General features: G+C 45.5%; 2 protein-coding genes across 18 annotated transcripts; both read right to left on the bottom strand.

The window, feature by feature from the left end:
- Positions 1-43,341: 43,341 nt before the first annotated feature.
- MST1R (macrophage stimulating 1 receptor) lies at positions 43,342-106,503 on the bottom strand. 4 transcript variants are annotated; one of them, XM_035105969.2, is made up of 21 exons: positions 106,385-106,503; positions 95,138-96,455; positions 74,919-75,107; positions 74,097-74,219; positions 72,081-72,251; positions 69,304-69,482; positions 63,685-63,859; positions 62,969-63,114; positions 60,783-60,944; positions 59,868-59,961; positions 57,524-57,751; positions 56,336-56,482; positions 54,175-54,337; positions 53,092-53,184; positions 52,444-52,638; positions 51,698-51,778; positions 50,427-50,608; positions 47,519-47,628; positions 46,371-46,536; positions 45,040-45,176; positions 43,342-44,023 (listed from the first exon to the last, which is right to left on the bottom strand). In XM_035105969.2, exons 2-21 carry the CDS (start codon positions 96,344-96,346, stop codon positions 43,789-43,791), a joined length of 4,185 nt encoding a protein of 1,394 aa, XP_034961860.1. In that variant the 5' UTR covers positions 96,347-96,455; positions 106,385-106,503; the 3' UTR covers positions 43,342-43,788. The 4 variants fall into 4 exon arrangements, with proteins under 4 accessions (XP_034961860.1, XP_034961858.1, XP_034961861.1 ...); XM_035105967.2 differs by lacking the exon at positions 106,385-106,503 and adding an exon at positions 99,731-101,818; XM_035105970.2 differs by lacking the exon at positions 106,385-106,503 and adding an exon at positions 99,731-101,818 and having other exon boundaries at positions 52,444-52,635.
- MON1A (MON1 homolog A, secretory trafficking associated) lies at positions 106,070-121,281 on the bottom strand. Of its 14 annotated transcripts, none has more exons than XM_035105983.2 (8): positions 120,686-121,281; positions 119,564-119,673; positions 117,584-117,768; positions 115,330-115,495; positions 111,300-111,767; positions 108,781-109,546; positions 107,137-107,284; positions 106,070-106,664 (listed from the first exon to the last, which is right to left on the bottom strand). In XM_035105983.2, the coding sequence occupies exons 4-8, from the start codon at positions 115,472-115,474 to the stop codon at positions 106,524-106,526; spliced, it is 1,668 nt and encodes a 555-aa protein (XP_034961874.2). In that variant the 5' UTR covers positions 115,475-115,495; positions 117,584-117,768; positions 119,564-119,673; positions 120,686-121,281; the 3' UTR covers positions 106,070-106,523. The 14 variants fall into 14 exon arrangements, with proteins under 14 accessions (XP_034961874.2, XP_034961865.2, XP_034961873.2 ...); XM_035105974.2 differs by having other exon boundaries at positions 117,630-117,768; XM_035105982.2 differs by having other exon boundaries at positions 117,633-117,768.
- Between the last annotated feature and the right edge of the window lie 679 nt (positions 121,282-121,960).

Genomic DNA, 121,960 nt, shown 5'->3' with positions numbered 1-121,960 from the left:
AAAGCCCAGAGGTTAAGAAGTGGTCTCTGAGATAGGAGAGGGAAGAAATGTTCAAAGGATGCCAGACATAAATCAGTCAGTTGCGAGAGAAGGAATTGTCTACGGTAAGATTGGAGCAGCAGGACCTTGGACAGCACTGAGATGGAAACTTGCTCCAAAAAGATATTGAGTCCAGCTGAGATCCACACTAGAAACTATACCATTGGGCAACTGTATGAATGGATGTTAAAGAAATTAATAAATCATGGCAAGGGGGGAATCTAGCTACAGACCCTGTTGAGAAGGGGGAATAGGAGCTTTGCCCCTTACTGAGGTCTTGCTCTGGTTTGCAGGCCCCATACCTGCTTTTTGCATTAGGAAGATGACTCCTACTGATCCTGATCCTACACTGACCTTTCCATTGGGAAGAAAGCTCTTGTGGGTGCCCCAAGCTGAACCAGAACCACATCAGGGGGCAAAGGGTCCAAATCTGGGTCTACTTACTCTAAAATCAGCCTCAGCCTCAGAATCATTACCCATCCTTATTTTAGTTCCTAATTGTGCAAAAGGTGTCACATCTAGTTTGACCCTGAGCCCATATATTCTCTCCTAGGCTGACTACCAACCCTAGGTCCCACAGACTCTGGGGTGCATAAAGAGGTCTTCCTATTGCCTGGTGCTTTGTACCACATTGATCTTCAGTTGTCTTTAGTTAGCATTGTCATATTCACCTAGTGTGGGGTGGAGCGGAGATCCATGAAGTCAAGGGTACTGCTTACTTGAGGGGTCCCAGCCTGAAGCTTTCAAGCTCAGCGAGCTCCATCCCAGGGACTGGGATCAGGTGTGGCGTCAGCTCTTGCATTTTGCATCTCTCTTGGCTTGTGACACCAGACTCCAGGGTTCTCTGGGGCTTTGAGCTACCTCTTCTTCTGAAACAATGCTCTGATCACTGCTCCAAGGTGGTAGTCAAACACCTACTATTCAAATCAATGCTATCTCTGCACTTTGGACTAAAGTTTGATCCTATTAGAACAACTGAATGCAACCAGTTCTCCAGAATGTTTGTTGATTATTCTGACAGCTAATTAAGAAAATAGGTCTGTATCTTTTGGAATGTAAATTATACCTTCAATTTTAATCCAGGAAAAAAATGCCCCAGGCAGGTATAGAACATTAGGAAAATATGCTGTGAAGTAGTGGATATCAGGTGGAATCAGCGATAGCAGGGTGGTTAATATGGGGAGAATCTTTTACTGGTATGCCTTTCAACGTAGTGCTTTAATCTTGTCTAGCAGCATAGAGTCAGGAGGAATGAAGCATTTGTAAAAAAAAAATAGCCCATGAGCCCATACAGTTACTTACCAGAAGAAACTGGCTTTTTAAGTCAGATTCTTCATTCTAAGACTGCTGCCATTTTTTAGAGGAAAGTTGTTTCATTAACCCATTTAGAACAGAATTGCCTACGACGTGACTCAGACGGGTTGCCCTGATTTTGAAAGTCAATGTGTGTGATGTTCACTGTCATGATCTCTGCAGTGCTATGACTCAGGGATAAAGCATTCGGAGCCTCGGTACTGCCTGCTAGGGGATCTTAAGACAGTAGTTCTAGCAAAGAGAACCACTGCCAGTCACAAGGCACAGTACTGGTCTACATGGGCGATTTGCCTGGTTGTGTAAAAGCTAAAGGGGCCCCTGACCATCAGGTCCAGTCGTATCCAACTCTGGGGTTGCGGCACTCATCTCGCTCTATAGGCCGAGGGAGCCGGCGTTTGTCCGCAGACAGCTTCCGGGTCGTGTGGCCAGCATGACAAAGCTGCTTCTGGTGAACCAGAGCAGTACACGGAAACACCGTTTACCTTCCCGCTTGCACTTTTTTGATGTGCTTTCGAACTGCTACGTAGGTGGGCAGGATCTGGGACCGAGCAATGGGAGCTCACCCCGTTGCAGGGATTTGAACCGCCGACCTTCTGATCAACAAGCCCTAGATTCTGTGGTTTAACCCACAGCGCCACCTGACTGACTGTGTATGAGACAGCTAATGATATAGCCTTTATCATTTCATGTACTGTAGAACAGAACTGGCCCAAGCAGCACTGGAAAGCTTGCTGATTTTAGGTCAAAATATATTATTCTAATAAGATGAATTAACCACAGTTGCTCTTGAAAGCAGTGAGTATACTAGCAGGTTTTTTTAAACAAACAAACAAACAACTTAATTGCAGGAATTTGTCCTAGAGACTATGGTTTGTTACATTACCGGGTCCCTTCATATCTTCCCATGGTGATGCTTGAATGCCAAGACAGATAGGATAAAGTGCTTCACCACACAGTGCAGAGTCAAAGTATGGGGGGGAAACTCCCACAGGAAGTGGCCGTGGCCACCTACTTCTTTAAAAGAAGATGGGACAAATTCATGGAGGATAAGGCTATCAGTGATGACTAACTTTGATGGTTATGCTCTGTCTCCATGGTTGGAGGCACCAATGCTCTGAATACCAGTTGCTGGAAACCACAGGAGGGAAGAGGGCTCTTGTGTTCGGGTCCTGCTTCTAGGTTTCCCACAGACATCTGGTTGGCCACTGTGAGAACAGGATGCTGGATAAGGTGAGCCATTGGCCTGATTCAGCAAACTGTCCTTATGCTCTAAAGCCAGGACAACCTGACCAGGAGACCCACACCCAAAACATGTTTCCAGCTTCTAAACATTATTCAGGAAGCTAGCAGCCTTCTACTGACTCAGATCATTGGTCCAGCTAGTTCAGTGTTCTCTACCCCAAACATGGGTCTCCAGATGTTTTTGGACTACAAGCAGTGCTTTTTTTCTTTAAAAATGTTTTGGGGTACTCTCATTTTGACTCAAGAAAACCAGCATTTTATAGTTCAAATCGGGGGAAATAAATACAGTAAATGGACAAAAGTACAAAGATTCACAAAATGTTTATGTCACGGTCCGGTCGGCGGGCGGTTGAAGCCCTGGCTGAGGATGTCAGGACCAGAGGCAAGATGGTGGTGTAGAAGCAGGAACAGGTGCAGGGTTGAGGGTCCAGCAGCAGGCAGTCGCAGGGTCAAGGAGCAAGGCGTCGGCAAGGCAGAGGTCCAAGGGTCGAGGATCAAGGCGTCGGCAAAGGCGAGGGTCCAAGGAGCAAGGAGCAAGAGGATACAACCAGGCAGGGATAGCGTTGCTGTGGCCAAGAGCTGAAGGGAAATGCTGAGCTTTTAACCCTCCCAGCTCCTGCCACTAAGTGCAGTGAGGTATCAAGTGGCCTCACCTGAGTGACCACTCCTTGCCTCTCCAGCACAAGCTGAGGCAGGCCCCAGTCCTGCAAAGCACTACAGGCCCCAGAGCCTGACTCCTGCCCATACTCCTGACAGTTTAGGGGTATGTGTACCCCTGCGTCTCCCCAGAATAAAAGCACTGACTACAAGTCCCATCATCCCTGACCACTGATCCTGCTAGCTAGGGATGATGGGAGTTGTATTTCAAAAACAGATGGAGACCCAAGTTTGGGAAACGCTGGTCAACACTGACTAGTAGGAATCCATACAGGGTTTCCTCCCAGCCCTACTGGCAGATGTCAGGGATTGAACCTGATACCTTCTGCATGCAAAGCAGCTGTTCTACCACTGAGCTACAACTTTCTCCCATTGCTGCCAGTGGTGTGTGATGACCCTGTAACAGAAAACTGCCTTCTCTACTGATGCAGTAAATCAGGCATCCCCAAACTTCGGCCCTCCAGATGTTTTGGACTACAATTCCCATCATCCCTGACCACTGGTCCTGTTAGCTAGGGATCATGGGAGTTGTAGGCCAAAACATCTGGAGGGCCGCAGTTTGGGAATGCCTGCAGTAAATGCAAGAGCTGCCTCCTGGCCATCTGAATGAGACAGGGAGTTTTTTAAGCTAAGGTGCTAGCGGTCTTTCTGCTTCTCTGTTCTTTCTCCAGTGTTTTTATTAATTCTGCACAGCTCCTGTGTCAGAGGACCCCCTTCCAAGCTCCAGTGCACACCTGATGCCCACACTCCAATGGCACAGGGGGACACTGTGTTCTAACAAGCAGCACCCTGATGCTGTGCTGCTTAAACAAGACATCAAACATTGTTATCATCAGCCTTAGCTTCCCCAGGTTTCATCTCCCTGCCGTTTTTCTCTATTGCACTGGGGCTAATTTGGGAGAACTGCTGTGTTTGATGGGGAAAGCTTTGCTTGAAATCAAAGTTTGGTTCAAAATTGGAACAGTCTTGCTGCGCTCGTAGTTCATACACTAGGCCTGTCTGCAGCAAGTAAAATGAGCAACAAAGAGCTGACTGACATGTTTGAACAGCGGCCTGGAAAAGGTGTCAGAGCTCAGTGGTCGAGCGCATCCTTGGTATGCAGAAGGGCTCTTCTTCAATCCTCAGTAAAAAGAATCTGAGATATGAGGATTGCTAACTATTTCTATTGTCACCCTAGAAAGCTGCCGCCAGTCAGAGCAGGCTGCACTAGGCCAGATGAATCCATGGTCCGACTCAGTATATTGCGGTTTCTTCTGTTTGATAACAGCACACATAGGGCTGTCTATGATGCGGGTCCTACTCAGAGCAGAACCCTTTGAAAATAATGGCCCTGACTGACTTGGGACCAAGTCCTCTGAGCAGAACTTAGTTGGGAACAACCCATAATTTGTAAGTATTCCCAGATGGAGTTCTTGTGTCTCTCTGATTCATTGGAGGGTTGTTGCCTGTCAGATAAACATTACTGATCTGAAGAAGAATGTCAGTATGATGAAACAAGTCCTTCTAATGACTACCTCATTGCCGTGTATTACGTTCTTTGACTGAACCTAACAAACAAACTAGCTAAAAATGGAGAGTCATGGCCAGTGGCGGAGCTTCATGCTCCAGCACCGGGGTGGGGGGGTGGGGGTGGAGAGCAGGTGGGGCGGGGGCTGGGGCGTGTCCTGGGGGTGTGGTGCGCATCCTGGGGGCAGGGCACGTCGCCTGTGGGGGCAGGGCACCCAGCTCGGGTGGGAGGGCAGCTGCGATGGCACCCCACTGGGATCATGCTGCCGGGGGCGGTGTGCTCCCCCCGCATGTCTCTTCCTCTGCCAGTGGTCATGGCTGTGTTCCAAAAGAGCCTCCTAGTTTGCCAAGTTAATACCTATCTCCTTTTGTCTCAGTCACATTAGTTGTCCTATCTACCTTACCTGGTAAGGGATGCGGGTGGCGCTGTGGTCTAAACCACAGAGCCTAGGGCTTGCCAATCAGAAGGTCAGTGGTTCAACTCCCCATGACAGGGTGAGCTCCCGTTGTTCGGTCCCTGCTCCTGCCAACCTAGCAGTTCGAAAGCACGTCAAAGTGCAAGTAGATAAATAGGTACCGCTCTGGCAGGAAGGTAAACGGTGTTTCCGTGCGCTGCTCTGGTTCGCCAGAAGCGGCTTAGTTTTTCTGGCCACAGGACCCGGAAGCTCCCTCGGTCAATAACGCGAGATGAGTGCCGCAACCCCAGAGTTGTCCGCGACAGGACCTAATGGTCAGGGATCCCTTTACCTTACCTGAGTTTCTCCATCCTGTTTTCTAGACCTTTCTGCACCACCTAGTTTTCCCAGTTTTGGACAGATAGCCCTTGGCTTGTTCCTTTCAACTTAGTGCTCAAGTCTTGTCTGCAGAATGCAGGCAATTTGACACAGCTTGATGTAGCCCTCATTTTGCTGCAACTTGCTCCTTCCTGTAAATGCTGGTTTCAAACCAGCTATCCCTTCCTTGCTGGCTTCCTAGAGAGATAGAAATAATGCAGTCTCCTCTGCTAGCATCTGAGGCATTTGTGTCAGGCACCTTTACCTTCCTGAGCTCCCTGGCATACGAAGTGCAGCTGGACTGCAAATTACTGTAGCTACAGCACACTCCAGTCTATTTTCTGCCATTGCAGCACATCTAAAAAACAGTGTCTTGAGTTTTTGTTCCTTGTGAAGAAGCTGGAATGTGCTTCATGCAGCCTGTTAAACACTCGTCCTTGTTTATAAATGCATCTCCCTCAGAATAATTTGTCACCATCTTCCCTAAAAAGGTCTCCTGGGCCTTTAAGCCCTGCCTGATGGTGAAAAATTCAACTGCTGCTTTCTCTTCCATTGTGGTTCTATGACTAGAAAGCTGCACCTGTTGAGTTTCTTGCAGACATGCAACTATGAGAAGCACAGAGGGGCTCGGCATGTGCAGATGTAACTCATGGGCAGCCATGGCTACATGTGTACATTTTTCTCCAACTCCTGTGTGATCAGGGACGGCTCTAGGTAGACTCCTGGTGGCACGGGGTGCCAGGGCGCCGGGCTGGTAGGTGGGGCGCTGTGCAGCAAAGCCGCGCGGAAGCCATGCTGCACCCTGCGAGGGCGGGGGCGCCGGAGCGATCTCCGCCCCTCAGCGCCAGGGCGCCCGACCTGCTCGAGACTGCCCTGTGTGTGAGCACATCACAGGTAATAGCTGAATCTTCAAAACTAAGAGCAAACATTTCCATGGGACCCAGTACTGGGAAGCAAACATGCCTCTGTGAAATGCACCTTTCGCCTTCTTTGTGGCAAAATGAATAAAGTGAACTGAAGCTTAACATTTGCTTGTTAGCCTTCGAATCATTCTTACCATTCTTCTTTGTGTCCTTTGTATTTTTCAGGGCCTTCTACACAATGAGGCCAGCAGAACTGGGTACCGTAGTTTGCAATCCTCTCTAATATTAACGTAAGTTGTTATTGTCTGGTTAAGGGCCCTGATCATCTTTGTCTCTGCTACAGCATGCTGGGAACTCGTGTTCAGTTCATTTTTCAAAATGACCTCTGAGCCTGCATTTTGTGTGCCTACATGCCTAACTTTGCTTTTGCTTCGCTAAAATAGAAATCATAGAAGCCTTATTGCCACTGAGTGGATAGAAACCTTTCCAAAGAAGAGCTTCTCCCTTTGTGCCTCCTACAAGTAGGTTTCCTTTTGTCTCAAGTATTGTCTGCTGTTTCTCCCAGAGAAGTTGCTTTAAGATTATATATAACCACTCTGGAGTTAGCTGCTCTGGCTGTGGGCATGGAGCTGAATGGGACTATGCATCACTTTAAATGGTAAACACAGTGGCCCAGTTCACAGGTAATGCTGAGGTAACTCATGAGCAAGCAAATGTGTAGGCTGCCAGAGAAGAGATTGTGTCCCCTTGACTCCTTCCCAACTGTTTTGCTGTTTGGATTTTGCTGTGTGCCACTGGAACCCAGCCTTGTGGTTTATGTGGGATATCTGGTATCATATAACCAACATGCTTTAGTCTGATTAATGCAGGAAGGGGTTAAGACCACAGAGTAAGCTGTCCTGCCAGCCTTCGCTCACCTTAGGAGGGACTAGGTAATCAAGCCTTTGTGCCCCTCAAGTCTACCTTGTTAGTGTAATGTGAACAATGAGTTAAATTACACAGTGCTTGGTCTTGAGGAGCACATTCACCATTTAGTGGGAAGAAACTCCAGTGAAAATCCTCGTTAGTACATATTTTTACATGGCTGTTTATTTGTATATATTTTAAAATTTTATATATGGATGTTTTATGATAGCCTATATTTGTAATACCTAATAAAGGTTTGGAGTACATCCCCATGTCTGAATGTTCTGAGGTAAGAGTATCAGGTGCACTGAGTTACCATAGCAACACCAGCGAGGTTAAGTGTATGACTTGCTGAGTCATTCAGTTTCCCATTGGGTCAGAAAATATGCCTATGTGTAGAGATGGATATAATAGTCTCTAGGGCATTACTTTCATTATGTCCAATCTATGTCCTATTTGCAAATGCTGGTGCTATCCTGCTTGATGTCAGGGTCTAGGAGCAGGAAATCTCTGGAGACTCTGCTGGGGCTCCACATACTTTGCTGATACATCACACAGGTTGAGGTGTGGTGAACTACCAAGTGACAAGTCACCAATATACCCAAGAAGCTCAATGTCTGAGCTGGTTGCTCTAGACCACATGGTTTTCACAAGCTACTCTTGAGTTCCTATACCAATAATTTAGAAACTTTCACTACTGTAACCAAGTCAAGTTTTAGTGCCTGTGCAACTTTTTCTGAATGCTGTTTGGAAAAGCACATGAAACTGACATTTAGAGAGTTTGTAAGTAAACTATTTTTAACTTACCAAATGTGTGGACTTTGTCTATGTTAGGGAAAGATAGAAACTTTGGAAGGAACCTGGAAGAGCATATTTTAAAGGTCTAACAGACTGGTATTTCTATGCTTTACTTTGCTTCAGATTTAGTGATTTTAAATCTCTGCTGGGGTTCTCTCAACAAAGAGTACTTGCCCCAAACTTGCATCTTGGCATCCAGAAATTCTCCTTTTATACTTGTTTTTTTCCTTGCCACTAACATTTTAGCTCTCTCCAGGCAAACCACAAGCTGCTACCATGGTTTGTCCTGTGGTTTACAGCTCATGGTTTGTGTGGAAGAGCTAAACCATGAGCCTGACTTTTGACAACTTGCTGCGCCAAACCATGACTTAGCACAGGGTATCACCAAAACAACTTGGGAGGAGCAAGGCAGTTCTCATCTCCTCTCTGAGAGCCTCTGCATCTGCTTTACCTTAAAAAAAATATAGTTCTTGAAACATACAGAACTTCCCAAGAAAAGCTGCAGTGCCCTCAGTAAATAGAAGCTTTCAACTGGAAGGAGCAAGGCTTGCATCATATTACAGTACTCACTTAGAGCTACAGTACCAACCCTACAGAGCTTTTGGTTGGAGGGCTCTCATCCAGTGGAGTTTGCATATACTGCCACAGCCACAGCCCCACCCACTTCACTGAAGGCCAGGAAGCAATATTATCTCCCTAGAATAGACCAAAGCTTCTCCCTTGTGCCCAGGGCTCCTGGCAAGATCTGTGAAAAATTTGTTGCTGCTATGTGCTTCATCATACTAGATTTACCCTCTGCTGCTAGTTTATGTTGGGTGTCTTATCCATCACCTTAAAACAAGAGGAAACGTCACTAAACAGGTGGAGAAGGGCAGATACCAATTTGTATAATATTTGCATACTTGGAGATGATTACTATAAAACGCATCTCAACATAGCAAGGAAGACTGTGACCAGGTGACTCCATGAGACCATTCTGCCCACTGCCCAGGTGCTAACTTGATGGGCAACTTCAATGCCCCTCCTGCTCTCCCATCTTCAGGTTCTTTAAAGCAGACTTGAACCCAACAGCCCTTCTAAGAAACAAAGATAATAGTGCTACCCAAACCCCTTTACTAATTCAGTGAAAGCTCCAGCTTCCCCTTTCCTCCACCCGAGTCATCTAAAATGACCAGTCAATAGGCATAACTGCTCTCTCAAGGTTTTTCAAAGAGGTGGAAAAGCATTTGAAAAACATAGCTTTGCAAAAGGCAGTGCCTTCTCTAGGTTTGCTTGTTGTTGTTGTTGGTTTTAAAAAGGCACCTTGGTTTCATCTTTTGGCAACCTTACTCATCCATCTCCAAGCATGACCTTTGAAGCAGTTTGTGTAGGGAGACACAAAATGCATATTTTGGCAATGTGTTCTAGACCCCTGAAACCTTTAATAACTTCACTTTCAAAGCCTTTCTACATGGGACTGGGAGATGGCAACTGCAGAACTCAGAAATCCCTCAGAGTTTCCTCAGAGATGCTGGGTCACCATTCTGCCTTGGAGCCTGGATTTTGCCCTGGGCTGCATTTGTAGCTGGCCACCGAGACTCACTCAAGCGCTGATGCTGCTTAATGTTCTGAATCTTGGTTTATTCATCTTGTATCTCCTTCCAGCATTTGCAGAACTTTGCAAATGTGAACCATTCTGAAAGGCACATTTAAGAAGAGCACATGTGCCTAGCAGGCTGCCCCTGGCTGCAGAGCCAATTGCACCACACTAAACTTCCCTTGCTATGGTAGAGTGCTTCTCCATCCAAAGAGTCATCACTAATTCCTGGTATGTTGGGACCTGGTCAAAAAAAAGGGGCTGGTTCCGGGCCGATGGTAAATTGGTTTAAGTCAACAGTGCACATGGAAAGGAATCAGTGGAAGTCAATGCAGAAACACAGGAAGTTGTCTTACTCCAAGCCCTTGTACCATTTGTCCACTTAGCTCTCTATTGTCTATACTGAGTGGCAGCAGCTTGCCAGGGTTTCAGACAGGGATCTCTCCAAGCCCTACCTAGAGATGCTGGGATCTAGGCCTGCATCCCCATTCGCTGAAACTGGGATGCAGGCCAGGATCCCGCTCCCATTAGGAGGCGTGGGCTTGCGCCCACCCCACCTATCAGGAAGGGGCTCTGATGCTAGGATTCCCTCGTCCGGGCCCCGGTGAAGGCTCTGTCGTCCCACAACGCCACCACACCAAAAGAGGTGAGTGGACTCACAGCAAATCCACTGCCCCAAACCAGATGCCCACAAGGACAGCCCAACATCATGGGATCCTTTTTGCCTTTTCTCTCTTCCTCCCTCTCGTTCTCCTCCTTTCTCAGTGTGTCCTTTTCTCAAACTGCAGCTTCTGTGTCTCACAAAGCAACAGTCATAGAATCGCATGTCCAATCTCGCTCACCATCCATTCCACACAGCCACTACAATCATTCACTACCTCAAGCGGTGCCTCCATCAACCACACATGTTTAACGAATATTGTACAATGGTTAAATAAAGGAGGAATGATACCTGTTCAAATATTTATTCAAAATTATGACAAAATGCCACTTTAAAATCTACCTTGGGCATACGATGAAACGCTTTAAGAGATCAATCATTTAATAAAACCCAGTTTATTTAATCGGCATGACAAATATGAGACAATGGAACAAATATAAGGAAAGCTTCTCACCCGGTGTGTAGCATAGTCAATCATTCCTAAATAATGTTAATTTTCAGCTCCCTGGCAACATGGAATTGAGGCCTGAGTACAATATTACAACAATATGTGATGTAACAAAAAAATGAGTCAATATTCCAGCTAAGAAGCTTTCTGATTAAAAAATACTAATGAAAAAGCAGAATTAGAGCTGAAATGAAAAGTTAATCACAAAGGAAGAAGTGTGTGTGTAATCAATACTTGATTTAGTTGATAAAAGAAATTTAAACAGAAATGGCAAAGAAAGAAGGAAAGGAAAGGCAAGGAAAGAACATTATATAGTTGGAATCTAATCCCATATCTGTTGACAAAAATACAGTGGTACCTCTGTTTTCGAGTGTCTCGGAAGCCCTTTGTGCCTTGGTTTTTGAACATTTCGGAATTCAAAAGGTCTTCCGGAACAGTTTACGTTCAAGAACCGAGGTACCACTGTATAACCAAATTTTAGCAAAATGTGCTGGAAATGGGGGAGAGGCAAATATTGAACATTATGTATACTTATGGTGGACATTGTGAAACGATCAAAAGCTACACACACAGACAGATAGACACAGTGCTTTTTTCCTGGGGGGAAGCATGGGGACACATAACCCTAAACATTTTGTGAATCTTTGTACTTTTGTCCATTTACTATATTCATTTTTCCTGATTTGAACTATAAAATGGTGGTTTTCTTGAGTCAAAATGAGAGTACCCCTAAACATTTTTAAAGAAAAGTTTTGTGTGTGTGTGTGTGTGTGTGTGTGTGTGTGTGTGTGTGTGTGTGTGTAGGACATTACAGGAAAATCCTTGCAGAGCTACAATTCCCAACACCCTTTACAAACTACAGTTTCCAGGATTCTTTGAGGCATGAGGTATTTTAAATGGATGGTGTGTACATTCTCTTAGACAAGCTTGCATCTCACCACTGCTTGTCTTATTAAGCTCTGACTGCCTGACTTTAAGAAGTGCAGGAGCCTGTAAAATAATTATCCTACTAAACTCATTAACTTTCTCTTGTCATTGCTGCAATGAATAATGCACCAAGCCCCTTATGCAAAATGCATGCTCAGAACATTACAATTAAAAATCCATAAGTATTTAAAAGCTTAGAAATGGACAGGAGTGGTCATCTCCATCAATATTCCAGCCCTATTACACAATCTGTGCTAAGGACATGTTTCACAAAATGCTCCTATTTATGACTCCTGGGATGGCTGCTACATTCTTCCATCACACCTGTCAGCAGGGAAGCACTGCAAGAAAGCACTCATCAGCACTTCTCTGTGATTAGTAAGCAAAAAGTCCAAACTATATACAGCAGATGTTCTACGCTGCGCCAGGGCCAGGCTAGCTCACAGCATTTGGACCCCAATGACACAGATCCCACAGCGTGTAGCTTTCCCAGTTTGATCCCCATCACCCTGCTCTCTCTCTCTTGGAATAGATGGTGTCTCTGTGCCTACAGAGCAGAAGAAACTTAAGGATCTAAGAGTGTGGCTATTTGGGAATGGGAATGAAAAGATGCTGCTTTTAGATGCCCTTGCAAACCTGCGCTCAAGTGAAACAGGCAAGATGGAATGGAGAATGGTGAATGGAAAAGTAGATTGCACCCAGCAAGACAAGAGGAGGCAGAAAGTTCCACTGGTGCACAAGGAGACAGAGGGTTTCAACAATGTCCATATTTGGTGTGTGTGTAGAATGACAATGCCCAGTTTAATGCCCTACACCCCACCATATTTATAGCTGCAGTCCTAAACGTCATTCAAGACCCACAGAACACAAAGACATTTACTTTTGATTTGAGTAAACTTACTGTGCTGCAGTTTGACTTTTTATTTTTCTCTCCTAACCCTAGCCCATCGCATCCTGTAGGGTGAGCATGAAGAATGTCACAAGCATGACAACCTAACCATGCTCTTCTGCCAGCGTTGTGAGTCCCATTCTGACATGCATCAAGTGGAATGGAAGATCACACACTAGTGCGGCATGAATGTGGGTATTGGAAGTTTGTGGCTATAGTCTGTTGTGTGATATCTCCCCCTCTGCACCCCCAACCCCAACAATCACCTCGTATAGGAGGAGGAAGCAAGTTATACAGGTGGGTTGATGACCAAGGATGTTTTGGGACTGGGGTGTTAGTGTGTTTGACTGTGGTGTTAAGTAATGCAATGAGGCCTTTTAGTAAGGACACCCGTATCATTTTAAATCTCAACATGTTCTAATCCAATAACACCTAGCACATACTCCTATAGCTTGCCATGAACACCAGCAAGTTCTGAGTTTTCCTTTTCAAAAGACAATCTTGGAAAGAACTGCCTGAGGTTAAGTTATGGGGAAGAAGAAGAATCAAGAATAGAAAAGATCTCCAAAACATACACAAGTGTGCAGAGAGAGGGAGAGAGAGAGAGAGAGAGGCAGGGAGAGAGAGAGATGAATAAAGTCTGCTCCACTGAAAACAAGCAAAATCATATTGAGTAGGTGGGTGTCTGTCTATCTATCTTCCCACCCATCTATCTATATGTTAAAAAGCTTTGTTATGATAGTGTATCACGGCTCACAGATGGTAACATTTTTGATAAATGTTACACAAAGTGCCGAACGGCTAAATTGATCTGCTAAATCTGCATACGTGTTGTATTAATTAATTTTTTTTTAAAGAGTGGGACCCACACTAAAAACCTGCACTGGAGCCATCATCATCTACTTCTGCGGCTCTTCTTTGGCATTTATTGCAGACATTCTCTCCCCTCCCCCCAAATAAAAGATAACAGAATGAGGATTTGACAGACACTACCAGTTCAGGCTGCCTCTCGTAGCTGAGAGTGGGCTGGGACCAACATCTTATGAGTCACTTCCTCTGCTTTCCCAGTGATCAGTCCCGCCCACCTGCTCAGCACCCCAACATTGCCAAGGCTTCTCACATTGCAATCCCTGCCAACTTTTGCCCTGAATCTCTCGACTCAGGTGAGGGAAGATGTTCACAATAGCTTCCTCCTCCCTCGTCATTTGCATACTACATTCCACATGCACAACCTGTAATTCCTGAGGAGGGGATTTTTAGAGGCTGGTTAATAAATATCCTATATATTGGCACCTGCACTCCTGCTGTTAGGAGAATTCCTAGGTGATGCCATCACCTGTAAAACAGCAAAGCCTAATGAGGAAGACTTCATCTAGCTCCCTCGTGTATGATTTACCCATACCATCACAAGGTATAACATTTGAAGACAAACGTGGAAAAATATCAGCCCCTCGATGGTGCAACTGCTGGATTGGACTGGCTAGTTGAATCTGGCCCCTAGACATCAATATGGGATCAGGTAAGCCTGTTTTGTTTTTGTTTTTTTTAAAAAGCAGACAAACCCAGATCAGAACATGCAGGTTTATTTCACCAATATGTTGGGTTTATGGTCTGACATATGCCAAAGACAGAAAAATTAGAACCCAAGAAATCAAAATCAAAATACTTGCCATAAACACCCTATGCTGGTATTTACTGATTGCATAATAACTCCTGGAGGTCTATGGCAAAGAGCAGTGAGAAATCAAAGCCCCACTCTGCCCTTTTGGCAGAAAGTGCAGTTTCAGGAATTCAGAGTACAGCTTTTGCTACTGCTTCTAGACTTAAAAATACATGTAAAATGAAATACCTTGACGCAACCTTGACTGTATTCTGGATGGAAAATTTGCCTGGGAACTTGCCTAGGGGTGCATAAAGTGATGCAACAGCATAGAACAAAGGCGAAGGGGGAATGCACGTTGTTGTGCTTAAGTTCTAGAAGCTCAGAGAGGGAAGTTTCTCCCCCTTTCCCCAGACGCAAAATCATGGGATGACTTGGACATATAAAAAGAGCTATTGCGTATCCAACTCATAATACAGTCATACCTCATGTTACGTCCGCTGCGGGTTACATCTTTTCAGTGTATGGATGCGCTGAACCCGGAAGTCCCAGAATGGGTTACTTCCAGGTTCAGTGCGTGCGCATGCTCAGAAGCACTAAATTGGTCTTTGTGCATGCAAAGAAGCGTGTCACACGTGTGCGCAGACGCGGCGGTTCAGGATGCGGCCTTTTCATGTTGCGAACGGGCCTCATCACCTTAGACACAACTCTTTTTTTTAACAAGCATGTTCATTTGTCAGTCACTGACTGATAAGACATATACGTACGACATATGTCCATCTCGTGGCCGGACAGCAGCGGCCAGAGTCTAGTCTGTATTGTTTAACTCAGGGGTAGGCAATGTAGTGCCTTCCAGATGTTGTTGGACTACAACTCCCACCATCCCTGACCATTGGCTCTGCTCCCTGGGGCTGATGGGAACTGACATCCAACAACATCTGGAAGGCAGATGTTTCCTTCCCCCTGGTCTAATTAGTAGCAGCTTTCCAGCAGAAGTCTTTCTTGTCACCTGCCCTCTGGGCCTTTTCATTGGAGATGCCAGAGACTGGGTCAAGGATCTCCTGCATGAATTTTGCCAGGGTCCTTTCATGTGCCAGCCTGTGTGGATGGGGGAAAGGAGATTTCAGCAGATGCAGATTGCCCTACAGTGATGAGAAAAACAACGTAGGCTCAAATGGCTTATTTCGCACAATTATTAATAGACACAGGATTTCCTGTGTATCTGGGCACCTTAAGAATGCGTGAATCAGCCCGGGGTCTATAGCATTTGGACCTGTAGATCTTAATTATAAACGTTGCTCTGTGCTGGGGAAAGCTTGTAGTCCAGCTCAAGTCCTTGTTTCCTATCCACAGAGTAGGTCGATTAATAACTTCCAGGAATAGTCAAGTCAAAATAGTTGGGACAGTCTGGAGAGCGGACTGTGTTTGGCTCTGGAAGGGAAATAGTAAAGTTCTCGAAAAGCCTTCGAACTTTAAAGTGGAATATTTAGTTTATGAACTGGAAAAAGCCCCTGTTCATTTCCCTTGCCAATGTGCTGCTGGGAATATTTTTAGGTATCATGGATGAACAACCAGGAAAACAATGAGCACAAGCTTCTCATTTATAACCATTCTGCATGGCCTAATTAAGAGACATTAAACATTTAAACACCAGCCCTCTTGATTGGAGGCTGTCATTAAAAAAAAGTTAGTAAGTATGATCTTTGAGCATGCAGTATAAAACCTTTCACCCCCCCCCCCGATTTCCGATACTTCTGCTTCAGGTGAGATGGCTAATCTATGATGCTCCAAGGATATTGCCCATTTTGAAGAATGCTGGGACCGAGTCACCTTCCTGAGACCCTTTGTCACAGAGAATTTCAGTGGGTCTACACAAAATTTGAGGATGCAGCTGGGTCAGGTATACGGAACTACAGTATATTTTTCAAGACCTACGTTATTTTTATGATTGCAAGCTGTTTTAAAATGTTTTAAAGTTGTAACCTGCCCTGGGACCTTATGATGAAGGGTAGGCAATAAAATAAAATAAAATGGCGGCAACAGCAACAATGAAGTATCTGGCTAATACCCAGAAGATTTTAACAACCTGACTGTAGTGGAAATAACAGTAATTCCTTCCCGCTTCTTCCTGCCTGCACCAAAGCCAACCATTACACACAAGTGATGCCTTTTGCCTAACCTGATAGGAGTCCTAGGGGCCATAGCTGCCAAGTACCCCGTTTTCCCCGGGAAAACCCCGTTTTTACTTACCTTTTCCCGGTGGTCCCCCGTATCACTTTGTCTCCCGTTTTTCTCCGTTATTTGCTCCTGCCGGCGACCATTTTTTTCTTTCTGATTTGCCCTTCTATGGGCACAAAAAATGGCCGCCGCCGGCTTCAAAAGTCACATCTACGCATGTCTGGAAGTGCATAGACGCTACTTCCGGTGTTGGCAGCGGCCATTTTTTGTGCCCATAGATGGGCAGAGCGACACCGGAAGTTGCGTCAACGCACTTCCTGACATGTGTAGAAGCGACTTTCAATGCCGGTGGCGGCCATTTTTTGTGCCCATATAAGGGCAGAGCGACACCGGAAGTTGCGTTGACGCACTTCCTGACATGCGTAGAAGCAACTTTCGAGGCCGGCGGCAGCCATTTTTTGTGCCCGTAGAAGGGCAAAACGACACCGGAAGTTACATCGACGCAACTTTCGGTGTCACACGGCTGCCGGTCCCGGATTCTGCAGTCCGGGACTTGGAAGGTAAGCTAGGGGCATTCTTCTGTGGTTCATCTTTGCGGCTTCCCCAGTGTGTTGCTTACATTACAATGCCTCATCCATTACAATTGCTCAGGACCACAATACCTCCAGGACCGCCTCTACCCATATGAACCAACCCAGACCTGCGATCATCATTGGAGGTCTTTCTCTGTGTGTTTCCTCCGTGAGAAGTCTGGAGGGTGGTGACACAAGAATGGGCATTTTATGCAGTGACTCGCTGCTTATGGAATGCTCTCCCCAGGGAGGCTCACCCGGCACCTTCGTTACATACCTTTCGGTACCTGTCAAAAACTTCTCCCAGGCCTTTGGCTAATTAAACAATCTACTCTGTCTGTGACGTGGGTGGCGCTGTGGTCTAAACCACAGAGCCTAGGGCTTGCCGATCAGAAGGCCGGCAGTTCGAATCCCCGCAACGGGGTGAGTTCCCATTGTTCGGTCCCTGCTCCTGCCAACCTAGCAGTTCGAAAGCACGAAGTGCAAGTAGATAAATAGGGAAGGTAAACAGCATTTCCTTGCGCTGCTCTGGTTTGCCAGAAGTGGCTTAGTCATGCTGGCCACATGACCCGGAAGCTGTACGCTGGCTCCCTCGGCCAATAAAGTGAGATGAGCGCTGCAATCCCAGAGTCATCTGCGACTGGACCTAATGGTCAGGGGTCCCATTACCCTTTACCTTTACTCTCTCTGTGTGGAAGTTACTGTTTTTGTTTGTCGCTGTAGTATGTATTTTTGTGGGTGGGGGTTTATTTTGCAAACTGTGATCCTCAAGTGAAGGGCGGTATAGAAATTGAATAAATAAAAAATATATGATATATTTGCTTTTCCTTCCATATACCACATTTGTTTTCGATTGCGGCCCACTTGCTCTGTGACACTGCTATGCACTGCTTATAGGATCACTCTAGTCTTCACCTAGAATCTAGATCCCCATCCTGGTTTCCTTCTCTGTACTCAGGCGTGTGCCACACTTCCAGTCTCATAGGCTCCTCTCGTGCTCACTGCTTGCCACCTTTTCTTCCGAGGAATGATGCTTTGATCATTACGGCATCCAACAAAAATTCAGCAGGGCTGTTCTCTTCTCACAGCTTTCGGCTGCTATGTGTTGGTTTCATCCCTGCTCCTCTGATCCTCCCCCACCAGCCACAGCTGAATGCTCTCCACATACCTTCACCTTTGTGGTTAGTGCTGGAATTCAGTAAGACTTTAATTGGATCAGCCTCAAATTGCCCTCCTCTGCCAGAGACCTTAAGATTTTAAACTCTTGTATTTCTGGGACTGAATATAAAGCAATGCATTGGAGGGCCAACCAAGTCCTGCCCAATCAGGGAAGTTCTAAATAAATAAATAAATAGAACCAGTTACCAACGGGGGAGAAATTCAATTCAGTGCACATTTAAAGGCAAATTTACAAAATCAATACCTTCCAAAACAATCCATGAACTGAAACATAGCTATCCTTCAAAATTTGTATTTCTCTGTATTTTGCAATGCAGTTCTCCGACCAAGCAATGTGCAGAAAAGTTAGCCTTGTATCAGGACACCAGTCTTCAGTCTGATTCCAGTTGTGGGCTCAGGAATAGAGCTTGCAAAGTTTTGGCAGTACCCAGAGTAGTGGCAGGCAGGCAGGCAGGCAGGCAGATGATGACAGTTACTAGTGCAGGGTCTCTAGCCCAGGAGCCAAATGCTTTGGAGCAAATGGCCAAAGAATCCAGGCTCAAAGGCCTTTGGCACAAGGATTTCTCTGAGTCAAATGTCAGTCCTGTCCGCCTTAGTTTCCTGCAAGGTCTTCTTATCCCTAGTTAGCTGATCAAAATGTTCATGGCCATTCTGGTTACCAGGGTTTAGAGGAGTGCATGCAGAAAAGAATGGACGCTGATGGGATTCAAGTAACATTTATTTCGGAGGGATAGGAGAGAAATGGTGTGTCTTGTTTCACAAATGAGAGGTGACACTTCACATATAGAGGAAGAGCACTAATCTATATCTTGGAGGCAAAGCTTCTCTCTGGTCCCTTGACTCCATCCTTCAACTACAGCATCTTTCTCTTATTTTAGCATATCTTAACTGCACCGTGGCCTTTGCCAATATGCCTTCGGGGTACCATGTAGCTGTTGAAAAAGTATTAGAAGAACAGGATGCATAGCTGATTAAAGTGAATCCCAGGCTTGTTCACCAACTCCCCCACCAGTTTTGATGGGGAAAGGAGCCAGTGGTTAGCTTTGAAAAATATCCATCACCACATCAGGTAGGTCTAAAGGTAAAGGTAAAAGGACCCCTGACTGTTAGGTCCAGTCGTGGACAACTCTGGGGTTGTGTGCTCATCTCCCTCTATAGGCTGAGGCAGCCAACGTTTGTCCACAGACAGCTTCCGGGTCATGTGACCAGGATGGCTAAGCCGCTTCTGGCAAACCAGAGCAGCGCACGGAAACCTTCCCACCAGAGTGGTATCTATTTATCTACTTGCACTTTGACATGCTTTTGAACTGCTAGGTGGGCAGGAGCTAGGACCAAACAACAGGAGCTCACCCCATTGTGGGGATTCGAACCGCTGACCTTCCGAGCTGCAAGCCCTAAGCTCAGTGGTTTAGACCACAGCACCACCAGGTAGGTCTAGCCATGTCTAAATAACACAAGGGGCACCTCTCGACCGTGCTACCTTGCAAAGGTGAGAGTACTTTTGCCTCTTCTTTAACAACAGGGAAGAGGTGTGTGTGTGTCCTCCCATGTGTCAGTATGATTGGATGCTGACCACAACGGTGCAATATTTCTTATCATCCTGTTTGGGTCATGTTGTGGGACCATTCTGCCTCAGACAGCTAAATCCTGTCTAGCCAAAGTGGTCTTCTTCCTTGCTTTCAGGGGGAAACCATGCAGAAGACGAAGGGCGCATCCTCAGTTTGTTAGCATTCCAAAATAGTCAAGGGCAGAAGCTGTGAGCCCACCAGTTTTGCCGCCATCAACGGAAGCTGGACCAACAAAAGTAACTGCTTTTCCCAAGATGTATCCGCGATGGGAAGAAGCAACTGTTGCATGTATGGAAGTGCAACCTAGAAGGGCAACATCTGCTAAAGCGTCAGATCACTGGATCCGACAGTGGGATAACCAATTTTGAACATTGACTTCAAAGACTGATTTCTGTAATTAAAAACTAGGAGGCTTCTGCTTTCAATTTGGGGGGGCGTGCATGGCGGGAGGGGGAAGTTGGAAGATGGCGTGGCGGCTGCGCTCTGTAATTACAGCTCGGAGATGATTTCTCTAAGGACTCAAAATTAAAACCCATCTCTCATTTGAAGCTGACATGCACCACCAGCTGCATCTTCAGTATAGCATCTCTGCCTCGCCCGTTGCTTAAAGGCCTTGTTGGGACGACATGTTGCTATTTGGAGCTGTGGGAGCTCCAGCTGCTCCATTGTGCTGGGAGATGGCCATCGCCCTTGGATCTGATCTGAAAGCAGCTGCTTGCGTTTCAGAGCCCCGCTAGAGCACATCACGTAGCCTAGCTTGGGCATAATTGGAGGAGGTGCTATTTTTAAATGTGCAGTTGATCTTTCTTAGTGTGAGGTTTGTGTCCCTGGGCAGCAGAAATGGGGGGGGGGAGAGATGATATCTGGATCAGCCAATTAACTTAACGAAGCTGGTGGGGTTGGTTTTGAGCAACCTCAAGGGATCTAACAAAAACGAAGAAGCCAATAACTGGTTCTGCAGCATGATTTTCAAGCCATTCCAAATTCCATGAAAGAGAGACTCCGCCTACAATCAGGTCAGAAAGGGATGGAGAAATGATGGGCATCAGTAAATAATATGAAAGACAAATGGAGGTGTATTGATTTCTCCTAGATGCAAGGAAGTACAGCACAGGCAGATTTGCTCAACACTTCTTGAAAGAACAAACCATTTAGTGCTCTGAAATCCCAACAGATTGCTTTTATGTGTCATGTTCCTGTGTGTGGATTATTCTGGATTTACAAAAGTATGGTGTTTCATATGATTCCATGCTTCTCAGAGAAGAAGGAAATTCAAGGAGATGTTGCTTACCTCTCAGAGTTACAGTTCCCAGCATCATTAACCAACTTCCGTTCCCAGGATTATTTGGGGGAAGCCGTTTCCCCCAAATGTTTCCGAGCACAGTTCAAAGTGTTGGTGCTGACCTTTAAAGCCCTAAATGGCCTCAGTCCAGTATACCTGAAGGAGCGTCTCCACCCCCATCGTTCTGCCCGGACACTGAGGTCCAGTACCGAAGGCCTTCTGGTGGTTCCCTCATTGCGAGAAGCCAAGTTGCAGGGAACCAGGCAGAGGGCCTTCTTGGTGGTGGCGCCCGCCCTGTGGAACACCCTCCCATCAGATGTCAAAGAAAAAAACAGCTAGCAGATTTTTAGAAGACATGTGAAGGCAGCCCTGTTTAGGGAGGCTTTTAATGTTTAATAGATTATTTTATTTCATTTTTCTGTTGTAAGCTGCCCAGCGTGGCTGGGGAAACCCAGCCAGATGAGTGGGGTATGAATAAATTATTATTATTATTATTATTATTATTATTATTATTATTATTATTCACTTTAAATGTGCTTTAAATGTATGCTGCTGATGTGGCTACTGGCAGTCTCCAGCAGTTATCCTTGTATCCATTAACCCTCTCCTGGAACCAAATTTATGATGAAATTAAGAAAATGCTACGAATAACTTTCCCACCAAAAACCGGAATCATTCTTATTAAGTATTGTTGGAAAGGAGATTCCAACTTCTATGTTAGAATTATTTCTATATGCGACCGCAGCAGCCAGACTATTAATAGCTAAAGGATGGAAGGAGACCGAGGCACCCACATTAGTTGACTGGCAGAGTAAAATGCAAGAACTAGCAGAAATGGCACAATTAACAAACAACTTGAAGGACAAATCGCAACAAAAGTTTTCAGAGAAATGGGCAAAGAATAAACAATATGTTCAAAAATACAGTAAACTTTGGTAACATTCGAATGAACTTGAAGAACAGGAAAGGGAGAAAAAATTAAAATCAAATAATCAGCTTTGATTCATTAAGAGGAAAGAACGTATTTGATAAGTGCTTTAGAGAAATATACTGGGTTAAGTACGTTCACTTAAGGTTAAAGAAATACATCAGGAATTGGCAGGAAGTCGGATATGAAAAGAAACAAATGTAGGAAATATAGTTAGGCCCTCTTTCTTATTCACTGTTTTCTTCTCCGCTTATTCTCACCCCCCCCCCTTTTCTTCCTTCCTTTATACAATATATGATAAAATCCAAACGACGGAGGGGAAGGGGCAAGGGGGTGGGGAAAAGGGGGTGGGAAGGGAGGGAAAGAAGAGGGTGGGAGGGTGGGATAGGGGGGAAGGGGAGCAGGGGAGAGGGAGGGAGATAATAGTTTTTGTTTTTGTTTCTTAGGTTGATGTATTTTACTTTCTGTATAGATGAACATAGATGTATATGATTTCTTTCTTTTTGCTTTCTCTAATGCTTTAAAACATGAATAAAGTATTTTTTTTAAAAAAAAAAACCCTCTCCTGTCCACTTTGCAATCTGCCCCCTATAGTGTGGGGAGGGATGGGGGGGGGGACTGAGGAGCTCTCTCATATCCATACAGTGGTGCCTCACAAGATTAATTTAATTCGTCCTGTGAGTCGCTTTGTATAGCGAAAAATTCGTTTTGCGAAGCGGCTCCCATAGGAACGCATTGAAGTGCGGTTTCCCATAGGGTGCCTCGCAAGACGAATTTAAAAAATTTGTTTTGCAAGGCACCCTATGGGACGAAAAAATTCATCTTGCGAAGCGTGCCATAGGAAACTTCGTCTTGCGAGTCTCCATTGAAATCGCAAAACGCATTCGTCTTGCGAAAAATTCGTCTTGTGAGGCATTCGTCTAGCGAAGTACCACTGTACTCTGTTTCACCATCTCAGTTCAGAAAGACATACATGAGGTAATCTCATTTGATCTTCACAACAACCCTATGAGGAAGGTTAGGCTGAAAGAGAGGGGCTGGCTGGTCCACTGTCACCCACTCAGCTTAACTGTTGAGCAGGAATTCAAACCCGGGTCTCTCCGCTTTACGTCAAACACTGGAACCATACCACTGTGGCTCCCAACGAGGGTGAGAGAGAGAGGGTTCGTGCACCTTTAACAGTTGTGCAACAGAGGAGATTTCAACAGGTGTAGCTTGCCATGCAAGCTATAAGTAATAATAATAATAATTTATTATTTATACCCCGCCCATCCGGCCGGGTTCCCCCAGCCACTCTGGGCAGCTTCCAACAAAACATCAAAATACATTAAAAGCTTCCCTAAGCAGGGCTGCCTTAAGATGCCTTCTAAAGGTCTGGTAATTGTTGTTTTCTTTGACCTCTGGTGGGAGGGCATTCCACAGGGTAGGTGCCACTACCGAGAAGACCCTCTGCCTGGTTCCCTGTAACTTAGCTTCTCGTAGCGAGGGAACCGCCAGAAGGCCCTCGGAGCTGGATCTCAGTGTCCGGGCAGAACGATGGGGGAGGAGACGCTCCTTCAGGTATACTGGACCAAGGCTGTTTGTACTTCTAACACTCTATAAAAGGTGCAGGGGTCCCCTATCCTCTTTGCCCAGCACCATAGCTGCCAAGTTCTCCCTTTTTTTAAGGGAAATTCCCTTATGCTGAATAGGCTTCCTCGCGAGAAAAGGGAAAACTTGGCAGCTATGCCCAGCACTGAATCATGCCTGGAATGGCTGCAAAAAGTTGCCCCTATGTCTTCTCAGCAAGTATGGCTGTGCAGGTGCTAGTTGCCCAACACCTGTGATATCTGTTCCAACTCTCTCATTTAAGAGCATAAAAAGTGCCTGCTGGATCAGGCCCAATGGCCCAGCTAGTACAGCATCACTGGCCAGCCAGATGCCTGGGGGAAACTCACCAGCAGGACCCTTCCTGCAGTTTCCAGAAACTGGCATTCAAAGCATCACTGCCTCTGTCTGTGGAGGCATATTTATTCAGTTAGAGCCTTGCACTGCTCCACTGCAGAAGGTACTCAAAGGAATAAACACCATAGTAGGAAACATTGGTCTAAAGTACAGCCACTCGAGCAGAAATGGAAAGCTGAGGTGCACCATTTTCATCTTTCCCAGTGCTTTTTATCTGGGGGGGGGGAACACAGGGGTATGCATACCCCTAAACATTTTGTGAATCTAAGTTGGGCCTCATTGAGGGGCAGTATTTCAATATGAGTAGGAAAAGGAGAGAACCCCTAAACATTTTTCTAGGAACAAAAGCACTGATCATTCCCTTCTTCTGCAGTATTGCTAGCGGTGGGTCTCTCTGTAAAAATCTGAGTCAGCCACTTGAACCAGAAATGCGGGCGCTGCAAAGGATGGTTCCTTTCTTCCACCAGGAGAAGATTAGTTGGAAAGAGGACCTTGTCAGGAATGAAAGGGGGCAGATCTGTAGATGGTCTCCATCTTCTCCCAAATTTTACCTCTCCCCTGCAGCCAGGAGGTGGTTGGGTCATCAAAGGCCCCTGTTCCATGTGGAGTGGAGAGGGGGAAATCGCTCAGATAGGAGCCTGGAACATACCTCTGGCAACTTGTTTGTCTCCATCATTCCCAAACCAAGTAGAGATGTTGAGGACAGGACTCATGTGTGCACACAAACACGCACACACTGAACACTGATACAGAGCTCAGAGGACACCTGAGCACACTTGCTGCCTAAGGGCTAAATTAAATGTGATGCATTTGATGTGTCTTAGCATTTAATATGCACTTTAAAAAAATAAACAGGGAAATGGCATCAGTTGGGGATGGCAGTTGATGATTATGAGATCACCGCCTGCAGGCATGTGGCACCAGTGGGGGATTTTCCCCAACCCACCCCTTTTCCCCAACCCACCCTGCAAAGCTAATACCAGGTTCAGAAGAGGGCTTTCCCTCAGGTCCACAGCAGGGGAGGAAAGGGTTACATTCCCCATCCCCTGCTAGCCATGACCCTGATAATAACCTTGCCCAGCACAAGATCAAACTCAGAAAGGAAAGGGTGATATGAAAGGGCAGTGCAGCATCCTATGGAAGTTAGGACACACACACACACACACATTTACATTGCAGATGTGGAGTTGTGCTAACATTTTTCATATTGTCACAGGCACTGAAAAAGGTGGCTATGGCAATTGCACAATCCCATTCCTATTTCCACCTTACTATTTGGATTGCAGTGGGCATGTTTGTTGGGAAAGGAAGAAACTGAAATTCCCCCGGGAAACTCGGGTTACCACTCTGAGTGCTGGGAATCTGAGTCACCTGCAATGGAAGCAGAGTACTGGGTGAGGACACCATGTGGATCTTGCATATGAACTTAATAATGGCTTTGTGTATCTCCCCCCCCCCTCTCTCTCTCTCACACACACACACACTGTCTGCAATGAATCACTTCTTAATGTCATGTGTTCTCCTGACTTAGAAAGCTGGTGATTTTTCAAGCTGATCCTCGTTTTGATCAATATGACGTTTTCATTCAGTGGGAAATTTCTGTTAGACTTAAATGTCACTTATGGAACGGCTTGCAGAAATACTGTTACGATTTCCTTCCAGATTTTTGTGAGGTGGGCTATTGGTGTGGGTCGCCCCGAGGCAATACCTGGCTAGTGTCAAAGGACAAAGGGATATGATATGGGGTGATGTTCCAGGGAAGTGTCTACATGGAAGCTGAGAGGGTCAGATGATCATCAGAAAAGATGGCTCACCCAGAGTTTATCACCCTCAGCCCCAGCCAGGGGCAAAGTTTCTGTGTGTGATAACAGGAGTCCTAGGGTGGGCTGCAACATTAAAACGTAATATTGAATACAGTTCAAAGCAACTTACAATCACAAAAATAAGGTGGGTCCTAAAAATATACGAAAGTGTCAAAAGCTGTAATTACTGCAATTGCTGTTCCCAGCTTGCTCTGGGTGTGTGATGTGATTTTTATCTGCAATAACCCAACCTGCAGTGACTTTCTGAAGGAGGGTGGCTTAGGAAGCTGACCATAGCAGTTTAGTTTTAAATCACTAACAGAGTCTTGGGGACAATCATTTTACCTTTAAATCTTGGTAAAGGTAAAGGAACCCCTGACCATTAGGTCCAGTTGTGAGCGACTCTGGGGTTGCAGCGCTCATCTCGCGTTATTGGCCGAGGGAACCGGTGCAGCTTCCGGGTCATGTGGCCAGCATGACAAAGCCGCTTCTGCCGAACCAGAGCAGCGCAGGGAAACACCGTGTACCTTCCCGCTTGGAGTGGTACCTATTTATCTACTTGCACTTTGACGTGCTTTCGAACTGCTAAGTTGGCAGGAGCTAGGACCGAGCAACGGGAGCTCACCCCGTTACGGGGATTCAAACCACCGACCTTCTGATCGGCAAGCCCTAAGCTCTGTGGTTTAGCCCACAGCACCACCCGCGTCCCATTAATCTTGGTGTTGTTGTTGTTGTTTAGTCGTTTAGTCGTGTCCGACTCTTCTTGACCCCATGGACCAGAGCACACCAGGCACTCCTGTCTTCCACTGCCTCCCGCAGTTTGGTCAGACTCATGTTCGTAGCTTCAAGAACACTGTCCAACCATCTCGTCCTCTGTCGTCCCCTTCTCCTAGTGCCCTCCATCTTTCCCAACATCAGGGTCTTTTCCAGGGAGTCTTCTCTTCTCATGAGGTGGCCAAAGTATTGGAGCCTCAGCTTCAGGATCTGTCCTTCCAGTGAGCACTCAGGGCTGATTTCCTTAACAATGGATAGGTTTGATCTTCTTGCAGCCCATATATACCAAGATTAATCTTGGTATATATGCACAAATAAGTGTTGACACGAACACTTAGGTGAGCGTGGGCCAGGCATTTTTTTTACAAAGCAAAATTATCACTCTGGCAGTGGAGTGTGTGTGTGTGTGTGTGTGTGTGTGTGTGTGTGTGTGTGTGTGTTAGAGTTTCTTCCTGCATGCTGGGGTGGTAGTGATGCTAAGCTTATTGGCTTGCTCATCTCTGCCAGGAGAAGCAAACAGCCCAGCCTACACACACTCTCACTTGTTTCAGCATCCCTCCTCTTCTCCAGGCAGCCTCTCTTGATTAGCACAGGATTCTCCTTAATTTCCTCTTCTAAAATGATTCCCCCAATTCTAAAAGTAGCATGCTAAGGATTTTATGCATGTAAGAGTTGCATCCATCTAGGTTCTTCAGAGCTCAGCTGAAACGAATGGGCCTAAGTTAGTCATGTCTATTTATTTCAGTTGGTCTTTTCTGAGTACAACTAACACGGGATACAACCCATTGTTTTTTCCCTTGTTCCTGGGCTTCTCCACCCCCCACCCCCATTGCCTCATTCTGAGGAAAGGCCAAGGGGATCCTACGTCAGATCAAGGCAGTCCGGGGTTGGGGTGGAGGTGGCGGCTAGTAGAGGGCCTGTTCTGCCACTCCTGTGGTGGCTAAACATGTTGTTCATCATTTAAATCTTTAAATAATTTTAAGTGGTGTTTCTAACAGCTGTGGCAGTGCAGTCACCTTTCCTAGAATGTGAGGAAGTGACCCTTCTCTCCTTCCTCAGAGCAAGGGAGGTGGCGAGCTTGGGTGGTTGACTCCTGGAGGCATCATCAGAGTCAAGTGAGTAGGGGACCACCAACTTTCCACGCCCATCATGTCCACTGCTGGAGATAATTGCCTCAGGTTGCCTCATGAGTGCTGGTCCTGCTGTCCCCTCTCTCTTCCCCATCATATACCTACCAGTGATGTTCTGCCTCTACTCTACCCCTTGTATAAACGACTCCACTTTCTGCAAGGCTCCCATTACCAGCTTTCAAACGAAGCATGCCAATCATAAGTATATCCATAATTTACGGTGCACACAGAGCTGGCATTTTATTGGTGCAATGAACAATCACAAGGGTGTGAGCCAATGGCAAGCTACGCACCTGAGCCACACTCCTCCCAGTGAGCGGAAGAGAAAGTTTTAAGGGACACAAACAGCTGGAGACACGGTTTCCCGTCATAGATGGATGACCTGGAGGCTAACTAATTCCACACTGGCAGCTGTAAACAATTCCTACCATTCTTTAGATCTCCTGCATCAGCTGTTTTCTGCATTTCAGCAGCCGAGCCTTGATGCCAAGCACCTATTCAAGCCCACTGCTTCTGAGAAGGAAAGGCTCTGGGCATTTGCTATTATCGTTGTCTCCTCCTCCGCCACTTGCCGCCCTTAGGTTAAAATGCCACGTTCCTACAGTCTTTGCTCTTGCAGTATGTCCACCAATGCTTCTGTGCATATTTGCTGGCCTTTTTAAGTATTTCCAATGGTGTTCCAGTTACGCCCCTACTGCACATACACACAGCTGCATACACTCCAACATTTCTCTGATGAAAATAGGGACACCCTATTCTATACCCTTTGGCTGACTGATATTCTACAGCCTTTTATATGTGTTTGTGGGAAGGGAAGGTTATTGCCTTGTTGTTTTTGTTTTTACTTGTCCTTTTTTACCTTGTAATTTATTCTCTGAACTTGTGAGGAAGGGTGGTATGTCAATTACTAAATAAGTACATAAATAAATGCCCTCCAACATTTCTCCGATGAAAATAGGGACGTCCTAAGGAAAAGCGGGACATTCCCAGATAAAATTGGGAACTGGGATGGCTTCTGTAAATCCAGGACTGACCCTGGAAAATAGGAGAGTCTGGGGAGAAGGTTAAGCACCCTTTCCCCAAGAAATTGCTCTTGCTCCCCCAGTCCCCACCCTAGCTTGCCATTCCCTGCACTGGGGGAGGCAGTCTGCTGCAATTCTGCCTCAAGTGGCAATTGCACCCAACATCTCTAATTGGCCTTTCATGTGAAATTCCTTATTGTCCGTGGGAGGAATGGGGATGTTTTCCAATGAGATCAGTGCCTTTTTTCTTTTTCTTTTTTTAAAAAAGGTGCCAGTACTCACCTTGATGTTGTTACAGTAAGTGTCACATTTTTAAACAATAAAAAAGCGGTGCCGCGTACCCTTAAAAGAAGCCCTGGATGAGAAGATGTGGACCATGGGTAGGCAAACTAAGGCTCGGGGCCCAGATCTAGCCCAATCGCTTTCTAAATCTGGCCCGTGGACGGTCTGGGAATCAGCGTGTTTTTACATGAGTAGAATGTGTCCTTTTATTTAAAATGCATCTCTGGGTTATTTGTGGGGCATAGGAATTCGTTCATTTTTTTTCTTCAAAATATAGTCCGGCCCCCCACAAGGTCTGAGGGACAGTGGACCGGCCCCCTGCTGAAAAAGTTTGCTGATCCCTGATGTGGAGAAACTCCCCTTGAAATCCATTTTGTTTGACACTTCCAAAATATGCATGGCACATCAAATGCTTGGGACAGGTATCAGCCCTGAAACCCCACCCACTAGGCCTCAATCCCTGGCACCCCAGAAGCTAGAAAGCTGTTGCAGTGCAGCCCAGAGCTCCCTCCCTGAAGCAAAGGCTTCTTTGCAGCCATCTCCGATGACTAAGTTTGCGGTAATAACCTCTACTTAGCAGCAGGAAAGAGCAACGGATAATTGCAGCTCCACTTCCCTTTCGCACGCCTGCATTGCCAGCTTTTCCTTTGCATTAGCTTCGGGATGAACAGTTCCAAGGTTGTGTTGTTTGTTTGTTCCAATTTCCTCGGTAGCAATAGAAGCTTTGTAGAGGAATCCAGTTAGCACAATATAACACAGTTAGCGTTGTCTGGAGGCTTTTCTAGCTTTTGCTCGGCGCTCCCTTGCTACAAGCGTTGCAACCATCCTCCAAATGCATAATCAGCAACTTCTCTCTCTGTGTCTCTCTTTCTCTTTTCTTAACGAGATTATTAAAGCAGTTTGTTGCCAGGAATGGCATCGGCTTCCCTTTAGCACAAACAAGCATTCACAGCCGTTTGTGCAATTGAAAAAGCTTTTTATCATAAAGTTCCAGTCCAAAATCCAGCTCCTTTTCCAAGAAGTCTTGCCAACCTTCTCTCTTCTATTCCTTGCTCATAGAAGAAGCAGCTTCTCCAGGAATTTACCATCTTGGGTGGTGCTCAAGGGCTTTTAGATGATAAGCTCCCTGGCTAACCATTTTCTATTACCCCCTGTGTTTTTTGGGGGGTGAGTGGTGACATTATTTTTTGCTTGAGTCTGGGTCCTTGACATTGAGTACATTTCCCTGAACACACACTTAAATGATTTAACACGGGCCCCTTAACAACAGCCAAGTTCCTTACCACAAGTCAGAGTAGCAAAATCACAGCTAAGAAGCTCAGATCATATATATGACTGACACCCTACTTTGGAAATTCAACCAATGTCCAGAATTTAACATTCAAAAACTTTACTTGCAGAAACTTATAGACTTATAGTTATAGATGAATTAAAACATAATATTTACAGTCACATGTTTCTCCGAGCATGGGCTTACAGTCTCTTCTCCTAAATTCCAAACGACTGTTTTTCCTCTCTTTCCAGAGCTTCAGCCTGTGGTTTCTCAATTAGGCCATGCCTTGCAGTTCCTATGAGAGATTTCCACTTTTACCTTTTCCAGCAGCTTTGCTCTCTCTATTTCAAGCACTCCAACACTCTATTCAACTTAGCAGTGTTCACAGTGGATTCTAAAACACAGTCATCTTGCTTCATATAAAATGGCGTCCCTTCTTCACTAGATGCCTCCCATGTGAGCAGCATTAGCCAATCACATGAGAACAACTAGAGAACTCTCTAGAATTCAGTTACCAGCCAATTGAATTTAAACACATAGTAATGCATACAAGGGCACGCTGGTGGTGCTGTGGGTTAAACCACTGTGCCGCTTGGGTTTGCCGATCGAAAGCTTGGCGGTTCAAATTCCTATGACGGGGTGAGCTCCCGTTGCTAGGTCCCAGCTCCTGCCAACCTAGCAGTTCGAAAGCACGTCAAAGTGCGAGTAGATAAATAGGTACCACTCCGGTGGGAAGGTAAACGGCGTTTCTGTGCGCTGCTCTGGTTCGCCAGAAGCGGCTTAGTCATGCTGGCCACATGACCCGGAAGCTGTACGCCGGCTCCCTTGGCCAGTAAAGCGAGATGAGCGCCACAACCCCAGAGTCGTCCATGGCTGGACTTTAATTTCAGTGAATTAAATTACTATACTTATCAAAACTCACCCCTTTGGCAGAGGTAGAGGAAATGGAGCTTTCAAGCAGTTCTTAGGTTGGAGCCGAAGAGAGCTAATTTTTCAGAGTGTTGAAGGTGCTGTAGGAGAGTCATGGTTGCTGGATGTGTTTGTGTGTGCACCCATTCCATGGTCACCTGCGGTGAAAACGTGCTCCATGTTTTCAAACTGCAGGGGAAGAATGGCAGCTCAGTGGTAGAGCCCCAGTTTGGAATGCAGATGGCTCCAGTTTCAGTCTTCAGGGTCAGGGGATGGGAAAAGCCCTGGGCCAGGGGCTCCAGACAGCTGCTGCCAGTCAGTGCAGAGTAGTCCGTTTGGAGCTAGAGGGGTGATTTGTCTGCCCTGTGTTTCAAAGCCTTCAAAACATGCTTGACCAGGGAGGCAAAAGAAGCATGTATACACCCAGAGCAATAATGTCTCTTATCACTTGACACAGGGAGATCAGTCTCTTTCAGTTCCACGCCAGTTTTGCATGCACTCAATCCTGTCTCACTTTTTGCAGTCTTTAAAAAATACATATTTAAAATGTACATATTTTATACACTTTCTTGTACACCCCACCCCCATAAGATACACATTTTTGTGCACATACTTTTAAAGCAAAGCTGCATGATAAAATCTGGAGAAGTTTGCAATCCACCTGATAGCTGTGTTCTACATGTAAGTCCAGGATGGGGCAAATTACTGTGTTTTTCCGTGTATATGACTAGGTTTTTTTCCCTTTTAAAAAATGTCAAAAACTAGGGGGTGTCTTATACTCTGGGCCATCTCCTCCCATTTTCTTAAATCTGAGTCCACAAAAATAGGGGGCATCTTATAGATGGGGTCGTCTTATAGGCAGAAAAATACGGTAGCTTTAAAATGCAGACTGAATGAATTTCTTGCTCCAGCCCTATCTATCCCACCAACATTGTCTTTCTTCAGCCTCGGAAATATCATCCGTTGCTTTGTGATATGTCCATTGCCCTTGGTGCACACTCAACAGGGAACAGGGAATATAATGGCCCAGAGTGAGAGGGCTGGTTGCGTAGGACTTGAGCCCACAGGATGATTTTCTCCTAAAGGAACAAAGAGTTTCCTTAGCGTTATGTCCCCATATCTTTGACCCTCTGGGGGAGAATGCTCAATGCTGTAGAGTCAGGTGGCTAAGAAAGAGTGGGTTTAAAAAGCCCGTCTCTCAATTCATGTACTGATGACCCTCATGGCCCCTTCCAGGAGGAATTCTATGATTCTATGAGCCTGAGCCTGAGGCTGTGCACATGCATGGGGGAGAGGGAGGGAGGGGGAGGAAGAGAGAGAGGGAGGGAGAGAGACAGCACTTTCTGGTGGAAATATGCTTGCATTTAATTAGCCAAACTCTTTCCATCTGAGCTGTGCACCTCTTTATTATTGTCTGCTCCATTTGGTAGATTTAAGAGGCTTTGAAATGTCAAACAAAGCCACTCAAGGTGCATATTCACAATATTTAATACCTATTATATATTTTCCATATAATCAAGCCACCCATCCCACCAGCCAGACATGCAAATATGTCCCAGGTATAGGGCTTGCCGATCAGAAGGTCGGCGGTTCAAATCCTTGCGACGGGGTGAGCTCTCGTTGCTCGGTCTCAGCTCCTGCCAACCTAGCAGTTCAAAAGCACATCAAAGTGCAAGTAGATAAATAGGGACCGCTCTGGCGGGAAGGTAAACGGCGTTTCTGTGCGCTGCTCTGGTTCACCAGAAGCGGCTTTGTCATGCTGGCCACATGACCTGGAAGCTGTACGCCGGCTCCCTCAGCGAATAATGTGAGATGAGCGCCACAACCCCAGAGTCCGTCATGACTGGACCTAATGGTCAGGCGTCCCTTTACCTTTTATAGTGGTACTGTCCCAGTGAGATCCCCGCCTACCTCTTTCCCTTTCTCTGATCCCGTAGGGAGGAGAAGAAGGGCTGCTGCATATGTGAATATGGCATTTACATTTGCTCCCATAAACGTGTGTGTGTGTGTGTGTGTGTGTGTGTGTGTGTGTGTGTCCGTCCAAATAATCCTGCACCCATTTCCTTGACAGTAGAGCTGAGCTGTGTGATTGCCAATGTACAGGACTGAAAGTAATATTTGGCAGCCAATCACTTCCCTGAGCTTTTTTTCTTTTTCTTTTTCTTTTTTGGAATATCATACAAGTGTAATAGTACTGAACACCAACTGCTGTTCAATGTCTGCCACCCAGCAAAGTCACATGGAAGTGTTTCCTATGGAAAGCCAATTACATGCCCTGACAGGGCCGTCTTAAGCACCTCTGGCGCCCTGGCGCCGTGGCGTGACGGATCCCTCCGGCGCTCCCCGCCCCGTTTCCCAGCATGGTGGGCAGGCGCAGCTGCGCGGCGGAGCGGCCGGGCGGGCTGGCGCCATGGCGCCCTGCACCACCCAGCCTGGCCGTAGGGCCAGCCCTGTGCCCTGAAGAGTGAACACCAGTGTAGGATTGCACCCTAAATCTCCTTTGCATTCATCACAACCTTTGTCTTTTACTATGAGCGGGGATATTTGAAATCTCCTATAGCATATGGTGAGAGCTGTAAGAGAATTTAAGTTCCTTTGCAGAAAAAATTAAAATGTGACTTCTCAAAGCCCTGATCACATGGATGTAGGCTACAGACTTTAAGAGGAGAAATCCATTCATGCGCATTTCTCTCCTTGACTATTTCTCAGATGCTTCCTATTCTGTTCCTAAGCACCTCCAGTTTTCGGTTCCAAGAACTCACTGTGTTTCTAGCCGCCACCACTAGGTAAGATTAAAATATTGCATTCTCAAACACAGTGTGGGTATTCGGATGCTTCAGTACATCTCCAAAGTTTGCATTATAATGCTGTGAAGTTCATAAAAATGCTTGTCTGACATGTCTCCTTTCATTCACGGTACTTTGCTCCCCTGTTGCTTTGAAAGGTCCTTTTAAATAACGTCATTTCATACCATGTGCTCGGATTAACCAAGTGATGACTCACAGGTAACCTGGCAACTTCTCCTCAAGGCTGGTGAATCTCAAAAGATGCAGAAGCAGCTCCTTGAATGTATGAAGAATGACATGACCATTCAACCCAAGAGATTCATATTTTTGAAACCTTGACAAACTACAAATGTGTTTTTAATCCAAACATTTGACTGTAGAGAATTCAGTGCATTTTTTAAATTTTGCCTAGTCTTTTCAGCTCTGTTGGTACCTACCCATCGTTACCTTGGTGACTAAGACCCTGTAACCACGATTTCTTCCCAGCACTGAAGCACTGGTAGCTTTGTGATTTGAGCACTGTAGGCTTGTTGTCATGTGATTTGCGCTAACATTGGTTGTCCTTTGAAACTCAGACCCTGGAGAGCATTTATGAAGTTGGAAAATGGTGTTTTTCTGCTTCCTGGCTGCCAACCCAAATTGCTCACCCTCTAAATTGCTCTGCCCCTGGCAGAAAGACCTGTCCTTTGCCATAAGCTCCAGCAAATATGGGCTCCCCCAAGGGCTGCTTCACCACAGCTTTGATTTCTGCAGGCAGGGTACTGCAGAGCTCCCGTTCTCCAACTCGCCTTAAAGCATCCCCTCTAGATTTTCAGCAAATCTTGGCACGTCACACTAAGTAAGCAACGATACAGATCTGGAAAGAACATTGCTACAAGGTGGAGTCAGTAAACAAGATGAGGAAGCAAGAAGGAGACCCTTTCCGTGTCCTTCCCTTCTCACTCCCATGCCGTGGTCACTTGTGTTATGCAACCTGCCCTCATTTTTGATCCCCTACCCCATCCTGACTTCCTGAAAATCCAGGATTGCAATGAGGCACTACGAATCCTCCAATGGGAACTGTGCAACGACAGCCTAACATTTTTATTATATAGGTAGATAGAGATAGATATATTCTTGTTGTTGGTCTAAGTGCTGTCATCTTTGCAACATCAGCCTTTCCAATCTGAACTTTACTGTGAGACTCATCAGACCCTGGGCCCAGAGAGCTATTCAGCCCGATATAAAAGCTCTCTGCTTTTTTCAAAAGACATAGCTTGCAACAACGCTTTCAAAGAAGGAAGGTACTATAATTTCCTGAAACTGGAAAATCCCCCGAGAGCAGGAACACTAAATTTCTCTGACTTACTGCTGACTTGAAAGGTTCTAGTGTGGGCATGGATCAGTGGTGAGATGTTCCTGCACATGTAATCATAAAACTGGTCCCTCAGTTTCCTGTGGGGCTATTACAGGAAACAGTACTAGACTGGAACATTGCTACTATAAAAACCAATGGGACAGAGAGCTTTCCAAACTCCTAGCTACCTACCCACCCCCATTTCCCAGAAATTATCGGGATTGTGAAACAGATTCCTGTGAGGGACTCCCTCCCCCCTTTTCATTTGGGATAACATCTTTCAAATAGGTTAGTAATAATATTTTAGGATGTACAAAGCACAAGCTGTTCCAAGTTCAGTTGAATATTCTGTGCAATTTCTTGTCAGTACTGCTTTGCCTCAGGTCAGGTCAGCCAAGGATGTGGGGGGTCTTCTACATTTCTAGCAACTAACATTATTATTATTATTATTATTATTATTATTATTATTATTATTATTATTATTTCTGGATATTCTTAGAGGAGTTAAATAAACAGCACCTTGTCCACAGTTTTAATGAGTTATTAGTTCAAGTTGGTGATGCTGTATATTTCTCTTAATAGTTCACCATCTGGGATTGCTTCACTGATCATTACTGCCCATTTGCGAATATGACCTATCTTCCCTATGTAGTGTAATTTGGGACAAGATAAAAATTTACTTTGTTTTTCAGACAGTCTTTTTTTTTTTTTGAAGGCATTCATCTTGATAAGACCAAAGAGAAATTACTGGTTTATATTATTGTGGCAACAAGGACTCTGTATGTAAAGTATTGAGAGACAAAAGACCCTCCCCAATTAAAGGAATGGAGAATCCCGGCTTTGGGACTCAACATGTTGGAGGGTATGTATTAGACAAGCAGAAAACGTCACTCAGTTTAAACACAGCCTCAAGAAGAGGAGGGGAAAGAGTCAATTATGGTTTCATAGCTGAGAGAGAAACATGCAAGTTCTTCCAAGAAGGAGTGCCCTGCTCGAGTCATAGTGATACCATATATGGAGTCCACACTGGGGTCTTGGTATCTTTGCTTGTATGCTGTTCAACTGAGCTGCCAAGGGGAGGCTTGAAGGGGCTTCTTAAGCATTCTGTGGGAAATTGATTTTGAGTGCCTGGAGGCAGTTGGAGGATGGATGGCGGCTAACAGATTGAGGTTGAATCCTGACAAGACAGAAGTACTGTTTTGGGGGGACAGGGGGTGGGCGGGTGTAGGGGACTCCCTGGTCCTGAATGGGGTAACTGTGCCCCTGAAGCACCAGGTGCGCAGCCTGGGAGTCAATTTGGAGGCACAGGTCAATTCTGTGTCCAGGGCGGCTGTCTACCAGCTCCATCTGGTACTCAGGGTGAGACCCTACCTACCCTCAGACTGTCTCACCAGTGTGGTGCATGCTCTGGTTATCTCCTGCTTGGACTACTGCAATGCGCTCTATGTGGGGCTACCTTTGAAGGTGACCCAGAAACTGCAATTAATCCAGAATGCGGCAGCTAGACTAGTGACTGGGAGTGGCCACCAGGACCACATAACACCGGTCCTGAGAGATCTACACTGGCTCCCAGTATGTTTCCGAGCACAATTCAAACTGTTGGTACTGACCTTTAAAGCCCTAAACGGCCTCAGTCCTGTATAGCTGAAGGAGCGTCTCCACCCCCATCATTCAGCCTGGACACAGAGATCCAGCACCGAGGGCCTTCTGGCGGTTCCCTCATTGCGAGAAGTGAGGTTACAGGGAACCAGACAGAGGGCCTTCTCGGTAGTGGCACCCGTCCTGTAGAACACCCTCCCAGCAGATGTCAAGGCATTAGGCAACTATTTTACTTTTAGAAGACAACTGAAGGCAGCCCTTTTTATGTTTGATGCTGTACTGTTTTTAATATTCGAGTGGAAGCCGCCCAGAGTGGCTGGGGAAACCCAACCAGATGGGCGGGGTATAAATTATTATTATTATTAATATTATTATTATTATTATTATTATTATTTCAATAAGTGCACTTCCAGAAGGTGGAGCTCATCGTCACTGTGATTCCCTCTTCCCCTTCCATGCAATGAGCCCACTTCACACATGTTCAGCTTTGCTAACATTATTAAGAGCTATAAATTCAGCATTGTTGCCTTGGGGTGTGATGTGACAGGATGAGGCAGTGTAGAATAGTGGTTAGTGTTGGACTAGGACCTGAGATACTAAGGTCCAATTCCCTGCAAAGTCATGTAGCTCACCAGGTGATCAGTGACCAGCCATTGCCTCTTCGTCAGGGGCGCCATCTGGGGAGTGTGAGGGCCAAGGGCCCCCCAACATTTTCAAGGAGGGGTCCTAGCACCCTCAAAATTCTGCAACAACTGTGCGCATACGCCACATGTGTTCACTTCACATGCTCATGTTGCACGGCATGCGGGGTGATGTCAGCCCGTCCCATGGCATGTGATGCTGGCACCCTCAATTGCGGAGGGAGGCTGCGGTGCTTGCTCTCAGTCTAATCTACTTCATCGGGCTTGTGTGGGGAATGAGGAGAGGGAAAACCATATTTGCCACCTTGAGCTCTTTCTTTCTTTCAATCGTCATTTTATTTGTATGCCGCTTTTCCACCGGGGGGGGGGGGGCATTATCATGTTCAAAGCAGCTTACAACAAAGAAATCAGGAAAGCATTTCAAAATCAAACAATGCAAAAAATAATTTCATAATAACAGAAGACAACAACACAATAGCAAATATAACTGCGTACCAAAGAATCAGCATTTCAACGCTATAAATACAGCAAGATTACATTAACAACATTACACCTCCTGGCAAGAGCAAGAATTACATGGGAGCTTGACAGTTTCACCTTGGTCCTCTGCCACGATGTTGCTCACAGTCCCTCTCTTATGAGGCTTCCAGGGGCGGGGGCGCAGGGGGGAGGGTAGCTGGAAACACCCCTCCCATTATGTTACACCTTGGAGAAAAATGTGGAGTAGAAATGCAATAAATAAATAAGGCTCCAGATTGTTCAGGAAGGATCCAAAGGCAAGTTGTCTTCTTGACGGATTGGCTAGCACCGTGTAACAGTTAAACTAACTTTTTCTGAACCAGACAAAAAACTTCAAACGCATTACAATACCAATGTCAGAACACATTACACAATACCCTTGAAAACTTAATTCAAATAAACCTGATTTCTTCGCAACTTTATGTAGGCCGCAATCCTAATTACAGACACTTATTGGGTTGTTGTTTTTATATTGATTGTGTATTTTGTTGTTTTTTATTTTGATTTTATTCTGTGAACCGCCCTGAGACCTCCGGGTATAGGGCGGTATATAAATTCAATCAATGCCTTGGTATATAAATTCAATAAAAATAAAATAAAATAAATAGGGAGCCCCTATTGAGTACACTGAGACTTAAATGCATAGGATTATACCTCATGGCATCAAAATAGAAAAGTCTGGAAGCCTAGAGAATGACAGAACACACCCTCGAGGGAAGAGAGATGGCAGGAAGGAACTTAGAGATGGAGGATTCAGCTCCTGTGTGCAATTTATAATTATTTTAGCCAATTCCACTTTTCTCCCTGATTAGCACTTCAGGAAGCTGCCACCTTTCTTTATACTGTAGGAGACTTTTTCTCTTACAGTAACTTGAAATCTCCTCCAGAGGAGTTCTCAATGTGGAGAGCATTCTGTCCATCAAACATTGGCTTGCTGTGTGGGTGGCAGTAGAGTAAGTAGGTGGCCATCTCTTGTTTCTTCCGATTCTGTTCTGTTTGGATCTTTTCTTCTCTCCCTTTCCTCCCCCCCCCCCCCCCAAGAATCCACATCTTAATGAGTTCACAGCCTGTCCAGAAGTCATGCTTTTTCTACTTGAAAATCCTTTCCCTTAAAAGGGAAGGGGAATAAGAAGATAAGGTTCCGGTAGATAAATAGGAGAGGCACTCTTCTGATGGGGGGGGGTGAATTCCAGGGCTAAGGCATTTCCTTAACATTACCTTCTCTCCCACCCTCACCCACCCCCATGCACAAAGTTCTGGGACAGAGTAAAGGTGAGCTCTGGCAGTTCCTACAACAGGCACCCCCAAACTCGGGCCTCCAGATGTTTTGGGACTACAAGTCCCATCATCCCTAGCTAACAGGACCAGTGGTCAGGGATGATGGGAGTTGTAGTCCCAAAACATCTGGAGGCCTGAGTTTGGGGATGCCTGTCCTACAATAAAATATCCTTCAAATGAGTTAAGACAGGCATCCCCAAACTTCGGCCCTCCAGATTTTTGGACTACAATTCCCATCATCCCTGACCACTGGTCCTGTTAGCTAGGGATCATGGGAGTTGTAGGCCAAAACATCTGGAGGGCCGCAGTTTGGGGATGCCTGAGTTAAGACTATGCTTTAGAGTGGGCACAGTTTCTCTTGCTGTGGGGTCTCATTTATCTGTTCTCTCTGGGGCACTGCTTTGAATTCCTCTGTTGCCACTTGCTTTTGTACCTGAGCCAAGGGTCTTATTTCTCTTTCAGAAACAAGGTAAAAAGGTTTTGTGCTCTGCTAAATGACAAAGAACAATGAGTCTGTATGCTCCTGTGCAGCTGCGGGAATCCAAGGCTAACCTGGTCCGATCAAGGCCTTGAGAATGAATGAAGCTATTTTTGGTCCAGGCAGGCCTTGATGTACCTTCAAGTGGTTTTGCCCTTTCCGACACCTCTGCTTAATTCTCTTAATAATCACAATACATCTCCGTTAGGTGGTCGGAGGGAGGTCTTAAATGCATGTTCTCACAGCTGAGCCTTCATCTCACAAAGGGATTGATGGACCCATTGAAGTTTGGTCCATACCAGTTCTCAGAAGGGACAGGACTAAATCTGCTTCCAAGCAGATTTTTAGGTGGGGGGGGGGATCCTTAAAAGAGAGTAGGGGGAAGCAGAGAGTGGGTAAAACATTCCAATAAATATTCTGCATTCTGCAGCCAGTGAGCATGCTCAGTATCTGTTGGGGATGAAACCAGGGGTGCAGAATGGAACAGAATGGAGTGTCACGAAAAAGGTCTTAGTGGTGGGCTGGCATCCTCCACATCAGCAAATCCGGATCGCAGCCCTTGGATCGCAGCCCGTCCTGCTTGTCAGAAAGAAAGATGCTTGGTTGACATGGGATGTAACAGGAAATGAGAAGTGTTTGCTATATTTTTAGACTTGTTTATTAAAACATTTAATAAAATGTTAAAAACAGTGACAGACGAGATGATTTCACAGTATCTAAGAAGAAACTGCAGTTAAGAACATAAGAATTACTTTGCGGAAGCAGAGCAAGCTTCCATCTGTTCCATCAGCGGTCAGCCAGATGCGTAAGTGGGAGACCCACAAGCAGAGCATAGAGGCAATGCTCTTCCCCTGCTGCTCATCTGCTCTCATCTACACTGGACATTTGGCAACATTCTGCTCTTGTACATGGCGGTTCCATCTCACTGTGTTGACTGTAGCCCACTGGTAAGTTATAACAGGAGGGAATTCAGGCCTGGGGGTGGGGGGCAAATGTAGCTCTCCAAGCCTATCTGGCCCTTGGGCTTGACCCTAGACCACACCTTCTCCCTAGGCCAGAGCTTTCCAAACTGTGTGTTGGGCCGCGTTAAGTGTGTCGGCTGCAGTGTGTCACGCGAACGCTCTTAACACACGAAACAAAGACCACCACAGCCAATCACAAATGAACAACCATATCCTGGACCAACCCCAACATCTCTCACCACCAAAGGAACACAAGCGAACAGCAGAGAACCTACACAAGCGACGCTGACAAAAAAACCCATATATTAAGCAAAATAGAAAAATCGTCACCCGACCCCACCCACCCTCCCCCCGTCTCCCCCTCTCCCCCTTTTCTTCCCAATGTCTCAACAATTGAAACTGATTTGTAAAAATGTTATGAGAGACATTGCACATATCTTTGTAAACCAAGAAAACCTTTAATAAATAATAATAATAATAATAAATTATAAGGGGTTAGTTTAACCGCCAGTTTGCTAAAAAAACCTGAATGACTGTGTCACGAAATGATGTGTGTCTAAAAAGCATGTCACCAACATGAAAAGTTTGGGAAGCTCTGCCCTCGGCCATGGCCCTCACCAGCCCTGCTTTGCACCCATTACTGAGTTGGTTTTGCCTAGCTAGGAGGTGTCCTTGAACCCACAATGCCTTTTCCTTGCCTGGACGGGCGGGGTATAAAATAATAATAATAATAATAATAATAATAATAATAATAATGGATGGAGGATAGAGAAGGCTGTGTGTGTGTGTGCAAGAAACTAGCCCACTGTGCAAAAGTAAAATGTACATTTGTTGCTCCACCTATTATTGCTTCTGGCCCCGCCCACTTCTGGCTTGTGGTCTCTGGAATGTGGCCCTCAAGCTGATAACTGTTCTCCACTCCCGAGTTGTTGAAAAATGCCGGAACAGTCAGAACTGTGAGAGCTAGGGATTGAATTTTCTGAAAATGTCAAACTTATCCACATGGAGGTTTTTTTTTTCTAATTAGAGTTACTATTTTTCAACCTGCTCAGCTAAAAATACAAACTATTCTCACATTAATATTAAATGCACATTATATGCATATATACGCCAGGTCTCCTAACGTAGCCAGCGCATAAACTGACACATATAATAATGCACATAGCTGTATAAAAATACATGCATATAAAAATAATGCTGCAGATATATAGGACTACATGAGGTGTATTTTGTGGATAATTTTGCATATGATTAGATATATATATATATATATATAATACAATTTACCACATATCCAGGCTTTCTTCTGAGTTTAAGGCATTTTCCATGGTTCCTGCTCTGTAGCCTACCCTCACAACAACCCTGTGAGGTAGGTTAGGCTGAGAGCAATGATTACCCAGTGAAATATTGTGCTTGAATGGGAATTTGAATCCAGATCTCTTTCCAGAGCAGTAGCCTAACCATAAAATTTGCTTTATATTTCCTTTTAAAATGATATCCCTTTGCTAGCACCACAATAACTGGTTTCATAAGCTAGTTACAGGTAGGTAGCCATGTTGGTCTGCCGTAGTCGAAACCAAATAAAAAAAACCCTTCCAGTAGCACCTTAGAGACCAACTAAGTTTGCCATTGGTATGGCGTGCTATGGTCCATGGGGTCACGAAGAGTCGGACACGACTAAATGACTAAACAACAACAACAACATGAGCTTTCGTGTGCATGCAGTCTTGTGTGCATTCTTCAGATACAAAAGCTCATACCAATGACAAACTTAGTTGGTCTCTAAGGTGCTACTGGAAGGAATTTTTTTATTTGGTTTCATAAGCAACCTTTATTGTGTGTGCCATCACAACAATCCTGGGAAGTAGCATGCTGTTATTCCCATTTTTATAAATAGAGGAGCTGAGGCCAAGAGACAGGCTCAAGGTAAACCTAATGGGTCTGTGGCAGAGATGGGACGAGAACGCAGTTCAAAGGGAAAGCTAAATAAGATGTCCTGAGCTAAATGTGCATAAGCTGAGGCTCCTTGAACACAGCGGATCTTACTTTAGAGTAAAGTTGCAGACTCCATCCCTTAGCTAACACTCTGGGGCCTGCATGACCAGAATTGGGTGTGGTGACACCCTCTGCCATCTCACAAGAGATATGCAGAGTCACAAGACACAGATCACACACAATTATCTGATGCGTGCGATTCTTTGTGTATCTTTCACTTGAGCACCACTGAATGGAAAAGAAGTTGGATGACCCAGAGAAAAAGGGTAAGAGGACTGTGTCCAGGCGTTCAGTGGATCAGTCATGGTCTGCCCAGATTGAATCAGGGGAGTCCGCTTTGGAATCGGAATAGGATTACTGTACTCCCCCACTCCTAGCTTCCCAAATCAGAAAAACAGGTAGCTCTGTGGGCTGATTCAGTAGGACCTTGGGATGAAGAACTCATGGGAAGTGCAGCCACTTAAGAGCTGTCAAAGACAAAGGACTTCTTGTTGGAGCAATACAATGTGATGCTAAGCGTGCTGGGAGGGACAGGGGGCCAGCCTTGATCAATGTTGAAAAGAGGGCATTTTGGGTCACTCGGCCTGCTTCCCAATTCTGCCTGCAGTTCCACTGCATAATGGATGCTATCTTAACAATACAGACCCTCTGACAGCACATGAGACGGAAAGGCCCGCTTCGAAAAACAGTCCTTGAAACAAACAGTAAACAACAGTCAATTTATTCTTTTATATACAGATTCAGCCACAGGCTGAGACATTAAATTACTTTATAGCCCTTTCTAAAACAGGCCAGCACCCAAGGCCCCACATATTCTGGATGTTTCACTATTCTAAGAGGGGTAAGGGGACCTGCCCCCACCTCTTATGGAAGGGATGAGCTTATTTCTGCCTTTTCCTGAGCCCTTTAGCAGAGGGATCATATCACAGAAGGTATCCGGCCATAGTTTTCTTGAACCCACATAGGTGGGAGATGCTTGAAGGGAAGATGCAGGACAACTGGAGAAACCAAGCTGTGGCGAGCCAAGGTTCAAACGGAGGATGAGTCAGGAAGCTTCCTCAGTCAGAGAAGTGAAGCTACAGGAAGGCTGGCAGTGCTTGCATAGTGTTAGGCTCAACTCAGGTGTGCTACCTGAGAATTGTCTCGCATCTGTCAGTGCACAGCAGCAGCCTCTTCCTCACTCAGCCCGCTGGAGTCCAAATCATCCTCACAACTGGACATAGGGGGGAAAGGCTGGTCTTGATCAAGGTTGACATAAGTGACATTCAGGTTGATATAATGCTCCCCCTTTAGACAGGCTAAAATACGCTGCACTTCCTGGATTACTGCAGAGAAAGTTGGTCGCTCCTCAGGACTTGGGGCCCAGCAGTTCAGCATTACGGTGTACCTGTCAGATTAAACACAGTCACACGCACATATTACAGCAGGGGGAATGCTAGGCCAAGACCTCTAGCTTCAAATCCTAAGGACAGTGTAGTCTTGTGGTACTGCATAGCCATACACCATCTCCTGGGCACGTTCCAAGATAACAAACGGCCATGCATGCCCATTCCTCATTCTTCAGCAATCCCTGGCCCACAGGCAATGATCCTGCTTGTTGGCTCATGTTCACTGGGAGTTGTATGGGAAATAGGGACTCTGGAACATTTGGCAAATAGGCTGTGTACTTAGGATGGAGCTGCAAGGAAGGGATGGAGGCCCTCAGAGGGTCTATCAATCTGGATATTTATGGCAGCTCTAGGCAGTATTGAATCTGACTTGATAGAACAGGCTTTTTGGGCTTCACAAGCATCCCAAAGTCTGATGGACTTGGTAAGTTTCATCACAGTGCTATATTGTGTTGCAGTTACCACATGGCCTGTTTTGAGAGGAACTTCCAAAAAGTTCGCCAGAAGTTTGTCTCTGGCAAATCTCATCACATTGGGAATCTGGGTCATCTGAACAGTATCAGGTCTCTGAACCTCATTGTTCACGGAGAAGCCCATGTAAGGCTAGCAGTAAGGGTTGTACAGAAAAAATGAATTTTAAAAGGCTGGTGCCAATTAAAAGAAAGGTGTAGTCCCCCTTCCAGTGAGTCCAACCTTTCCCCCCACACCATCTCATTCATAGCTTCTTTTTACCTTCCCCTCTGCCAGGGGAATATACTCTAGGTGTAGCACACACCCCCAGTTTATTGGGGTACACATTTTTTGATCTGCATTGTTTTGCATAGAATTCTAGAACACTTCCCCCAAGTATGACTGCCTGTGCCTCTCCGCACATATTTCCATGTAGCCTAGTGGAGACCAGCTGGATGCCATCTCAGCCTTCCTATCCCTCCACATGCTTCAAGGGCCTTGTTAACCCTTCCTTCCCTAAGGCAGAGGTTTTGAACAGCCCTGCCCCAAGTTCATATATACTCACAGAGAATCCGGGCAGTATTCTGGCTGTGGCAACCTTCTTCCTCGCAACAAATAGCGGGTCATATCATATGGGTCCACTTCAGGGTACGGAGAAGCCCCTCGTGTCATCAGCTCCCACATGAGGACCCCAAAGGACCACTGGGCAGAAGAGCAGAACGCACAGATGGAGAACACATATAGCAGAACGCACAGGTGGCAGTGCAGATCTGTGACCCCGAGATGGGGCACAAACAGCCTAGGAGGGCACCCAGGAGAGGTTTGCCTGGTTCCTCAGCATCCCCCACCTACCAAACACCGCGTATTTCCACAGTGCCAAGATGCAGCCTTTCATGCACAGGGGCACAAAGACATTGAAGAGAGGCCTGCCCTGGCTAGCTTGGACAGCCAAGAGACCTGTTTTCTGACATGAGCTAACAATATGTACACATAATCCAGAGAGTCTTATGGGTTATGTCACTCAATTATTAGTGGGAGTCTGGAAGTATCTCTGTGTCAGAGAGACAGTAAGTGTGAATGAATGTATGTGCTTGTATATGGCTAGGTATGAATGTGCATGTGTGTGGATGTATATGAGTGCATCGGAGGGGGTTGGACTAGATGACCCTTGAGGTCCCATCCAACGCTATCATTCTGATTCTATGAGTGGCCGTTTATGTGGATGGCCAACCTACTTTTGGTATTGGCTCCACCCACTGCTGCCATGCAGCCCTCGTTAAGTTTACCATGAGGGATGGTGGCCCTTGGGATGAAAAAACTGTTCCCTACTCCTGTTGCAGCAATTATGCAGCTAGGACAGGAAACGCTGTAAACATGATTCCTCAACATCAACTTTGTTGGGCTGGTCATGTTGTTTGGATGCTGGATTATCGTCTTCCAAAGCAACTACTCTACTCTGAACTTAAAAATGGAAAGCGTAATGCTAGTGGTCAACAAAAGAGGTTTAAAGACTCTCTCAAGGCAAATCTTTAAAAATGTACCGTAGTATAAACACCAACAATTGGGAAACACTGGCCTGCAATTGCTCCAATTGGAGAACAGCCTTTACCGAAGGTGTCATGGACTTTGAAGGCGCTCGAACTCAGGGCAAAAGGGAGAAATGTGCTAAGAGGAAGGCACGCTTGGCAAACCCTCACCACGATCAACTTCCATCTGGAAACCTATGTCCCCACTGTGAAAGGATGTGTGGGTCCAGAATTGGCCTCCACAGTCACTTATGGACTCACTGTTAAGAACGTGTTCATGGAAGACAATCTTACTAGGCTACGAGTGATCGCCAAAGACGACCATGGTTCCCATGTCTAAATAGCACCCACTGCCTTTGCTTGCACTTACTACATCAGACTTGGTGGTAAATTTTTGGGTCTGCAGGCTCTCAAGGGCCATCCACTTAACCGGCAGCTTTGCTCTGCGGTGTCGCCGGATGCTGTAATATTCCTTGTCGAAGACATCCCTGGCCAGCCCAAAGTCTGCCACTTTTACTGTGAAGGTCTCATCTAGCCTGCAAAGCAGAGTGAGGAGAGGGGAGGGGAGGGTTTAGAGCACACACCGCAGCCAAATGAATTACAGTCCCTCAGTCACAGAGGCACCATTAAGCGACTCAAGTCCCACTTCTGGACTTTTTGACATTTCAGCCCAGGCCTGAGAAATCAGCGCTTGCAGCTCTTTTCAAGACCTATGAGCGCTTAGCGGCTTCCCAAGCAGCTTTTAGAAGGGCAAGAGAGAACAGCTTAGCCCTGCATGTAATGAGCAACCACCATACTGAATGGGTGCTCCTCCCAACCAAGGCAAAGCTGTCACACAGTGAGAGAAGCTTGTGTGGCTTGTTCTACCTGCTAATGCACAGGCTCTCACAAAAATGGTAGGTGCCAAGGTAAAGCAGCTGTAGGTAGGGAATAGCTATACTGACACCAAGGAGGGTCTACAGTGGTACCTCGGGTTAAGAACCTAATTTGTTCTGGAGGTCCGTTCTTAACCTGAAACTGTTCTTAACTTGAAGCACCACTTTAGCTAATGGGGCCTTCTGCTGCTGGTGCACTGCCGGAGCATGATTTCTGTTCTCATCCTGAAGCAAAGTTCTTAACCCGAGGTACTATTTCTGGGTTAGCAGAGTCTGTAACCTGAAGCGTCTGTAACCTGAAGCGACTGTAACCCGAGGTACCACTGTATTTCTGCCAAAACACTGGGAATAAATCATCTAACAGGGGAAGATGCCTGACAGACTCACCCAGGAAGCCAGGTATTTGTTATTTATTACATTTATATCCTGCCTTTCCTTCAAGGAGCTCAAGCTGGCATACGGAGTTCTCCTCCGTTCCATTTTGTCCTCCCAACAACCCTGCGAGGTAGCTTAAGGATGAGGGAGAGAGTGACTGGCCCAGAATCACCAGTTTCATGGCCAAGTGAGGATTTGAACCCTGGCCTCCCAGGCCCTAGAACAGCACTCCAACCACTATGTTCCAACCACTCACTTCAATACTTACATACAGTTCCTAGCAGCAAGGTCTCTGTGTACAAACTTCTTCTGGGCCAAGTATTCCATCCCTTGAGCCACTTGCAGCCCAAAGCCTATTAAATCCTTCACAGTTGGGTTCTGGGGAAGAGCGGGGAGGGAGAGGAAACTTAAAATGAGTTTTCCATCTGGCTCTAGAGTTTATGCCTCTCTCGAGGTCTGAACTGCTTGCTTGTAGCTCCCTCAAGCCAGCACATCTGAAGCTAATTTCAGGGCTACTTCACATGGGGGAAATTTGCTACTTGGATATCACTTCTGGGTGGGAAATGGAGTGCGCCCTCCATGCGCACAGCCCTATGGGATGAGCGCATGAGCCGACAGACACTCGGCTGTAGGAATTTTCTGCCAGTAGAAAGTTATTCTCTTTTGGGAGCGCATGTGGCACAGACACTTGCACATTACTTGACAAGGCCTGTGCAGGGTGCAAGCCATAAGTGGAATTGATGTTGTTCTTGTTTAGTCGTTTAGTCGTGTCCAACTCTTCGTGACCCCATGGACCATAGCACGCCAGGCACTCCTGTCTTCCACTGTCTCCCGCAGTTTGGTCAAACTCATGTTCGTAGCTTCGAGAACACTGCCCAACCATCTCATCCTCCGTTGTCCCCTTCTCCTAGTACCCTCAATCTTTCCCAACATGGAAACAGTGGAATTGATATCGACGCACAAATACAGTCTTATGTGCAGCTTCCCTTAAGACTTTATAATAATGCGTTGCGTATGAGTATGCCTTTGTGGCCCCCTAGTGGGCAAAGGCTCTCATTGCCTCTCCCTATCTCATTCAAAGTGTGTCCCAACCACTTTCTATTTTTAAATGTCCTTGTCCCATGAGCAACATTTCAGCAAAAATAGTGGGATAGAGTATCTGAACATAAGAAGTAAATGTAATGGTCCTCCTCCTCCTCCTCCTCCTCCTCCTCCTCCTTCTTCTTCTTCCCTCTCTCTCTCTCTCTCTCTCTCTTTAAGCCACGTGTTATTTTAGGGTTGGGGGAGAAGAAAGTAAATCTTGCAACAAAAAAAATCATATTGCTGTAGTGTGAAAGATTTAAAACTGGCCATGATTGTATTTGGTCAGCTAGCTAATGAAATAGGGCTGAGAAGGGGGAAGGAACATAGGAAGCTGAGGTTCATCTCACTCAGTATTGTCAACACTGACTTGCTGCACCTCTGTAGGATTTCAGGAAGGGGGCATTCCCACCCCTACTGGGAGGCGCCAAGTTGAAGTGGACCTGGGACCTTTTCCATGTAAAGTATGCGCTGCACCACCGAGTCACTGCCCTTACCAAGGAGTTTTGTTGCTCATTGAGCTAATGACACCCCCCCCCCCGTGTCCAATAAGCACACACGGTGCAGATGCAACAACTTTCCGTGCTGTGTTTACAATGGCAGCGAATGAGCAGCCTCAGCGAGCGTCCCTTTTTCGAACGTACAACTGCTCTAAAAGTGTGCTGCACCTCAAACAGCAGTTTGTTCGAGGTGAGGCCTGTGGACGATGCGCAGCAATCGTCTGAAAAGCGCATTTGTGAGAAAAGCTTTACTCCCCCCCCATCCCCCAAGGCCTGGCTACTGACAAGTAGCTGGAAGGAAGCGAAGGCTTGGTTTAGATCCCCCATAAAGATTCAAGTCTATCTATGTAATCACTGGACACAAGATGACATTGCTGTAGGACCTGTTTTCAAACTCTTTAAGACAGACACAGCAGGCGCTGCCAGAGGTCACTGCTCAAACTCCAGACTTAGGCAAGATGACAACAGTCTGAAGGAATTCTGCTTCCCTGTCATAAATCTGTCATGGGAATGTGCGATGCATGTCAAATCCTGCTTTGTAAATGACACTACATGGCACTTATTGTGTACGTAGATAAAATGTTTCTATGTAGAAATAATACAAAACCTGCGGGGAAATGATCCCATGTATACACATGGTAAAAATACACGTGTTGAGCTGTCAGTGTACACCTGACAGTGTACATGAAGTTTTAATTTCTCCTATGTAGAAATGCTACACCCTTAGGTGGCCACACACAATTATGGTAACTGTACCACTTATTTGATCGTTGCAAGCAGTAATGATGAAGATGACAGTGGCTACAGAGGTGGCAGGGGGACTGAAGCCTGCTTACTACCCCTGGCTCTGTTTTCCTCCCCAAAGTGAAAGGGAAGATGGTGTTGCTGCAGCTCTCAGCAGAGGGTAGCTAGTTCTGCACTGGCCAGGGTGGGAGGGAGAAACGATTGTGCTCTGCGTCTCTGGCAGTAGCAGCAGCAGGTACATCAGCCACCAGCTCACGTTCCTACTGCTCAAGAAGGCTCCGAGTCAGCAAAAAGCAAAGAAACACACAACTTCTGCTCCTTGGATGCTGAGGTCCCGGCTGCAAGAGCAGAAGCTACTGCAAAAATAAGGTGGTTCGTACATATAGAAGGCTCCAGCAGAAACCTGACGAGAATGCTTGAGCTAAGAAATTTTGCTGTGCTGAAGGATGGATTTCTCTCCTTGCCGCACCGGGGGGGGGGGGAGGGAGGCAAACCCTCAGTTGACTCATTGTTCATTCCATGGTGGTCAACACCTAACTGGGGGAATGTGCAAAGACCGCAGTGATTAAACAGGAAGACATCCTGCAACAGGGATGTAGGGGGTTCACAAGGCCAAAGCAAAAGCTGACCAGAGTTGAAAGGGAGAGGAAGGAAATGTCTGAAACAGCACTGTCTCAGTACCCTCTTTTCTTAAATGTTCCACTTCACTAGGTGGGTGTGAACCACCCTCAACCCAACAGTAGCTTCAGGATCAGGAAGTCAGCATAGTGGCATTGAGATGCTCATTTCCCAGAGCAAGCCCTCCAAGGGCTGGCTTCCTGGTGTAAACCCAAAGTGGGAAGCAGTACACACCCTCTCCTCTGAACGGATAAAGTGCCGCAGGTCTCCATGCTTCATGTATGGCAGTACCACCCGGGGAAGCCCCTCCCTAGGGAGAGCAATCCCAATGAGAGAGAGGACGTGGGGGTGGTGAAAGCTCTTCATCAGAATACCCTCTTTCAAGAACTCTTCCACCTCCTCCAAGTCTGTGATTCCTGGGGGAGAAAAGGAAGCAGGTTGTGAAAAAGCACCGGAGCAGCATATCCACACAAGGAACCACAAAACTCTTGGGAAATGGGTCACTGGAGTGCAGGAGGTGCGCACGAAAGCAACACAAGATCCGTTATGGATGGCACAAGTAGCTCGTTTGGACATGGGACAGGACATGCCAGCAGGTTAAACCTACCCTTGAATGTCAACATTACAGGTAATTAGGGAGGGATGCCTAGCCGGAGTAAGAACTGCTTAGGGCTAGGTCAATGTGGCACGTGGGTCCCTCTGCTTCCCAAGGCCCCAAGGATGCTGTTGATAAGGAGGATTCTTCTCAGACTGCACTCAGAAGGCCGACAAGGCCTTGAAGGTGATTGGCTGAACTGGAAGCCTTTGGTATGTCTCATTGGAGATGATAAACAAACAGCAGAAGTTGGTTACAAAAGCATTCCTCCCTCTCCCCTCAACCCAGTCCAGGAGTGTTTCCTGAAGTGTGTCAAAGAGCTTCCTTGGGGAAGCTTTTAACAGCATGTCTTCCCATCCCCAACCTCTCTTCACAGCTATATCCACCTACTCTTGAGTGGAATGACATTGCAAAGGGACATCAAGACTTTGCCGTAGAAAATGGTACTTAAGCTAATGGTGTCTCCTTGTACCATGTCACTGAGCAAGCCGAAGGAGAGTGCAAAGTAGGGCAAGTCTCCCTAGATTATGGAGCCATTTACGGAAGGGACCAAGGGCCTTCCTTTCATGATTAAATTGCCAAGTCTTCCCTTACAGTACTGAATCTATGCTAGTTATAGTCCAGTTGAAGTAGCATGATGCCCCTTTTCTCAGGGGAGGGGAGGGAGTAGAAGAGCCCATTCACTTTTATTTGTTAAGCAAGTAGAACACTCTTAGAAACTGTCCACTCCAGTGCTGGAAGAGGGACATAGTGCATGTCCTTCAAGTTTAAATAGCAACAACACTGGGGCATGACCTCATTGCAGCTGGTGAGGAGGGAGAGGGAACAGGCCCTTTATCCCTTGGCTTCCTTTTGCAGGACAGTTAAGTGCAATTGCCACTGCTGTGAGAGGAAAGAGGGGATTACTCACGGTTCAGAGATTTAACAGCACAGTGTATATGTCTATGGTCCGAATCTATGTACGTTCCATGATAAACACTCCCAAAGTGACCTGGACAGGAAAAAGAACAAAAAGACCTACTAGACACACAGCCCAGCATGCAAATCAGGCACTCTCAGCGCAATCCATTCCCTTGAGTTTTTGCATCCGCCTCTTGCAGTTAGAAGGTTGCACACCTGAGTGCAGCATAACACGAGAGGGATGCATAGGCTGTTTCTGAATAGAACAGAAAACATTGTGACGACTTGCCACATTTACCAGGCTAACATGGGTGTGTGTTGTGGCTTTGTGTTTGAAACACTTAAGCCTGAACAAGAATCCAACGGGTTGCAGCCAACAAAGTTGTCCTATTAGTGCGAGGACTTCTGCCTGCGCAATGGGACTTCCTCTCCCAGTACACACACACACACACACACAATTTATGCTCCAGAGGGTTAAGAGAACAGATAGGGGTTTTGGAGAAAGCAGTGCAAAGGCAGAAATCATTCTGCTAGTAGGACAACTTCATGGGGTGCTACCCTATGTAACCCTAAAGCCTGTGCTTTCAAGATGGTAATCAGAAATGCCTAGCAGAGAAAAGCACCTAAAAATGCATCTAGCATGGCGGTGTGGGTGGGTGGGTGGGTGGGGGCACTCTTCAAACACAGATTGTAGAAATTGTAACAAAGCTTTGCACACTATGGGTGATTGATACAGGCAACCTCAAGAGCACTTACCTTTGCCAATGATCTGGTCCTGTTGCATAAGCAGCTGCTCTTCTGGGATTAGAACGTCCTTCACCTCTTCTAACAGTTGCGGCCGAAAATTTTTAATGGAATAAGAAGGTACCCGCATGAAGGGCATGGCAGAACCGTCACTGCTTGCTGTGTAAGAGGCGCTTCCAAGACTCACTCTAGAAGTACGGGGCTCTGCTAGAGCAGTGCCATCAAGAGAACGGAGGAGAGGGGACTGGCGTTAGATAGGTGCTAGCAAAATGATAATAATTGTTCATTTTGCATCTCCTGCCACGGGGTCACTTCTGGATTCCTGGCAAGACGATGTCCCCACATGTCAATGGAATGGCACATGTTCCTCCCAAACTAAACGACCAAAGGAACTGGGGCATGGAAAGGGAGGTATTTGAGCACAGTGCTTTTTGCTTATAGGAACATTTAGAGTGAACTGTGGAGATGGTGATGGGAATCCTGGTATCAACTTGGGACATGATTGCTAGTGCAAAGCCAAATATACCATACGACTAAGCCTGCTGCCCAAGCCAAGGCAATCCCACGATAGGAAATCACTAGGCCAGACCACTTATATGACCCTATCCCAGCTGCTCCAAAGCACTAGGAGCTGTTAAGAGTCTCTTTATGCATCCTTACCAGCAGTATCTGTGTAATTAGGGTTGGAGGGAAGGAGAGGGATGCTCGTCATGCCCCTGTTGAGGCTTGAGAGTCTTTCCAAGTTTTCAGTTCCTGCAGAAACAAAAAGGAACATTCAGTTCTCTTACCTAGTTTGTACGCCCAGCCTCTCCCTTCCATGCCTAACCCTGCCCATCTTGCCAGCCCAGTTACTAAGCCAGATTTGATATATGGGTGGTGCTGTGGTCTTCTAAACCACAGTGCCTAGGGCTTGCCGATCAGATGGTTGGCGGTTCGAATCCCCGTGACGGGGTGAGCTCCCGTTGCTTGGTCCCACCTCCTGCCAACCTAGCAGTTCAAAAGCACATCAAAGTGTAAGTAGATAAATAGGAACCGCTCTGGCAGGAAGGTAAACCGTGTTTCCGTGCGCTGCTCTGGTTCGCCAGAAGCGGCTTTGTCATGCTGGCCACATGACCTGTAAGCTGTAAGCTGGCTCCCTCGGCCAATAGAGCGAGATGAGCACCGCAACCCTAGAGTCGGTCATGACTGGACCTAATGGTCAGGGGTCCCTTTAGTGCTCTGACTGGAGACCTCACAGTTAGATGCAAACCAGCACTATCATTAAAACATTGGATAATTGCAGTTGAATGAATACCTTTATTGAAAATAATAATAATAATAATTATAATAATAATAATAATAATAATTTATTATTTATACCCCGCCCATCTGGCTGGGTTTCCGCAGCCACTCTGGGCGGCTTCCAACAGAAAAATGAAATAAAACAATCTATTAAACATAAAAGCCTCCCTAAACAGGGCTGCCTTCAGATGTCTTCTAAAAATCTGTAGCTGTTTTTCTCTTTGACATCTGATGGGAGGGCGTTCCACAGGACGGGCGCCACCACTGAGAAGGCCCTCTGCCTGATTCCCTGCAACTTGGCTCCTCGCAATGAGGGAACCGCCAGAAGGCCCTCGATACTGGACCTCAGTGTCCTGGCAGAATGATAGGGGTGGAGACGCTCCTTCAGGTATACTGGGCCGAGGCCATTTAGGGCTCTGCTCTGCTCTGATCAGAAAGCTTTATGAGAAGTTTGCAGTTTACCTGACTTCTTCTTCTTCTTCCGCTGCATGAATTTCGTCACGAAAAATGCCAAGAAGCAGAGGAATAGGATGGCTACAATGGTCCCCAATGTAACAGCAACAGGAGATAAGGAGGATTTCACAACCACAAAGCCTAGGTCTGTGCAGTTTCCATTCACACAAATCTAAAAGGAGGAAAGAACATGATGGAAGCAGGTTATCAGCCATGCCAGAGCAATGGCATCCAGTAGGCAGGAAGAAGCCAGGAAGGCTTCAGCGTACTGAACTATCACACATTAGTAAACTTGTATAACAAATTGCCAGCTGGACAGAAAGGGAGCAACTCAAATATCCAAGTTGTTTAGAAGCCTGGAGGGCCGTTGTGTACACTGCACTATTAGTCCCAAAGCTTGTGGTCAGTCAAGGTTTGGATTCCATGGAAGGACATAGTTGGCGAGACTCCATGTGTGCTGTGGTGACATTTTGGAAGGGGGCTGTTGGAGTCCATCTGTTGGGTCTGTTTCCTGCTCAGAAGGGGGATGATGATAGCGGTAGGAGGAATCACTGGGCAGGAAGAAAAGAGATCATGGGAAAGGGGCAGTGCAGGGCTTCATCTTTGCACAGGATTCCTTAAGTCTAGACTCAAGTGCAAAGAAGGCATCTCTGCTAAGGTTGTGATGCTCTTGGAGGAGGAGGAGGAGGAGGAGGAGGAGGAGGAGGAGGAGGAGGAGGAGGAGGAGGACCATGAAATGTCTTGGAGGGAGGGTAGCAGGATGGCAGCGGGACACATGGTACAGAGCTGTGTCCTTTATTCCCTTGAGGAGAAAAGCAGCAAGCGTGTGTGTCAGGGAGTGATACACCGAGGATGAAAAACAGCTAGTAAGGAAAAGGATAAACATCTCCTCCCCTTTGTCCTTCTCTCAACCTGAAGGAACCCAAGAGGGGCAGAAAGCAATCAGAGAGTCACATATACAGTGTAATTTCTCTCACAGAATTTATAGAAGGGACAGAAACCCCACCCCACCCCCCTCTTCAGTAGTTCAGACCACAAGTAGCAGACTCCTTCTTTAGGCAGGATTTGGCATGCTCTGTACACAAACAAACTTTAAAACACACACACACACGAAAATTCTAAACTCTGGAATGGCCAGACAAAAAGAGAGAGAGAGAACGCAGATGCATTCCATAGTTGGCCTGTAGCAATGTCTCTGAGAACAGAGTGTGCCCCCCCCACCAGCAGAGAATGACCCAGGGAAAGTATTTAGAGTCATACTGGGTGTGGCCTTGAAAATCAGTGCCATCTAGAATGTGGGTAGTGATGCAAGCATGGGCACCAGAACCAATTTTTCCACCATGTGCTGTTCAGTGCAAGAACTCCAGGGCAGTAGAACTGATTATCCACCTCTTCCTCACCCCCATTCCCGAGAGTCTTGTGGATACACAGATGGATTTTTTTTAATTTAAACTATTAAGAGTTCCCTGGTGAAAAAAAAAAGCCTTTCCTAATGAAAAATGAGTCTAAGGAGTAGTGCCAAGGGGAAAAAGAAATTTCCCAACGTTCTGCTGTAAAAATGTATCTGTGGCTTGTCTGGTTTGGATATGATAGGTATTTCTTTAAAGACTTTCTTTAAAGGTCAGAATTAAGTCTGCTCTGAGCTCACAAGTTGCTAAAAATGCCAGATGTTATAGATGACGTGGGATGACACACCCACAGGATGCGACCCAGATCAGTTTTCCTGGGTGCCATGTCATGCTTAGCTGCTGGCTTTGCTGCTTTTCAAACATGCGTTATTAAATAGCCTCTATGTTTTAAAATGAGAGAGAAGCAGAAGAGGGCAAAAAGCTTGTCTGAATGAGAATGCATGGCAGAAGAAGAAGAAGAAGAAGAAGAAGAAGAAGAAGAAGAAGAAGAAGAAGAAGAAGAAGAAGAAGAAGAAGAAGAAGAAGAAGAAGAAGAAGAAGAAGCATGGAGCTACTGCCCCACATGTGTTCAGTTCCATTTCCTCTGCAGCCAGTAGTGAAAAAACCAAACGAGTGACTGAAAGGTATCAGAGGAATAAGCAGCCAGAACAGACAAGATGGGAGGAGGCCAAGCTGCAAAAAGGAGAATGGGCCAGAGGAGGCAGAGAGAGAAGCATGCCATGGCATCAGTGCTGGTTGCGGAGAACTGTTGCAAGCTTCACCTGTGCTGGCATACGATGCAGAGGGGAGTTCAGGTCCCCGGGGATTCGGCAGGTCACCTCGTTTTTCAGCACAGTGGGGTGGCATTCTTTGCCAGCCACTGTCATAGAGATCGCCATGCAGCCTGCCAGAGCATCCAGTCCTCTATGCTATACAAACAAAGAAAGACATAGATGTTAACCCATTTCGGGAAAAGATCTTCCTCATTGGGCCTCTTGGCTTTATTTGCCCATGTTTCCCAGACTTCCGTGTAACCCTGCTCTGAATCCACAAGCACTTTGGTCTATCCAGAAGAAACTGTTCTGATGGCGCTTTAGCATCCCTACCCTCATCCCAATCCCCTCCGACTCACATCTGCTACATGGGGAGCTATAAACAGCAGGACTCTACAGCAGCGTTTCTCAACCACTGTTCCGCGGCACACTAGTGTGCCGTGAGACGCTGGCTGGTGTGCCGCGACATGCGGCGACGAGAAGGGCGATTTGCATTGTCACGTGCCTGGCGGCCGCCAATAAACACCACTGACCCGCCCGGAAAGCAATATTTCTCCTCCTCTTTCCCAAAGCTCAGTGCAAACGAGCCTGGCGGCCGCCAATACACAGCGCTAACCCACCGGAAAGCAATATTTGGCAAGTGTTTCTTACAGTCATAATTATAATATAGGGCGGCACAGAGTTAAATTTTTTAACTTTTTAAATGGTGGTGTGCCTCGTGATTTTTTTCACAGAACAAGTGTGCCGTGGCCCAAAAAAGGTTGAGAAACACTGCTCTACAGCACCACCCTTGCAATTTTATTTAATGGGACGCCCTTCACTATATACAACTTGATTTCTTGGTGCCAATTCATACGCTGCTAAATGGCTCTGTGAGTTAATTTCAACGTAAGGAAGTGGTGTACAGATATGAGCACTGCAACTTCAGAGAAACTTCAAAATAGCCAAGAATGGAGCACCTTCTTTGTGCAGAGAATTACACATTCCCAGAAAACCCCACTTGCAGGCACTGCTGCTATGTCCTCCGTGGCTGTGATCCTGTTCATGTTTACTCAGAAGTACAACCCACTGTGTTCAATGGGGCCTGTTCCCAGGTGTTGCCTAGGGTTGCAGCCTAGGTTTTTCTGATGCCACACTGCTCAGGTGAGCACAGCAACATTGTTCACACATATCGTTGCCCGACTGACAATTACATACATGGATCTCAATCTCATCCTCTCCTGGATTGATTGTGTACAATTGGTCTTGCCGCTCAAAGGGGTAAATCACTGGCTTGGGGTAGTAGCGCATGAGAAACTTCTTGTGCCTCAGAGCTCCATCCATCAAGATCTTCAGGTTCCCATGAATGCTCGCTGCCTTGTTTTCCAATGGGTAGTGAGGACCTTGGCACACGAGGCTCGTAGCAGACCTTTCCCCCTTACAATCCTGAAGAGACCAAGAGAACAGCTTAACTTCATTTGACCTGGTTGTATCTATCTGATCACTGCTGGAACACTGGATTCAGTTCAAGGGCACACCTTACTGTAAACTAAATTGGAAGGGCAGTGTGAAATTCAGGGGTTGAAGAATATGCCTTACCATGAAAGACAAACTACATAAATTCCATAGCTAAATTATGCATTCTGTGCAGCAGTATTTAATTTGCCTGCTCTGTAAGACAAGCACAATCTATGCATAGCTAGGTGCCCCCAGTTCATCTTTTCACACAAATGAAAGAAAATGCCTTTAGGCAGTCCTGGAAGAACTATTCAAGGATATTCTTACTCATTTAGCAACAGGGAGGCACCTCCCCGCACAAACTTTGCTTTTGCATTACAGTGGAACCTCGGTTTATGAACACCTCGGTTTATGAATTTTCGGTTTATGAACGCTGCGGACCCATCTGGAACGGATTAATTCATTTTCCATTACTTTCAATGGGAAAGTTTGCTTCAGTTTATGAACGCTTCAGTTTATGAACAGACTTCCGGAACCAATTACACCCATGCTTCAGTTTATGAACGCTTCAGTTTAAGTACTCCGCGGACCCGTCTGGAACGGATTAATCCACTTTCCATTACTTTCAATGGGAAAGTTTGCTTCAGTTTATGAACGCTTACTCCGCGGACCGTCTGGAACGGATTAATTCACTTTCCATTACTTTCAATGGGAAAGTTCGCTTCAGTTTATGAACGCTTCAGTTTATGAACAGACTTCTGGAACCAATTGTGTTCATAAACAGAGGTACCACTGTACCTGTTAGTGAGCTACAACGTCACTATGGAATGCCTTTCCCCTTCAAATTGTAATGATTTAGCAGTATTTAATTTGCCTGCTCTGTAACTATTAATGATCAATTTTGTTGCTTCCTTGATGCTGTTATTTTACCATGCTGCATCGATGGGATTTAAATCATGATTAAATCAGTGAGAGGGAAAGGGCACATTTAAATCAAGTTTCTCGATGATATTTCATCATATATTTCTTAAACAATGGTAAACATCTAAAATCTGCAAATTTTAGAGGTAGAGTTTAAGAATTCATATTTGAGAAATAATTGAATTACCGGTAGTTCTTCATTTTCGTAGAAAATATTGTTTTAACTCAATAGAAGACATTGATTCAGTTTAGCAGTTAGGGCTAATATACTGCACAGTATTCTATCCCCTTCCTACAGTTTTTGGTCTCTTTTTCCAATCCCTATTTTAATCTGCCACAGCAAGACATGATACAATCATCCAGGGTAAAAATTCTGAAGGATGTTAATTGCTGAACAAACTATTCACAATTCCAGCAGTTTTCATGTGATTTGATGGGGAAAGCTTTTACAATGAGCAGAATCAAAACCAGGTTTATTTAAGGCAAAACATAAGGAGAAATTGTTAAGAATAATGAAAATAAAGTCAAAAACAACACCAACCGAGTACTTTAAATATAAGGGGGTAGGGACAACTAAAACAGTTGTAAAAGTGTATGTTAATGTTTGAGGATAAGACAAGCACAATCTATGCATAGCTAGGTGCCCCCAGTTCATCTTTTCACACAAATGAAAGAAAATGCCTTTAGGCAGTCCTGGAAGAACTATTCAAGGATATTCTTACTCATTTAGCAACAGGGAGGCACCTCCCCGCACAAACTTTGCTTTTGCATTACCTGTTAGTGAGCTACAACGTCACTATGGAATGCCTTTCCCCTTCAAATTGTAATGATTTATTGGGTTGACAGAGAACATCCTCTCCATTAGTCCATCTCTGAGGCAAGTCCCTACAAAGGCATACAGGGAGGTATTCTTACTGGGTGCCCCACACTTGTGGGAATCTGTTTCCCAGAAAACATCTAAAATGCTAAAACTAAGAATTTCTAATGCTTAAACTTAGAATTCCTCTGAAGTGCTGTAAGTCCTTCTTGTTTCAAAGTGTTAAAAGCATATGAAGAAGGGTCACTTTGATATGGTGAGTACTTATATATGCAGCATGTTTCCTAGGGCCAATGGGACTTGCTCTCTAGAAAGTGTGCTTAGGATTACAGCCTTCATTTCTCTCCCTCCACCTGGAATACTCACCTTAGCTTCAGTAAGCACTCCAGCAGACTCAAACTGCACCTTTGCATAATACACTGAATCCAAATTGGTGCCACTGATGGAGATATTTGAACCGCTGAAGAAGAAGAAAAATCAGAAGGCTGTGAAAAAGTTTCCTTATCAAGAGATCCTACAGGTATAGCCTGGTTGTGTAGGTGGACCTGGGCAGTAAACATAGGAAATCGGTAATGGTACATCCAGTTCAATTTACCTCCAGGTATCTGCCCAGGTGGCGCTGTGGGTTAAACCACAGAGTTTGCTGATCAGAAGGTCAGCGGTTCGAATCCCTGCAACGGAGTGAGCTCCTGTTGCTCGGTCCCAGCTCCTGCCCACCTAGCAGTTCGAAAGCACATCAAAGTGCAAGTAGATAAATAGGGACCGCTCCGGCGGGAAGGTAAATGGCGTTTCTATGCACTGCTCTGGTTCGCCAGAAGCAGTTTTGTCATGCTGGCCACATGACCCGGAAGCTGTCTGCGGACAAACGCCGGCTCCCTCGGCCTATAGAGCAAGATGAGCGCCGCAACCCCAGAGTCGGACACAACTGAACCTGATGGTCAGGGGCCCCTTTACCTTTACCTATCTGCATTGAATAGCACTGTTGCTATGGAGCTTCCATTTAATTTGGTTAAATGAGATATTTGATGGACCAGGAACTTTGCTTCACAAATAACATGATGCACATCACAGGGAATGCAATGAGACATGACGGAAAGAAGACATTCTTCCAAGAATCAGGGCAGGCTCTTCCAAGAACCAAGGGCCCTCCAGATGTTTTGGAATACAACTTCCAGCAGCCCCAGGCAGTGCTAGCTGTGTGTTTGTGTGTATGTATGTGTTATATTCCAAAACATCTGGAGGCACCAGGTTCATGCAGGTTGAATAAGGGTGTCCACTCACTCATAGGTGCAGTTGGGAGAGATATGGTGTATCTGGGGATCTTCTTGATACCAGAAGGGCTTCGGAGAAAGAAACGGCTGTTCATCTATTACTACAGTCACAGAAGCGTTGCCCAGGTTGTTCACAGGAGGCGTGGTACAAATTATGGCTTCCTCTTTCTGGCTGGGGAAAAGAAGACAAACAGCATGGTAAGGCCCTGCTCAGCCACCTACCATTTAGTCCCATCCTCCACAAGGTCAGGGTTGAGGCAGTCCTTTGCATAACTGCATCATTGTACGTTATGTCACGATGTTGGGCCATGCCTGCAAACTGCCACCATGTAAAGAGGTGGTCCCACAGACAATTATCTGTGCCTTCTCACTCTGGGAGATGTGAGAATGCATCACCAGGGCTGCAGGTCCTGACAAGACTCATGTGGCACAGCCTGATCAGAGCATGACTAATTTAGTTAAGGAGATGCAGCATAACCAGACCCGGTGCCCGTGGTCCATCTGGGTCAGGCACTGGCTGAGGGGTTCAAGGACTTGGGGGCAGGATCCCCCCTCACTGCTATGCCCTGGCTGTGTTGCCATTCACCCTGGATGCTTTTCATTTGGTGAGTGGGGGTGCTGCTGCTGTTAAACAACTTGTCTCCCCATCTGCAGTGGACACCCACAATTCTAAGGGATTCAAAATGCCATGCCCCACTACATAGATCTAGCAAATGTGTTGTTTTCATAGATTCATAGTCTGGTTAGGGCTATATGGGTCTGAGCTTTGCCTTGTGGGTAACTTAAGATGGTGAATAGTCACTGTAGATGGGAACCAAGCTTAGTTCCCATTCTGAAGTGCTGTTCCTCATCCATCTGAAGCATATGGAGGACAGATGAAGGCTGATAAAGCATGTGGCAGCCTCCACAGCCATGGCAAGTAAGGCAAGGTCCTGTCTGGTTGGGGTGGGTGCTGAGGAGTGGATTGCTAGCACTGTGCCATGGCCTGGTACCAGCCCTGACCAAAACTACCAAGCACTTTGGGATAGAGAAGAGGTGCAAAACCATGTTTCTATCTGTAATGGTGGTGTTGTGACGCCCAAGTCCATGCTTGTATTTAAATGTTTTATTGTACATAGTATTTACAGTGCAAAGATAGCAGAAAACATGACCTCCTAGTCACTTGCAGAATCCGGGAGTGGACGTTTCCTGTTGCGTGACCAGCATAAGAGTTTGGGCACCCTGAAAGGCCTCCTCCCGACCTTTAGTGGCGCGCCTTAATTCGGGCGCCGGAAGGGGCTGCCTGTTCCCCTCCACCTCTTGGTCAAGGCAGTGCAAGGGCTCTCCAACATCACTGAGCCTTGCCACCTCCATACCACTAACTTCCTCATTCCCCCCCACCTGACCCACTGCTGCTGCTCCTCTCACTGGGCGAAGAGCTGGTCAACAGGATGGGGGGGGGAGGTTCCCTGTAGGAAGGTCCCTTGACACTATCTTCCACTGAAGTTGTAACTAGATCCTAAGTCATCCTCATTCATTTTGAGGAACCATAAAAAATAGTGGGTTCAAGCTAAAACTTTCCTTCCTTACAGTATAGGCAGAAGATGGTTGATAAGAGGAGTGGTGGCTGTCCTCTCCCTCAGCATGATTATGGGAGTATTCATAACCATTCATAACAAAGGGAGATGGCAGATGGCTATGAACTCACTCGCCCTGCAAAGCTCTACTCGGTTCATTTGCTTTCACACAAGCAATAGAGACTGTGACTCATTAGGAAAGTATGACTGTTGTAGGGGCAGGCAACCACAGATTTACACACAAAAGAACACAGGAAAAGAGTTGTCTGTTGCATCATCAAGATGTTGGAAGGATATTTTTAACACCTCAAACACTGACCATTTATATTTAGGTACTCTGTATCATTTTCCTGGCAATAATACCAAAAGAACTGGAGAGGTAAGGAAGCTGGTAACATCTGATAAGGTTGCCTCAAACCACGCTAGCTAATGTCTGTGGTCATTCCTTACTTTCACATTAATGCTACAGTGCTACAGAAAATGAGAAAAATCAAACATATATAGAAGGTGGTCAAAAATGTGCCAATCAACTTTCTAAATGTATTTTGAAACCCATAGCTCCATCCTTTATCAAAGGCCATGAATGCAATTCCCAGCCTGACAAGCCAATGTTACAATTAAGTGTCACTATTTGCCATACCTTTCCCTTGTGACCAAGGGACAATCCCGGCCATTAACCATCACCTTCCTTGTGCCTCCCACCAGGAGGTTTTGTCCTTGGATAAAGATCTCTGTTCCTCCAGCCTGTGGGCCGTATGGTGGATGGATAGACGTTATTTTAGGCAGCTGTTGATAGTGAAGAGAAGAAATGCTTAACTCACTGTATCAAACTCTCTGAGCCCTGTAACCAACTTTGAGAAAGAAAAGGGAAGATCACCGTTTTTCAACGACATTGAGGTAAGGACAAGAAGTAATGAATTTAAGCTGTGGCAAGGTAGTTTGGTGTAAAATATTAAAAGAAATCCTAACCATCAGTACCAACAGCCAGAAAACAGAACAAAAGTAGAGGCTGCAAGACCTTCATCTGGAGAAGTGTTTGCCTAGAGTGGCTGATTACTCGTTCTCAAGTAATAAAACTTGTTACTAGAGATTTCTTAAGCAGAAAAGCTAGGGCTGGACCTGGGAATTTAAAAATACAAAGCAGGTTTCCCACCAAAGCACCCAAACCCAATAGCTGAGATCAGCAATCTTGCATTATGCCTCTGCACCACTAGCCCCCATGGAACACCAGCTGCAGAGCACCAGAATGCCTATCACTAGCTCTTAGCAGGTCTATTCAATTCTCATTACATCAATGAACAACAGTCATGAAGAAGCCTGCAGGAGCAAAGGTAGTGGACAGAAACCAAGGCTCACCTTAAACTCAAAGCCACTGAGGACTGAGGAGCCACTGATGTAAAATGGGGTGTGCTCCTTCTCTACAACAGTGACCTCAACCTTCTGTGGCCCCAACATGTTCACTTCCTCTTTTGGTGTCAAAGTACAGACAATAACTTCAACATAATCTTTCCAGCGCGGCACTTCACTGTACCTGAAAAGCAAAAAGGGTGCTGAAAGGATGCACAAGAAACTAGTTGTGATTATGATCTGCCTGATAAAGTCTAGTGGCTCTTTAGCAGCATGAAATGGAAAATTATTCAAAATAGTTCACTTGTACACTACTCCAACCTCAGGGCACACATGGGGAACCTCCCGTCTGTGAACCAGACCTGGCCAGCTGGACCTCCACATTTCAGGCAAGCCACACCTACCTGCCTTACACCTGATGTCATACATGAGGGTGTGGCTTTAAAGGAACATTAATGAATTTAACATGAGATCAGGGTTATTGCTTTGTTGGAGCAAGTTGCACTCCCATCAGCTTATGAACAATGCCTGCTTCCCTTGCTCCAGCAGAAGGAAGCTGTTCCACTGAATGGAAACCAATTCCATTCTTCCTTGTACCTCTGAAAGCTGGAGGTTCAAAGAGTAGATTTGGTTTTTAGAGGTTTAATGAGCAGAGACGGCTGTCTGCAAAAGGGCTTTCAAACAGCCCACACTGTGCTTTGAAGTCTCAGCAATCAGGGCTTCAAAGTGCAGCATCACCTGATGTCATAGTGATGGCAAGTGACTGACAGGTGGGTAAGGTACTGCAGAGGTAGGGAGATAAGGAACTGGCCTGCAGGTCAGATAATGTACCACATCTCTCCCTTACAGCAATTCATTTCTGAAGGGTGTGTTTGCAGAAAGTGGCAACAAGAGGGTGGGTCTTTTCCATTGTAGCTGCCCAACAATGGAATGCTGTCCCGAGGAAAGCTTATCTATCTATGGCAAAATTGCCAGTTTTGAGGAAGCAGGCAAAGGCATTCCTCTTCATCTAGACCACGGGTGTCAAACACAAGGCCCGGGGGCCTAATCCGGCCCACCAGACCTCGTCATGTGGCCCGCGTAGCCGCCGCCGACAATATCCGCTGACAGTAGTTCTGGAGCCTGCAATTGGCCGAGGGTCAAAACCGGGGGCGGGGCTGCAGGCGGAGGCCGGGGCGCTGGAGCCGCGCTGACGGCCTTGGCCAGGGAATTTCAATTTCGAATGAGGCTGAGGGAGGCGGTGGCACAGCGGCCAGACGGGGAAGTGAGATGCAGGAGGAGGAGGAGGAAGCCCGCCGAGGAGGTAGGAAAGCCCTACAGGCGCCGCCGGCAAAGTTGGTGCCGGGACGGAGCAGCGCTGGATTTCTTTTTTTTGGCGGGCTTTGCTGTTGTCTCCGAGAGCGAGCGAGGCGGCACTGGGAGCCGCCGCCCGCCGCTTCCCTTCCTCTCCTCGGCTGCATCCGGGAGGTGGGCGAGCGAGCGGGCGAAAGGGACGCGGAGTGAGCCTGAGGGGGAAGTAGGCGAAGCGCAACAGCCGCTCTCTTGATGGAGCCGGGTTTCCCTTCCCTCTTCCCCCGTTTTCTCCTCATAGATACTCGGGAGGGTGCCTGGCTTTTGCTCTGCCCCCCACCCCCGAGCCGCCCTTTGGCTTCTCAGTTCCGGCGGAGCTGCTCCCCGGGGGGGCGGCCGGGAGGGAGGCGACGACGACGGCACGGGTTCCTGCTCTTCCTGCTCTGCCGCCGCCTCCTCTCAGCCCCTTGTGATGTAGGGCTCCAGATGGAGTCGCCTCGCGGTTTGAGTAGGTGGGAGGGGAATTTGGGGGGGGGAGTTTTCAAGCCTCCTCTGCCTGCAGTCCCGGTAGGGAGAGGCGGCGGCGGCGAAGACGGTGGGGGGAAGAGCAGCTCTGAGGCGAAGATGCATGTCCGCTGGGGCTGCCGCCGCCTTCCTCCTCGGGAAATCCGCTGCCCTCCCTCAGCGCGAGGGCAAGGGACTCTGGCGCTGAGGAGGGAGGATGCAAAAGCAAAGCAGGGAGTTGGCGCTGCACCGCATGTTCCTGCTCCTCTCCAAAGCATGGGGTGGGTTGCAGCGTGTGGCATCCTGCCTAGCGGGGTTTGGGTGTGCGCAGGGCGGGAGAGGGAAGCCCTCTTTCCATCTGCAGGTTTTTAATCCCAGCAGTGGCTTTCTCCTTCCTGCCGAAGGTTTAGTTGAGCCCCCCCCCCCCCGGAAGCCGTCGATCCCCACCTTTTGTTCAAATTTCCCTCGTTTACATCCCCTCCCACACACGCGCCATGACGCAGGAATGTGATCCGCGTGGGGGCGGGAATGAGCTTACATTATTACAAAAAACAGTAATAATTGAATGCAGTGACAATAATTTATGATAATAAAGAGTGGACACATAGTCCTACAGACACAACCGGCCCTTTGAGGGTGACCAAACTGCTGATGCGGCCCCCGATGAATTTGAGTTTGACACCCCTGATCTAGACTTTGGGATCTCAATTTAAACTGAAATGTGGTATGTTCTATGGTCTGTTTTAATGCTTCTCTTTTAATGGGATAGGATAGGAGGTAAAGGTAAAGGGACCCCTGACCATTAGGTCCAGTCGTGACCGAATCTGGGGTTGCGGCACTCATCTCGCGTTATTGGCCGAGGGAGCCAGCATACAGCTTCCAGGTCATGTGGCCAGCATGACTAAGCCGCTTCTGGCAAACCAGAGCAGCACACGGAAATGGCGTTTACCTTTCCGCTGTAGTGGTACCTATTTATCTACTTGCACTTTGACATGCTTTCAAACTGCTAGGTTGGTGGGAGTTGGGACCGAGTAATGGGATAGGAGAAGTCCTTTTTATTCTTGTTAATAGATGAGCACCTTCAGAAAAATATAGAAATTTAGGTTTTATGGTTGCTTATTCCATGGTTTTTGGAATCTACCGTATTTACACGAATCTAATGTGCCATCGAATCTAATGTATGCCTCAATTTTCAAAACCTTAAAACCCAAAAAGTATTTGCTGGCGAATATAAATGAGCCATCAAATCTGATGCACACCCTAATTTTCGTGATGTAATTAGGCAAAAAATTATGTGCTAACTTTGGCCCATCCATTTCAAGAGGTTCACTCTGAATAAGTTAGTTGAATACTGTCCATAGATATATATTATTGTGGCAATATTCTTTGAATGCACACCTGCATATTGCAGGGTGAACTCAGGGAATCAGCTTCTGTAAATACACAATGCCTGGGCTCCAGCATGCTGTTATAACTCCATCAACTGCCTCCTTCACAGAGGGCTTATCATCATCCTCAGTGGTGATGGATCAGCTTGGGTCAAGCAAGGGCTCCAACTTGGAAATACTTGATCATTTCTGGAACGGAAGAATTTAATTCACCTATTCCATTTGCGAGTCCAGAGTTAGATGTGAAAAATGGATCGGGAGACAGCAAGACGTAACAAGTCTGACTCCTGTTATGTCTTCCTATATACCTCTGTTTCTCCCTCTAAACAGTTTTAAAGAGGCATTTCCTTACCCAAATATGATCTGCCCTCTCACCTACATTCAGTCCTTTTCAAAGAAAATGCTGCCAGACAATGCTCAGTTGTTGGTTTTAGTTTTAGTTTTTTTGCTTAATGCAGATCAAAGCTCACTGGAATGACCGACTCCAGCACGGGCCATGGAGGTGAAACTCTATTTGTACTAATAGGGAACGGTAGAAACTGCTGCTTCATTTCCGCTCCGGGAAAGCTGCCAATGTCTAAACTGTGACACACAGAAATGTCTCCTCTCCTGATTTCAACATGTAAGTGTAAGGCTGCCATGACATCATCTGAGGGCCTCACACAGGCAGAAAGGAGTACCAGAAGGAACTCTAGGGAAATTCATATTCTAACCATAAGCCCCGCATTTTGCATCTAGTCTATGAATACATTGATTGAATGAGAAGGAGAAAGAGATGGATTTAGCAACATGGATAGTACTGTGCTAAGTAAAAGGGGCCAACTACCCAATGACTGAACTGCTACCCTCACAGAACTGGCAGGACCTCTGCAACCATGAAGACTAGAAATCCCCCCCCAGCAAAAAAAATGCTTAGAATCTCAGGATTCTACTGAGATTGTTGGGTGCCACATATATTCTACACTCCACAGTACTTTCATGCGGATCTTGAGAGCTCTGGAAAAGAACATTCTAAACCAGCACCAATGTTTTATTCATATTATAATTCCCCTCTAATGGTGCTCAGGGAGTTGTGAGGAAAGAACAACAAACCACACAAAAATTCATTTCAGCTGAGTGGTACAAACACTCCGAGGTGAAAGGAGAAAGAGAGTCTGTTCACTTAGGCTCCCACACAACCCTACACCATACCCCTGTCTTCCTAAACTTGTCCCTTGGCTGGCACCATTTTCCGTCAGGAAGATACCAGCTGAAGAAAACATTAGACCACTGCTGGCTTAATGTCCCTTAGCAAAACACCAGAAGTGAAACTCTGTGAAAATCAAGAGAAGGGAGCACTTTTACACCTGGTTCCCCCCGACAGCTCATCAGCTGTGGCCTCACTCTCTCCATCTGGCCTCACACATACCATGTGGAGGCTGAACACAGCACTGTGCCATTCTCAGCCTAGACTTCTGAGATTAAGGGCTCATCCAGACTTCCACTTGTCCTTCCACTTTCTGCTAGGAAAACCTGCTCTTTAGCGCTGAGTCGGAACAAATGTCAATCGGGTTTTCTGCAGATTGGCATTTGCTCCCCCCATTCAGTGCTGGGTTTTCCCAGGGAAAGCAGCGGGGTAAATGGAAAACTGCTCAGACCTGTGCCTAGAAAGCACAGGACAAGGATGAAACCCCTCAGACCCGTGCTTTCTAGGCACACAGGACAAGTGGAAATGTGGACCAGCCCTTAATCCACGCATCATTCAGTATGCTCCTGGTGTGAAGCACTGAAGAGCAACACCAAAGGGAGATCGTTCTTCAGAGGGACCATGGGGCAAGCATGCACAAAGGAATTGCCTTCGATCTTGAACTCCAACCTGGGATGCAAAATTCCTGGATGAGAGGGAATATTGCTTAACATTGTACATTATAGGCTGCCTGCTTATAGTTCATCTTATTTTGAAGGCTCAGGGCAGCTTTCAACCCCAAAATATAGGGGATAATTCAACATAGTGCTGATCAGACTGCTCCACCAGCTGAAGCATTTCTGCTTGCCTGATGGCATGCTCTCTCCTCTCCTCCCCCTTGTGCAGACTTCCGCTAGTGGGACCAGATGGTTGAACATGGCCCTTAACTTCTCCAAATTTAAAACAGAATTTATATATAATTATAACACCATGGGAAGTCTCCATGCTTCTACTGACCTACCCAACCTGCCTTCACCCTGCAAAGGTAGCCCAGACTCACAGGCCTAACAAGTCTTCCAGAAGGTGCTCAGGCTTAGATTGTGGTGAATCTCCAAAGAAAAACAGCCACCAAGAATTCCTCTCTGCTTACCTTTCTTACATGGATAAGGCACATTTACAGAATGCTAGTCTGTGTAGATGGAGGGCTGAGAAAGTGAACAGGAAAGAAGGAAGGGGGAATACTGTTTGCAGGCTTCGTGTTTTTTAACTTTCAAATGTTACCTGTTTTCTAGGCTCTCTTCAAACAGTATGGTGCAATTCTTCTGTCCCACTGTAACCTTGTAGTCACCAAGGGTTGAAGGTGAGGCATCCATGCCAGTGAAATATGAACCTGAACGAAAGCCTGAGCCACAGAGTGTCACCTTAGTGCTGCCTTGTAGCGGTGCATTTCTGGGGTGGAACTGTGAAAGCAGATGATACACAAAGCTTTACTTACGCAGTCACCAGCAAGATTCAAATAGCTCTTAGATACACCTGTCTGCTGCTCAAGTTCCAAACACCAATAAGTCCCAGTTATTGCACCAGGCAATGCTGCAGACATACTCTGACACAAAGAGAACTTACATGGGAATGGCAATTTTTTCTCCAGGCCCTTCCCTAACTGCTGCAAAAAGTCTTAGGTTATGATTCACTTTCCTTTGGAGGAAACATGTTGAATGAATTATTAGGATAAGCTGTTGCTCGGACCAAGTGCAGGAAAGTTCAACTGCGTGCAGTAAAAGGTGCACACAGTCCATATGGAGAACACAAATTGGCAGATATCCCGATTATCTGCAATTAGTTAACATGTGGTTTCAAAAATTGCCTAGGATCAAGGCTGGCATGGTCAGGCTAAACTAATGGTGCGATGAAGTCACCAACCAGACCTTGAACAAGAGTGAATAGCAGCAAGCTGGGATATTCCCACTTCTTTAAAGTGCTACTTTGGTACTGAAAACATTTGAGCATGAACATTTACTACTCCCTTGCTTTATGCTCACAACAAACTTATTTTTCTTAACTGTTGAAGCCAAGAGAAAGAATCAGAATCTGTCACCCATATTCAAAATCAGTATAAACATGGTATCACAGCATTTGGCTAAAATTTAATACAGGGATTGTGCAAATGGCAAAACATATAAGCAACCTGAAGTATGCTTCTTTAATAATATTTTTATATGTTATTTATCTAGTTAAAAATGAATAAAGAGTGAAGTAGAAGTTTAAATTTATTCCTTTATCAAGCTGTTACTCTGCCTCTTTTTGAAGCCAAAGTAATTTGACCTAATGACTCCCTGTGACGACAAGTGACTAATGTTAATGGTTAAGAGTTCACCTCAGAATGGTTTGCTCTGCTAAATATTAACTCACCTTAATGGAATGCGGACACATCAAAAGCCACAGCAGCAAACCATGATTATGCATAGACTCTTTATTAGTATCAAGGATACTTTTTAAGATGCCCACAGTGGTGTGAAGATGACCCCATTCCCAGAGGAGCCACTGTACACCTGGAGTGTGTGTCTAGGCAGCCTCTCTGACAGAGCTAGGGAACCTCAAGCCCAGGGGCCAAGGGCAACTCTTCTTTATCTAGTCCTCAGTCATGCCGCCTTCTCCCATCCACACCTCTCACTAGTCCTAGTCATATCCTCCCTGAGCATTTGTGCTTGTGCCCTTGAGCTCTGATAACAGCCATACAGAGGCTGTGTTTACATTTCTTGCTTTGCCCACTTTTGCCTCAGGCGTCACCTACTATAGGAATGACACCCACAGAAGGCTGCCCAGTTGGGAATGTGGCCTTTGGCCTGAAAAAGCTTTCCCCCACCCCTGCTGTAAGAGGAGCAAATGTATGTGGTCTCCATATACTGGCTGTTTCATGCACACCAGCCCCAACCTGCTTGAAACAAAGGGGGAAGGTCAATACCAGAACACCAGGAAGGGCTTCGCACAATAGCTAAAAACTCATCAGCCCACCTTTGTCCCCACATGACTGTTCCTTGTGTACGTCAAATGCAGTGAGTCGTTCCAAAAGATACGAAGGATGTGAATGTGTAATATCAATATAGGCTTTTGTGCTAGGTTTGTGGGTTTTCTAATTCTCTGTTTGGGAAACCACAACAACACTGCCCTCACTATAGGCAAAATGCAGGAGAACACAGTGTTCAATGATGCCATGCTAAAGTCACCCTTTCAGGAAAGAAGAAAAGGGTCGCACAGAGTAAAAGAAAGAGGAAGGGTGTGAGGTTTTTTTGCCCCCCCCCCAATCCCATGGCTCCACTCGAGAAGTTGAGCCAGTGGTGAGGGAAGAAGAAGAAGAAGAAGAAGAAGAAGAAGAAGAAGAAGAAGAAGAAGAAGAAGAAGAAGAAGAAGAAGAAGAAGAAGAAGAAGAAGAAGAAGAAGAAGAAGAAGAAGAGGAGGAGGAGGAGGAGTAGTTTGGATTTGATATCCCGCTTTATCACTACCCGAAGGAGTCTCAAAGCGGCTAACATTCTCCTTTCCCGTCCTCCCCCACAACAAACACTCTGTGAGGTGAGTGAGGCTGAGAGACTTCAGAGAAGTGTGACTAGCCCAAGGTCACCCAGCAGCTGCATGTGGAGGAGCGGAGACGCGAACCCGGATCCCCAGATTACGAGTCTACCGCTCTTAACCACTACACCACACTGGCTCTCGTGTCTTAAGTGCTCTATTTGGAAGAACATGCAAAGCAAGAGGTTAAGACAAAGAAAAAAACATCCTGTGGAAAACATAATAACTAATGCAAAATGCAGGTGATGCATGTCTTGGGAAATGCAGGCATTATGGGTCCCAAGATGCCCAGAGTACTTTAGGCTTTATGACAAACACATTTGACAAACAGAAATATATAAAAAGCTAGACATTTAACAAAGGGTGGGGTGGGGGGGGAGAACTAAAGTAGTCCCAAAGCACCAAATAGCTCAGTGAGCATAGCTGCAGTGTGCATAAGCCACCATGTCAATGTACCATTAGGCAATCTCATATATAAGAAAATACTTGCGTACATCAGTGAGGACGGGAGAGCAGCTTTTTTGGTTCCACTCTCCCTTGCAGTCTTCCCGACGGGTGCATGCATTTCCACACCAGCCACACTGCATAAAACGCTCTGCCTTCAGGCAGCGGAAGCATGTCAGGAAATGGCGACAGCCTGGACCAGTTATTTTCACCTGGGAAACCTGCAAGATGGACAGTTGCCAAAGAGGATGAGGGGAGCTCAACTTTGCATGCAGAAGGTCCCTGTTTCAATCCTCAACATCTCCAGGTGGGACTGGGAGAGACCCCTGCCTGAAACCCTGGATGGCCACTGCCAGGCAGTGCAGGCAGCAGCATTGAACCTCCAACCCTCTGTGAGACCATTTTCCCCAGCAGGCTGACCACCCACCTGATATCATGTGTGACAGTCAGGTGTGGGGCAGGGAAAGATTTTCTCCAAAGGAGCCTTAAAATGCACACCCAAGTGTTCACTGGAAAATGGGTTTGTATCAAAGAATCCAAGCCCCACTTGGATCAGCTTCGCTATAAAGTATTGGAAACCCCTGGGTGCCGCCAATCCAAGCAGGGAATGACGTCACCACCAAACAGGTAAATGGCTGGCTTGGATCCACTGGGATCTTCCTGTGCAGCACAGCTTGAACTCAAGCTACACTGCAAAGTAAAAATGGGTCTTTGGGCATCATGTTGATGTCAGGTGATTGGAAGGGGGTGGCACTTAACTCCCCCGTACTTGGTGCTGACAAGCCTGAGCAGGATGAAACAATGATCTGACTTACTGTAAGGTAGAATTCTATGTTCATTTGTCAAGGGGGACAGATGGTCTTTCCAACAGCACATCTTTCAAACAGCATGTAATTTTGCTCACCAAAAAATGTACTTTGCTCACCAAAATACTTATAAGTATTTTTATACTGTCCTTTAACCATATTCCCAGGGAATATTCAACAGGGAAAAAACCAATTAAAATGTGAATGCAATCTACCCTCAGAACAACCCCCCTTGTGCATCTGCCACACTTGGTGCTTGTAGTTTGTATCAAGACATCAGAGAGACAAAGCAGGTGGGCTCATAAAACTCCTGGTCTCAGCAAGGAGCTGTCATCAAGTTCTGAGCTCAGTTTTACAGCTGCCTGACCAGTAAAGCTAGAATGAGTTGGCAGCAGAAAATGCCAAAAAAACCTTGCTGAAATCCAATGGGACTGACTCTTTGCCATTTGATGAAGTCTGAGACCAAAAAAGGTTAGGTAGGCAGCCCTAGAGCTATCAGAAGAAGAAAGTGAGGCCCAATGAAATGGTGACTTAGAAGCACCAATTTTTCAATTAAAGTTCCAACATCCTAGGAGAGATAAATGACTGCTAGAGACAGCAAGTTCAAAGGATTTCTGTAGAAAGAAATGAAAATTTAAAGGGCTGGAAGAGTCAAGGAAATGCTAATAAAAGAATAAGGTGAAAAAGTAGCTCAAATAAACCTTTGTGATCTTGAAGGGGGAGACATCTGCTACTCTGACAGAGCTTAAGAAGATAGTTCTTTCCCAAAAGGATCATGCTTAGGGTCAATCAGTCCTGGAGGACTATATCTCCTCAGAATGCCAGAGGTAGATTGAATGGTCTTCCGCCTCACAAATTTTCTGCCTGTGGAAAGCTACCATGACAGGGAGGAGATGACCCTTGGGGTCCCTTCCAACTCTACAATTCTATTATTCTGTGACTAGGCTAGAACTCTTATCCCTGATGTATGCATTTTCTGCAGGAAGGCAGGCTTTTATGTGGGGTGCTATCAAAACATGTGCACTCTATGTGCACTCTAAACTGGTGTAGAATGCCTCTGCCACTCAGTTTTCCTGAACATGTACTTTGGGTCTGAGATGGATAAAGAGATCAGAGCAACCTCAGCATTCTTTCCGGATGTAAAATCAAAGCACCTGTAGAATAACCCTCCTCCCACCCAGAAACAAGCAAATAAGTAATGCTTCCTTTGAAATCTCAATCTCCATGCACAGTCGAGCTTCAGAGCCTCACAACTCTTACCTTTTTTCCTGTGACAAACAGCAAAGAGTCATTCAGCTTGCTGACTTCTCGCAGCACTGGCAATGTCTCCCCCAAGGAGAAGTTGGCCAATACATTTGTGTAGACGTTGGATGGAAGCACCACCTAGGAACACACACACACACAAAAGCTTACATACCCTCAGCAGCTGTTTTTAGTAGAACAGGGACAGTTGTAGGGAACTTCTTCATTTATTTGGCAAACACATCTGTCTGCTGGGGCTGCGAATTGCAAGCAGGAGAGTAACTCCACATTTTTATGAACATCTCTGCACACTGTTTAGTGCTATGAGATGCTGAAATGGATGTATGAATAGATTTGGGCACCTGGGATTCATGCTCATAATTCCTGATACTCTGCAGGCCGACTCTCCAACAACCCCAAGAGTAATTCCTAATAGCAATCTCAATTATGATAAATCCTTGAGAAGTTTAGCTGTTGACACTTCCTACAAGAAACATTGGGAATTGTAATTTTGTGAGCATGCTGAGAAACCCCTTGTTTGTTATCCCTAGTTCCCTCAAAGAGCTAGAACTAGGGAAAGGGTTTCTTGTAGAAAGAACAAGAAGAGAATAAAATAAAATTAGCTTAAGTTGACAGTGGAAACATGGTAACATTGCCTAAATGTTAATGGATTGGCTTTCAGCTTTACAGCTTTAAAAGTACCACAAGATGCCATTTAAATACATGACGGTATTTAAAGAGATATTTAAACACTCACGGCAGATGATAGCACACAGGTTCACCATATTATAAACGCATATTAATAGATATAAAAAGCAGAGCTGCAAGCTCTTAACTGACCTGCAGAACACATCCTTCTGATGTGCCTAGATGAGCCACAGTCACCTCACCTATTACAGTTACAAAGATGGAGGTCAGCAGCACTCCAGCCATACGTCCATTGAAGAGGTCCACCCTGTAGTAATTTGTAGAGATGAAGGTGGGTTTCTTCCAGCAGCTGGTGTTCACCACTGGGGCTGAGAAATTTACCTGGCATGACACAGAGAACAGGTGCTGTTTCAGATGCTAAGTGAAACATGCCAGGAGTCTCAAACTGGGGACTTTGGCATCCCTGCACCACCAGGTCACCAGAGGGAGCTTCCTAGTCTGGCCTCTGTTGTACACAGTGCAACCCCCACAATGGCCAGAGGGGGCGCTAATGCTTTGTTGCGCCAACCATAACAAGTGACTTGAAGTTTCAATAAAAGCTTGGCTGAACCTATACAATTGTCCGAGGCTGAACAACTTTTTGATGACAGAAGGTACTAAGTAGACCCCTGCCTCTACTTGCCTCATCATTCTGCTCGGAAATTTGGGGGTTTTCTTGATGGGCGGGGCGTAAACCCTCAAACAAACACACAAACACAGCTGGCATACAGCCCACCTTAGACCACATCATCTGCCTCTGGGCCTTTGGATCATTGGCTGCCTGCCCTGTAACCTAGCCAATGGAAGGTCTGGATCACGCTGTTTGCTTCTGACTTTGCTGGGCCCTGACACTGAACAGGAAGGTTAAATACCAATTATCTAGTCTATTCCCTCTCTATCGGCCTGCCAAAGCGAAGAATTGTAAGACAACAGCTTCTCCAGGTCCACCCTTGCCCTCTGCTGGAGCCTTAGGAGACTAGAAATCCTGGTTTGTTTACATGCTAGAAAGCCCAGCTGCCTCTTTATTTGATACCCCAGCAATAAATATACAGTATTCTGCATTCTTCCTCTATTGTACCCACTTCTGTTTTGTTTGTTTATTTATTTAGGAATGTCAAACAGATAAACAGCTATGTGATTTTAAAAAGACATATGAAGGCAGTCCTGTTCGGGGAAGTTTTTTTTAGTGTGTGATGTTGTATTGTGTTTTTACTATTTTTTGTTGGGAGCCGCCCAGAGTGGCTGGGGCAACCCAGTCAGATGGGCAGCATATAAATGATAAATTGTTGTTGTTGTTGTTGTTGTTGTTGTTGTTAATATAGAATTGATAACACACCTACTAACTGAGTTTTTTGAAGCAGCTTCCAATATATTAAAAATTGAGTTATGTGCATAATCACAAAATGTACAGTATTTGTATGTTTCCCCCCCCCCCAAATCCCAGCCCATAAATGGCAGTCAAAGGAGCTGGATGTGAGGTCCCTCCCAGCCAGGTCTTTCTCACTGGGCTTCTCACAGCTTCTGGCTCTGGTGGCAGAGGCAGGAAGTGCTAATGGAGAAAAGGTGTTAGAAGCTTCTCCTCAGGCCTCCAATGTTCCAATGGCCCATACTCTTACCATACCATTAGGGTTGCCAGACTCAATAGAGGACAGGACTTCTGTGCCTTTAATTTCCCTGCTCTCTTTTGAGTCTGGAAACCTTGAAGAGAAACCAGCAGACCCTTTGTTTCTGCTGGTTTCTCTTTAAGGTTTCCAAACTCAAAAGAGAGCAGGGCAATTAAAGGCACAGAGGTCCTGTCCTCTATTGAGTCTGGCAAACCTACGATACCATATTTCACCCATAGTCCTGCAACATAAACCATGTGTCTGTTAGGTGTGACTATATAACTGAACTAATCAGAGTCTGCATTTTTAACCAAATAGTCCGAAGTTAAGGACACAACATTCAGCCGTACACAATATATTCCTGATGCATTGCTTCTCCCTGCATGATTGCAGCGCCACATGCTATCCTGCTACTTAATGTGGCCTAGAGACATTCTCCTCCAAATATATGAAGCTGAGCTCACAAGGAAATGAGAGTCTTCTCACTTGGCCCTGGATTAACACCAGCCATTCCTAGCATACAAGCAACCAAATGTTTTCAGAGTACTGTAGACAGTACACTTTAGTCACAGTCAAAGCCTGCAGAGCTATAAGGAGCAAGAGCAGATGCTGCAGAAGAGATTGACCAATTACTGTAAACAAAGCAAGCCTTAAGGACACAAAAAATTATGCAAGGCACTCTTATGAAATGGAAGAGACATCTGGAGTTTGTTCAAGATCAGATTAATGAGACACAAAGCAAAGGGCAATATAAGCAGCCAAATGACAACTACAGAAAAGAGGAAAGTGTCAGTCATTCTTCAGAGAAGAAGAGAAAAGATTAGGCTTAACTGAATTCACAATAATCGAGCACACACACAGGCATTTTTTTTATAGAAGAAAGGAAGTAAAATAAAATTTGCAGTAACACCCCACGAAAGCCCAGTTCAGATTTAAGAGGAAACCATAGTTTCCGGCTACATGAATAAGCCACCTGCTTCTGGTTTTGAGCAAACCACAGATCCCAATAACAATCAATCTCAGAGAACTATGGCTTCCTTAAATCCTAGGATTGCCACAGGGTTATTGAGCTTTTTTAAAGACAGGGTTATTGAGCCTTTTTTTTCCACGAAAACGCCCCCCAAAAGCAATTTTTTTATTGGCTTGCCTAAGATCCAGAACAAAGTGCCGCCTTTCGGAAATTCCCCCCAGACATCAATTCCGCCTTTGAAATCCCAGTAATGTCCGGGAAAATCCGGACGTATGGCAGCCCTATTATACCACAGTCCTGCAAGCCTAATCAGTGCATCAAGTCTTCCCTGGTGGCCTGTCAGCTCATTTACAGAATTTCTTGGCAGGGATGCTACTGCTGGGGAAAAAATAGTCTGCGGAGCACCAGTGGTGACAGAATGATTTTCATTCCCATCATGGCAATGGACAGGGCAGAGATGCAGTGCCTCCTGGGCACTTCAGAAAATCAATGTGATGTCTTGGGAATAGGGCATAGTTTATTCCCATCACGGCGTCATAGTTTCAGCTCCCTGGCAACCCAATGCCATTATGGGGGTGCAAAGTGCTCCTCCTCACTCTTTAGCTCAATTATCTGATAAGGGAGGAGATTCAACCTGCCTCATCAGCTGATCTGCATAGTTCAACTGAAAAGGTTTCTCCTGGGTCATAGACCCATAGAATTATAGAGTTGGAAGTGATCTCAGGGGTCTAGTCCAGCCTCCAGCAATGCAGGAATTTCAACTAGCTCATGCATGACCGACTGTCGTCCAACATCTGCTTAAAAACCACCAAGGTAGGAGAGTCCATCACGTCTTGTGGGAGTCTGTTCCACTGTCAAGCAGCTCTTACTATCATAAAGTTTTTCCTGATGTTTAGTTGGAATCTCCTTTCTTGTAACTTAAATCCATTGGTTTGGATCCTGGCCTCCAGGGCAGGAGAATACAAGCTTGCTCCATCCTCCATGTGACAACCCTTTAGACATTTGAAGATGGTGCTATCATATCTCCTCTCACTCTCATCTTTTCCAGGCTAAACATACCCAATTCCCTCGACTGTTATTCATAAGACTTGGTTTCCAGACCCTTGATCATCTTGGTTGCCTTCCTCTGCACACATTCCTGCTTGTTACCTAGAAGTGGACGCAGTACTCCAGGTGTGGTCTAATCAGAGCAGAATAGAGTGACACTACTACTTCCCTTGATTGGGACACCTCACTTCTGTTGAAGCAGCCAAAATAGCATGAGGGTTTTTTTGCTGCTGCATCACACTGTTGACTCGTGTTAAGCCTGTGATGTGTGTAGTGTGCATGTGAGTGCCCGCGTGCTGGGTGGCCACACATACCGTAGTTTTGGCCACACCCATTGCTGGGATACAGCCCCTGCAGTGTTTGTCAAGGGTGGGTGTGGATTTCTGTCTGCAAAAGTTTGATCATTTCTGTTTTTAAACTAAAGTTTCAGAACAAGCTAAAATCAGAAATCAAATCAAGATCCTGGCTTGTTCTCAGTCACCCTAGTTTTAATAAACTCCTGAGTTTGGACATCATGAAGAACCATAGTTTGTTTAAAATCAGAAGTAGAAGGTTACAATCTCCTTCTAGGGAAGAGAGATAATGTGAGCCCAGGGCTCACCACAGCTTAGTTAAACTGCAAGGAAACATAGTTTCCTGTAATATCTGAAGTGGGCTAAAGACCCAATATGCAGATGGGCACAAGGCCACCATTGTAGGGACACGGGTGGTGCTGTGGTCTAAACCACTGAGCCTCTTGGGCTTGCCAACTAGAACAGGCATCCCCAAACTTCGGCCCTCCAGATGTTTTGGACTACAATTCCCATCATCCCTGACCACTGGTCCTGTTAGCTAGGGATCATGGGAGTTGTAGGCCAAAACATCTGGAGGGCCGCAGTTTGGGGATGCCTGAGCTAGAAGGTTGGAATCCCTGCAACGGGGTGAACTCCCGTTGCTCTGTCCCAGCTCCTGCAGTTCGAAAGCACACCAGTGCAAGTAGATAAATAGGTAATGTAATGTCTGAAGCGGGCTAAAGACCCAATATGCAGATGGGCACAAGGCCACCAACAGGGGGCTACAGGAGGTGCAAATGTACTAGGTCCCCCTCTTAGCTTTCTCTTTAAAAAAAAGTAAGTCAATTGGACACGATTTTATGACATGTCTAAAGAAAGTTACAAAACATGAAGGCTACTCTAATGCTTTGGCACTTGCAGGCAACACCATTGTGAAGGATGCTTAATCACTGTTGCCAAGCAACCAGAGGAAGGGATGTTTTGGGACTCAGGACGGGGAGCCATCCCAGAGCAAGAGGGGGATAATAATAATAAAATAATAATAATAATAATAATAATAATAATAATAATAATAATAATAATAATAATATAAAACCTAAAACATTAAAAACTTCCCTAAACAGGGATAGAGGAAGATACTCTGGTATGTTTGTTTAAGCGTTTTCCTCATGTCTACATTATTTCATTCATGCCCCAAGTATGCTACCTTCACAGAACAAAGCATAACTGGCTGGCTTTTGAATGTTTTACTCAAAGGTAATTCCCTTGAAATGAAGGTTTCACAAAAAATGTGAAATTGCCACCCGCCCATCCCCTTTAGTGTATCAGGCCCAGAAAATCCTGTTGGCTTCCCTTGATTTTGCAGAAAGATCCTTCATCTTCAGGAAATATCAATATGTAATAAATGTTCAGAGAGAGAGAGAGAGAGGTAGAAATAAAATAAAAGGGTGCTTTCTTCCTGCACATCAGGATTTGTTTATTTTTACACTTGAAATGAAGCTGGGTTTGGGGAAAACAAAACAAAAAAGGCAAAATGTCTCCCAGTGGATTGTTCAAATAAAAACAATTACACAACAGACATTCATGTGATGGAACTGGTAATTTCAGGAGGAAATTCTTAAAATATTCCTTACTCCAGCAATTGACCTCACGGTATGAGGGTTAAGTCACCCTGAGGCAACTAGTTTAAAATCACACCACACTGTGTGAATAATCCTAAATTTGAAACAAGGCAGCCTTGGGGTATAATTATAGGATGAAGTGCTTTGTGAAAACGGCTATATGAATGAATGGATGGATGGACGGACTTTCTCAGAGGTAATCCTCATTCTTGGCTAGGGGTAATTCCACATCAACACATCACTCCACTACAGCTCCCAGGGTCCCTTGTGGGGAAGCTGGTCATGTAACCTTTTAACTAGTTTTTCAATGCTCTGCTGACTCAGAGCCTCGCCTGTCTTTCTGCGGGAATTTCCTTGATGCATTTCACACCCACCTTGCAAACTTTTCCATTTTCTCCTGCTATCAGTCACTGAGTAAGAATTGACTGGGCGAGACCTATAAATCAAAGTATGACCCCAAAATCTCTTTCCCTCTAATCAGTTCAAAAATACTAAAGAAGTGTTCATGCAGGTTTGTGCTTGCTTCTCCTGAGTGGAAAAAGCAGCAAACATGAGTCAGGAGAAAGTCCCCTCAGTCCTCAGGTTGCAGGTCTTTTACAGTCGAATACTTGGCTGCCTCATTTTTCATTCTCAACCAGGGCTGTCTTAAGCACCTCTGGCGCCCTGGCGCCATGGTGCGATGGATCCCTCCGCCGCTCCACCCATGCCTGGGCACTGAAAATCGGGTAGAACGGCACCAGAAGTCGCTTCTACGCATGTCCAGACATGCGTAGAAGTGAGTTCCGGTGCCGGCGCCGCCCGATTTCCGGTGCCCATACATGGGTAGCGCGGCACCGGAAGTCGCTTCTACGCATATCCAGACATGCGTAGAAGCGACTTCTGGTGCCGCTCTACCCGATTTTCAGTGCCCAGGCATGGGTGGAGCGGCACCGGAAGTTGCTTCTACACATGTCCGGCAGAGCCGGTGCTAGGGCACTGAAAATCGGGTAGAGCGGCACCAGAAGTCGCTTCTACGCATGTCCAGACATGCGTAGAAGTGAGTTCCAGTGCCGGCGCCGCCCGATTTCTGGTGCCCATACATAGGTAACGTGGCACCGGAAGTACCTTCTACGCATGTCCAGACATGCGTAGAAGCAACGTCCGGTGCTGCGCCGCTGCTGATCCCGCATTTTTCAGCGGGAGACTTGGCAGCTATGCAGAAATCCCTGCTCAAACTTCTACTCTCTGCAGTGAGTGTATGGAAGGGTTTATGGCAGCAGACTGTGAAGCCAATTTCCCATCCATGTATTGACTTTACATAGATATAAGTTATCTGTGCTGCGAAGCAACCACAAGGCTGCTACTGATACAAAGTCAAGCTTCTGTTGTTCTATGGTGCTTTGACACACCCATCCTTGAAGACTGCTAGGGCTCAAGATGCCACCCAGCTGCCAGATCAAACGACCAGCCACTATGCTGCCACGTGCCATGAAGACAACAATTTCCACCGCCGCTGTTCTTTAACAAGTTAGCACTGCAAGAGGAAGATGAATGAAGTAATAAAAATGAGCTTGTACTCTTCTCCACGTGCTTCCTTCCTACCTTCTGAGAGGAAGGCAGTGAAGACGAAATCTTCATCACCATTTCACCACAACCTGAGTCAGTCTGTCCGTTCTAATACGGTAGTGAAGGTTTGTGGAAAGTTGGTTTGGCAAGACTGTGGCTGGGGAAGGGGTGGGGTAGATGAAGACACCCCAGGCGTATGTCCCAAGCACAGGTCTGGGACTCATAGCAGGGTCCTGAGAAAGCCACCATTTCCATTGGCTTGGAGGACAGATGCCAACAGGCACTTCCAGTCACATATTAAGAGAACGGGGGGGGGGGGGAGCAGAACTATTGAAGACATTTGCTGTTTTTCTTATAGCATGGATTTACCATTGTGGGAGATATTCAGGCAGATTTGGGCTGTCACTGAGGCAACACATGTAGTGCATGGCAGCGAACTAAAATAGTTGGGACAAGTCTTAGTTTTGGTCTGCTTTTACTTGAGCAACAAACCTCAAAGCCACAAAAGAGAACATACGCACAGTAATATATGAAATAGAAAGTTGTGCAAAGCTCACATGAGTGCCAGGAAATGGACAATGAATCTCTCTCTCTCTCTCTCTCTCTCTCTCTCTCTCTCTCTCTCTCTCTCTCTCTCTCTCTCTCTCTAACACAGAATGAATCTGCAGAGAAGTGAGCTGAGCACTCTGAGGGCCTGTGGGACAGTTATTTTGACCTAAAAGTGCCATTGTGTGGTTCTTCCGTACAAGGAAAGCGGCAGAAAGAGCAATTATGGGCTGAGTCATGCTCTTAATAGGTTTGGAGCAATCTAGACTTCTTTTGCCATTCTCATATTATTTCCGGAACATTAGGAACAGGTTCAAACCACCTAACAAGAGCTGGAAAATGCTGCAGTCTAAAATGTCTTCCACAAAACTTTTGCACAGCTTGTTATCTCAGTGCATTTCTCAGGGGTGTTTCAAATTTCAGTGGCACCCTGTGCGACGCCAAAATCCGGTGCCCCCTCCACCTATTCCCTTCTGTTGAACTTCATAGTTGTTGCTCCTGCTGTAGCACCCCAGAATCTCTGTGCCCAGTATGACCAAACTGATCGCGCTCCCCTAGATCAGCCTTTGGTTATCTCCACAGGTATGATAACCAGGATCCCATAAATTCCACATTGATTTTACTATGCACTGCCTGATTCAACTTTACTGGTGATTTTTAAGAGGAATATACTGTATATGAAGCCACTTCAAAGGATTCTACATAAAGAAAGCATTCTGTGTAACCATTTGAGCACCAGCAGATGCTTCAAGAACCCTCACCCCAATCGTGAAGTGAGTAACACTTTTCAAAGTCAGGAAAACTACCATCTTATTCTTGATTTCCTTGCAGCATCTCTAATACCTCATCTGCCCAGCACAAGAACACAAGGCATTCTTCCTCCCAGTTACATCTACCGTAGGGTGGGAGTGAACCAGGGCTCAGTAGGACTGAGACCCAATGTCAGGAATTAGCCTTGTCAACTCATGGTATCATTATATAGATGAGGGATCTCCTGTGCTGGCTTGGCCGATGGGTGTCGTAATCCAAAGCCTTTGGAGGGCACCCAGTTGGTAAAGGTTGGTCTACAACAGCAGAGGAAACGCAACACTGCATAACTGCAGGATATTATAACACAGATGTTATAACACAGACGCAGAGAATACATTAGCTAATTTGAGCAGCTTGCAAAAACAGGTGCCGAATGTGCCAGACACAAAGGAAGCATAGGTGAGTTTATTTGTTTGAGTTCCTTTGTGTATCTATAACTTCGAGGTAATAAGCTCAAGGAAAACAGCAGCTAAGCTGGAAAGGACTTTGATAATCACGTGCCCTTTGTATTCTGCAAGGGGTTGAAATTACATTTCTAACCACTAAGCTTTCAGGTAAACTTCACTCACTTTCTAGCCTAAAGGTCACAGCTCACAGCTCACAGTACCAGAATTGTTTCAGTTTCAAGAAGTTCAAAAACCTAGAATGATATTACTCCCTGAAGCCACCTTTGTCAACAAAGAAGTGTCACACTCTTAAAAAGAAAAATATAGCACCACATTACTACATGCTTAGGTGTATTACTAAGCATGAAAAAAATTCCTATTATTTTTTAGGGTTCTGCAGTTTACCTGATGGAACTGGTGGGGTTTTTTTAAAGGCTGTGAGCGATTTTATTTGTCTGTGGCACAATGGGCATTGCAAAACATATGAATAGTACAGTTTCCACAATTGCAAATCTAATCTCCTGTTAGGACAAACATCAGGGAAGCAGGAACAAAACACAGCGCTAATATACAACACTAAAATTTATCAATACAAACTGAAATTAAAAACAACATCAAAATATTGTGGGTGGCCCTCTTTGCAGTCTACAGCAGACATGGGCTTACCCACATGTCCTCTTGTCTCACTGCTTTCCCCTGGGGGGGAAACTGCTCTTTAGCACTAAGTCGGAACAAAGAGTCGGGTTTTCTCTGGATTGCTGTCTGATCCAATTTAGCATTGAAGAGTAGGTTTTCCCTGAGAAAGGAGAATGGCAAATGAAAAACCACTCGGATCCATGCTTTCTAGGCATGGGACAAGCGGAAGTGTGGATGAGCCCACAGGGAGAAAATAGTGGCAAAGTGTCTGCACACAGTGTGTTTTTACTTTCTATGATTTTCTTGTGGTTCTTAAAAGTTGTTGAAAAGTGGTCTTCTTGACTGACTTTAAAAGAGATGTATTTGTTTCCTGTAACTTCCTTGTTCTCCCTAGTATGGGACCTGGTTTCAAGATGCAACTAAAATCTTTCTACTCCATATTAGGGTACTCATTAATAAAACTGTGTCCTGAAAATTCTGTAAAGGGCCACTTTACCAGGGTCTGTGTTTCCTTTAGAAAAATGAGGCACAGTGGAGACTGTCGTGTCTTTAAGACATATGATTTTATTTACACATACTGTGGTACCTCGGTTTATGAACAAAATTGGTTCCAGAAGTCTGTTCATAAACTGAAGCGTTCATAAACTGAAGCGAACTTTCCCATTGAAAGTAATGGAAAGTGGATTAATCCGTTCCAGACGGGTCCACGGAGTACTCAACCTGAAGCGTACTTAACCCAAAGCATGGGTGTAATTGGTTCCGGAAGTCTGTTCATAAACTGAAGCATTCATAAACTGAAGGGAAGTTTCCCATTGAAAGTAATGGAAAGTGAATTAATCCATTCCAGATGGGTCCGCGGCATTCGTAAACCGAAAATTCATAAACCGAGGTTCCACTGTATAGACACCTGAGTCTACTATGGAGTTCAGAGCATTCACATCTCGAGAGGGGCTTGCTTTCTGCAGGAATGCAACACTGGACCCCAGGGCAGCCAAAAGAGCACCCTCATGTCTCTGCCCCAGCTTGTCTCAACCAGCCTGCCAGGAATTCTACTGGCTCCGCTTCTCCCCCACTTGTCAAGCCTCTTGCAAAAACCCACAATTTTTCCTACATCATTGCCCACTGTAACCCTGAAAATGTCCCCCCCTCCCAACTCTGTCTTAATGGCCTATCTGCCAGGCGATGCCCGTCCGGAAAAACAAGCTCAACTTGTATTCTTACACTGTTAAATTGTCTGGCACACAGGGGAAGGCTCCCAGCATTTAGTAATTCCAATTATTTAGTCATCGCTGACACTTACTGACTCAAGGAGTTATGGATGCTTCTGCACCCACAAACTCTGGCACCCAAATATGCAGGTCCATGCCGAGGGGGTGGGCAGCTGAGTACACTTGCCCTGGGTCTTGGAGGGCTAACATACCCTCCAACATTTATCCAATAAAAATGGAGACATCCCATTGCATAATGATAATTTTTCTATTTATACCCCACACATCTTACTGGGTTGCCCCAGCCACTCTGGGCACCTTCCAACATATATCAAAACATTAAAAAAAAAAATTCAACTTCCCTATACAGGATTGCCTTCAGACAAGAAAGCTTGGGGGTCGGATAACTCCATACCCTCCAACATTTCTCTGATGAAAATAGGGACATCCCATTCCATAATGATAATTTTACTATTTATACCCCACACATCTTATTGGGTTGCCCCAGCACTCTGGGTAGCTTCCAACATATATAGAAACACAATTAAACATTAAACTTTTTTTAAAAAAACTTATTTATACTGTATAGGATTGCCTTCAGATGGCTCGGGGGTTGAATAACTCCATACCCTCCAACATTTCTCCAATGAAAATAGGGACATCCTAAGGAAAAGTGGGACATTCCGGGATCACATCAGAAACCAGTCCGCTTCTCTAAATCAGGGGTGTCCCTGGAAAACGGAGACACTTAGAGGGTCTGGGCTAAGGTGTGCAATGGTTATAAAGGTAAAGGTAAAGGGACCCCTGACCATTAGGTCCAGTCGTGACTGACTCTGGGGTTGCAGCGCTCATCTCGCATTATTGGCCGAGGAAGCCGGCGTACAGCTTCCAGGTCATGTGGCCAGCACGACTAAGCCGCTTCTGGGGAACCAGAGCAGTGCACAGAAACGCTGTTTACCTTCCCGCTGTAGCAGTACCTATTTATCTACCGTACTTGCACTTTAACGTGCTTTCGAACTGCTATGTTGGCAGGAGCTGGGATTGTGCAACAGGAGCTCACCCCGTTGCAGGGATTCGAACCGCCGACCTTCTGATCAGCAAGCCCTAGGCTCTGTGGTTTAACCCACAGCGCCACCTGCGTCCCACGTGCAATGGTTATGCTAGGGGTCAAATGTGAAATATAGAATGCTGTCCACCAACATCCATTCCAATATTTCAGTCTTCTAGGATGATATTGCATTATAATATATTTTGTGTACACACACACACACACACACACACACATATAAATGTGGGGTTCAAGCTGTTTTTCAGACTTACAATGTAGAATTGTGTCCTCCCGACTGCATGCCAAATTTCATTCTGATACTTCAATGCTCAAAGGAGAAACTTACTCAAAAAAAGTAAATGCCAAATAGACAACTAAACCAATGACTTCACTACACCTGGCCAAAGGAGATGAAATCCTCCCTTCCATTGCTGTGACTCATAATGGAAACAAAGCCAAGAGATTAAAAGATGCTCTGAAGGCAAGTGCAGGGCTGGTGCCACCGCAAGCCTTTCTGAGGCAGTTGTCCCAAGAGGCACTCAGGGAGGGGTGGCAGATTTGCATCCCCAATTTGGGTCTCCCATCTTGAATCAAACTTGGGAATCTGGGAAAGGAGAAAAAGACGAGGAGACTTTTCACAAGTGCAACTTAAACAATTTTTTTGTATAAATTTGTTTGTAATGTGAATATTATTAACCAACAGTCAGAACGCATAATCAGATTCCAAATGCAGTTCTTCTGCTCTCTATTCTGCATTATCTTCAACAACAGCATCTTCATGGCATAATATCTCCTCAAAGGCAAATTAAACCTCACCTGTCAAAGATTTGCAAACTTAGCTGGAACGGCTGCCTAAGTGCCTTAAGGCAAAGCCTCTTTCCTACCAGTAGTTTCTTCCTGCTGCCCAAGATTCCAGGCCTGGTTTGGGGGGCATGAGCGTAAAATAAGACAAGAGTATAAGAACAGCACTTCCCTGCATGGTCCCTGTCATCTCTCAAAACCATTAATGAAGTGAATAAGCAGTTGTGGTCACATGCCTATGACATTCATGGAACTCTGTTTCATTCAACAGCCCTACCTAATAGCTGTAGATGCACACCTTAGGGACAAACTGCATTTTCACCAGCAACAGTTTGCATGCTGGACAGATGCAGTATCTCCACAACAATAGCGTAGCCGAAAGAGAAGATGTGTGGACTCTTGTGTCACATATGAGAAACATTTCGCTGTGTGTTGAGGGCTGGGGGGACCCAACTTGTGAAAATGCATCTTTGTGACACGTTGGCTGCCTAGTCTGCAGGACTTGATAAGCCAAGTTATGGTTTACCTGGAGTCCACATGAATACTTGTTCTTGGCTGCAGCTCATGAGAGCCAGTGTGGTGTAGTGGTTAAGAGCAGTGGACTTGTAATCTAGGGAAGTGGGTTCGCGTCTCCGCTCCTCCACATGCAGCTGCTGGGTGACCTTGGGCTAGTCACACTTCTCTGAAGTCTCTCAGCCCCACTCACCTCACAGGGTGTCTGTTGTGGGGGAGGAGGGGAAAGGAGATTGTTAGCCGCTTTGAGACTCCTTCGGGGAGTGATAAAGCGGGATATCAAATCCAAACTCTTCTTAACTTAGCTCAGCATGGTACAGGAGCAAAAACAAACAGGGAAAAGCAAAGTGGCTTCAAGCTCTTCTCTGGGAGCCCACACATTCACAACAGTCCCAGTAAGCCATAGTTTTGCTTACTTATGTCATGAGAACCAGGCCTCAGGAGTTGTTGGCCTTGTTTTCTGGTTACATTGCATGGGGATTTCACTATCACCTACTCCCTGTTCCTCTTTTTGAAGAAATCTGTGCTTCAGTCAGACAGGAGGATGCAGGAGGATCAAGAAAAGGGGGTGACTCAGCTTTATTGCATAATAATCCATAGACTTTAATCACAGGATTGCAGAGCCAGTGACATCCATCTATTCATCCTGTTAATGTTTTTGTTTGGGCAAATATATAGGAGGGGGTGTGCAGCCATCAGGTCTCATCTAGCCTAAATCCCATTTAGAAATGTTACATACGTCCATTTATTAAAGAGTTAGTAAATATTTGAGAAACAGACCAAGCTACCACTTCTGGCCATGTTTATCACAGTGGCTACTGGAAGAACCGAGGCATGACAGTCTGAGAATGGGGCTAGCCATAAACCATACATCAAGCAGGAGGGGGAAGATGGGAAAGAATTATGACACTTTTTGATGAATAGGGAGCAGATGGGGCTTGCTCCCAGGCCAACCTGTATATTAGATTATACAGGTAAAGGTAAAGGGGCCCCTGACCGTTAAGTCCAGTCGCGGACGACTCTGGGGTTGCGGCACTCATCTCCCTTTACTGGCCGAGGGAGCTGGCATTTGTCCGCAGACAGCTTCTGGGTCATGTGGGCAGCATGACTAAACCACTTCTAGTGAAACCAGAGCAGTGCACGGAAATGGCATTTACCTTCCAGCTGGAGTGATACCTATTTATCTACTTGCACTTTGACGTGCTTTTGAACTGCTAGGTCGGCAGGAGCAGGGACTGAGCAATGGGAGCTTACCCCGTCATGGGGATTCGAACCACCAACCTTCTGATCAGCAAGCCCTAGGCTCTGTGGTTTAGACCACAGCGCCACCCGTGTCCCATATTAGATTATACCCTATGCCAATAAATAAGCTTGCTTGCATTCTCTTTCCCATCTCTCTTTCTACATGAACTTATTTTTGCTTTAATCTTAGTTTTGCTCTAACTTGCCTCTCCACTGCCCTCATACTCAAAATGCCTTTACTCTTTCATCTGCTCACACACCTCTTTCCAATTCTTACTTTTACCTCTGTCTTGTGTCAATATTGGTGTACCGTACACTGTAACTAAACATCTTGCTCCCACAGATTAAAGGGCACAAAATGAAGATTCAGCTTCAAAATCCTTTCTCAATGGCTGGAAAACAAAAATTTCAATCCTCGAATACACCAAGAGATAATTAACTTTCAAGAAGCATTGTCCCAGGAGGACTGTGCGATGTGCCTTTTCTCAGTGTTTGAATCAGCTCTATTTCAGTGCCACCTGGGAATACACGATGTAATAATGGGACTATTAGCAGCTACATCCTAACAAAGATAAGGAACATGAGAGGAATATGATTTGGCTCTGGAAAGGGGGAGAAATGCTGAACATTTGAAGTGCATTCACCAGTAACAAAGTCGAGAAAACCAAGCAGCTGCAAACGGCTGACTGAGACTTTCTGCATACCTTCCAATTGCCTTCTATAAATAAAATTAACAGCCATGCCCTCTGGCCTATTGTCTTTAAAAAAGTAACTGGTTTAAATACAGTGGTACCTCGGTTTATGAACAAAATTGGTTACGGAAGTCTGTTCATAAACTGAAGCGTTCATAAACTGAAGTGAACTTTCCCATTGAAAGTAATGGAAAGTGGATTAATCCGTTCCAGACGGGTCCGCGGCGTTTGTAAACTGAAAATTCGTAAACCGAGGTGTTCATAAACCGAGGTTCCACTGTATTTGGAATTTTATACTTCAGTCCTGGTTGCAATGAACAGTTTACAGTATTTTCCCTCCTGTTGTATCATACAGAAACAACCTTGAGATTTACAAATGAAGGGCGATATACAAATTTAATACATAAAATAAATAGAAATCAGTGCAGTATAGTATTTAGTATTGGTCTGGGACCAGGGAGACCAGGGTTCAGGTCCCCATTCAGTTATGAAGCTCACTGGATGCCCACTTCTGCTCAGCCTAACCTACCTCCCACGATGTAATGGGAAAGGGGAGAACCGTTTATGCCAGCTTGAACTCCTTGGAGAAAAGGCAGCATATAAATGTAATAATAAATAAATAGAATGGAGAAAGTGGTCAGGGAGAAGATTTTCTTCCTCTCAGCATCCAGTTACACTGAAAGTTGGAGGGTTCAGGGCAGACAAAAGAAATCACTTCTTTGTGTGCCATGGGCGTAGGCAGGGGGGGCAGGAGGGGGCAGCTGCCCCCCCTAGAAGCAAAAAATAATAATGTATTTTACAGACCATAACCAGCACTTTTCCCCTCCAAAAACTGAAGTGGAAAGGGCTTTGCTTTAGCAAGAGCAGCTAAGTCTCCGCTTGCTGGGGGGGGGGGGACACAGCAGTAACAAAAACACATCAAATAAATAAAGCAAAGTGGCTACCAGTAGTTAAGCAGTTAAGACAATGGAGCATATATCCCCAGGCAAGATTCGATAGCTGACCATTTCACCCTATTGTTCTTAAGTGGGAGTTGTTAATGAGCATTCAGGAGCATTAAGAGTTCTATTGGCGATTTAATGAGGGTGCAGACTCAGAGGATTCAATTTGACTAAGGTGGCTCTGCAAGGCTAAAAAGAAGTGAATAAGAAAGGAGGGAGCTGTAGCTTTGACAGACACAGTGATGTTTATAAAAAGCATTGGTGTTCCAGTCTGCCCCTCCTCCTGCATCTGTATAGTGTAAATCAGGGGTGGCCACCTCCCAAGAGACTCTGATCTACTCAGAGTTTAAAACTGGGGGTGATCTACCCCCTTTTGGGGGGTTCAGGTCAAAGCTGTTGAGTTTTTTTTAAAGGAAGGGAAGCCCTGTTTTTTGGGGTTTAGGTCAAACTTGTTGAGCTTCTTTTAGGAGGGAGGGAGGCCCATTTTTGTTTAGGGCTTCAGGTCATAGTTCAACTTTTTTGAGGGAGGAGGAAAATTTTGGGTGAGCTTTTTTTAGGGGGGCCAGTGACCTACCAGTGATCTACCACAGACATCCAGTGATCTACTGGTAGATCACAATCTACCTGTTGGACATGCCTGCTGTAAATCAAGCAGAGAGAAAGCTGCTTACAAGGCTCCTGTACATGCAGAGTTCCAGCATCACAGCGTCACCCAGAGGCACCCACAAATATGAGTTATCCCTCTCTCTATTTCTTCCTTCCTTCCCTCCCTCTTCGATCCTTAATAAAATACAGGGGGGGGCAGATAAGCCCCACATAGAAAGCCCATCAACATGGGGGGATGACTCTTTCAAATACTGTATTTACCAGTAATTGGGGGGGGGAGAGGCACCTAGGCCTCTAGGAGTTGGCTGCTATGCCTAGGAGTAGGACAATTCAAGAAAGCAGAATGATGCATATGGTATGGTAATATATCAATAGAATTGTAGAATTGTAGTCGGAAGGGACCACAAGGGTCATCTAGTCCAACCCGCTGCAATGCAGGATTTTTTTCCTAAGGTGGGGCTTGAACCATGGTTGAAATATTATGCTGATATGCAGCAACGCCTCGGAGCCGTCGTGGCTGCGGCCATGCCTTGCCCCGCCCTCGCCCGCCCTTCCACCCCCTCTCGCCTGCCCGACCCTCCTGTCCTCTTGCTGCAGAGTTCCAGCATCACAGCGTCATCCAGAGACACCCACAAATATGAGTTATCTCTCTCTCTATTTCTTCCTTCCTTCCCTCCCTCTTCCATCCTTAATAAAATACGGGGGGCCAGATAAGCCCCACATAGAAAGCCCATCAACATGGGGGGATGACTCTTTCAAATACGGTATTTACCAGTAATTGGGGGGGGGGGGCCACCTAGGCCTCTAGGAGTTGGATGCTATGCCTAGGAGTAGGACAATTCAAGAAAGCAGAATGATGCATATGCTATGGTAATATATCAATAGAATCATAGAATTGTAGTCGGAAGGGACCACAAGGGTCATCTAGTCCAACCCCCTGCAATGCAGGATTTTTTTCCTAAGGTGGGGCTTGAACCATGGTTGAAATATTATGCTGATATGCAGCAACGCCTCGGAGCCGTCGTGGCTGCGGCCATGTCTTGCCTCGCCCTCGCCCGCCCTGCCACCCCCTCTCGCCTGCCCGACCCTCCCGTCCTCTCCAGCTAAGCAGGGTAGCCGCCGTCGTTGCCAGCCCCAGAAGCACAAGGTGGCCGCTGCTGCCCCCGCCACGATGTCATCAGGCCCACTGGCCCTTTAGCCCCGCCCACTTTGTGGCCCCTCCCCTTCCGTGCCTTGGCCCCGCCCCTGAACGACCATGGCTTCCCCCCCCCCCTAGTTTTGATCCTGGCTACACCCCTGTTGTGTGCAACATAAATACTGTATTTTTCGCTCCATAAGACACACCCGACCATAAGACACACCTAGTTTTTAGAGCAGGGGAACAAGAAAAAAAAATCTGAGCATGGGGAAACGGCGAACACCCTGCCCGCTGCTCCCAAACCTTCCCGGGGCTTCAGGGTGAGGGGGAGGCTGCTAGCGAGAGCTGCGCAGAGTGTGTAAGCGGCTCTCGCTTTTCAGCAAGCCAGGAGGAGGGACAGATGGGGCTCCCATCCATCTCTCCTCCCGGCTTGTTGTAAAACAAGCGGAGCGAGAGCTGGGAGCCATGGCTTCAGCGGCAAAGGCATCCCTCCGCTCGCGACTGCAGCGGCAACCAAGGGATCCCGCTGCCGTCCAGTGCCTTCACTTCACGGTGAATAATGGAATTTGGTCCCCCAGGAAGCAGTGATGGCCACCAACGTCAATAGCTTTAAAAGAGGATTAGACAAATACTGATCCTCAACGGTTACTAGCTACCATGGCTGTGCTGTTTTCAATGCTAGAGGAGGCAGTACCACCTGCTGGGAATTGCACTTGTGCGGAGCGCTGTTGCACTTCTGCTGGCATGCTTTTCATAGGCATCTGGTTGGCCACTGTGAGAACTGAAGGCGATATTATGTGGGGCTTTGGCCTGATCCAGCAAGTCTCTTCTTACATTCTTATACCCTATGCTGCCTGCACAAGCAGATCGCTCCCAAGTAACATATGAACCAAATTTCACACACATTAGAGCTGCTATGTATTTCTTCCGTGTTTGTAAGCATGCCTGGGATATCGGGTACCAAAGCAAACAGTAGCATGCATGCCGCAGCACTGAGGAACGCCAACGTCGGCCTAAGGGCAGTGGTGCTTTTTAAATTACCCCTTCTCACCTCTGTTCAATCAGAAGAGCCCAGACCGAATGCACATTCCCAACCCATCACAGCAGGGAGATTATGAAAAAGATTTCAAAGGAGAAATACTTGATTTTCCAACTGCCTACGCTTCAGAAAGGGTGTGCACTTGGATTCCAGCCACCACAACTGAATTCTGGTTTTGCCCCCATCCAGCGTATACTCGTTGGACTAATCATTTTATCTTCTTCTATTCCAGCTTTAACGAAAATGATGCAATAACATCATCGCCATGGGAGACTCCGTAAACACCCACCAACACAAAAGCCTCCCCACTCCCTTTGAAAGAAGCGGAAGTACATGTTGCAGCAAGTAGCCATGAAACAGCTGCGTGGGCTAAACGATGCTAGTGAAGCTGATGAACATAGACTGCTGAGATGGAGACTGCTTCACAGCTTCAATATTAACGAAATGGGTAGATTAAAAAAAAAAAAACCCAAGAAAGCCAGAGGCACAGAATGTGAAAAGGATTCGGGAGTTGGTGTGGGGAGGGGACTCAAATATGGAAGATAAGTATGCTTTGACTGATTCTGTTTTAAAACTTTAAAAAATATATATTTAAAAAATCCCCAGCATGCCAGAAGCCTTAAAGCATGCAATTCCAGTTACCACATTGCCTCAAAACATGATGCTTGTTATTCTAGTGGTACCCCACCCTCCATTATTCAAAGTATCTTCTTTTCCTAGTATTTGAATGTATTGTGGCCATTCTGATAAATAAATGAAGATCAGCAATACTTTTAATCAATGGATGAGTTCTAGAGAATCTTGGACTATAAAGATTAAAATGCTGGTCTGGAAACAATCCTATAAAGAATTCCCACAGGAGTTATCAATATATCTAACAACTTCCAGATGCGTAACCATGCTAGTCTGTTGAAGCTAAAACAACAGAGCCTTATGGAATCTTACAGAATAACAGATTTATTGTAGCACACGCTTTCATGGATTAGTATCCAATTATTATCATTATTAGTATTATTATTAGTTTAAGGAAGTTTTTAGTGTTTGATTTTATTTTTAGTATTCTGTTGGGAGCCACCCAGAGTGGCTGGAGAAACCCAGACAGATGGGCGGGGTATTAATAACAACAACAACAACAACAATAACTGTATTTTGCTTTGAGTTTGATGAATAATCAGCAAATTAAGTAAGGTTATTATTAAAGGGGGAAAAAACTTATCCTGGATCTTTAGGGGATTTGCACTGGCATCCACAAACCAAGCATACAGGATTTTGATTAGTTCTTCCACACCAAGATGAATGAGAAAATAACTATGCTTTGCTCACAGCATGGAGCTGCTGCTAAAAATGGCAACCCAGAGTCTGGTTCTCTCCATCTTCCCTATAACGTAGAAGTAGGCCAATATGTGGACCTCCAGGTTGTTATGGAAAAAATCTACGGTAGGTGCGAGGCTGCTCAGCCACCTAGCACGTCGGGCAGAGCCCGGGGGTCCCTGCGGAACAAAGAAGGAGTCCAGCCACCAACCGGAACAAATAGTGTAGACCAAAGTTTATTGCGCAACAGGTTCAAAGAGGAATTGAACCCCTGTAAAAAATACTATATATAAGTGACTAATGATAATTTCCTCTAACCAGCCCTAAGAATCACCTCTGATATCACATATAATAATTTCATGTAAGAAGACGGGAAATGATTGCTGGGAACTCACATTATGTGGACAGTACTCCAAACCCTGATAAAACTTCAGTCCTCGAGGCACATGGTTGTGGACGTCCACATTGCAGCACTCCTTCATCCCTTCATCGATAGCCTCGTTTATCTTGTTCACGGGGAAAGCACAAACTGCCGAGTAATTCTGGGGCACTTTGCTGCCTGGCAGGCTTTCAGCAAACACCCCAAAGAGAACCAGTTCTCTGTCGGCATCACTGACAGTGATCTCAGGAGCCAGTTTCGAGCCAGGCTGGGTAGCATGAGCTGCTTGCAAAACATTAAAAACGACATCCCTGGGGGTTGCTGCAAGACTCCTCTTCCGCTTGGTGTTAAAGCGACAGTCCAAGTTCAGTTCACGGTACGTGCGTACGTCCGTTTCATCAGTACTGAGCCTTGCTATCCTAGTGTGGTACACGCTGGACTCTGTGTTTTCTTTTTGGACTGTTAGGAAATATACAAAGTCCCTGTATTTAAAGGAATACACATAGTTAATTGGGTATGTGTCTCGAAACACAGGTAGCACCGTTAAGGAGTGGAAAGGATGGTCGAACCCTTCCGCATTACTCTTGAGTCTCCGTATAGACACGGATTTGGGGCTATATGTCTCCGCAATGTTTCTGTTAATGGTAGATGCAACGTAAAAGTATACTGTGTGTCCCACATCAGAAACTACAACTTTAGTGCCTAAAGGACTGGCCACACAGTCTGGACACTCAGAAGGCTTGTTAAATTTAGCAGAGAACAGGCATCTGGTGTCAACTGACACAACTTTGCCCTTTTTTTCAAACTCATGCTGGAAGCAGACACCATGATGGGAAGTCCCACAACTATAAAGCCAAAATTCTTGAGGATCCATCACCAGAACGCTGTTATCTGTATCTTCGGGATTCATTGGCCCTTTCACGGGGCACTTGGCACAGATCTCACACGCGGCGTTACCCCAGGGACCAGTCACTATTGTAGACAGAATTTCCATCTTTGAGTTCAACATGAAGATCTTGTTCCGAACTGCAACAAAGATCACATCACCGTACTCAGAAGTGACAATGTTCTGAATGGAACTCCCAGCATCGAATGTAGGGAAGCTGTACTTCACTGTAAAATCTCTGGATGAGTTAGACCATCGAGGTGGGCATTGCCATGCCTTCCCAATGATTATTGTGGGCAATAACCCCAATGTGAGGCAAAATAACAATGACACACCCATACTAGGGAGGTAACAGTAATGCAGAGTCCCAGACCTCAGAGGCTACCTCAGCTTTTCAGTTCTGTGTGGAGCTGAAATCCATCCAGAATAGTCTACCATCGCATTGCAGCTGAAAAGGAAAGAAAATATGAATGACTGACACTGAAGAAAAAAGAAAACAAGCTTGCATTTAAGTGTTATGGAGCATCTGATAGGAGAGGAAGATATTGGGAAGCTGTGTTAAGTCTGCTGCAGCAAAAACAACAGTTCTGTGGCACCTTAAAGATGAACAGATTCCTTATATTTTTATATTTTATTTATTAAAATAATTCATATTCTGGGAAACTTCCAACATAATAAAAACACAGCAAAACATCACACAATTAAAAACTTCCCGATACAGAGCTGCCTTCAGAGAGTTGTATAGTTGTTTATCTGTCTGACATCTGATAGAAGGGCATTCTACTGGTTTACAACAAAAATAAATAGAATACATAAAACCAGTGCTATTTGTCTAGAAAAAGAGGTGCCGGAACTCACCATGAACACCTCCCTTGTTCTCTTATAATGGCAATTGTGCCCACCTGAGAGGTGCCAGAACTGGGTTCCGCCAAGTTCTGGCTAGGAAAAAAAAAAGCGCTGCATAAAAGCATATTGTAAAAACCAGTTAAAAGCAGACATCAATTAACAATTGTGGGAAGGTGTATTCTTAACTGCCTGGATAGGCCTGGTGGAATAGAAAAGTTTTCAGTAGGTGTTTAAAAGTTGAAACAGAAGTTCCTTTCTTACAGCATAAGTTTTTGTGGGTCGCACAATAAGAGGGAGTTGGATCTCCTTGTGTACAGGAATCCTCTACAGAGGCTATACTGTCCATGAAAATCCGGCCATACAATGTTCATGAAAATCCGGATGTATGGCAACCTATGTTGGCAGTGCCGTTTTTGGCAAATAAATTGCGTTTTTGCCAAGAAAGCTCAACAACTTTTAGCTGGTGCCCATCATCACATCTGTGTCCTAAGTCTTGTTGCTTTTGATCTGATGTTTTCACCAGACAGTAAATGATCTAGGCATAGCTGCCAAGTTATCCCTTTTTTTAAGGGAAATTCCCTTATGCTGAATAGGCTTCCTCGTGAGAAAAGGGAAAACTTGGCAGCTATGGATCTAGGGTGTGAAAATCTCATGGATTAAAAAAAATTTCCTTTCTTTTATCAGTAAAAATTATACTAAAAAGCAGGTGGAGTATGTAATAATAATAACTTCGTAAGTATTATTTCCTATATATGTAATTGGTCTACATCAGTTAATTTACAGGCAGTTTTACACTGACTATCAATGGGTTTACCATATTTTGAAAAGATTTTAGTAATGTTAAAATTGAATTAAAATTATTCATATTAATTATTTTAATTGAATTGAATATGACAATACAAACAATAGAATACAAAAAAGTAAAACATAACAAGAGATGACCGGTACATCTATTATTAATAAAATTTGACAAGCACCGTAAGTTATTTTTACAACATCCTTCAGTAATTGAACCAATATAATAATCCCCTTTCCTTTTATTTATGGTTTTTACATAATCTGGATGATATAACTGCCAGATGGCTTTGGCAATTTGGGACTGACTTCTTCGTGAGCCTTATTTCATTTCTAATAATGTCTGCCATATAAACTTTTCTGTTTCTGGAGACAAGAGACAAGGTTACCCCCAACATTCTATATTGGATGCTGGGACAACCCCTCTGCCAAAGGCCTCAGAGTTTGAAAAGGAAATCATAGCAAATTGCATGGAATTTATCTATATATATGTTTTGGGTGACCTCTTGCCACTTTTAATTTATGCAGCAGCATAATATTTAATATTTACAGTCAGTTTTACATTGGGTGGGGCAAGCCACCCATTGGGGGGGCAAGCTGGGGCAGGGCACGCTAACCAAAGCCTCACCGCTGCCTCCCCCTCAGTTGTAGGGTAGGTGAGGGAGAGCGGGCACAAGCCCCACGCTGTCATTTCGGGCAGTGCAGAGCCTCAATGCACCCAAGTCACTTCCAGGAGAGATGCATGGCTCAGGTGTGTTGCAGGCCCCACGGTAAGTGCCGTGCCCTGCAGTGGTAGGGCATCCCTGGTTCAATCTCCAGCATCACCAGGTGGGCCTGGGAATAATCCCTGGCTGAAACTCTTTTAAGAACTGCTGCCACTCAGTGTGGACAGTACTGAGCTAGATAGACCAATGGTCTGATTTTCTATAATGAAGCTTTCAATATTCCTGAAATCCCCAAAGAATAAACAATGGCGCTCTCTCTTTGAATTAACAAATGAAGCAAACATTAAGTGATCTGGATAATCAAATCTCATTATCACTGGGTGCAGCACACACACAATCCTAATATATGGGATGAAATGTGCACACAGTGCAAACGTGCATTCTTGGGTGCGGCTAGCACATAATAATGGAACACCCAGATACTTTTTTTAAAAGTGCCTACTCTCCTGTAGAAATATCTCCATCCATTAATTCTCATCCTATGCATACTTATTCAGGAAGTTCAACTGAGTTTACTCCCAAACAAGTGCAACAACATGAATCACCCAGTAAGTTTATTTCCCCAGTGCACAACTGAAAAGATGGAGGGGTTTTAAGGGGGTTAGGACTTCAAACATTACACAACAGCAAAACCACATTTGGCACCAGGAGTGTACACTCACTGGGAAGCCCCAGCCAGGCCAAAGTCCCTGGCAACCCTACCTGCCTAATACACACCAACAAGCACTGTTTCGGGATGAAACATTTTTGCCTCACCTTTCAATCTTAAGGGGTCAAGGCAGCTTGCATAAATATCAATTATATATACACACACCATTAAAAATAATAATCACAACTCCAAAACACAGCAAAACATCAGGATTCAATCAGATAAAAGCAACTGCCCTTGACACACCCATCTATCAAGAGAATGCCAGGAAGGAGGTACAGTAATCGACTTTTTTCATAGCTTCTTGCTTGCTATCTAAAGCGCAGCAGTGAGTATGCCAAACGAACGTTTTCGCACATTGCAATTTTCGTGTGCGCGCATATAAAAGGGTGCATTAAAAAGAAAAAGAGAAAAAGCCATGTGATAGCTGTGGGCAATGGGTGTCTAGTGTGCCCTGCTGAGCTGAGGCCAACTCCGGAGCAGAAGCGAAAGCCAAGCCTGCCGGAATTGCCCTCGCCCGAATTATCCCTTCTCCCAAGCGCCCTGGGCAACAGGTGACCCAGGCGGGAAAAGCTCTATCCCCCCGGCGGGCGAGCGCACCGCGCAAATCCCCCTCGGGGCAGGCGCGACGGGGGAACGAGAAGTTTCGCCCCTTCCACGCGACCAGATCCTGATTCAGATCCCGCAACGCCCTCGTGGACTGCCTACCTCAAGGCTGAGGCCCCTCTGAGCTCCTTTCTGACCGCATACAGCGCGACTTCCCAGTGGCCAAGGACTCACCCCGCCGCAGCCGCCGTCTCGGACTCTCTGAACTCTGCGCCGACTACACACCTGGTCGGGGAGTCTCGCAGGCGGAGGACGGGACGGCACCGGGCGGGGACAGCGCGCCCAGGGCGGCGTTCAGCCTGCCTCCGCCTCCTCCTTCTGCCGGGCCGCTTCCGCAGCAACCGTAGTCTAGGGGTGGAGCGGGGCGGACGCTCTTGTAGGACAAATGACTTCCCAGGGACGGAGGCGCAGCCCGGGTTGGCCGCTGGCGCGTTCAGAAGTCGCCCTGTCTGGCAAAAGAGAGACCGGGACAGGGAAAGCGGTTGTCCCCTCGGGCTGTGTCCTGATAGCCGGCGGCGCTGGCGACTGTGGCTACTTCTCGGGGCCACTTCTCAGCGGAACAGGGCGCAACCCGTCCCGGTTCTCACCCCGCACTTTCCGCTGCGGCCAGAGGACTTTGACCGCCTGCGGCTCGCGTTAGAAGGGTATTCTAACGCCTGCAAGGGAAAGACGCGTGTCTGTACTAAGCACCACGGTGCCTGACCGGAAGCCGTGATTCCCCGGCGTGTATCCCTTAGTTTCGTCGTGTTGGTTTGGAGTAGCAAAAAGAAAAAGAGGGAGGAGGGGACTCTTAAAGACTTTAAACATTTTATTATGCCGTAATAAAGTTGTTGCTTTTAATGTTTTCCACAGTAGCCTTTCTTCTGTGTTTGTAGGCTCGTTCTGATTTCAGACATTACGAATTACAGCGGCATCGGCACTTGTCTGGCATGCGAAGTATGTGGGTGGATGGTTACGAGGAGTTGCATGAAATTTATTGCTTAAAAAATAAAAATAAACTCAAAAGTTCCTGGGAAAGGCTACAGTATGTTGTAACTGGAAGCTGCCCGGGAGAGACCGTACTGGCTGCGTTAAGGGTGCCGGGAATTATAGCTCTGAGGGGTAAACTAGGATTCTTTTTTTTGCGGTGCTTTAAATGTATGATGTGTGTACAATATACTCCTCTTTAATACTTTCCACTCCTGTCGCCTTGCAGCTCAAAATCGCCTTCTCCCATCGGTTTTCTCACAGGTGAAGGAGAAAGGAGACCCTCCTAAGACATTTTGCTGCCTGAGGAGAAATAGCAAATCTCTCCCCCCCCCCACTTCAATCCACCGTCAAGGAGCATAGTAGTTATTCAAGGCCAACTTAGGTATTTGGCTCCTGAAAACTTTACAAGCAACCTCTCGCTGAGAAGAGGAAAAGGCAATAATATAAATAAGGAACAATTTGCTGCCCTTTTCCCACACGCCAGATCAGCTGCCTCGGGCAGTAGGCAAAGTAGTTCTTCTTTTTGAAATATGCAGTGGCAAATGTAAATACGGGATGGATAGGTAGATGGGCTGCTACTGTGTAATATGGGTAAAGACCCACACATGGATCCTAAAGTCGGTCAGTGTTATTCCCTCCCTTGCACACTTCCTACCACCACAAGGTAGAGCCGGAACCTGAGAGTTGCACTCTGTCTGTGCAGCTAGGAATATCTCCAGGTGAATACCGTATTGCCATAATGTTCACAAGAGAAACACATCTGAAAAGGAGACTTGACATGCCGAGGCAATCATTCCTTCCTGGCACAAGCATGCATGCCCTCAGTGGCCTGGAGGACTACATAATGCTAGATTCAGCAACAGCAGCACAATGGGGGGGGGAGGGTACAAGTATGAGGGGAGGATTATTCTGTGTTCTGAAATCATGAGAGGAGTCCCTCTACAACCTACTGTCTTTGTGCAGAGGGAGCAGTGTTGCTTTCAGAAGGAAACAGTTCTAATTTTAAGATGGCTGGGCTTTAAAAATCTAACACGTTTTATGAAAGAAGGGAGAACTATCAAAGAGTTCTCCCTTCTTTCAAGAAGGATACTGAAAAGCTGGAACATGTCCAGAGGAGGGCAACATAAATGGTCAAAGGCCTGGAAACGATGCCTTATGAGGAATGGCTTAGGGAGCTGGGTATGTTTAGCCTGGAGAAGAGAAGGTTAAGGGGTGATATGATAGCCATGTTCAAATATATAAAAGGATGTCATACAGAGGAGGGAGAAAGGTTGTTTTCTGCTGCTCCAGAGAAGCGGACACGGGGCAATGGATTCAAACTACAAGAAAGAAGATTCCACCTAAACATTAGGAAGAACTTCCTGACAGTAAGAGCTGTTCAAACGTGGAACTTGCTGCCAAGGAGTGTGGTGGAGTCTCCTTCTTTGGGGATCTTTAAGCAGAGGCTTGACAGCCATCTGTCAGGAATGCTTTGATGGTGTTTCCTGCTTGACAGGGGGTTGGACTGGATGGCCCTTGTGGTCTCTTCCAACTCTATGATTCTATGAAAGAGGGGGGGTCATCCAGATATCTCAAACCAGGACTGAGAGGCAGCAAGGTAGACATGCTCTAAATAAATAAATAAATAAATAAATAAATAAACCTTACAGATCTGGGATTGCTTTCTCCCACACGCAGCAGACACTAATTCCCATCATCTTACCATAACTGTAACTGTATCCCCAAAGAGAAACGTTTTAGTTATCAACTGATCTGCAAAGAGTTTCACAATCTTGCCCTACATTTTTCTTAACAAAGCTTATTAAAATGCGATTTGTGTTGAGAAGATTTAAATAAGGCAATGTAAGGGTTGTTAAAGCTGACAACTATTTTACAAAACGCATCAAGAGCTCCTTTCTACACAGGAATTGCTTGCGCTGAATTAAAGTAGCAAAATCAAAACCATGATTAAATCACCCATCTCTGGCATTCATGCTATTGTTTCCAGTTTCTTCCTGCTTTTCTCCAGGCATTTTAAATGCCCTTGTGAAATATTTTCTGGGAATCTCTCTCTGTCCCTCGAAGGACAGAGCAAACAATGCAAACAGGAGATTTAATTCAGCAAGCTAGAAATCCCCAAAAGGGCAGATTCTCCCACAGGACAACAAGAGTAATTTAATACTGGGGATGTGCGATCATCCACACTCAAAATGATCAGGGAGATCTTGAGATAAAGAATAAAATCAGGGAAGCATCCAGAAAAGGGTGACTTCAACTACCATCACATAGACTGGCTACATATGTGTTCCAGTCATGACAAATGGGCAAAAATTATTGAAACCCTAAATAACTGTACAGTTCGGTATGTACAGTACAGACCTTATGTACAGTACATAAGGTCATGGAGCTGACCAGAGGGCAGCATCCTGGGCTTAATATTTGGTGGTGCCCAGAACCTGCTGCAGGCTATAAGTGTTGCTGAACACAATTGGGAGCAGTGACCCCTAGGACTATTAAAGTAAACATACCTGTAAGCGGCAAATTGCCAAGAAAATTCAACACGGTCACATTTGTCAAAAGAGAAAACTTCCCCAAAAAGAGGGGATTAGTAAAAAGGAAGCTGAAAGTCAAAGTCAATAGGGTTAAGTCACTCCAAAACGGCAGGGAGTTGTTTAAAAACACAATATTAGAAGCTCAACTGGAATGTATGCTACAGGTCAGGAAAGGAGCAAGAGGATGTCAGTGGGGTTAACAAGTAGTCAAAGAAGCTATTAGAGGCAGAAGTCTTCCTTCAAAAACTGGAAGTCTTGTCCAAATGAGAAGAACAAAAAGGAACACAAACTGCAGCAAAAGAACTGCAAGCAGGGATGCTCTTAAGGGATGAACAGCAAAACTACTCCTATACTGCTTTGGAATTGATAACTTTGCCTAAACCTAAAGCAAGCCCTATCTGGGGGAACCCTTGATATGGAATGTACCAACTGCATGTTGCACAACCCAACAAAGAAAGCAACAATTATTTCACATATGCCGAACTGCAAGTTTCCTGAAACCAAATGGTTTACAGTACCGTGTTTCTCATATTATAAGACACGTCTTATATTTATTTTTTCCTCAAAAAAACACACTATGGCTTATTTTCAAGGGATGTCTTATTTTTTTCCTCCTCCTCCTGCCGTGGCCGGCATTGCTGCTGTGCCTATCACTATGTCTTATTTTCGGGGTATGGCTTATATTCCTTGAATGCTTAAAAATCCTGCTATGGCTTATTTTATGGGTATGTCTTAAAATATGAGAAACAGGGTAATTAGCAAATGGTATGGGGAGATGTTATCCAGAAAACTCAAATGATGTACTTTGGATTAATGAAAGTACTATTTAGAGAGATTTGACATGATATGTGAAGGACAAAAATGAGTGTGGATTAAGTAGGATTTTTAGTTGGGTAATTGAGGTTTTCTCAACGGAGGTTCCAATATATTGAAAATGGAAGTTAAAAGTATTAAGGAATTGATCACGAAGATTGCGACTGTAGAAATCTAAAGCAACTATATGACTTTCTAATTCACGCAGAAGATGTGACCTTGGACTCACAGACTGTAAGCACAGGAAATTTGTTCATTTTTAAAATTCCATTTGGATCGATTTCTTGTTTATGTTGTCACTGCCCTAATCGGTAGAAAGCTTTCACACTTCTGACCCTTTGCTGCCACCCTATGGCTGTCGTGTTCCCAGCCTTTTAGAGACAGGAGTTGACACAATGCTTTTGCTCATCGCTTTAATGAATTACATTGCCATTGCAATGTCACATTACCTTTCTCTCCCCCCCCCAACAAGCTTAAGCATTGAGTTTCTATAAAGTCTCACATCTAAGGCTGGAGTCACACGGAGACAGCAAACTTGGGCCTAGGGCTGTACAACTGCAGCATGCATGCGAAAACTGAATGCCTATCATTCCAAAAAACATCATTCACATGGAAAACTGGATGCCATGGAGAAGGGGTCCAGTCTAGCCTTTTCCCTGACAAGCTATTTTTCCATGTGCCCCCCGCCACCTGCAATCTGAGGTGGTGCAACCTAGGCAAAGGTTTACTACCTGTCTGAGACCATGACCAAGGATAAATAATGCCCAGTATTTGGTTGTGGTAAATGAGACTTGAATAACTGTATGGTCTTTTCTCTGTGTATATTACAGAGGTCAATCCGAGAGAGAGAATTCTCTTTGCTGATCTACTTTGGGACTTGGAGAACCTAAGCACGATCCTTTGTATTCTCCCAAACCTCTCAAATGCAGTTTGGTATGTATGCTATATGCTGTCCACACCTCCTTTCCATCTCAGCTGATTTTGTTGTTTGCTATGTTTCTCGCTGGGTAGAAGATCAGCTATACATGTGCCTCCCTCCAGATCTGTCTCGACATTTCTTATACTGAAGCAATTACAGAGTGGACTGCAGGCACAACCGCCACTTCCATATGTATGCTCTTCACTATACTATTTGTTATTCCTGGAGCACATGGCGTTCTTTAATTATGTGTATACGGTACGTGGAATGGGATTGCTTCACCATGGATGGGAATAATCTCCTGTTACATCACAGATGTGTTGGGCATGGGGAGTAGAACTTAACTCCTTTGTCGCCCGTGAAATTTGTAAGTCCACCTCCTCAGTGGACAGCATCGGCTCCGAGCATTCCTATAACACGAGGCCAAAAAAGCATCTCTGTCTTTTCTCTTCCTATTTGCACCTTTTAGGAATGTTATTAACGAAAGGATAGAATGCAAAGTATAATTTCAGACAGGTGTAAGAAAAAGGTAATTTAAGCTTGATGTGGAAAACACCTTTGCCTTTTTGTCTTCTGACAGTGTAAATCATTCTGTCCTTGGGGTGGATAAAATCTGAGCTTTTGATTTCCTCCAGTATGTCCTCAGTCTGAAAGTGATCAGTCTAAACAATTGTTAAACAATTAAAAGAGTCTTGCATCAGCCACACCTATACTTGAACCTGCAGCTTTCCTTTGTGGTTGAAATTATGAGGAATCTAACAAAGAAAAGTCTATTGGGCACATATGCCGATCGTGGTGCAGCAGCAATCCACCGGGGGGGGGGAGGAGTGTGATCAGCGTGGCAGTGATCTGCCCAGGGAGGATTTAATCAACCCCCTCTGGGATGACGCCCGGGGCACACCGTCCCCACCGCACCCCCTTTCCTACGCCCCTGTCTGTGTGAGCAGCACGTGGAGTATAATAGCAGAGATGTGGATACATCAGAGCTTTGCAAACCAGGAACTTGCATAAAAACTAGAAGGAATCCGTAACCTAAGCCATTTCCAAAGGGAAGTGGTCAGTAGGGAGCTAGACTGTTCATAAAATGCTCTCTCTGCTCCCCGGTATGTGCTCCTTTGATGACCCACTGCTTGAGGTGCAAGGCAGCGTGGCACAGGTTGGACACAGAGGACATTTGGGAAGTCATTAAAGATTAGGGAAGCCATGGGCAATGAAGTACACTGGACTCCTTGATGCATTAGCTTGGGCAACAATACAGGAAAACTATTGCCTGAGCTTCTCCCAAGAGAAGCTTGTTAGGAGAGGAGGGGAAAACACGGTCTGGAGATGTGGATAAGAGATTACATTCTATGTTTGGGATGAAGAGCATCTTGGGTAGCAATCACATGGATGAAGGCCAGGAGGATCCATGTTTCAGTTCCAGACACAGTAGGGATAATGTTTAAAATGTAGTACAAACTGAAATGCAAGTCTCCTTCCCAGATGCTCCCTGTAGGCACAAAACTCTGTTCTTCTCAGACCCACCTTTTCTCCTCCTCCTCCCATTTCTGGTTTGGGAGGGAATCTCCGAGAGAGGGTCTAGTGTCCCCAGAGGTGAGAGGACATCCCTTTGGGCATTCACTGGCACTGAGGAACCCCAGGCAGACGACACAGGCCGCAGCAGTCAGTAAGTCTGGGGTGTTAATATAAAGAGCCAGTCTTCTTCCTTGCGGATCCACCTCATAAGTTTGTTGACAGCGCTGACAGCTGCTGCTTTGGTTCCCAGGGGGCTGAAGCATACGTAGAGCTCAAAGGCACTAGTTACCTGAAGAAAGGAAACGTTAAAACTCGGTTACAACATGCCATCAATGCAAGCCCACTCCTCTAGAAGAAGAATTGTTGCCGTGGTGGTGGTGGCCAGGATTGATATTTTTGGTATTTTTCACTGGTCCAGATGTTGTTAGTGAGAGAGGATGTTAATAAGAAGAAATGAGAAGAAATCTGATGAAGAATTATTTGCTGCTTTAAACCTTGCATGCTCTTTTAACCATCACACTTACCATGCAATTTTTAAATATTAAGTTAATGGACATTGGAAAATGTACCCAGAGGACACACCCGCAAAGAGCAAACGTACAAAAAACAAAGCACTTGTTGCAATACAAGCTGGCATCTATTTCTGATCTTGTAATTCTAAGTTGGTGAACCCAGATAAGAAGCTAGTACATCCAGTTACAGCCTCAGGTTTTGCTTTTACTGTGATTTTTTCTAGCAACTGCTGCTGAGGTATAACTTACCCAAGCCAGGAGATTTTCATTAGATCCAGTGTAATAGATGTAGCTCAGAGGACGGGAAGAATTATGGGCCCGGCTGTGTAAGTACTGATATAATCCCAGAAGTCTCTCTTTTTCCTCCTCAGTGATGTAGGGAGCATCAATCTCTGGGCTGGAAAAAGAAATTTCCCCTTGGTTAAACCTCTCGTCATGAATGGAAATGAAAATGGACGACAGCAGAATAGGACAAAAGGAAAACTATTCAGAAACAAGTTCAGAAAGAAAAAGATCTGGGGCAGAAGCTAAATGCATTCCTGGTTATCAGATGAGCTGTCACTGAAACAGAATTCCTGCAGTTCCAAGTCTGGACTCACTTTTGATTCTAGAGGTAAAACCAGTGTGCCATGCTGCGTCGCAACGATATGCTATGCATCCTGTGAGCTCTGTAATAGCTTGCAGTGCTGCAATGCGCTCTACGTGGGGCTACCTTTGAAGGTGACCCAGAAACTACAACTAACCCAGAATGCGGCAGCTAGACTGGTGACTAGGAGCGGCCACCGAGACCACATAACACCGGTCCTGAAAGACCTACATTGACTCCCAGTACGTTTCCGAGCACAATTCAAAGTGTTGGTGTTGACCTTTAAAGCCCTAAACGGTCTCGGTCCAGTATACCTGAAGGAGCGTCTCCACCCCCATCGTTCTGCCCGGACACTGAGGTCCAGCACCGAGGGCCTTCTGGTGGTTCCCTCGCTACGAGAAGCCAAGTTACAGGGAACTAGGCAGAGGGCCTTCTCGGTAGTGGCACCCACCCTGTGGAATGCCCTCCCACTAGAGGTCAAAGAGAACAACAATTACCAGACCTTTAGAAGGCATCTTAAGGCAGCCCTGTTTAGGGAAGCTTTTAATGTTTGATGGATTTCTGTATTTTAGTGTTTTGTTGGAAGCCGCCCAGAGTGGCTGGGGGAACCCGGCCAGATGGGCGGGGTATAAATAATAAATTATTATTATTATTATTATTATTATTATTATTATTATTATTGGTGCCCAAAAGCTAAACATGGAGGCCATCCTGACTGATATTGTCCTTTCTGTCACAGAGAAGGGTAGACCAACCAGAACAAGGATACATGAAAGACCACCTGCCCTTGAATATTATTATTATTATTATTATTATTATTATTATTATCATCATCATCATCATTAATTTTTGATCGCCTTCTACACAATCGTCTTTAAGGCACAAAACTAGCAAACCCTCCCAAACAGCAGGTATATTTAAAGCAAAATTAAAACAATACAAAATAGACACTTTCCCTGACCCATAAAATTGGGCCCTATACTGAATTCCTGTTTTTATAATACTGGGTTTTTTTATTCTGTATCTCTGGGTTGTATCCAAGTAACTTTTACTTAGAGTAGACTCATCTAAGTTAATCATGTCCATTCATTTCAGTGGGTTTACTCTGTGTATCATTAACATTGGCTATAGCTGTTCTATTGTTTCTATGTTGCATTTCATATATCACTTAGATATTTTTAAACACTTAAGTAGTTTAGAAATGCTTTTAAATAAATAGATAAATCCCACCCATCCTTGCCACTTAGCAAAGCATCAGATAATATTCATGAGCTGAAAGAAAGATGCGGCCCAGAACAGATTCTCACCTGGTAAAGAGTCCTGAGCTCTTAGATTTGTAGATGAAGTGTCGGAGGTCTGGGATTCCCACCTGGGAGACAGTGTAGGACGGAGCGCACAGCTCCTCCATGAGGACATGATAAACACCACGCTTCTTCAGCCGTTCCTGGAACCTGCGCTTGCAGTCAGACACTGTGAAGAAGTCCTCCCGGTCAGTGGAGATCAGAAGGAGACACAAATCCGTGTCCTGCGCCAAGTAGGAAATGTGAGCATGGAAGAAACCGCTGGAGTTGAACTTGGGCAGGCAGATGGGAGTCCAGGCTTCACCTTCTCTAAATGAGGAGGACGAACTGATGAGATTGAAGAGTAGGTGAAGGTCAATCGGATGCAGGAACTGGTCTTTTTTTCTCACCAGAGACACCAGTTGGTTCTTGGATAAGAGGATGGAGAAGACCAGGCTTTTAGCTTTGGCTTGCTGGAGGCAGGAGCTCACGGCATCCCTGACTCCACCAGCCATAGGGAGGCAACGTGCAGCCCCCATCAGAAAGCTCGGGTCCCTCGCCATCAGGTCTAGCAAGTTGTCCGTGATACGCTCGGAGCCGGCCAGCAGTCTCCTTAGGTCATAGTTCTGCTTCTGCTGGAAGATATGGTTGAGCTGGGTCCACGTCAAGAGACTAAGGATCTGGTAGTAGATATAAAGGAGCTCCTGAGCAATTTCTTGTTCTGACTGCCGTGTCTGAGCCACAGCAACCAGCACCAGGGGGCTCCTGCGCACAAACACCACCTTGTACCCATCTGCCAAGAAGGCAAGGATGGGGAGGGAGAAAGCGAGAAGAAGCACATCAGTTTCCTTAGGATCCAGTGTGAAGTCTTGAACACAAAGCAGCTATGGTTCTTTTGAGGCTACTCCTCTGAATCCATAGATCACTTGTGGGGGAATCTCTGGCCTGCAGGTCTAACTGGGCTTGGCAGGGGTCCTAATTTGGCCTTGGGGTCTGTTTTCCACAAGCCACTCCCACCTGTCCCACAGTCCGCAGCAAGCCCCTTTCAAGTTGTCACCTGATGTCATAATGATGTCAGAGGATTGACAGGTGAGCAGTCCCACCTGCCTATCAAAGTTGGCCATGTAGAGTGGGGCAAGGAAGACTCCAGCCCATTGGCCAGACCTAATTCCCTAACCCTATTATAGATGGTGGGAAGAAAATCACTTTCGTTACAAACCAAATTTCCTTGCAGCAGTGTGATAAGAAGCCTACACTCTCCTGGAAACCCAGTATTTAAAACCTAACAAAGATGAATAGGAAATACAGAACTCTACCCCGTATGCAGTTAGCAAGGTTGTTTTGCTATGGCATAAGGAACCCATCTTTAACAGGGGCTTATATTTTAACTTCATAGAAGGGTGAAAAACATGGTTCGGCTTCCCATTCTTAAATATCTACTTCTCATCAAGTTGGTCAATTTGCCTCTGAGCTCTACTACTTCAGATTGCAGGTGAGGGTTAATGTGACTGACAGCTACTCTACTAAAAAAAAGTTCCTCTACATAAAAAAACCCCCCCAAACCTAGACGTCATGGAGAAAGGTTCTAACCTAGCCTTCTCTCTGGTGTGTCTGTGTATTTAACATGCATGGATTTTTGTGTGATCCCCATTAGCAATTTAAAATGATCTAGTCCAAGCTTGGGTTTCCCTGCTCAATGAGAATTAGGGGTAAGAAAGCAATGAAAGGAGGCAGGGAGAGCATCTAAGTTAATTCCTAATGGTTAGGGCAGTGATTGTCAAGCAAGCATACTTATGGCATATTGCCTTTGACTGGTATCTACATGTAGATTCCCCATCTGAGAGACTGCAGCACTGGTGTTCAACATGGTTATCAACATCCATAGCTAGCAGTCTGGAAAGTCTCTCTCTCTCTCTCTCTCTCTCTCTCTCTCTCTCTCTCTCTCATTTTCTTTTCCATGAAAAGCAAAAAAAAACCTACAAGAAATACAAAAAGAAAGAAAATACAAAAAAGAAAGAAAACAAGATAAAAAAGAAACCAATCTAAATTGAATAGAAACGATATAAACACAAGATTACATCTTTGTGACTTCCCTCTATCTTAATTTGACATTCTTTATATAATATCATCTTATTGTCATTACGTCTTATACATAATGATTCATTCCAGACGAATCTGGAAAGGCTCTCTTGACCAGACATGGATTTAAATAACCATTTTAACTACACTTTGGCTTGGGACTTGCCTTTCAAAGACATCTATAGCTTCCTTCTCTGGCTTCGTTTTGAAGCATTTTCTAAACAGAATATCAAAATAGCATATTGTTCTCTTCTGATTATTCTTTGTACAAGTTGGGACTGGCGATCGGATATTCAATGACATCTAATATTTCCTAAAACTGCTGGGTTAGAAAGGAGCGCTCTGGCAGGGGGCTATGCTGGGGAAAGATCATTCGCACTCCTTGCTCCTGTTTCTCAGGTTCTTTTCCAATTGGGAGGCCAAATGAAAAACAGTAAGATTACCCTGTCAGTGTGACTCTTAAATACCTGCGTGAATAGACCTGATGGCATTCTTCTGTGCTTCAAGGAAGGACACCAGAGCCATCATTACCCCCATGGTGCTGGACAGCGCTTCTTCAGACCCATAGCGGGAATACACCGGCTTGCCTGCCTCACTCAGAACAAAGACATGCTTCTGGTGCATGCGCCAGGCATCCATGGTCACGTCTTCTTCCTCCTTCCCGGACAGCACAGAGTCTCTGCGTGAGGCCTGTGGCGAGAGCTCCCACTTGTCTTCTTTGCTGTGCCTTATCTCTTCTTCCAAATCCAGGGCTATGCCAGTAAGCTGGGTGCTCAGTTCGCTGAAGTCCTTGCTGATCTCCTCCATCTTTGCCTGCTCACCTTGGCGCTCTTCGCTTTCCTCCGGGCTCTGAGGAGCCGCATCCTGATTCTCGGTGCTGGTCAGGTCCTCATAGGACTTGGCATGAACAAACATGGCTCCCTCCTGGCCTGCCCCTTGTAAACAACATGCCAGAACAGATACTGAGTTACTTCCCGGAAGGAGCAGATAGAAAGCTACGACAAAGGCATCATCAAAGAGTGACTAGGAAAACTCATAAATGCCCACAAGACACATATGATGGCCAATGTTTTCCTTAGCCTTATGCCAGAGTTTCTGTTTCTGTGCTCCTCGTTTAGTGGGTTACAAGCTGCAAACAGCAGATTTCAATGGTTGTGCCATGCTGTAAGGAAATATCCTTTAGTTAAATAGCATGCATGCTTCCTAAGCCATAATGAATGCTCCTCCTTAGAAAGCACTCCAATTCTATAGCTTTCTTTAGAACAGTCAGGGCCTTTCATTTGAACATTTTGATGTGGTAACTGCACTGTGGGATAGCAGGAAATTGAGGTCCTTGCACCCGGAACCCTTTGACTCTCATCTAAGTGTATCTGATATTCATTATCTTCCATACTAAAGAAGAGCATGTGCATTCTATAGGTACATTCACGATCTATCACAAAGGAACTGCTTCACTGAGCCTTTTGTAGCAGTTTTACAAAGAAAGAAATGAGGAAACAATTCTCCACAAGCAGCTGGAAAGTACAGGTTAAGGATGTGCCAGTAATCCTAGGAGTACCTTCTTGGGAGTAAGTCCCATCAATAAGAGTGGAATTTACATTCTGGGGTAAGCATGTGTGGGATTGGCTGCTTGTTATTACAAAGGTGACCTCAGACAGGTTTATTCTCACCATCCAGCCATGCTGAACCTCTAATCAGGTCTATTAGTCTATACCAGGCATCCCCAAACTGCGGCCCTCCAGATGTTTTGGCCTACAACTCCCATGATCCCTAGCTAACAGGACCAGTGGTCGGGGAAGATGGGAATTGTAGTCCAAAACATCTGGAGGGCCGAAGTTTGGGGATGCCTGGTCTATACCCTGTTCTGCGCAGACAGAAGAAACACCTTGGTGCATCTGTAACAGCAAAACCAGATGTTTTCATCTGCCCCAGCTGCAACAAAACATGTCTCTCCCATATCAGTCTCTCCCATATCAAGTCTCTACAGCCACAGTAGGCACTGTAACTCTCCAGTTTCACTTTACCCCCAATGGTGCACCCTTCCATTCTCTCTTGAGACAGACGGATGCCAACAACTGTTCTGGATTGCCTCTTGCTTTCCAGCAGTGCAGAATTTAGTTAGCTCTGTTTTGTGTCCTCTCCTTGTTTTGATCAAGGGAATATGACATTTATTATTGCTGGCATAAGGTGTGGGTGTACGCGGTCTGGAAATGCTGCCTAATGAATAGGTCAAAAGCTTCTGGTTTTGTCATTATGACACAGTTTGTGTTTATGCCAGCCTCAGATGAGCACTGTTGGCTGGAGATTTTATTTGGGGGGGGTCAGTCCACAAAGTTGATCAGATAATGGTGCCTGACTATAAGTTCATAACAATTTGGGGGTGGGGTGGGGTGGAGAGATCAGCAGGCAGTGAAGAGCCCAAATCACAGAAAAATGTTTTTGTGTATATGATGTATACTTGATTGAAAATAGATTTGAAAATGAATTTCCTATTATAAACAAAATTCTGGCTCAGCTTATAAAGTAGGAGACTTATAAACCACTTACCAGTATTTTTCGGACCATAACACACACTTTCCCCCTCCTAAAATGGAAATGAAAAAGTCGCTGCGTGTTATGGACCGAAGGCAGCAGCTTTCGCGCTGCCCGCTCCTTGAAAAGGCAGCGGGGGAGGAGCTTTTGTGAGTGGGCGGAAGCCACCGCCCGCTGCTCACAAAAGCGGAGCGCGCTGGCAGCGGCTTCGGAGGAGGAAGAGCTGCTAATTCCTCTCCCCCCCACTGCCGCCAGCGCGCTCCGCTTTTGCAAGCGGCGAGTGGCAGCGACAGGGGAGGGGAGGGAGAGAAACGAGCAGCTCTTCCTCCTCCGAAGCCGCCTGCCACCGCTCGCAAAAGCGGTGCGCGCTGGCAGCGGCTTCCGAGGAGGAAAAGCTGCTCGTTCCTCTCTCCCGCACCGCCACCAGCGCACTCCGCTTTTGCGAGCGGCGGGCAGCGGCAGCAGGAGGGGTAGATGGGCTTGCCCCTGGAGAGCCGGCAGCTCCTCCCCCTTCACTGTTGCTGTCAGCAAAGGGGAAGGGAGAAGAGCAGACAGCCCCAAAAGTGCCGCTTTCCTGCTGCCCGCTTGTCCCCCTTTGCCAACAGCGACATGGGGGAGGCAGTATCAGCCCGAAATCAGGCTGGTGCTGCCTCCGCAGCCACCGCAACCAGCAGCTGAGGGTTGAGATAAGCGGCCGAAAAGGTTCTGCTGCTGTTGCTGCCACTTCCCAGCCTTTTAGAGAAGGAAAACCAGAAAAATGTCCCCCCCCCCTGTTTTCATCCTCTAAAAACTAGGTGCGTGGTATGATCCGGTGCATGTTATGGTCTGTAAAATACGGTAGTCAAAGAGGTATGTAAGGGTGTGTTCCCATTACCCCCTTAGACTGCAGGGAACAGCAAAGTTTTTCAGCAGGGGGCCGGTCCACTGTCCCTCAGACCTTGGGGGGGGGGACTATATTTTGAAAGAAAGAAAAATGAACAAATTCCTATGCCCCACAAGTTACCCAGAGATGGATTTTAAATAAAAGGAGACATTCTATTCATGTAAAAACATGCTGATTCCCGGACCGTCTGCAGGCCAGATTTAGAAAGCGATTGGGCCGGATCCAGCCCCTGGGCCTTAGTTTGCCTACCCATGCCTTAGGCTTAGAGCATAGTGATGTTGTTTCCCCCCTGGTGCATTTCACACCTCTTCCCTCTCTAGCTGTTCACATCAGTCCAGCTTCTTAGTGTCAGTTTGTTTCTGTTCACACCAGGGAGCGGAGATATCTTTACCCTATGCAAAGGTATTCGCAAGAGGTGTGAAGCTTGAGAAACAATGCACCGAAGAATAGTATTTTGTAACCAAGTACAGGATAACATGCATTTGGATAATTTTGTGTGAACACAGATTAAAATCCCCGGAACTGAAAAGGCAGTGGGTTCATAGGAAATAGCAAGGGGAACACAGTCTAAGCCAGGGGTAGGCAACTTAAGGCCCGTGGGCTGGATGCGGCCCAATCGCCTTCTCAATCCGGCCCGCGGACAGTCCAGGAATCAGTGTGTTTTTACATGAGTAGAATGTGTCCTTTTATTTAAAATGCACCTCTGGGTTATTTGTGGGGCATAGGAATTCGTTCATTTTTTCCCCAAAATAGAGTCCGGCCCACCACATGGTCTGAGGGACGGTGGACCGGCCCACGGCTGAAAAAGGTTGCTGACCCCTGGTCTAAGCGATGCACAAAGAAAATTGTAGATTAAACACAGCATCCCCCTTGCATTGCCACTCCGCTGTAAGTGTGCCAACTGTGGAACTGGCAAAAACAGGTGTTGGTGGGAGGGGAAAGCGCTAAAACACTGGCCTCCAAATAAAGGGGAGTGGGACAGAGAACAGCCTCACCTGCCTGGCAAAGCTTTGGATTGGGTGGTCCCTCTTCCTTTGCTTCGCCCTCCCCAGCCCCCTCTGAATTGCTCTGCCCACACCTACCTGGTTCTGTTCCCTGAGTGAGCCCTGGGGCAGGACTCTCTGACCTCTCAACATGCTTTCTGTCGCATGGGACCAATGAGCCATTGGGCACATCTCCATCCTTCTTGTGAACATCTCCATCCTTCTTGTGAACATCAGCAGCCATCCCTTGGAAGCTTGTGGGGACCTGCAAGCAAGCAAGCAAACAAACAAAAAAAGACCTGCTAGCCTTTATTCCCCAAAGCAGTGCAGATCTTACGCAGTTACCTAACCTGAGTGACAAAACAACTGCATTGGAGCCCCTCCATAGCATCAGATTTATATGAAGCAGGAAGTCAGCCTGGAAATGCTTCAGTTTTAATTACGCCATAGTTATCCCACATAGAGTGAGCATTTTCTAACTGTGTAGTGCAGCGTTAGTTTCTTCTCAGCACCTGCCTATGAGAAATACTATCATTTTCACTTTACAAATGGGGAAGGGAGGCTAAGATACGGTGGCTTGCCCAAAAATCACCCTCTGAATCCATGGCTAAGCAGGTATTTGAACTCAACAATGCTCTCAAGACCTGGAAGTATGGCTCTGGCCAGCAAGCAATGGAGACAGATGTTTCAACAGCAACGGCACTAACACCAAATGATTCAAATGTTTGGTAGGAGTGGCTAGATCTGTTGATCCCGCAATAAAATGGTCAGTCTTTTCCTGCAATGTGTAACAATCGAACAGGAAGCAGGGGCTGTGGTCCGTATTCACAGGACAATAAAAGTATTATATGTACAGAATAATGTTTTTATTTGAAACTGTGAAGGACAGGAGGGTTTGATAATGTACTCAGAGATAGATCTCTCCTCACTGATGAACAGTCTGCTTCTGCAAGAAACTCCTCATGTTAACACAGAGTCAATAAAAATGTGACTTTTTTCATCTAGATTGATTAAATGTCAACCATGTCTCATCGGTGTTTGCCTGTGGTTGTTAAAATCAAATGATAACAGAGCAGTCAAATCCTTATTATGAGATTAGGTGGACAAATCACAAAAAGACTCAAAAGCAAATGAAAGTGGGTTCTTTAGGTTTCACAGCTATTAAAGCACACAACTTCCATATTTTTGAACTTTTGACGGCACACACAGGATGGGAAAGAAATTCTGATTATTTCAATTAAAGCAGAATTGGTTACAAGTTGCATGCTTTTAGTCTTCAAACATCCAGGCACATAATGAAATTAATTAAATGATAAGAGCTGGTAGCACTGAACACCCTTTTTTGTTCCATCCCAGATACCTTGCTATCCATAGCATGTTGAAGAATTCTACACACTGGGGAATTTTCACCTCCTGGTGATGTAAAAAATTAAGTGTCATGTATGAAGATGGGTGTTTACGTATGTTAAGTTGGTTGGTAGCAGGATGTTTATTTTATTTTAATATATGTCCTTTGTAGTTACTTCTTTTAATAATATATTTATTGAAGGTTTTACAATATAAGAAATATAAAAAATACCAAAAAAGAAAGAATAAAAACAAAAAAAAATGAAAAGAGAAAAACAACAACAAAGCCAAATAGCAAAATCTTATTAATATCATATCATCGACTTCCCCGTCCCTCCCTTCCCGAATCTATTTTATATCCCATTATGCAGCTTTCACAATGCTTACAAAATAACTCAACAATTACAATTCTTATTCTTCACTCAATCGTATTTCTTACTCAATTTTAATCTTAACTTCATCTAATTATATCCTTTAGCCTTTAATTTCTCCCTTAAAAATATATCATTTCCCCCAAATCCTCCATCTTCATATATATTTACAAATTGTAGTTACTTATTTTTAATCTCTGTCATCTACCGCAGGACTTTGGAATGTGCTGAGCTAACTTGTTACAGTGCAACCTAAACCTATGTACTCTGAGGTAATACAGAGTTCAATGGTTCTTACTCCTAGGTAAGCAAGTATAGGATTGGCTGGGGAAACCCAGCCAGATGGGCGGGGTATAAATAATGAATTATTATTATTATAGGATTACAGCGTGAATGAACTAATGCTACCATCTGATGCACTTTTTCTGGGTGTTAGTCCCAATGAGCACAGTGGAAATTATTTCTGAGTCAAGGTACACAGGATCTGCACAAAGATTAACAAAATAAATAAAGTTATTATAGAACAGATCGGTGCTGACCTGAATGTAATTTCAACTGCATTGCTTTTAAAAGAGGGGGGAAATTCCCACTCAACGTGATTAAAAAATAGGTAGAAATGGACATCCAGAACTAACTTTGTACTTGACTGCTGGCCTGAGTTAAGCTGGTCTGTTTTCTTACCACCTTGTGCCCGTCTCCTGCTCTCTCATCCATCTTCCTGGTTAGCTGACTTGAGCCATTACCCCATCTGCTTTTGTGGGTGGTTTGCTTTTCTCCCCTTGTGCAGCAGTGTAAATTTTCAGCACAAATTTGTGCAATCCTATGGATATATTTGGAAGTAAGACCCAGAAAATTCAGTAGAAGAACTTACTTCTGAATAAACATGCAAAGGTTTGGGCTGCATGCTGTTTCAGAATTCTAGGTCTGCAAACCAATGACGCATAGCCAGCTGTATACTCTGAAGCGATGCTTGGCCCAAGGAAACACTGCTAAACAACAAAAACCTAAAATACAAATAGCTTAACTACTAATAGGCTTTAATGAAAGATAACATATTAAAGAATTTGAGTAAAACACAATGAAAATTTAAGCATGAATTTTACTAAAATCTATCAAGGTTTAATATATTAAATGACATACAGAGAAAGATAAAATAATATACACAATATATATTAAAAATAAATAGCTACATTAAAAATATTCTTGCTAAAACAGAGCAACTCAAAATTTAGCAAACAAAAAGAGCAACTATTTAATAGGTGTTTGGTTCAGAATACATACATAATCTGCATGTATTGGTGGAAAAGTCACTGGTTCTGCATTTTTTATAAGAAATTGGGCTTTTGTGGTTTAACACAGGAATATGGAACAGGACATAGGGTAGCAACATCTGGTTCCCTATTCCTGTTTTAGACAAGATTAGAGAACTCCATTCTTACAAAGAAAAGAAAAGAAAAGAAAAAGCAGAACCAGTGACTCCCACCGACCCTGGTTATTAACCAGGCTGACAATGGCTGTTGGAGCTGGAGTTCAACATCATCTAGAGGTCAGAGGTTCCCCATCCCTGGTCTATCAGAAAAATCATAGGATAGATGTTTGTCTCTTTTTAGAGATGGAAGTATTGGGGCTACTCCATACAATAACTCTGGGTGATGTGCGAGAAGCATAGTTGAAGAGATATCAGGAGCTAGGAAATTCCTCCACTGTTCCTAGGTGTACATATGTTCTGCAATTAGGTCCCACGACACACCCTTCAGAGGGTGGTTTTGGACAGCCTGCAGCTTAATTTATTTATTTATTTAAAAAATATCTATATACCACTGTATCATAAAGATACACATAAAGATCACAGCAATTTACAACAATATGAAAGCATACAGTACAACCAAACAATAAAATTTACTGATGAGCTGGAGTATCTTCAGCAGAACACTAATTAAGATAATTGTAGCTTATGATTATTCCTTAACAACCTTGAAGAGCTTACAAGTTTGAAATTCTAAAAACTGTAATTAATCAAGCCTTAACGTTTTATCAGGCCAACTAACTCCTTATTTAGAAATTACCAAAATGTTTATTTCAACAGGACAGGAAACAACCCCTGTCTCTATTCCAAGGCACTTGGGTCACCCCAAATTGTATCCCCAGTTGCAGCAAACTTTTTTTCTTCTTTACATAAAAGAAACTCACTGTCTTATGTAGCACAAAGTACGGTAAATGGTTCCCAACTAGCCAGACTTGGAGTGGTGGTGAGAACCTGCCTGCCCATCCAGTCTCTGCTATCAACATGGGCAAGCTAAGACACACACCCAATTTTATTCCATTTTGCCCCCCAAGGTTCTCCATGCAGCACACATGATATTCTCTCCTCTTTTATCCTCATCACCACAACCCTGGGAGGTTGGTTAAGCTGAGAGATGGTGACTGGCCCAAGGTCACCCAGTGAGTTTATGGTTGAATGTGGTTGAACTCACAAACCCAGTGAGTTTGTGGTTTAAACCGGACCTCCCTGGTTCTAGTTTGACACTCCCAACTACACCACACTGGCTTTACTTTCTCCTGGGTGAGCTGCCATATACCCACAAAGACCTGGGAGACCTGAGTTCAGTTCTTACCATTGCTACAGAGCAGCATTTGAAATCTGCCAGGCACATTTTTCACCTGGCTATCGGTCACTTGCAATCAAGGATGGTGCCTGATCTCTCCACCATCTGGAGGTGTAAGCCTGGGGATTATGATTAATAATAATAATAATAATTATTATTTATTTATACCCCACCCATCTGGCTGGGTTTCCCCCACCACTCTGGGCGGCTTCCAACAAATACCAAAATACATTAAAATATCACAGCTTAAAAACTTCCCTAAACAGGGCTGCCTTTAGGTGTTTTCTAAATGTCAGGTAGTTGTTTATCTTTCTGACCTCTGATGGGAGGGCGTTCCACAGGGTGGGTGCCACTACCGAAAAGGCCCTCTGCCTGGTTCCCTGCAGCTTTGCTTCTCGCAGTGAGGGAACCGCCAGAGGGCCCTCGGCGCTGGACCTCAGTGTCCGGGCTAAATGATGGGGGTGGAGACGCTCCTTCAGGTATACAGGACCGAGGCCTTGGACCTTGTCTGTTTTCACACACTAGCAACACATCCTGTAGCAACACTATCCATGGTATATCCATCTGCACAATCAGAATGAATTACAGGAATCAAAAAGTCGTATTGAAAAATACGACTTTTGAGTCGTCTGGCCCCAAAACGGCAACTAGGCATTCCGTTTTGGCAACTGTAACCCTGGTTTAAGGAGCCATTTGACGCCGAGCATATATATCGGAGTTTCTCACACTGCTGCAGAGTACAGACTGAGTGTGTGGCCTTGGACAAGCTGCTCTTCTTTCAGGCTCAGTCGTTTCCCTATGCAATGACAATAATGGCCATTTATAACAAGGTATCAGCATGATCATGGTTATAAAGTGCTTTGGCAGCTGTAAAGTGTAACATAGGCATTTTGATATCAGTATTACAGCCTTTTGCTCTTGGCTGAGGAGGCACACAGGGCCACAAGTCTGACCTGTTGCTACTTGATAGAGTTAATTGCTCTGTGGACAGACATTCAGCCCAGCCCATTGCTCTAAATCAAATAATTATTTATGCTTTTGTACAACTTCTGACACCATCTAAGCCACACTGAGAGCACCAGCATGTGGTGACATAGCCAGCCCTTCTCAAGAAATGTCCCTGACTTTTACCTTTGTTACATTTCCTCCTGGGCGCTCTCTCTCTCTCTCTCTCAGAAGAATCTCCCAGGGAGCACAGTGTGATTCCAAACCACTCTGGTTTCTTTGCTTCTGGTTTCCCGAGGAACCTTATTGTCATTGGCTTTGGATGTACAGCAGACGGATGTGTACGAAATCCAGTTTGGAAGAATTTCAGTTGCCCCGATTCCACAGCGGGCCATTTATGTTGCTCAAATCACACGAAAAATATGCAAGGCTGAAGAAAGAAATCCACAGGCCCAGCCCCTGTATGTGCCTTCCTGTTTGGTCTCGCAGCACACAAAGGATACTTACAGCTTTGACAGGAACAGCCTGCAGAGGAGTGGAAAGCGCCAGTGAGTGTCTGCTTCTGCAGTTGCCTTGCCGGTGATGTCTAAGCAGAAAGGGAAGAGCGTGAGCCTCCAGGGGAAGAGAGGGGGTTCTGCATGCTGCTATCTCCTCTGGGGACTCTGATGCTGCACAGTCACACAGACATGATTCCCTATCTAGCCAGCTGAGTCTGCCCTGGCCAGCTATAGCCAGGAAGGTACAGTGCACTACCTACTTTTCCTTTCAAAGGTCACTTTCAGGGCCACAAGTCCCAGTGCATCTTGGGGGATGTAGTTCCAAATTCTGCAGTTACTGTACGGCGTTTCAGTCGACAAAATACAATCTTCACAGAAAATGGAAGAGACTTCTGGTGGATGCACATCTGCCTAGATGTGAAAATCCATGAAGCAGATTTAAGCTTTCTCTTAACGTAGAAGAGCTTGGTGTCTGTGTCTGATGATACAACATAGGTGTAAATTAAGTAGCACTTTCTGAGAGTTCAAAGCACTCTACGTGCATTCTATCTTGAATCCTTATGGCAGCCTAGTAAAGTAAGGTGACACTATTATCCTCATGATGAAGATGGGGGAGTGAGGAGGAAGTCCTGTTTCAAGCTATTAAAACCTGTAAAATGTTCTGTTGTGATGTTTTTATTAAGTCACATCACATCCTTCAATGTTAAGGAGGAAAAAAAGCCAAAACAAACATGTGGCATGTTTTTTCAGAGGTTTCGCTGGGTTTTATTCCCAAATAAATATGTTTGTGATTACAGCCATGCTGCCACGTTACTTAGAATTGAATTCTCCTGTGTTCATTCGGATTTACTCCTAGAGAAGTCGAGTCTGTTACAAAAATAAGTTGAAGGGCTTTGAGCTGTAAATCAGAATGTTCACATTCAGCCAGCGTACTTTAGTGATTAGAGTTCTGTACAAGGACCTG

Source organism: Zootoca vivipara, chromosome 2, assembly GCF_963506605.1.
Source record: "Zootoca vivipara chromosome 2, rZooViv1.1, whole genome shotgun sequence".
Taxonomy (NCBI): domain Eukaryota; kingdom Metazoa; phylum Chordata; class Lepidosauria; order Squamata; family Lacertidae; genus Zootoca; species Zootoca vivipara.
This window is presented reverse-complemented; position numbering and strand designations above follow the sequence as displayed.

Coding starts and splice junctions, on each gene's coding strand:
- MST1R (XM_035105969.2), bottom strand. CDS start 96,346: ATGGGTGTGTCATTGTTATTTTGCCTCACATTGGGGTTATTGCCCACA. Junction 75,108..95,137: donor TGGAGTACTGTCCACATAAT/GTGAGTTCCCAG, acceptor GTGTCATGCCAG/GTAAATTTCTCAGCCCCAGT. Junction 50,609..51,697: donor TGCTGTTAAATCTCTGAACC/GTGAGTAATCCC, acceptor TTTCTCCCCCAG/GAATCACAGACTTGGAGGAG.
- MON1A (XM_060271555.1), bottom strand. CDS start 115,621: ATGCTATGGAGGGGCTCCAATGCAGTTGTTTTGTCACTCAGGTTAGGT. Junction 111,768..115,329: donor CACTCAGGGAACAGAACCAG/GTAGGTGTGGGC, acceptor GTTGTTTACAAG/GGGCAGGCCAGGAGGGAGCC. Junction 107,285..108,780: donor AGCTCAGGACTCTTTACCAG/GTGAGAATCTGT, acceptor TTCTTTTTCCAG/CCCAGAGATTGATGCTCCCT.